This window comes from Henckelia pumila, chromosome 3 (assembly GCF_033568475.1).
Source record: "Henckelia pumila isolate YLH828 chromosome 3, ASM3356847v2, whole genome shotgun sequence".
NCBI lineage: Eukaryota > Viridiplantae > Streptophyta > Magnoliopsida > Lamiales > Gesneriaceae > Henckelia > Henckelia pumila.
The window spans coordinates 49718960-49840357 of record NC_133122.1 but is presented as its reverse complement, the minus strand read 5'-3'; the positions used below and the strand labels follow the sequence as shown (position 1 = coordinate 49840357).

Genomic DNA, 121398 nt, shown 5'->3' with positions numbered 1-121398 from the left:
GGAGCAATATTCATGGAAAGAATAAGTGCCGACAACTCTTCCTTGACAATTAAAGAAAATATCAATAAGTGGGCACTCTATCAATAACGTGGCGACAAATAATCCGACAAAATTTACCAGTAATTATTCTCACTGGAAAAATTAACTTAATAATTGATATTAATTAATTGATATTCTGGGTATATATATAAATATAATTACGGTGAAACAAAATCAAATTTGATGTATGATTAATCATTTTTCATCAATGTCTTAATTCTAACGTAACTATATATATTTTTGTGTAACTTGTGTTCAAGGAATGTCATAAATTAATCAAACATTCCCTTTTTGTGTAAGCAATAAGCGGATTATGATGTTCTATTACTTATTGTTTTAGTGATGGATCTAATTATACATTTATATCGTTCTTGTCTATAGATAATGAAACCTAATTAACGATTAGAAGAAGATAATATCATTATTTTAATTTGTATTTTACCAACAATAAATTTATTTTAACAAGTTTCCACGTGGCTAGAAAAGTCAACAATTTATTTGTACCCTCCACCTTTTTCATCCACAATATGACAAGGCTTATTTATTTATTTATCTACCGTTGGATGGTGGCATTGTCAAATTTGAGGATAAATACCAACTCTCGATTTTGAATTTTGATAGTGGTAAACTTGAAGGTTTTTTTTAAAAAAAAAAATGGAAAAATTAGATGTTTAGAGATGCAAAAGTAGTAAAATTCTAAAAAAATTGAGTCTAATTTAATATGTCATTCGAGTGTTTTTTAAAACCCTTGGCTTACAACTTTTTATTACCTACTTAGTTCAAAACTTGAGGTTGAGAATTTGTACATGGAATAAATTAATGGAGTAATGGAAAAGGATGGTGCTGTCCCTTTTGTGATTCCAATCCCATTATGAAATAGGAAGCAAAAGAGAAAAGAAATAAAAAGAATTAAAGACAAAGCCTAAAAAGCAATATGCACTGGACATGTGCTTGTATTTGAGAACTCACCCTCATCAATAAAAAGTGTGCGCATATTTATATATAAAATAGTTTATTTTCTCATAAAATTTCAAGATATTAATTACACAAATTATTTTATTTTCTTTTGTGTCATATAATAAGTATGGAGGATTGGATTCCATGAGTGACCTCTGACTTAATGGATAGATTGATGCTGGCCATACTCAAAATAATTTTCATTTTCCAACGTCACACGAGGTATAAATTAAAATACATCCTACAAAGTATAATCAATGAACTAAACATTGTCACACACAAGCCAAACTTTAATACTAAAACTCCAATAAATTAGAGTAGACTATATATATGTGAGACGATCTAATATATTCATATTTATAAGATGAGTTAACCAGATTTATAATAAGAGTAAAAAGTAACGCTGTCGAGATAAAAAATAATATTTTCATAATTAAGTCGGATAGGAGATTCTCACAAAATGGACATGTGAAATCGACGAGGTTTTGTGAACAAATTAAGGCCTTGTCAGAAACAAAAATTACTTGAATTTTAGACGAGAAATTCAAGAATCACTTGATAATAAGATAAATTATACATCAAGCCACTCGAAATTTCTTTTTGAAAAAAATTATGTGGAAGATTTTTTGTAACGGAAGAGGTGTTTCTTCTGGACAAAAAAGGTTGATGAACGTGGAGCACTTGGTGGCCATCATAATTCATTAATTCTATTTATGAAAAAAAAAAACACACTCGAAGTTCACTCCTAGTTGCATGTGGCTACTCATTGTGTGGACACTAAACTATAAGAGAAAACCGGAAAATATAATTAGTAGGATCAGTTGACAATTGTTCTTTTCTAGCTAGGGCCAAAAATTTGGTATTATTTTTTGATGAAAATATCTTCAAATTTATATTTCTGGTATCTGCATAGTTCACAAACACAAAATGATATTGTAACTATGATCACATGTCGATTTTCATGTTGATGATAAGTGTAATTTATGCACTTAATTTATATATGATTTGATTTGACTTTTGTGATGTATCGAGTGTATATTATGTATATTTGTTGTTGTTTTTGTAAGATGTAAGGATTGGAAAAAAGTAGCAAGAAGAAGCGGAAATACGTATTATGGACAGCAACTTTCGATCATAATAAAGTTTAGGATGTTTTAAAGCTGCTATCAAAATTTCAGATCGATCCGACGGTTAGATTGTGAGATATGAATTTTTGAAAAATGTCGCGCAACTGGAAATGATGCAGCAGTGCCTCAGCGGGAAATTGAGCGCTTCTGCGCAATTTACCAAGAAAAAGTTTCAGCCTCTGCGGGAATTCAAGCGCTTCTGCGCAATTTGACGAGAAATATTAACGCTTCAGCGCATAATCCAACACTTCTGCGCGTTTGTGCGAATTGATGAAACGCTTCTGCGCAAAATTCAGCGTCTTTGCGTGATATGTTCAACACGGAAACATTACAGACTTTGAAAAATTTTGGACGTGATCTTGGGCTTGATTGTGGGTTTCTAAATCCTATAACAGGGATTCACACGCACAAATCTGGAGAGTTTGGAGCCGCACATAAAAACACAAAGAAATTGGGAGAGCTTGGTCGTGAGATTTTGGAGAAGAAAGCTGTGCAAAACGTGAAAGATATCAAAGAACGAAGACAAAGATCGATCGATCGGACACAGCGTCGCATATTCGGATTTGTTTTCTTTATTTTGGAATTATTATCATTGATTGATGCATGGATTGAAAAACATGACTTGATTTTATTTGAATTTGATCATGAACTAAACTTTTCATAGTCTAGGGTTTTGATGTAGCCAGGTTGAGATGCTTTTACAAATTATTAATTTTATTGGATTGAATTCTCCTAAATTAATTGTTTTTTTTTTATATAGTTTTGATTGTATTTTCAATGACTTGATCAATAATTGATTTGTTATATTTATTCGAAATTGTTGCTCGGGAGAGAAAATTTTGAATCAGACAAATAGAAATTACACCGTTAATTATTTATATAGCTCGGGAGAGTATATAGCGTTAACGGAATTTAGAAAGAACATCGTTTTACGCATATCACTAAAACTATATTTTAATAGGGATATTATAATTGAATCTTAGTTGATTAATCATACACATTATTTGTTGCTCGAGAGAGGGAAATAACATAATCTAAGTGTTCTTGGCTATTAATTGAATGAAATTCATAAAAATAAGTTAATTAGAAGTAATTGCTGTTGAAACCAGGTGAAATCAAAACCTCTAGACAATTATCTCTCGTTGATATTTCATTGAAATTGTGTGCGTGTTAGCTAAAGTTCATTTCTTATTTAATTTTTCTGCAATTATCTTAAACTTTGATTTTTTAAATAAAATTAAAACTATTTTAATTATATTACTAAATAATTTTCAATATTACTCTTCGTGGGATCAACACTCTATTCACCACTTTATTAAAACTTGACACTGTGCACTTGCGGACTCAAAAATATGCAACAGTCGACGTATATGTTAAAGTAACATAACGTTGATTTTCACGATTTATATGATATTGGCTCAATAATCAGAGAGAACTGTTGGAAATAACATTTATCCAATCGATTCAAATGCTCCAGAAAAAGATCTAAAGAAAAAACTATTAGGTGCAGTTAAAATTAGCTGGGGACCTTGGGTTTTTAACTTTGCTCATAAAATGAACTCAATAAATCTCATTTCTTGTTTTTTTGTAAAAAGGAATGATTTTTATCTAAAAGAAATAATTGTCCTCGTTCATATTAAGAATAAGATAATCAATCAATTTACCTGTTAATTGAAGTCTGGTTGTCACATAGTTTAGAATTTCTAAACTATAACTATCTATAGTTTTTGATATTACTAAAATTATTCGGTTCGACAGTTTTACTCATAAAATTTGTTACGTAAATCTTCCTGTTACATAACATGATACCTTTTTGTAAAAAAAAAAAAATTAACAAAAAGCTGTATCCCCTCTTAATTATTTTACTTTTTTTCCAAAAAAAATTAAATGAGAATTACTAATCCTATTCATAAAATGAGGAAAACACCTCGGATAAGTACTTCGCTGTTATTTGTTATTATTATTATTTTTTTAAAAAAGGACTTTGCAATATAAACCAATGCTAATAATAATAATAAGTACTTTGCTGGTGTAAAACTCAAGTTTATGCAGTATAATAATGTAAAAAGAATACTAGAGGTGGAAAAAGTGTTGCAATTCCCAAGTGATCGTCCCCACTCGTAGAGGGAGAAAGAAAGAAAAAAAGAAATAAAGAAAGCATCAAGATCTTGCAACTCTGAGAAGCTTCTCCTTTACAAACTCATTCATTCCCTTTCTCTCTCTGTTTTCTGTCTCTAAATTTTGGCCTAAACTGAGAATTTAGAACCAGATATGAACAAGGGAAAACAAAGAAACATAAATGAGCTTATCAAGAAAAGACCACAATGAGAGCCTCCTATCATATGTGCCATTTCTTGATTTTCTCATTACTTGTCTCTTTTATGCTCCAGTCGATTACAGGGGCAGAGCCCATACTTCCGAATTTCGTTCATGGAGAGAAAAAAACCAGGAGAATTCTGCACCAACCATTGTTTCCGTCCAATTCAGATACGCCGCCGCCGCCGCCCCCTCCACCACCGCCACCACCGACAAGCCAGGATTCACCGGACCAAGACCAGCCATTCTTCCACGAACTCCCGACTGGTCCAACGGTGGATCAGGGCGGCGGCCAGCAGTCGCCATCAACTTCCGCCAACACTCCGGCCGCGGCGTCGTCTAGTCCAGCTGCCACGAAGCCAACCAATTCCGCCAAGAAAATCGGAGTAGCGGTTTCATCAGGGATTCTAACTCTGGTAATGCTATCTGCGCTCGCCTTGTATTTATTCAAGCATCGTTCGAATCAGAGCGACGAGTCCCGCAAGCTTGTTGGTGGGAATTCAAGATTCTCCAATGAAGAATCAAGAATGCCACCATCTACTTTCCTCTACATTGGGACAGTGGAGCCATCTGCAAGAAGTTTGGTGAACGAGACCGCTAACGATGATGCAAATGGCTCGCCATATAAAAAACTGAAGCCCGGAAAAAGATCCGAACGGTACCGGCCTAGTCCCGAGCTTCAGCCTCTGCCTCCTTTAACCAAGCCGCCGCTGCCGCCGAGTATAAATTCACCTCCACCAATGTCTTCATCAGATGATGAGAGTAATGACACCAATTTTTACACTCCACAAGGATCATCTAAGAGCAACGAGTCTCCCGCTTCACGCCACAGCCACCGGAATAACAATATGAGCCAATTAAACCAGACTAAACCAGAAACTCGTATGGCTAATACCACCTCTGTCCCTCATTCCAAGAGAACATCACCGAAATCTCGTTTATCGGCATCATCCCCGGATACAAAACCCGCGATGATACAATCAATAAAGCAATCTTTGCTACCATCTGAATCTTCTTCCTTCGGGCCATTGCAGCCCAGTAAAACACTGTCATTTACTCCTAAAAGGGCAGCAGCTAAATTCTCGGCACCGCCTCCCCCACCGGATATGGCACGCCTTCAATCAATAAGCAACTATGAGCAACAACAAACATCGAACATACCAATCCCACCTCCGCCTCCGCCGCCGCCTCCTCCTCCACTGCCTTTGCCAGCACCAAGAAAATTCGGACCCGTGGAAACAAATGTACCTTTACAAGTCTCCAAATTGGTAACAAGGCTACAGTTAAAGACTCCTAGTCCGAATGCAACCCCGAGGACTGAGAAAATAGCCTCCTTTGAAGAAGAAGGTAAAGGTTCCAGTTCATCAGAGAAACATGGTTCCGAAGATAAAGATGGGTCGAAGCCCAAGTTGAAACCTTTGCATTGGGACAAAGTGCGAGCCACCTCGGACAGGGACACGGTTTGGGACCATTTGAAGTCGAGTTCATTTCAGTAAGTGAAATGTATAATACTTACATGAAAGTAATGGTGATCATGTATGCATATACAATCTGTTGACAGGATATTTTTCCTACAGGTTGAATGAGGATGCAATGGAATCGCTTTTCGGATTTAATTCGGTTCCTAAAGAGGGAAGGAAGTTGGTGATATCTTCTTTGGATCAGGAGAACAGAGTGCTGGATCCAAAGAAATCCCAAAACATAGCCATTTTATTGCGAGCATTGAACGTGACAAAAGAAGAAGTTTGTGAAGCTCTTTTAGATGGTATGTATCCTTATCTTTTTGCATAAGTGAATAAAAATCAACTGTACCAAAAAAAATTAGCAGACAATGAGGTTTCGTTGCTGATGATGAATGGCTCTTTCATCTGAAAATGAAAATATGACATGAAAGAAACGTCTACCTAAAACCAACTAGGCATTTAATGTTGAATCGTCTATTCTTCTTTGTACTAATTAGTGCAGAGCAAGCTTGGAATCTCACTTGTGAACTTTCAGACACAACTAGAATAAACAGTGAATTGAAATGCTTACAAAAACATTTGAATTTTGTAATGTATTGCAACACCGCAATCAAAGGACCGAGACAATAGAAAGGAGGCGAAAAACAGCAGAATTGTTCGTTCTAGTTTGGAATCAAGCAATTCAAAATCGAATATACCATGCATTGCTTTATTCTTTTGTATGCCTAAACAGGGGTTCAAATTTTATTTGAGATGAATTTTTCACAATGCAAATATTTGTTTTGATGAGGCAGGAAATCCAGAGGGATTGGGACCGGAGCTTTTGGAGACATTAGTGAAGATGGCGCCAACGAAAGAGGAAGAAATAAAACTTAAAAACTACAATGATGATGGCTTCAAGTTAGGATCCGCAGAGAGATTCCTCAAGTCAATACTCGCTATCCCATTTGCTTTTAAAAGAGTAGAAGCCATGCTATATAGAGCAAACTTTGAGACAGAAGTGAATTACTTGCGAAGATCTTTTCAAACTCTAGAGGTACAACCAATTATTGGATTCAACTTGGCCAATTCTATGATGATGTTTTCTGATTTACAGTTTTTGTATAAGTCGGAGACTAGGGAATATATGTCCCAAAGATTGGATACTTATACATTCTCATTCTAGTGTATCTGAAAACTCTCAATGTTTGAGTGAGTCTTCTCACAAGTGGATCATTGCACAATGCAGGAGGCGAGTGAGGAATTGAAGAATAGCGGCCTATTTCTTAAGCTGCTTGAAGCTGTTTTAAAGACAGGAAACCGCATGAACGATGGCACAAATCGCGGTGATGCTCGGGCTTTTAAACTAGACACACTATTAAAACTAGTGGACATAAAGGGAACAGATGGAAAAACAACCTTACTTCACTTTGTCGTCCAAGAGATAGTAAGGTCGGAAGGAGCGGTTACCGACCCCACCAGCGAAAATCTGCCAATCAAGACCACTTCTCTGGAAGAAGAGTTCAAGAAAAAAGGACTGCAGGTGGTGTCCGGGTTAAGCAAAGAACTTGGAAGTGTTAAAAAGGCGGCAGGAATGGACTCGGACGTATTGAGCAGCTACGTCTCCAAACTCGAAACAGGACTTGAGAAGGTCAGATCGGTTCTCCAACACGAGAAGCAGAGCATGCAAGGTAAATTCTGTGATTCCATGAAAGAGTTTCTTGAGGAAGCTACCGCGGAAATACACCGGGTCAAGGCCGAGGAAAGAAAAGCCTTGTCCCTAGTGACTGCGGTAACCGAGTACTTCCATGGAGATGTCGCAAAAGAGGAGGCTCATCCGCTAAGGATTTTCTTGATCGTACGAGATTTCCTCTCCATATTAGACAATGTATGCAAAGATGTAGGCAGAATGCAGGAAAGACCCACGATGGGCGCGGGTAAATCATTCAGAATACCTGTGGCTGCACCAATGCCAGTCCTTAACAGATACAACATGCGGCGGTACGATAGAAGTTCTGATGAAGATAGCATGTAAGAGAAATCCTTTCACAATGGATTTCCAGCTGCTACTATACGACGTTGGAAAAGCCGAGGAAAAACGTGAAAAATATATAAAAAGTCATAGAATATAAAGGTAAACTGCCCAGAGAACAAATGAAATAAGCAGCAGGGATGCGAGATCTTGAACAATATGAACAGTACGATGCATCCATGCTAGGATGCGTAAATGCAAGAACAAGTAGATTTTTTTTCAGTGCTAAATACAGTAGCTATAGGTAAAATGGTCTACTTCATTTATTTTCATGATAGTACTTGTCCTCTTCAATATGACTTAGCTTTGCTTCTGTCATTTCACGAGCTGCATTCATTGATCCATATACGATCTGGATACATCAACCGACAACCATCTTTCGGCTAACCTAGCTAGCGTCCTCGGTCCATCGAAACCGAGGCTTAGACTAAACCAAAGATGATCTTATTAGCATATATACCAAATCGTATGAGAGGGTGATGCTCTCAAATGAACAACACCTCGCTCGACCATTTTGGTATTAGGTTCCAAAACTCAGTAGCACGTGAAGGGGTCTGCTTGTTACATGCAAAGTATTCACGTGTGGTATCAAATACTAATATATCATCATATTTTAATTTGGGTAGCCACCATAAATTAAATATCTTTTCTTTGTTGTATAATTATTTTTAAAATTATAAATTCTGCATTCAAAATCATAAATAACTGAGAATGTGCGACATGCCTGAATATGTAACGTGTGTTTGAAAGGTACGATTTCAATTGGATTTGATGGAATTCGAAATTACAAATACCATTTTAGTGTTTGCTAAAATAGAATTTCGAAATGAGATTGATTTTTGATGAGATTTCATTTAACTACATGAAATTTTTATGAAATTAGTCGAATTTCGTGGGATTTCATATGATTTGAGTTTTAAAAATTATATTTATATAATTTATCATAGATTTCAAATTTTCTTTGCAAATTTTACAAAATTTCATTTATCTAAAAAATTATATTATCAATTCACACCACTATATTTTAAATTCTTACCAAACACCAAAACGAAATTTTAATTCCAAATCTCATTTTTTAAGCCATAGGTCCGTATTTATTAATTAAGGAAAAAAATGCTAGTAAAAAATTTTAAAAAGAGATCTATGCTATTCATTCATGACAAATGTTTATTATATATATATATATTATCAAACTTTAAGTAATAATATTAGATTAATAACCAAAAAAAGCAACAATTTATTGAGAAATGAGAATATAATATGTAAACGTAGCATGCATGCATCATATATCCTACATAACCAAGCCCTAAGACAGTAGTCAAAGTTTATCTGCCAATAATCGCGTATATATAATTGTCGGAAAAATTGGGGAATTAAATTTGGTCAATTATTTTTTTAAAAAAAATGACGTCTTGCAGTGTATTTTTTTTAACATTGAAAGAGGTCATTTTATTTAAAAAAAATGATTGAGCGAAGTTAAAAAAAATATTCACAATATTCTCTTATAATTACGAATTACACACTAATTTTATTCTATAATATTATTTTAATTAATCTATAACATATAAAAATAGATTAAGTAAAATATTAGTCTTTATATCCATATCCTCATCTAAATTTGGCGGCAACTCTGATCCACGTTCCTCCTCCTGTGATTTTTTCTTGAAACTAGATTCTCTCAATCACAGTTTCAAACCAAATCTTCTACGAAAATAGTTCTACTTTCCTTTCCGCTTCTGGGTTTCCAAATTTTGCACCAAGATCACATGGAGGACGCTGAAAAAATTTCACCTCCTAGTCTTGATTCCTATTTGAAGGATCTGGGCCAATGCAAAGATGAAACTGATGGTTTTTATTCTGTTTTCAAGATTGATTCTGAGTATATTGAAACGTTAATGCGAAGAGAAACCAATTTGGAATCCGATGGCAAATATTATCCAGTGAATAGTGGAACAAATTGGCTGAAATCCGCACGTTTGGGTGCCATCAAATGCATTCTTGATGTCCGTGTTTCTTCCCATATTTTTGCTCTCCAAGTGACTGTGATAATTCTTCTTCGTCATTTTTCTTTATGCAGGTCCATTTCTTGGATTAACACGGTTTATTTTATTTTAATTTTTTTGAAATTTTTTTGGCACTTATAGACAAGGGCTCGTTTTGGATTTCACTTCGGTACAGCTTATTTGTCACTGATTTATTTTGATCAGTTCATGTCAGGAAAAACGATCGAGGTTATCTTTTCAAACTTCTGAATTGACCCTTTTATTAATATTTAACTTTTTCTTGACTCCGAATTTGAAATATAATACTTATAGGTGATTTAGAAATTCTGCAGAAATGTGTGACTTTGAAATATTTTCTTGCTACTGATCATAGGAAGAAAAGTCGCAGTCCGTTCAATTATTGGCACTCGTTTGCTTATCTTTGGCTGCAAAAATGAAGGAATCTAAAGCACGGACATCAGCAATATATATTGGGAATGGTTTTACTTTGAAAGGGAATGCGATTGCGAAAATGGAATTATCCATCTTGACTAATTTGGAATGGAGGATGTGGCGTGTCACTCCTTTTGCGTATCTTGAGTATTTCATCAACAAGTTCTGTGGTGAACTTGGGCATAAGGAACTGGCAACTCGGGCCACTGAACTAACCTTGCTTTTGATGGAAGGTAATCTAGATGATATATGAAGACGGTGTGAACTTAATTACATATAATTACAATAAAATTGTTTTGATTTTCTTGTTGATTTGATGCATGCAGACATTAATGTAGCCGAACACTGGCCATCCGCTGTTGCCGCAGCAGCAGTTCTAGCAGCTTATGATTGTGGATTAACAAAAAGCATAGTTGAAATGAAGATGAAAGAAGTTCCATTAATATTGGAAAAAGTGAGTTCTAGTCATAGTGGTTGCATTTTCTTGATAACAGGTGACTTGAGTCGGTTTTTAAAAAGTATTTAGGTATACATTGTTTGGTACGTAAGATAAAAAAAAATCAAATTATACGCATATGCCAATCATTTAGTGCAATCAATTATATGAAGTTTGATGTGTAGAATAAGTGTGAGCTATGCAATTGATTATTATTTCATCGTTCGCACCAAACATTACTTTAGTGGTTAATTTGCATTGATTATTTTCAATCCTTGATACTTCAACAGGATCATACGTTGTCCTGTTATAGTCTCTTGCAGAGGATTGTGGCGTTAAAATCCGAGACCCCAGCCCCATCTCATGATCAAAAACCACTGCAGAATGCAACAAAGGAGACTGATGAATAGATATTCTTGATGGTAAACTTGTGAAATGCTACATCGTGAAGATATAAGATTGATGTAGTTTATTTTTTCTTTTTTTTTTCATGGTCAAGAGATTGATTGGAGGGCACCATTTCTCCAAGTATAGAGTAAAGTCTAATATAGTGACAACCAAGCAAATAGTGTAAAGAAGGATTTTGCATAATCAAAGAAAAAGTAAACCCTTTGGGCCTTTGCTCACAAGTTTCAAGTAAGAAGCCGAGTAAAGTGATAAGCCAGGTCGCCTGTTTCAACTTTCAAGCACCTTGCGCCTGTATAATTTTGGGTCTGAGTAATGTAAATGGCATTCATTTAGGGAGCCGGATTTTATAATCTTTTGAGGGAAAAAAAAAGCTGAGTGAAGTACAATAGCCAGTGGGTGGAGCAATGTGCATAGGCTCCATTACTAGTGTTTGGTTTAGTGAATAATGTGTTACTAGTGCTTCTAACTTTTCTGAAACTATTGTTAATTTCTTCATCCTTTTGAGCTTGATTTGTTGGATATAACATACACATTGATTTGTTTAGGCGACCAACTAGTTAGTTGTTACAAAGGAACAAGCACGCACTACAGTTGAATATTCAGAAGATTTTCGGCATAAAATCCTAATTATTTTCGCTCCTCGTGTGGGTTCTTCTCCTAATTTGTTATCTCGCTTAAGCTTAAAATCATCAATGTAGTTACATTATCTTGGAACTACTCAATTTTCTGCGCTGAAATGACGATGGAGAAATATAATATACTGATCGCTATGGATGCATACTAAATAGTGACAGGTGAATGGATGTTAAGATTAATACAATAAAGTACCCTTCAACCCAAGTTTTCAGGGGGTACCATCCTGATGATGTCGATTTTTTACCTCGGGTTCGGTCTAGTAGAATGGATCCTCCAATTCCTTTATAGAGTAAGTCGGGTCGGGTATCAATGAAATCTGCGCAAGCAACAACTAGGTCAAGGGGCGCCGAAAGTGTTTTCGGCGTGACCCCTCCGATGCCTAAGTCAGTGTCTTGAAGGCAGAGAGTATGATTAATGCGAAAACTGAGATATATGAGTGCGTGAATGTAAAAGTGAGAGTGAGTGTTGATGAATAATGAATAGTGAGTAATGAATAATGAATACTGAATGAATACAACCATAACAATACCTGTATTTATAGGGAAAAATAGAATAAGTTACCTAGTCGAATTCTAACATGTTCTGTACTAGGACTCTTCCTCCATTGGATCCTTCTTAAGTTTATCTCTATCTTGTGAATATTTGAAAAGATTCAAGCTTATCTCATATACATCAGAGTCCTACTTGAACTCGAAAAGAATACTTGCGGCCCATTAGAAACAGTCTAGTTCGGCCCATAATGACCAGCTTTGATCAAAGTCCAACATAGCCCAAACTGGGCTGGACCTTGACATTTTGGGCCATATCCGATAAACCCATTATAAACGGGCTCGGGTTGAAATATTTTCTCGAGGTAAAAATAGTACCTCCCGAACTGGTCTAAAAGAAGAATGATTTTAGAGCAAGAGTACATAACTCCGACTAATTTACAATACCATGGAATTCCACTAATGTGGGCCACTGAGGTGGACTTTGAGTGCCAGACCTGCCTGGGCTTTGAATATCACTGACGTGGGCCACTGACGTGGGCTTTTGATGCCGGACCTGCCCGGGCTTTGTAAACCACTGATGTGGGCCACTGACGTGGGCTTTTGATGCCAGACCTGCCTGGGCTTTGTATACCACTGATGTGGGTCACTGACGTGGGCTTTTGATGCCGGACCTGCCCGGGCTTTGTATACCACTGATGTGGGCCACTGACGTGGGCTTTTGATGCCGGACCTGCCCGGACTTTATAAAGTGTTGAACCATAAATTGGGTCTTATTGCTAGATTGCATGCCCGATATGATATAATTGGGCCTTACTGCGAGATTGCATGCCCGATTACATAAAATAACCCAAATAAAAATACAAGAGAAGAGAAGTCCAACAAATTTGATCACAAGAAAACAAACATGTAATTTTGATAGTAGAAGATGCCACAGAATATTATTAATAATGATAATAAATAAAAATTTAATAATTTAATTCAAACATAAAGATGATTGAAATACTTATCTCGTTCATGCGTTGTCGATGACATGACTTCAGATGTATAGCAAGATAATATCTTATATACTTTGATCAAAGGACCGACTTGATGTAGCAAGCGAAAATCGATCTCAACCGTCCAGAATGTGCGTCAAGATGTTCGAAACTCATGATAAAAATTTCAAATAATTTCAACGGTTAGATTTTTCAAAATGACTTTTTCAAGAACATTGCTCAGAAACTATGCAAGCAGATTATGTTGCAGCTCGGCGGTCTGAGACACCTTTCCCCAAGTCCCAAAATTCTGATCACGATCTCCACCGTTTAGATCCTAGAAAACATATTAATAAATATGTCTGCAAAATTTGAACCTGATCCGACGGGTAAATTAATTCTTATGATTTTTGTTAGCTTCTGATGCGCAAGCCATGCGAAAAACACATAGAAGCTGTGCGAGCGAGCAACGTCTGTTCGGCGGTCCAGATCTGATTCTACAAGATACCAATCACAATCTCCACCGTTCAGATCCTAGAAAACATATTAATAAATATGTATGCAAAATTTGAACTTGATCCGACGGTTAAATTAATTCTTATGATTTTTTATAGTTTATGATGCGCAAGCCATGCGAAAAACACATAGAAGCTGTGCGAGCGAGCAACGTCTGTTCGGCGGTCCAGATCTGATTCTACAAGTTACCAATCACGATCTTCACCGTTCAGATCCTAGAAAACATATTAATAAATATGTCTGCAAAATTTGAACCCGATCCGACGGCTCAATTAATTCGTATGATTTTTGCAAGTTTCTGATGCGCAAGCCATGCGAAAAACACATAGAAGCTGTGCGAGCGAGCAACATCTGTTCGGCGGTCCAGATCTGATTCTACAAGATACGAATCACGATCTCCACCGTTCAGATCCTAGAAAACATATTAATAAATATGTATGCAAAATTTGAACCCGATCCGACGGTTCAATTAATTCATATGATTTTTGCAAGTTTCTGATGCGCAAGCCATGCGAAAAACACATAGAAGCTATGCGAGCGAGCAACGTCTGTTCGGAGGTCCAGATCTGATTCTACAAGATACCAATCACGATCTCCACTGTTCAGATCCTAGAAAACATATTAATAAATATGTCTGCAAAATTTGAACCCGATCCGACGGCTCAATTAATTTCAATTATTTTCGCAAGTTTGTGATGTGTAAGCCATGCGAGAATCCGAAATTTGTTTCTTCTCTTGTACTCATCATCTTAACCCTTTGTTTTCAAATTCCCACAGACGGCGCCAATTGATGATGTCGATTTTTTACCTCGGGTTCGGTCTAGTAGAATGGATCCTCCAATTCCTTTATAGAGTAAGTCGGGTCGGGTATCAATGAAATCTGCGCAAGCAACAGTTAGGTCAAGGGGCGCCGAAATTGTTTTCGGCGTGACCCCTCCGATGCCTAAGTCAGTGTCTTGAAGGCAGAGGGTATGATTAATGCGAAAACTGAGAGATATGAGTGCGTGAATGTAAAAGTGAGAGTGAGTGTTGATGAATAATGAATAGTGAGTAATGAATAATGAATACTGAATGAATACAACCATAACAATACCTGTATTTATAGGGAAAAATAAAATAAGTTACCTAGTCGAATTCTAACATGTCCTGTACTAGGACTCTTCCTTCATTGGATCCTTCTTAAGTTTATCTCTATCTTGTGAATATTTGAAAAGATTCAAGCTTATCTCATATATATCAGAGTCCTACTTGAACTCGAAAAGAATATTTGCGGCCCATTAGAAACAGTGTAGTTCAGCCCATAATGACCAGCTTTGATTAAAATATTTTCTCGAGATAACACATCCTATATTATTTAGGGCCTCATTCTGCACTCTGCTCCTGCATGCAATCTCTAACAGAGTTGAGTCAATATTTCTTCTGCACCAATTCTCTCTTTCCTATTCGCCTATCATTTATTATCTTGACAACAGATTATTTAATGGCACTTTATATGAAGTTTTTTGTGGTTGCATTGGCTCAACATTTGAATTCAAGAGCAAATATTCAATCACCAGATAATTTTTAAAGTAAGAAGTTTGGCAAAAATAATCTTATTATAGTTGCAAAAAAAAAAAAAAAAGACATTTTGATCGAAATTCAATTGCAACAAAACTGTCCACGATTTGAGGAAGAATTATATAATTCACGCGATAACAAAGAACGCGACTTTCTTGTTAACTTTGGTGTTCAGTGTTTAGCCCTCCGTCAGTTGATCGAGTGAAGAGAAGATGGATTCCTCGGAATCACCTCTGTCCACCTCTCCTTCGCCGCCGTCTTCTTCAAGGTACCCTTCCACCATTGATCCTCTCACCTTTTTACTGTTTTTTGTTGTTTAATTATTTTTATTCTTGGTGAATTTGAATGAATATGAGCGAATGATCTGAATTAATTAAACTTCTTTGTTTACTCAGCCCGCAGCGCCACTTCTACCTCGCCGTCGACAGGCTTCAATTCAAGATGGTTTTAAATTTATTTTCGAGGAACAATCGAGATGGCAATTTTAGTTTTGATTGGTGTGTGAATTTAACTGGGACTTTTGTTTAGAAAAATGGGCAACTTTTTTGTTACAGGAAACCCTAGTGGATCTTCTGGGGATGGTTGGGCGGCGGCCTTGGCTTCCAATTGTAGTTTGCTGCAGCACACGTGATGAACTCGATGCTGTTTGCTCCAATGTCTCTAATCTTTCCTCGTACGTCAACATTGCTTCATTGGTATGTCTACGCCTTTTCCCATACCCTTTGCTAGTGTTTTGAGCCTGCACTTCGTAACAAATGAAATCTTTTGTTCATTTAAGTCTTTTTGGATATCTGCATTTACTAAATTACTGAAACGAAAGCTAATTACTGTATTTTGTGTGGCCGTACTCTTGATGATGACGTGATTAGTAAAAGGGTAACATCATGCTATTTTAGATTAGTAAAAAGTTTCAATTCTCCTCGAAGTTTTATCAAACTCTTATTATGTTGCAATTGCAGTACAGTGATCTTTCTGAAGTAGAGAGAGCACAGATTCTAGATAACTTCAGACGGGCAACAGGGAGGTGGAATAGAACGGGAAAAGATGAGATGGATAGAGATGAAGGAAAGGAAGAGGAGGGAAAGTCGAATGTGATAGTTGTTACTGATGCCTGCCTTCCGCTCATTGGCTCAGGGGAGTCACATGTTAGTGCTCGCATCCTGATCAATTATGAGCTGCCATCAAAGAAGGTATGTTCTCTGTGAATTGATGGCTTTTTGTGTTTTAATTTAAATGTGGCTCATGTTGAACAGCTGGTTCGACTTTTCAATTTGAAAATTTCTGTGTATGATTGCTATACACAGGGGGGATTAAATTTCAGTTTAACATTGTTACTACGCATATTTACTAATGGTCGGCCACCATTAGAATTCATGTGCTCTAAATTTTCATATGATAGAATATCTTCGAATCCATGTTTTTTTTTAAGGTTCTTCGAATCCAAGTTGCGAAGAGGAAATGCTGAAAAAATTCTGTGTGTAAATAATATATTTTGGGCTCGCACATTTTTAATACATAGCATGAGTTGGTGATGGTTTTGAACCCCTGCACCTATGCAGTGTTGCGGCACTCTTAAACAATACATCTTGAGATTTCTTTGTCAGAATCTTTTTTCCTTGATACTGATCCAACATAAAAGTTCATGACGTGGACTTGTTGAAACAGTTGATTTTATCAAAATTAGTCAATGTGTGGAATATATATTATAAGGAGAATTAGCCCGGATAAAAAGATCAATGAGATAAATATTATTCCCATTATTATGCTATGTTAAGTGTCTGAGCTGGTAAATATGAAATTCAAGTAAATTTAGAATGATGCAGAAAATAATCTATTTATGCATTGATAATGCTCATTAATTAATAACTAATGACTTTGGGATATCCCCTATTGCCAAGTGCCAACCATTGTTTGAAGTTCGGAATAACAGCCATGGACCGTTAAATGTAATGCTTTGAATGCGCTATTTTTAGAATGCCCAATTTTTTGAAATATTGCAATGCATTGAACAGGAGACATATACAAGGCGCATGGCCACATGCTTATCATCAGGTTTGTCTCCAATTCAATTAATATGAATTTTGCTTGCAAGGAAGGAAGAGCAGAGACATAGCAATTGAAAGTATTGAAAAGATATCGATCTTTTTCCTTATATTTGCATTACTTGAATAATCCATGCAAAAGTAGGAGTCCCCCCCCCCCCCCCCCCCCCCCCCCCCCCCCCCCCCCATCTTTTGTAACTGGGTTGTGAAATTCCTCTTAACAGCAAAATATGAGAAAATTTCATTGATGATGCATATTTTCTCATATGTATGTAGATGGAATAGTGATCAACATGGTTGTCGGGGGAGAAGTTGTGACTCTTAAAACCATTGAAGAAAGCAGTGGTCTCGTCATAGCTGAAATGCCTATACATGTATGTGATTATTATATGCCAATTCTTCTCAACAAATTTTTGATGTGGCTATGAAATCATAGACATTATTGCTGAAATTCGTGCGAGCTCGCGGTTTTGATTCAGACTTTTGTCATACATCCCTCTCTAAAATCTATGAACTTAAAAGTGTTTTTGTTGTGCAGATCTTTGAGCTGATGTGAACATGATTATGTTCTCAAGATATACAAGTAAGACTTTCTAAGCTTTCCTTGCCTATGAAATATGGAAGGGCATTCGGGATAGTTTTAGTTTTAGTCATGTAATGTAAAATATCTAATTATGTTCTTCCAGTTGAAACTAGTGACAGTACCAATGTGCAATAAACAACACTACAAAATTTTAAAAAAAGGTTAAATTACTGACCCATAATCTTTAAGATTGGCCATAAATTCTTGATAATATTTAAAACGAGGAATCTGGCCTCCGTGTTTTTTTTTTTAAAAAAAAAAAATTGGTTCTTGAATAATAGGTCATCGTGTTTATGCGATAAATTCGATAGATTTATGTATTTATCTATACTATATATTAAAATGTCCGTCTAACTCCGCCACAACAGGCGGCTTTTTGGGTAAAAAAAAATTATACTTTAAAAAAAAAAATTGGTTCTTGAATAATAGGTCATCGTGTTTATGCGATAAATTCGATAGATTCATGTATTTATCTATGCTATATATTAAGAGGTCCGTCTAACTCCGCCACAACAGGCGGCTTTTTGGGTAAAAAAAAATTATACTATATATTAAGCAAAAGCATCTTAGTTGGTCTTGGTTTGCTCAACCTAAAATTGAAAAAAAAAAAAAAAAAAAAAAAAAAAACTAACTAACTGCATAAAAGTGTCAAATTGCCAAAATAAAAAATAAAAAAAAAATCCCTCATAAAAGTGTCCAATTACAAAAAAATGTATATCATATTAAAATCAAACACTTTAAAAATAAATGTTATATAATATATGCACAACACTTAATATTTATGTATTAAGTTAAACTTGCAATGCGTATATGCTACCGCTAGTATGTATTTGGTGGTAAGTAAGTTAATTGTATAGAATATTGATGAAATACTTTTACCAAATATATAATTAATTAATAACACGTTCTATTATTTTCCCAGCCAAATAATTTATTTAATTTGTTGCTCCCAAATGCGGTCTTAAAGTGAAAGAAATGTATGGCTTGTTACAAGACAAATTCCCTTAATCTGATAATGAAATTTCAGAGTTTGTAAAGACTACTTGCTTTGGCTTTTCACGAACAATAAATTGATAAACTAATACAAACAAAGGCATCATTTGCTTGATATGAGATCATGGATCATATACAAGTAGACTAGTCATTGATAATACAACAATATTATAGTATAAATCGAGTGCATGATACTTCACGTAGGTAAAGACCTCATATTTTCTAAGAATCTTTGGCGAAATATTTGTCTAAACTTGGAATTATATATTATATACTTTTTTTGGGTATCACGATGTCATGCCTTACGTTCACTTCCAAAGTTCCATGGTAACTGATTCATCAAGATATGTTTCTTTTTACTAAGGAACCTTGCACGCACAAGTCAGCAAAACCAATAATTAAATTTAATCATTACTTTGTTATGTGTCAAAGTCAAATAAATAATAAGAAATACAGCCTTGAAGAAAAAAAAGCACACGCATAGATAGATATATGATTAGATTTAATCATTATATATATATAGAAGAAGAAGAACTAATTTTCTTGGAGTAACTTCTAAACTTTCTTCTTCATTTAAAATTTAACAAGGGTGCACTTGGGAGTTGAATTTGAAATTCATGCATTTCATAATAACTTTATTGTTTACAATAAAACAATAGATCATATATTAAATTCACTGCATAATTACTTACACATTAATAATACAAAATATAATGGATTTTAAATGACATCACTGTTAAGTGAAGTTAAAATTCATCATAATTAACATGCAAGATATAGATTTGAAGTTTATTATCAAACTAACAAAAATATATTTGAAATCGATATATTTGAAATCTTTTTATCTAATTGCAACTTAAAAGTTTCTTAGTGGAGTAAAAAAAAATTAAGTAAATTAAAGATTATAACCATTACCATATGGTTACCTTAAAAAATCTGGCGATGGAACACAAATCCATGTCAATATAATTTGTTTTCTATATTCATTTTAGTTGTGTGTTTTCATTATGTTATGCAAGCAAACAAATTTTGTGAATATATAGTTTCTCTTTTTCTAATTTATTGGCTTGGTAAGTGTTAAAGAGGATGAGACCATGAGACCTCTTAAAGTTATTATATATTGGATTCAAAGTTTGAGTTTAAAGAAAGTTTGTTTTGAACTGGATGCAAAAGTGGTTGTGGATGCAATACAATCTTCAAGTCTTGATGCTCGGAATTTGGGTCCATCATGCAAAGCTATAAAAATTTGATTAGATACCAGCACAAGTTTTCAATTATTTATATTAAAAGATAAACGATCGACTATGCTCATACTTTAACAAAAGCATCTCGATTATATGTTAGTTCAGTAACGTGGAGTGAATCTCTAGATAAGTTAACTTTTTGTTGAGTCACTTTTTGTAATAAGCGTTCTTATTAATTTTTTTTTGAAACTTTTTTTTTTTTGAAACTTTCTTATTATTAATATAGTCTTTTGTTGACTTTGGGCCGGGGGAAAAAATATTGGATTTGTCCTTGAACAGTGGAACGGGTATCAAAAGAAAAATGAAAAGCGCGTCTTTTTCTCTTGGTATAATATAATTGTTATTATATTATATTTACCCTTAAAATAATAATATTATTTATTAATTTTGTTATTTGAAAAAAAAAAAAAAAAAAAGGAAAAGAAAAACCTACAAAATAGAAAGCTGCACATGGGCAGCGAGCCAGCGAGGCAATGGCGATTGCCTACTTGAACCGCAATTCTCTGCAAACAAATGGCAGCCAAAAAAGAAAGTTCGATGCTCCCATTTGATATTCAGCCGCCATTTTTGAACCACTCCCCCACCCCCCAAATTTATCCCATCTGTATGTCGGTCAATGCCTCTTTTCCCATTTTTCCTCGTTCCCTGATTTTGTGAAAATAATTCTAATATTTATACCTGTGATGTGAATCTACTTCTTCCTCAAGAACGTATTTTTGATCTTCTAGAAGTAAAACCCAATTCATTTCAAGAAAAAAATTATTGCCACGTCCCATTGAATTTGTCTTTTTTAGAAATATTTATTCGAAACAAACTGGATACAAGAGAAAGGCTCTTCAATCTTGAGCTATAAACCCTTCGATAGGGGTACTGGTGTTTGATTCTGGTCTTGGAACTTCTACTAGAGTTCATCTCTGGTGATTGATTTGGGCTTTCATTTCTGTAAAAATTGTCGGGAGGATTTTGATCTGATTCTGAGGAGTTTCTTGTCTAGCCAGAGACATGCCTCGCAGCTTTAAAGATTGGGGCAAAACAGTCTTGGTGGTTTTTGCATTCTGTGCAGTTCTATTCTTTGGTGCCCTCAAAAGTCCGTTTTTTTTTAAAATATCTTTTCTTGATTTTAACAAATATTTTCCTTAATTTTTTTCATGTGGTGATCAGTTTTGTTCTCTTCTTCGTATGCTGCAGGTCTGATTGTAGGTCCGATTGCTAGTTTGATTCTGATATTGGGAAATTTGGGGGTGATTCTTGCCCTTTTCCCTGCACATGTGGCCTGGACAGTCTACACCCTTTTGAAGTAATAATTGTCTATATTTGACACAGTAATTCGATCATTTTTCCGCATGGGTTTTTGATTTCCTTTAACAAATTGGTGTTAACAGGACAGATAGATTTGACGCGCCACTTAAAGTTGCAGTTTTGTTAGGTTTACCTGCTTTGCTTGCTCTTTGGCTGGGCCTCAGCATAGCTGGCAGTGTTCTTGTGGGATTGGGTTATGGTTTCTTCACTCCGTGGATTGCTTCTTTTGAAGCTTTCAGACTTGATGATAATGAATCCAAGAAATGTGTCCACTGTATTTTGGTACTTGTTTCGTAACTTGCTTACTTCGGTCTTGTTCGTGTCATGATTTGCTTTGAATGTGTATTTGAATTTCGATTTTTTCGTGGCATGTCAAAATTTTAGGATGGAACATGGGGAACTATCAAGGGTAGCTGCACCGTGGTTCGAGATTTTGCTGATGTATGTTATCATTCTTATCCACTCTATCTGAAGGAGTTGAGAGAAAATCCTTCGTCTAGTGAGCTTCAACCTCTTAGGTAATTATTTCTAATTGAAAATTGGGGCATGAATGTTTCGGGGACACTTGATAACAAAATGTGAATCTGCGAGCAGTTTAAATATGGACAGGTTACTCTGTTCATTCTTCCTCTGACAAAATTCTCATTTAATGACGTGCAAGAGACCAATCTGATCATATATTTTACCGCGACGCCATCATAAAATATCTCAAAATTTTGGAGGAAAATTGAAGAAGAGTTTGATGGATTTGTCTCATTAATAATGCCGTAAACCTTTTCATTTTGCTGAAGTTTTGTCATAACTGAAGGAAACATAACATAGTTTACTAAAGAACATAAGTTTGTGGTTGATAAATGAATTGTGAATGCGAGTATAGTATTAACAACTCCTTGCAACGGGACTCTGTCTGATGTTAAGCTTGATTCTCAACAGTCATATGAAATTGTGTTGCAGATTTGTTCATGTGCCAGCATGCATCATCGTTGGCCTCCTCGGGTTGATTGTCGAGATTCCTCTTTACACTGCTATAGCTATAGTAAAGAGTCCTTACATGTTGTTTAAAGGGTGGCATAGGCTGCTACAAGATTTGATCAGTCGTGAAGGTCCATTTCTTGAAACCGCTTGCATTCCCATTGCTGGTTTGACAATCATTATGTGGCCGCTTGTTGTCGTTGGGAGCATCATAATGGCCATATTTTCGAGCTTTTTCATAGGATTGTATGGTTCGGTTATAGTATATCAGGTTAGAATCAAATATTCACAATTTAATCATTCATTAAGATTTTTATGCTAAGTATTGGGTATTTAATATTCATCTCCAAATTTTCAAACCAGGAACGATCCTTCCGGCGAGGCATTGCATATGTGATTGCTATGGTTGCGGAATTCGACGAGTATACAAATGATTGGCTTTATCTCCGTGAAGGGTCGATCCTCCCTAAGTAAGAATTTTTACTAATTTATTTGGTTGAATGAGTGATAGGTCGTTATATTTGCTTGTGAATGCGCTAATGGTCTTTGTCACTAATAGGCCGAGGTACCGGAAGAAAAAAATGCCCAATACTTCCGAATTTTCGGTTGGAAGAAACCATTCTTTACGTGGTTCTGTCCTGACTGAAGCTCCGGCGATTCTTGTTCCGAGCCTGACATCATCAAGATCTGTAAGGGAGGCAATAAAGGAGGTGAAAATGGTGCAGGTATGTAAGAATTTGAAAGATAACTAAATAACTCTCAAGATTCATGAGATTTTGCTACTTCTTTCATCGATGCTTTATGATGAATCCCTTGTTATCCAAAGGTATGGGGAAGCATGATGAAATCTATGGAAGGGATGGGAAAAGAGCTATTGGACAAGGGCGTGTTAACACCAACCGACCTCTCTGAGTGGTTAAAAGCCAAGAATTCACATGAGGCGCCTATCATTGTCGTCGGGTTGCCTTGTTTTTCACTGTTTGATACTCTTCTTTACTCCATAAAAACAGGATCAAACGGTCTTATGTTTACGGACAACACAGAAGTTAACTATCACAATAGACCCCAGGATAGACTGTTGGACTGGTTTTTCCAACCTATAATGGTCCTCAAGGAACAAATCAGAGCGATCAACATGGAAGAAGGCGAGATAAAGTATCTGGAGAAACTTATTCTTTTTGGAAACAATGAACAGCGTTTCAAATCTTGGGAAAATGGGAGTATTGTTCCTAAAGATCCCATCAGAGCCGCTCAAATCGAGGGTCTCAGTCGCAGGTAAAAAAAAAACTATTTTATCATACTTTTTCTGTGTCTGCCCCATCGGTTGCTAACAAAATCTTAAACGACGTTTCTTGGCAGAATGTTGGGGATTGGCAGAAGTTCGACGAAACTACCAACTTACAGAAGGAGATTCCGGCAGGTTGTAAAAGCACTGGTTGCTTATGCCTACGCAAAAGAAGGTTGTGGCTCAAAGGCCGTGGGCTATTCTGGTTCGAGGGATGGATCTAACAGATCATTATCTTCTGCTGCAGCAAAAGAAGGCTCCATCAGATCCATGTCTACCAGATCAATTGCTTCCATCGATATCGTGTAGGTGTAGCAGAAGATTTAAAAGGTCACGACTTTTTTTTTGTTTTGTCATCACTTTCTAAATCTTGAACTATACAGTTCATTTTGTGTGCATACGAATTTTAGCAGGTGCTGTAAGTAAATTTCAGGCATAGGATGAAATGTGGTTGGAGAAATGTAGTTCTTGAAATTTTTTCTTGTTTTGTTTGAATAACGCACATAAATGTATACTGACACACACACACAAGACCCGATTTTAGGAGCCTTGATTGATTGATTATCTAAGAAACTTGTATTGTGGTAAGAATTATATTTGGAGTAGATTCACTAATTCACATGTTTCATTATTATTATTATTATTATTATTATTATTATTATTATTATTATTATTATTATTATTATTATTCTAGTATGTAGTATATATCATAAATAAACATTACATTATTGGTTTCTACTAGAACTCAGGAAAAGTCCAAACTCTTGGAGCCGCTATTTTCCAAAACTGGAAGAGATTCCAATAAAGAAAGAAAGCATTAAATAAAAGTTTGATTAGTTAACCTCAATGGGATCCCAAATCACCAAGTATTCCACTCCGTCGACTCATCTGCTCATCTTCTTCCACTTTCAATTTCTTTTTGTGCCAAAAAATTGTTTGGAATAGAGTGCTTGTTCATTAATTATTCAAAAATTTATATCGATTTACATTTGTAATATTGTTGAGACAGTTCTACCCATTCATATATAGAATGATAATTTTAATATGAAAAATAATATTTCTTGAAGGATGGAGGAAATTTGTTTTAAAAAATTAACTTTTGAGACAGTTGCACAAAAGTTTGTGTATTTTAAATAACAAAAAACAAATGCTTTCACTCTTTAGAAAATTGCGATTGTGATATTAATTCGCTTGCCAAACATGGGCACCAAAAGGAGTTTAACTTAGGGTTGGCAATATTCCGATTAGGGATGCCTAACACTATTTATGAGCATGCAGTTTTGCAAGAACAAATGAGTGGATAAGTTACTTAATGGGATTAATTAATAAAATAATCGGGATGATTAGTTGTCACGATAATTACATCCTGAAACAAAGATTCTTGGAATTACTTTTTACCCTTTTATCCCTCTCTGTCCTAATCATTACAACCCAGACATACCTTCCCCTAGCTAGCCAAATCCCAATAAAACCCACTACACACTCATATGTGATGCAAAAAAGATTACTAAAAATCTCTGAAAACCTTACCCTTTAAAATTATACTGTTTGTCGGTGGGAACAAAGACAACCAAAAGCCAGTGAGGTATTAATTTAAAGATTTGTTTATGATACTGCTATTTTTTGTTTAGTTTTAGATAGTTAATAATTTTTTTTAAAAAAAAATTCAAATGCGATATGCAATATCTTTTGAAAGCCACACAGAGAGTATTGCTCTCAATGTAGACAGACAAAACTCTAATTAATACTAAAAAAGTTGCATTTTCATCTTCTTCGGATAAACATCAAACAAATTAATCTCATTCTCACCCAAAGTTTAAAAAAACCCAAGTGAAATTGGTGGCGACCTAGCTATTTATTTATATGATGCCTATGCCCCACCACTAGTCTTTCAATTTCATTAAGGGAAACCAAGGACCACTACCCCTCCATACCCACCTATTCTTGTTCCATTTCCTTTGTGAAAAAAGAAACTATCTCTATCACATCTCTCTGTCTCCCTCTTTAACCAACATCGCTTCCTAATTCAATGTCACATTTTCACCATTCCATGCTTTTTTCAATGTGTTGATTTTGGCATTTAATTTATAAGAGATTAATCATTAGCTCATGAAAACAAAAGCCTCCCGAGAAATACAGATGGAACATATTAATCGAAAAAAAAGAATATATAGTTCTAAGAATTAACACGCATGTTGTAACTAGAAAAATGGAAATGGGCAGTAGGTTCTGTAAGCAATGGAGCTAGACTTAATTCGTGTTACACATGCACGTTTTCATGCAAATATATATATATATATGTATATATATATATATATAAGAAAAGAATAAGAGTAATAATTAATTTCACTGGCTCGTTTGTACTTGGTAATGAACTGATGTGGGGTTTAACAAAAAAGCCAAAGGAAGGAGCTACTAAGCTAAGTTTGAGTAAAATCAAAAAAAAAAAGAAAAAAGAAAAGAAAGCCAAAAATAATTATGACTCCGTGCACCACACTTATATATACATGTACGTAGAAAATCATAATTCCAAGTTCCAACATTTGTAAATATGATGCATCCACATTCTACTTTCTTTCTCTTTTTTCTTTCCCCGATCATCAAATAAGTTTCAATACAATTTTCCTTAATGAATAATTTTACCTCATCACTAGCTTTTCCAAAATAATCATGAGGATTTACGTATCGATCACCAAAAATATATATTGTTAATATAAATATTAAAATTCTTTTATATATATAGTATTGAAATAATCACTAACCAAAAAAACAAAAACCTGTTTGATTAATTTGCCGTGAGGAAATGAGGATATTTTTTCCCCCCCTTGCCAGATTAGGTCCAGAAACACACACACAAAAAACACAGCCACATGGGCGGGTGATATCGGCTTAATTTTCCGGATCTGGAGCACATGTCCGTAGCTTACACGGCAAGCACTGTTGTTCTGTAGCTTTGTACCACTATATACCAAATATCAACATCACATGCCATTAATTCCTCTCCCCCTCACACTCCTATATCCCAAACTCTAAGCTCACACTATTATTCGTACGTATATTTCACTTCTTTTTTTTTTCCAAGTCACCTGTAAATCATTGGCAACAAGCAGAAAATGGGACGAGGGTAATTGACATTAAGTACAAGGCCTAAAAAAATTATATATTCAAGGAAAATCATGTGCAATCCAACGGACGCATATGGCCAGTAGATAATATCGTTGTAAAAATCTTGAATTTATTGAGTTCTTGGTTCAATCCTTGTTTGGAATCACTTCTAAGTGCAAGAAATTAAATAATAACGATCAAGAAAGGAAACCTAGTGATTATGAGAGAAGAATGAGCTTTTATTTTCAATGTTAATACAAGGGATTAGATTTCCAATCCATGGCACAACCAAGTTTAATTCAAATCGTGAGACTAAATAATTAATATGCTTCTTACACTTGAGAAAGAGGATCTAGAATCTTGATCAATTTCTTGTTGATCTCTAAAGTTACACTAATGACAGAACTCAGAATTAAGAAATGATAACATAAAGAAGAAGCTAGCTAGCTAGCTGGTAACTGTACATCCCAGCTAACTGAACTGAACTACGCACAAATTAAATCTACAGAAGAAATCGTAGGACCCTTAGTTCTTGATTAAGCTTTTAATTAGTGGAAGTCGGATCAACCCATACATACTGATCTTGATTACCTTAATTAACCGATCGATTTCACTGAAGAAACCCACGATTTCTTCTCCATTTTCAAGGCTTTACCAGAATCCGAACCCATTCGTAGCGCCCCTCTAATGGCTCGTCCTTCAATATGTCATAGTTATACCTACATTCACAAATTATTGGCAATTTCCATCGAATTAATTCATTAGCTACGCCATGGTTTGTGGGTGGGGCGGGGCGGAGGAGGGGGAGAGAGAGACACACAGAGAGAGAGAGGGAGATTACTTGTCCATGAATTGTTTATGGAGTTTCGTTTCAGCAGCAGAAAAGAATTCTTCGAGTTCAACCTCGGACGGCATTTTCTCCGCTGATATGGAGCGTCGGCGAAAATTGGGGTCGCATGGCATCGCGGTAGACTCCAGCTCGCCTAACTCAGCTCGAACCTCGCTAGATGGGGTCGTTTCTCTCCTGAAAGAAGATGTAACTTAAGGGAAAAAAGAATCTAACAGTACGACCACTTCTGCGCATGGAAGTGAGTGAAGGTGAGAGAGTGGAACTGTACGTGGAAGAAATCAAAGAGGGAATGATTCGATCACTTGAAGATTTAAATATTAAATTAAATCAAAAACTTATATCATGTAATTAATTACCTCTCCTCTAAATTGCCACCTGATGTAGCCAAAAACTCCTCATTCTCCTGTGTGTATAGGAAAAAGGAGTTCAAAATTGGGAACGAACTCGTGTATTAAATTCTGAAGAACAATTAAAGCTCTAAGACTATGTTAATTCAGCCGTCCGTAACTTCCAGAGAAATTAATAAGCATGAGATCGTATAGAATTTTCAACTCCTCATTCAAAATTAAATACATACCTCCAGATCTACGAAATCCGTACTCCCCTTGGCCAGCTGACTCGATCCGTTGCTTGAGCAACAAGATGCCAGACCATGATCGGAACCACTGCTGTCGCATGTCGACTCTCCCGAATTCTCCGCCGGAACCACCGCTAAAAGCCGCGTTTCGAGCCGCACTAAGGATTCCGTCATCTCCGATCCTCCTAATCCAATTCTCCTCCTCTTCTTCTCCAGCACCGCCTGCTCAGCTGTCGAAGTTCGAGCCACCTTCGCGCCAATCTGCGGCGCCGCCTTCTCCACCACCGCCTCTCTGGAACGCTTGCAGCACTTGCTCGTATACCTCCCCATGGCAGAAAAAACTTTGCGCGTAGCAGAATTTTGCAATGTTGGAGAATTATTATCTTTTTTGGTGGTGTTATAAAAAGGTTTTAGAGAGAGAGTGGGTGGGTAGCGATGATGGTGATAATCATCACATCATGATCATCATCATCATGATGATGATGGGTGAGTTGAGAATTCCTTTTCAACGGTTCAGATTTGTTTCTATTTTGGCGTGGGCTCAAACTCCGTTACCGTCAACTGGATTTTCTGACGTTCACCGTTACGCGGATCTGGCATGCAATTTTAGCCAATGCAAATTTGCAACGTGTAATTAACATTTAATTAGTGGACTAATTAATACCAAACATTGTCCAAACATCTTAATTTATCCTATAAATTAAATAAATTAATAATTGTCCAAGTTATTTTAAAGTCCGATTTATTGATGTTTTCGACTCTATATTTCTGATTTGGAAATTATATTTTACGAAATCGAACTCGACTAGAGTCTAGACCGAACTATGAACAGCAACCCTTAGCTAAATACAGACATAATATGAATTTAATTTGTTGTAAAGTTGGAGAAGTGTGTTGATTATCGTGGTGAAATCACACGGATGCAGTGTTTTGGTACTTTAAACGACATTTTTACTTACTATAAAAGCATGATAATCGTTTCTTTTTGGAAAATTACAAAGTTAACCTTGTCGCCTAAGTTGTCAATATAAATTATATAATAATCTTGCACACGACTTGCCAGATCACATACCCACTTTACATAATTCATATTAACGTATATATATAATATATGGTTTTCGACTTTTATATCAGAACAAAAATATTCTTACGAGAGATCCATTTAATAGTGAATATATATTGCACATATATATATGGCCAAATTAAGGTTTAATTAGTAGATTTTTTTTTTGACCCCAATTAGTAGATATTTAAAATGGATAATTTTTATGTTAAAAAATTGCATGTGTTTGACCTCCTTTTGTAGAGTTGTTATTTATAATTGGTGTGGATATTAACTTTGGTGCGTTGTTGAAATATTTGCACACAGGGGAAAGGCCAAAATTTAAAGCAGAGGGAAAAGAAACTTAGGATTTGAAATGTCTCTCTTTTCTCGCTTTTCTCCACAGCGGAAAGAAACAAGAAAGCAAAAATAAAAGCCTACTTTTTTAATTACTACCTTTTCCCGGCCCCCTAATTTATCATTGTATTTTGATCTTAAATTAAATGGCGGGAAAATGAAGGCATCAGCCACAGCTAACTTCAAGTATCGCTAATGCATGGCCCTCCAACTTCTTCGTTGCTTCGTTCGATACGTATGTATAGTCGCGCACGGTTCATGTCATTAATGGGGTGATATATATATATTATCTCGTGTTAATTTAATATTTACACGACGAAAGTTGTAGTTATGATCGATTATATCTCTATATATCTTATCAAAACCAAACAATGCGTGTATCGCATTATTATTGAGTCCTTTGAAAACAAGTTTATTATAAATTCAATCAAGTAACAACATGCTTGTATATATAATATATGAAGACGATCCATTTGATATATGGTACGTACGAAGACATGGCATGCAAGTCCATTTATTTTAGGGCCATAAAGGCATGCACAGACCCGTTAGGTGAGTAATCATGGCGGGCACATCACTCGCAAGAATGAATGAATATCAACTTGTCGTCACTTTCAATATTTTAATTTAATACATATTAAAATTATATTATATATATATATAATTTTGATCCTTACATTTTAGAGATGCACGAAATTCATGAGCGACTGCTAAAAATAATATTGTATTTTAGCAAATTTTCTAAGGATCGCTTATACACACTACTGTGTTTTAGCAGTGACTCACGAATTTTTTTTTTCTGCAAACTAGAATGTATGTCAGAGATCAAAATTATATATATGTGTGTGTATTACACACTTCTCAATCAATATATACCTACATATATATAATTGGCATGCATGCGGCCCAAATTTATTAATCAATTTCCATGTCAATATATATTTTGTGCTGGAATTTTTTTATTACACAAGTAGATTATATGAAAACATGTGGGATATGTATTTGCTAAGAAATTTACATGAAATTTTGATTTGTGCATCTAATTATATTTATTAAATTTTTATATATATATATATATATATATATATATATATATATATAGTGTATGTGGGGCTGAATTCATTTTCTTTTCGCCGATCAAAGTAGATAACATGCATGTTGATTGTACATCTCTAGACAACTTGGATTATCAGACTTTAATAGAAATAAATGATGTTGTCACGTTGTCAACCTCTAATTATTCCTAGCCCGCTTTCAAATTCTTTCGATATCGATCAATATCGCTTATGTACAATGGTGGAGCCAAAGATTATTAATTTATTCGAGTTAATATTTTAAACTCTAAAATTCTTTCATTTTTTTGATTTAAATTGAACTCCAAACTAATATGAAATTAATTCAAAAATGAAATATATTAATGTGTGGCTCCACCACTGCTCATGTATTTAACATATAGATTGAGTTCAAACTGAGCTAGCTCTAAGAGTACTATCCAAAAGTTAAATCTAATGATCTTTATTTTATCACATTAATTAACACCGTAAACATTAATATTATGTATGTTCTAGGATATGAAATACACGATTTGGGTATATAGTAACAAAAGATATGTTTAACTATGCATCTATGGTATAGAAAAACCCTAAAGTTCTATTATTATTATTATTATTATTATTATTATTATTATTATTATTATTATTATTATTATTATTTTAAGAAGGTACGTAAGCAAGCAAGCAATCTTTTTTTCACCATGCACCCATTAGTTTTCACCATTTAAAATGATGAGATTCCCGTACGGGTAAAGGGAAAGCAACAGCAACTGAGAGGCAAGTGATTGCTTAGGAATTACTAAACATGCAAGATTGTTTTTAAATAAAAGGCAAACATACATTGACATTATGATGTTAAATCACACCTAAAATAATTAAAAAGCGATCATTAGATTCCTTCCATATATTAATATATTATAATATTATATTATGAGAATTGACAAAGGCATTTGGACACTAATGATCGTTAGGGAACGGAAAACTATAAAGAATCATTAATTATTATTATCTGTAATAATAATACCAAGAGTCACATCAACACACAAGCAAATAAACATAAGTTTAAAAATAATTATGCTAGATCGTACATAGGATATATATATATATATATATATATATATATATATATATGAGTAATTTTCAGCTGTCCAACCATTTCTGTCCAACTCGTTCTCGACCACTAAAACCCACTATCGGGTTTTAATTGTTTTTAAAAAAAAAAATTCGTATCACTAAAACCCATTACCGAGTTTTAGTTATCGGGGATGAGTTGGGCATCATTGGTTGGGCAATTGAAAATTTATATATATATATAGTTTTGCTATGCTGTCCACCTCCCGTGCCCACCTCCATGCCCACCTATGAGGTGGCAATCATCCAATGGATGAGATGAATCATATACAAATGATTCATCCAATGGATGAGTGCCACATCATAGGTGGGCACGAAAGGTGGGCAGCATAGCAAAACTCTATTATATATATGCATATACTCTCTATATATATGAAACCTTTTCTCTTCAAAATATATATATATATATATATATATATATATATTTAATAATTTCTTAGATAAGGTTTCATATATATATATATATATATGAAACCTTATATAAGAAATTATTAAATTCAAATAAATTCAAATATGTAGCTATATAGTTTAATTAATAAATTTAATGGTGATGGAAGAAGTACATGAATATTAAATGATGATCGATCGTTGAAATTTTCCTGCCTATGTATATTTATAATATTTCATGTAAATGGCGAAGTTTGTTTTTGCTGTGCCTATGGATCATCAATCTCATAAACATAGTAAATCGATTACTCCAATTTCAAAAGCAAGGTCAAAATCTTAAAAACTAACTCAAAATGTCATTTATATATGTATGTGTATATATATGTGCGCGTGTGAGAGATATCCGAAGCTGAAAAGAGGGTGATGAAGCTAATGATGTGGGTATCAAAAAATTGTATGGGCAAGAACGACTGCTGACAGACTTTTAAGCGAATGGTGAAGCGAAACATGACTGAATCGATCTCACATAAGGATGAGAAAGATTCAAATATTGTGTATGTACGAGACCGTAAGTTGAGGGAACTTGAAAAATTTAGTCATTGGAGAGCTTATCATACAATAACTCCAAAATTAAATGTGTTTGACGTGATCGATTATGGGATGAGTGACTCTTGACCCTTGAGAAAATTTTCAATTACATGTAAGTGAGGGCATAAGCACGTTGGAAAGATATGAGTTGGTAAGTGGTGTCTATTGTTAAATTTGGAGTGTTACAAAAATTTTTTAATATACGCCATAATAAATCAAAAATTTAAGAATGGTATTTTAAAGCACAAAAATCTTGTAAGATTGGATCACATATTAATTTTGTGATACAGATATCCTTTCAACATAATCCATGAGAAAATATCATTTTTCATTTTATATATAGATTTTATCCACCAATTTCATAAATAAATATCACTGATCAAGTCATCTCGTAATAGATCTATCTATCTGTTTCAAATAATGGACGATGGATCTTGATATGAATGTAGGCAATTAACTGGCCAAAAGGGTGTTTTTAGTGTCACCAAACATAATATAAGTTGAATTTATTTCAGATGGAGAATTGACGAGGAACTCTATAGAAACCAAGGGAAAACATAGGTAATATCAAAGACACAAAAAATCTTATGAGATTATTTTATAAAATAATTTTATTAGACAAATTTCTTATTCGACTCGATCCATCAAAAATATCACTTTTTATACAAAGTATTATTATTCAATTTAAATATTCATCATCGAGTCGGGCTCGTCCACATATAATTATTTGTAATACCGTTTTAAAGTAGAGTTACCCTACTTGAAGTAAAGTTGGGATAAAGCTTATTAGGAATCTTCACTTGGAATTTCAGGGAAGATTAAAATAAAGTTAGCGTTCTCTAAAAATATATAAATTTAAAAAATAAAAGTTTGTAGGGAAATGGACACTTTCCATGAATTTTATTTGGAAAAAAGAAAATGATTTTCTATCATATTCCAATTTCCAAATAAGTACATTTTGAATGGGAATTTGGGACAGCCACCTCGAAACTTTAATATTTTTCTTTTTCTTTTTCTTTTCCTCCAGTTTTTTAATACGTCCTATTGAGTATTTTTGTGTGTATTTTTTTAATAAAAAAATATTATCTCCTACGTATTTTCAATAGAGATAGGGGAGAACTATTATATATACTAGTCTCGGTGACAATACACGCATCTATAAATAGTTTTTCTTTTCAAATTTGAAATAAACTTGCTGGATGATTCAATCATTATCCAAATTGTTTGAAAAAAAAAAAAATGATATTTGAAATTTCAAATTTGTCATACCATCGGACCAAAAACAGTTACTATCAATTTCTCAGCCTTAATAAAATAGAAGAGATATAAATGAAAGATATAGCAAATTAATTCATTGACTACAGTTTCCATTCTCTTTTTTTTTCATCAAAAGTTCAGCTAAAAAAAATTGAAACAAAAAATAGTTAGGGCAAAAGGATCGTACGTATAAAAGCGTGTGTCATATACATCTATATAATATCTATATACATATACATTAAAGTAAAAAATTATGCTAAAAAAGTAAATTTCGTAAAATAATGTCATAGAAGAAAATATTTATCCGTATTAACGTAGTCGATATTTCTAATTACTGCATCAAAATATTTGAAAAGAAAATAGCAAATAAACACAAATTTGAATTTGTTGTCTTTTGAAAATATAAACCACATTTAAGAAAGTAATGTCGTCGTTAATTTTACTATATTGACTGTCCATAAATTAATATTATTTTCATATAATTTAATAAATTTTTGATATAAATATTATCAAAATTTATCAAAAAGAATTAAAATGTTTTTAATCAATATTTATTCATTTAGATGAATGATAAGAACTTTAATTTTTTTAAAAAATATTTATCCATTTTTTAAAATTTTAACATATGGTTTTTTAAATATTTTTCCTATTATTTTATTGGTAATAATTTCATTTAACAAGGATAATGATAAAATATCGTTTCCTCATTTACATGTTATCTCAAATAATATAAATATTTTTACTATAACAATTTAATAAAAGATAAATATATCCATTACATTATATTAATATTTTTAAATCATTATTCAAATGTTTATATTTATTAATTATAATAATATTATCTAAAATAACATTCTGTATAGCACGAGCGACATACGACTTACGAGTAGAGTTTAAAAATAGAAGAAACCCAAAATAAAATAAAATAAAATAAAATAAAATAAGAATGTAGTAGTCTCATGTGATTGGTGAAACAAGTTGAACGTAGAATGTGATGTGTGTACAAAAACATATGACGGACCAACACAAAATGTCAGTGGATGATCTTATGAAATGTCATAAGCCCAACCTCGTCAGAATCATAATAAAGAAGCTCGCCAGTTGACTACCAGCTTAGCCTAAGTTTGTCTTTTCTTTTCTTTTTTATTTTTATTTTTTTAATTCGGAGAGAATGTTATAATTGAGTCTCAAGCTCGAAATTTCATTTTGTAGTTGGAACCTTGATGTCAAATGAGCTACACATTCATCCGCCGAGTTTGAAATTATATATATATTCAAATCTCTCTGCAACACAAAAGTTAAAATTAAAACTACAAATAAACCGAAAAACACATAACTTCACAAACTATTTTAAAAATCAAATCTCTCTGCAACACAAATCTAGCTCATCAAGGCATATCCTTGTGCAACTCAACACATTTCACTAGCTTTACTATCGACCCAACTTCAATGTTTTGATAGATATAGTCTCAGGGGAATCTCTTGAGTCAAAGAGATGATCCAAAAAGTTTAAGATTCACAGAATCAACCACCCAAGTATTTCACCACGTAAGAAACTTCACAATGACAAACCACTTCAACACTGCAGATGACAAGATGATAGACGTGAAAGGTGCTCAAAGAAGTTTTTGATACGGCGCAAATGATAAAGAAATGTTAGATAAATGCATTGTTCTAAAGAAATTAGTGACAGGTTATGCAAATGCTATTAAGAACTTGGTTTCACCACAAAGTTAGAATGAGAGGCAACTTACAAAGAACTTGGCCAGCTTAGTGAGAAAATAGGTCGCATCAAACCAGCCAACATACTCGGGAAGCTATCTAGCGAAACCATTTCTAGTTAAAACTATAAGCACCTGGTTTTTGCCGCCTGATGAAGAGAGTGTATAGCCGGTACGGGCCCAAATCAGTTGGGCCTAGTCACCTAGATAGCCATTGTCATCTTATTGGGCGAGAATATTTTAGAGATGGTAACTCGAAGAAGGGGAAAAGGGCTGAGAAGTGGGGAAAAGAATACGTATGAGATTAGAGTTGGTTAGAGCCTAGAGGGCATTCAGTCATTGTTTTATGTTCTTTGGCTAGTTTTGAGAAGAGGAGGGAGATTTTCTTCTTGTAAAAGGGATTACCTCTTGCCTGAGTTTCTATACTCATATTACTGTTTATTAAATCAAGCTGTTGTTGCTTTCAAAAAAAAAAAAAAATGCTTTCAAAAAAAAAAAATCAAGCTGTTGTAATTCTGTTTTGAAAGGTTCAATTGAAGTTAGCACGTATCAATAGCAAATGCTAAAGAACAAAAGAATCAGAATGGCTCGGGTCAACTTCAGGGTCAGATATCAGCACTCCCAGTCGATACTACTCATATTACTTATAAAGCAGTGAAAAAACACGAGCGCGCAGAGGTCTGGAACATTACAACCAAAATTAAATTAACAGTGCAGTATCACCTTCAAGCCAATCCATCATCTGCCCGGCACCACTCTGTAGTTCAGGATAAGATCTTCAGGTTTCTTCCATATGTATGTTCGTACAGTGGACAGGCTCATGTCTGTAGGTAATACCTGGGGAACCATAACGATCCACTCAGAAAGGGAAAAGATGCAACAATTTCTCCTTGGGAGCCTTGGAGAAAAGTCAAAACAAAAGTAGTACCGTTGCACATATAGAAACATGATGATTGGATGAAGTTAAATGACATCCATGAACTAAAGAAAATCAAATCAAAAGGAAACGAGAAGCCAGATTCAAAGAATTCATATTGGAGATGACAAAATTGCCAGTAATTTTCAAGGACCACAATATCAATAACTCAAGTTAATTACAAAAGAAAATGGCAATGGAAGGTAACACTAACAGTACTGAAGCTTTCTCCAAAAGTAAGAGGTCTAGCAGCAGCCCGAAAAAAGAAAATACCAATTTTGGCAAATGACAGGAAAATGGTTGCTGAACAGCTAAAACATTTCAACTCTTGTCCACCTACAAATTCCTCATAGGCAGTTAAACTCTCACGGGCACACACACGGCACGGAAAAGAAGTGGGTTAGGACAATCTTTTTAATATGAAACCATTACAAAAGCATGTTCATCCCTCGGAAATTTCCTCCCATTATACTGGAATATAAATATGTAAGAAATAACAATGATTAACATAAAATATGTGGGAGCTATATCACAAAAAATATCAAACGATTCCATAAACTTGCCTGGTTATTGCACAAGATCTCAATAGGAGGCTGATGTTTTTGCAAAGGTTTCGATCCAGAATGAAAAGATCCATCTCCAACAAGACCACCAGTCATAGCTGGAGCAGATGCACCATCGACATTAATATTTTCCAATGGCTTCTCAAGAACCATCTTTTCTAAGATATAATTTACAACCTACAAAAGGAAAGTATAGCAGCTTTACGTAATGAGCCATCTACCACGGATTTTAGATGAAACAGTTACAGCATAAAAAATCCACCATCATTGCATGATTTTGAGTTGAGTACTTGACAAAATAAGTTGGGTACAAGTACAACAGTAAGTGAAGATGACAAATCACGTTGTACCCAGGTATTAGATTGCAATATTGAGATAATAAACTTTTTAATTCATTTGAAAAATAAAAAGGTGACCAAATAAAAGGATACATGTACCGAAAGCAATAAAAAGATTAGGCAAATTCTATAAATCAGACTCGAGCTACCCAGAGGAAATTCTTACTTTATGTATTCTCAAAATGCGAGGAGCGTGTAGTTTTCCTTGTGAAAGGATCTGTCCGGTAGAACCTTCACATGGATGTAAATAGAAGCTACATCTGTGATATAGAAAATCAGTGCGTAGCTGACCACCACAAAAAAGCAGCCAGAAAATAAAAATAAGAAAATATTATTGCAATTGCTTGGATTTGTTCATCTCATTGGTAAAAAGTTGCGTTCATCACAGAAATCGAAAATATGAAGGGAAGAGCATGACTAAAAATTAGTAACTCCTAACACATCACTGGAAAGAAAAATGGAGAGAACTGTCATGAAATGAATCTCATAAAAAGTAATAGAGTTATACCCAAACTCCAAAGAAATATGACATGCTTACTTAGGGTCAGCAAGACGAATTCAACTTTGTGAACAAATTTTCAATTTAACTGTGTAACATCCACCTAGCATTTCCAAATTTTCTCGTGTGTTAGGTGTCAAGTTTGACTTGGTTAAAGCAGGTAGGCAACAGGGCAAGATATTATTACCTAAGTAGTTGTAAGTTCACAGTTTAAGATAGCCTTTTCATCTTTTACTTCTAAAAAAAATTATATATGAACCCAGGCAGGGACGTAGCAAGAAAATATTTTAATACTGGGCTGACTGATTCGGTAAAAAGTTAAAATGATGTAAAATAAATATTTTAAAATAAAAAATAATAAAAAATCTAATTTATATAAAAAAAACTTGCAAAACATTTAATGATAAAAAATATAAGCCACTGAAGATATGATGATTCAAGTGAATTCACTCCAAAAAAATCTTGATCGTCGTAAAAAATATGAGTTTCTCATATATAATATATAAATTTTCTTCTTCAGTCGATAAGCTTACAATTTACCCAGAAGAAAAAAATATGATTTCTCAAGTAATAAAGATTAGAACTCATCATTAAAAAATTAATACGTGAACTGCTCAAAAAATACCTCATTATATTATAAAAGACTGAAGAAATTTTAAAGTGCAAAAATTTTCTAAATGAATCCAGCAAAATTTATAAAACCTACAAGTAAATATATTGAAAACACACGTTATTTCCATTTTTTCAACAAAGAAAATGCAAAAATCACATAGAAAATAATAAAAACTAAATGAAATCATTTTTAAAAATATCATAAAGCACGCTTCACAATTATTTCTAAGAAACTCATAATTGCACATATCAATTAAATCAAGGAGTTCAAAAACAACAAAATCTAATTTAAAAAACACAAAAAACGAGATAAAAATTGAACTTTAAAACAGGTGAGAACAAATTTGAATATAAAAATGACATGAAGAAGGGGATGTGTTTCAACTACTTAATTTTCTTTCTTTAAAAAACAATTTTATAAATCAAACAACACAAATTCCACAAAAATATTTCAAAAAATAAGATTACAAATATGTTTTCGAAAATATGTTGGATTAAGTATTGGGCTAAATAAGCATTTAACATGGGCTAAGATTACCTTTAGCTTTAAATAATTACATATATATTATAACTAATACAATTTTTACCCAGATAAAATAAATTATATATCAGCCACGGTAAACAAATATCAGGCAAAAAAAGATGTATTAAGTTAAGTTTTTTAACAGTCAGGAGAAACTTATAAACAAAACCAAGAAAGGGAATTTGTCTCGAGGATTACTTTGCATTTTCTCTGGGAGGCAAGGTATTGTTCAACAACACAGTATCGATGACCCACCAAGGAAAGTCCTTCTCGTCTTCAGTTCCATTTAAGTCAACAATTTTCTTTCTCCATGGGCCTCCTACAGAGCCTTCAGTAACTATGGAAGGAGGGCAAGCAGTCGAAAACTCAAATGGCGAATACACTGTAGAATCCTTTTCAGAATTGCCGTCCCCCTCAACTCGAGATAAGGTTAACGTCCTTGCAGACATCTCCTTTCCAGGTGGAATTTCTCCATTTGCTAAAACATGAGACCCAAATCTCTGACGTCTTTTAGTTGACCAATGAGCAAACAACCCTTTAAGGGTTTCTGTTGCCAAAATAACCTATACGTTGACAAAATTAAGGTACATTTGGCTTGCATTAACATGGTTAATATCTTTTAAAAAATATCTTCAATGACATTATAGTCATCTACCTATTTACCCGTTGATTTTGGATTTCATCACAAACAAAACAGAAAAGATTTAATGCCTGTTAATAAAACTTGAAAAGATTTTGTTCATAATAATATAATAATAAATACTAAAAGCACCTAATAATAAGATTGTGAAAACAAACACTAACACATAATAAATATAATAAAAATTTCATCACAACCGGGAGATAATCAATATAAAGAAAATATATGAAAATAGTCGGATAGATAAAATAAGATGAAGTTGAACAATTTTTAACAAAAACCAGAGCATTAACAGAGGCGTGAATAATTGTAAGAGCAAGTACCTTATCATCCTCTGGTTTCCCCTTGATGCCAAGATCAGCAGAGTACATCTCAGCAGAAAAGCATTGTGGTGTGTCCAAGTGTACTGACAGACTCCCAAGCCTTGTATCCGTATTGCACCATGGAGGAATACTCACCTAAATGAAGAGAACATGTCAAAGAGAACAGAAGACAAATTCAGATACAGCAACAATAATCATAGAGATATAAAGGAATATGTACCATCTCAAATAAATCTTCTTTCTTCTTCTCAAACGAAATCTAGTACCCAGAGATATACAGTCAGAAAGTACAGTATGCATAAACACAGTGACACAGAAGAGACTGATACATGGTAAATCCTATGGTGATATATCATACAGATACACAACCAAACTACCCAGTAGTGGACAATCTACAAAGGGGAAAAACGTATAGTCAAATAATATCACAAACCTCTCCATAGTTTTTAATAACCACACCTTTCGTAATTTCCCATAACTTCACAGTACCAGAGGTGTCCTTCAAATAACAGAAATCACCTCAGTCTGAGACGTAGATATACAAAAATAATGCTTACACGGAAATATAATTGAAGTTACCTTAGTTAGGACATGTCTTCTATTGTTTAAAATCTCATGCTGCACTATTGCTGCAGCTCCGGGAATACTGAAAGATGGTTTTTTATAAATAGGAACCTAAACCATCACTAAACCGTCAGTTGTGTATTTGAAATAATCCCTCTAAATTACACTGAACAGAGGCACCAAAATTTCAAGAGCTTCATAAGAGTGGCAAAACATTATTCTAGAACTTGTGTCACAAATTATAAGTCTGACTTCTACAACGTCTAGAAAGCTAGAAAGGAAATACAAATAATGAGAAAGAGACCAGGAACGGCGAAAAGTTTATAGTAGAAATTATCTCATCGGGAGAACTATTTGTTAAGTGCCAATCTCCAATTACATGCACACTGGTAAAGGTTCAACTTTGAAGGAAGAAACATCGATAACTTGAATAAGCAAATCTGCTAATTAAATAATTAAAACATGATGTGGTGAGAAATCTGCCATTTGCATATTCTTGGACAGTGTTTCCTTTCTTCCGGCACAAGCCAAAGGTATCACATTCTGCATCTCTTGCAGACCTTACAATATCAGTCAAGTTTGAGGGAAAGAATAAAGAGAATGACCATGAAGGTTACAACACTGACTATTTCTCTCCAACATCAGTCAACCAGAAAGGAATTGGTGGCATAAATTACAAACAAAAACTAATGTAACATAATCAAAGTGGGAAAACTAACTCACAGGAGCACACCCTTCAACTGACACCCTTGCCCTTGAAAATGACAAGTTCCCAGCTAAAAATGAACCACCTCTTTGGAATAATTTCATGGGATTATGTGCTTCCGCTGGCCATCTATGTACAGTAGAATCTGTGGTGGCAACCCATATTCCATCTTCATGCAATGCCAATTGCAATATAGGATGTTCTTTTGTACAAAGTAATACACTTTCTCTCGTCAACAAATCTGTGAAATATAACTAAAAAGCACAAACTAGAATCTCTCAGAACATGATGTAAAGCAGAAAATAAAGAAGCGAGATGCAAGTCTCTATGCACTAACAGAAAGATCCCTTCCACCGCTGTAAACATGGCCAAATGTTGGAGTGCTGGCAAGTGCCCAGACAGAGTCTGCATGCACAGCATATGAATGCACACATCGCTGCTGACCAAGATCCCATAACCTAATCACAAGAACCAAAACATGATTAAAAACAAACTAAATAATATATATATTTATATATAATTGCGAAAATCCCATGACACAACAGGAACATGAAAAAAGAGAGAAAACTTTGATGCTTTTGAGGACACTGGTAACTTGTAAACGATGCGCATACCTGATCATAGAATCAGAGGAACCAGATAAACAATATCTGCAAATCATAAGATGAAATAATTATCAATATAATGTTACAATTATTTAAAAAGAAAACCTAAAAATGCAAAACCGAGGTAAAATCTAATTGTAAGATAAAAGTTCACAAGAAAACCAGTGCAAAATCTTAGACCAGAAGGTATAAACACCAGAAAGAGAATTTAATGGATGAAAAAGGATAAATACAAAAAAAGATTATATATCATACGTATGTGGGATAACGACCATGAGGAAACCAATGAAATATATGTAGTTTTCACTAAAGGGAATACTCTTGTGGGTACCGCATGATGGGAGATTGTGGAGGCTTTGTCTCCAGTCAGAAAGACAAGGTAAAGCAAATCTAGAGATTATCATAATGACAAAAACGTGAAAGAACTTAATACTTAAGGTTACAGATAAACTTTGAAATTTGGACTGGCTGATCCCACGTTGTTTTCTCGTTAGGCCTGCAGAATTATCATAAGGTCAAAGCGTTGCAAGATGGGAAATTAGAATTAACATTGCCCAAACGTAAATTCTCAAGTCATGTATTGTCTACGGGTTGGCAGCTCTCAGCATCTACACACTTTGTCACCAACTCGTCATAAATAACTATCTTCTTTAGCAAAATCATTTAGTTTCTTTCAACAAACGATTGGAAAAAAATGTGAATTCCCATGCCAATATTGGTCATTTAAATTGAGCTTAATCAAAACCTCTTCAACAAACCTGCCAGTAGAGTCCAACAGTAGGGCCCTAATATTATCAGTATGTCCTCTGAGCTTCATGGTTTTAGAACCAGTTCTTGGGTCCCAAACACGCACAACCTATGAAATATGCATCACACAACAGAAACAACCCGGATTTTGGAATTCCAAACTACAAAGATGGGAGGCATCATGAGAAAGAAAAAAATTATCGTTTGGTACCCATGATACCAAACAGCGTGGCCAATTCAATATAATACATAAACAACCACGATACCTTTTCAGTTCCACCAGAAACAAGAAGTGTCCCCCTGTCATTTGTGGCCAATGCATAAACTGACTCTTTATGGCCTTTTGCGGCAACGGGAACATATCCGTGATATTGAGAAGCATGCTGAGAAATGTTATTGCTTGAGCTTATCGGCCGTATGCTAGTACTTGATAACGAGTAACTCAAACCATTAACACCGGTTGAACATTCATCTTCGGGTGCATCATTCGATTTAGTGATTGGAGCAAGGGCCGCTTCGAGATCCCATATGTAAACCTCCCCACCAAGACCACCAGAAGCGACAACATTGTTCTGAAGTTCATGAATGTAAAAAAATAAGGAACCATGGATCATGCCTCAGTGTACCAGACAACTAAATAGAATATATACATCCAAGAGAGTAAGACATTGAAAAATAATCTGGGAGGAAAATACATTTCGTTCCATTGCAGCAAGGCACGTGACGTAATCAGAGTGCTGACATAATGTCCTCACACTTTCACCGGAGGAGCGATTCCATACCTGATATTTAGCAGGACTTTTTTCAAAATATTTTGTACATGAATTATGTTTAACAAACATATATTGCGCCATAAATGCATAGAGTGTCAAACCTTAACAGTGGCATCTGAAGAGCAAGAGACTAATGTGTCATCACCTGTAAGAACAGCATCATTGACCTGCACAGCAGACACAGTCACTTCTAAAGGGTGGGCAACAGACAGAACTAAATCAGAATCATTCCAATATCCAAAAAAGAGGAAACCCCCAATTTAGAACAGCGTCAATGTCCCCTTGAATTATGCCCTAAAGAAAGCTTCATATAGAAATGTAACTTCCAATTTTGGTATTAACATTCTTCATACGGAGACATCAAGTTTGGAAGACTACAACTTTAACAATTTATCGCAAGCAAGCGAGGTATAAACCATCTGCCAAATCCACAAGCACATCACACCCTTGTCTGATGGCTGATTAAGGAAGTAAAAACTAAGTTCTATTACAACTAAAAGCAAAGTTGAGTAGAAGTGCTTGTGATCCTATAAAAAAAAAGAGTAGAAGTGCTCGTGATGACATCAATAATACAAGGGTCGTTATGGTAAATTTGGAACTCCATACACTTTAATCAATATAAACCCTCAAATGACAAATCCATATAAAATCGGTCTTAATCAAAGTCGAGATAACTGACCCAATCAACATGGGACATAAATGTAGCAGAACAGGTGGCACCATCTCCAGCTAATGCCCATCTCTTCAATGTGCCATCGCGACTACCAGTGAAAAGATCGTCACACCCATCTGCTATAGCTGACTTCGATACAGCCAAACAATTTATGCCAGCACAATGCTGCAAATAGTTAAAACAACCAGACAAAACGACTTCAAAATTTATTAATTGATCCATTCACCGTGCACGCAAATTTTTAAGTGATAGGTGATTGTGATTTTTTTAGTTATAAATGCCCAGAATTGGTGATAACATTTTATTACAAAAGATGTAAATCAATTAGTCCTTGTCTCTTCCTGTTTAAGTCATAAATCAAATTTGAACCTTATCCCGGTTCAACAATAAATTTTATATATTATATAATTCATGTCATGGACCAAAAATTAATAAGGAAGGTTATAGTTACATTGCACTTCATAAAAAAGCACAAGCAATACGTATCTCCTACAGTAATATTAAAACTCTTCAAACTAAAACGACATGGTTATCTTCTGTCCTTTCCCTTTGTAATAACAGAGGGGGTGGCATCATCGACTTTAGAATGAACATTTCACATCAGTGGAGCACATGAACACAGCATCTAAGAACAACTTGAAACTACCAGTGTGGAAGATTTGCAAACTATCCGAAAAATGAAGGACCACCTTTGTATCATCTACGTCACTTATCACATATGTCAACCGCTTTTCCTTGCGAGTACGAACTGAACTAGATGCATTCCCTGCACTGCCAACACGGTGCATTGCACGAATCCCTACAGCACAAAAATGCTCATTACTGAACAAATCAATGCAACTTAATATTGTGTCTAATAATGGTACTCCATTTCAGGAACAAAATATCATTCTAAAATGGTCATCTGGTTCTGGAAGAGTAGAACAGCGAGGGATTGAGTGATCATAAAATTTACATATTCCTGGCATGGTTGTTCGTCCAAATTTATCATCATCAAGCAGCAAATAATAAGATAAAGACAGGTTCAAAAATATGGATATTATCAAGAAACAAATAGAGAAGGATGCATTCATACCTGGATTTCCTTATTTGGAAAAGCTCTTTACAGAATGAGGTAGTTAAAAGTGTACATGTAGCAAACTCGATTTTGTATACTTGGCATATCAAAATTTCAATGCATTTGTCAAACTAGGACCAAGCAATACTTTGGGATTCTATTCCAAGTTTCAATGACTACACTCGCACCCTTATACTAGAGCAGACTCAGTTCACTTTGGTTTTATGAACTCTGTAAACCTAGCAAAACAGAGTACCATAGCCCATTGACGAAACAGAAAGAAAGCAACAAGGGAATAGATTATTAAAGCTTCTTTCTTTGATCAATGGAGGTCGTTATGATACAAAATGAACTACAGTGGAGAAAGTTATATCAGAAAACTGTAATCCAGAAACGAACAAAATTTAGAGAAACTCAGAGTTAACACTCCGGTGAAATTGATCACAACTGACCGCGTTCTATTCTTTCAGATACTGAAAAGGCCTCACAAGTTTGCAGCAGCTCTTGTGACATGAAAAACTGTCCGTTAAGGTCGACACGTCGCAGGCCAGAGCAAATAAATGCAGTTAGGACTTAGGAAAGATGTGCGGAAAATTAGCGAGACAGGTGCGGAGAAAATCGGAGATGACCCGGAACGGTTGGAGAGAATCCGGCGGTGGCGAGGCGGAGGAGCCACGGTGGGACTGGGTCGGAGGTAAAGGTTTAGTGGCGAGAAGGGAACATGTAGTTGAAAATTACGAATCCTTGTTTTTTTTTTTCTTTTTTCGTCCGTTCCAAGTATATGATTTCGTTCCCATATTTAATTATTATTATTATTATTATTATTATTATTATTATTATTATTATTATTATTATCTCTCTGAAATTTAGCTTATTAAATTAATATCATATTGTATAATTATTTTATTTTATTAGGCACCATTTGGTTTGAGTTATGGTATAAGTAATATATAGATAAGTAGTATAATGTAATAAAAAATAAATAAGATATGATAGTTAAAAATTGTATTGGATTTGATCGATAGATTATAGTTTATTTGATTTCATTGATTAAATTTTATATAAAAATGTTAAATGACTATTTTATCCTTTTAACAATAAATAAAATAAAAATATTTTTATTTATAAGAGATAATATAGTAATTTAAATTCAATGATTTGATTGATGTGAGATAAATAATTAATGATTTGATTGATTTAAAATAAATAGTTAATATATAGATAAATAATATGATGAGAAGAACGTGGTGGAATTAGTTATACATATATTATTAATACCGTGAACAAAACGATGTCTTAAAATTTTCGTTAAATAAGAGCAAGATGATTTAGTTTTTATATTTAATCTGATCTTTCTTATTTGTTTATCGATTTACTTTATTAAATTAATATTATTAGTTCTTGTATAATTATTTTATTTTATTAAAATTTTTATTAGGCACAAATATTATGAGAAATTTTTTTCAAAAATTTACTTTCTCGATCATTTTATTAGAGTATGTGAAAAACAAACACCTGTCTATTGATATGAGATGAAGAGAGTATCACAAAGACACAAACCATCATTTGACCAAAATATTATAATTCTTCTGTATATAAAACTCACGTAGATCATGTATTTAACCTATAAAATAATACTCATGTCTAGCTATCGTCAAAACCAAACATGTGGTAATCAAAATTATCACATGCCTCGTTCAATTCGTCCAAACTTATGAAGTAGATAAGTATTTGACCAGTAATTAGGTAGTGTTTAAGAAAACTTTTAGAAAACACTTATCAACTTTTACTTCACAAAATTTCAAAATTTTATGAAGAAAAAACTGAAAAATGCTTCCTAAAAGCTCTTCCAAATAGTACCTTAGTCAAATGTTTGATTCGTCTTATTAACATTTTTTTACTAGTTTGTTGAATATAGCTTGTCCAATCAATTTTACCTGACATAACATGTGTAGTTTGTATGCTATTACGTTAGTTTGAGTTTATTCAATACTTACCAAAAAATAAGAGCCGGGAATTACCATCTCATAACAAAAAATACGATATCTCTACTATTTAATATAAATATAGAATATCATCTTTCATTATCATATCCAATTTAAACATTATAAAAACAGTTGATCAAAATTTTACAGATTATATATTTCTTTATTCTTATCTTCCACGATGGTGCTTCAAATTGACGAATATACGAATATGCGATGAATGTATGACATAATAAATAAAATTACGTAAATAAAAAATCGTGGAAGATAAGAATAAAGAAATATATAATCTGTATATATACAATTTTGCTATCCTGCCCACTCACCGTGTCCACCTAATGTGCTCACCATGAGGTGACACTCAACTATTGGATGTGATGAATTGTGCGTCCAATAGTTGAGTGTCAACTCATGGTGGGCACATTATGTGGGCACGGTAAGTGGGCAGGATAGCAAAACTATATATATATTTATATATATATATATATATATATATATGGAAATCAAAATTTTACTATCTCACTTATGTGATAGAATTCATTACCATTTTCACTTTAAAATTTATAAAAACTAAATTCTTAAATTCTTTCCACTTCATATATTTATTTATTCTTATTTTTTCGATTTTTAAATTACATAATTTTCATTTATCATGTTATATAGATATCACATATATATTTAAGGCACCGTTTGGTTTGAGGTATGATATAAATAATATATAGATAATAAAATTTTATATAAAAATGTTAAATGACTATTTTGTCTTTTTAACAATAAATAAAATAAAAATTATATTATTTATAAGGGATAATATAGTAATTTAAATTCAATGATTTGATTGATGTAAAATAAATATTTAATATATGGATAAATAATATGATGAGAAAAACGTGAAATGAAATGTAATAATTTATACATATATTAGTAATATGTTGAACACAACGGTGTTTTATTTTGTTACCTATGCATGATATGTATCTCGAAACAATAATATATATAAAAAAATATCCATATGACGTAGCCGGTTCCCCACCTGGCCCCCAAGGGCCGCCGGTTTAGTGGACAAGCTCGAATCAAACCGTAGCCGAGGTTTTGTTATTAGCCGTCAATTCGGAATTAAAAACTCGATTATAAATTCAGGATTTTAAATTCAGTATTGCGTACATCCTTCTCAATCTTGATCATATATCTGAGCAGATTATAAAATTGTTTTTTGTTCTCGTGAATTTTCTCCTTTTTTTTTTCTCACTCTTATCTATGTATTTTTTATGTGTTTATAAAATAACATTTTCTCACTTCACGTTTTCTTTCGATTCACGGTTTTATTTAGCGAGACCGTTCTTCGAGTAATGACCCACAAGAACTCTCAATTACATGTCATGAAATGGAAGCATTATTTTGAATATACATACAATTTCAATTATGCGATGGTAAGCTATATTTATTTGCTAAAAATTTAAAATTTATAGTCGAGAAAAAAAATAACAATAGAACGTGTTCTGTGACGAAATAGTTGGGGAAATTTAAATTTTTCCAATGTCTTTTCGTAATTTTAGGACTCGGGGAATTATTAGCCACCTTGAAACAGAGAACAGTGTCCATTAAAAGAATGGGCCTATAGGCCCACTATGATTTTCGTACAACTACTCAACCCAATAAAAGTGGAGAATTAAATGGACTCCCAACAGATCTTTCACATATTTTGTTCATTTTCAGATTTAGATTTGGATTTAGATTTGGATTTGGATTTGCTTAACTATTATTTTTTAAAAAAAATTTGTGCTGAGTGTATTGAAATGAACAATGCTATATGTACAACAAAATTTGTATAACAAATTTACACCACACATAATACAATACAAAAATTTAATTTATCAAATCTCATGATACATTGAATGCAAAATCCCACGATATAATATCAAAATATCACGAAATAATAGCAAAATATCACGACATAATTGTTGTAAATATCGTTGTACGATATACTGATTATACATATAGCACTATTCGTATTGAAATAAATTAGAGAGTTGGTTACTCTAATTTTTTGTATTATAAGGTACATTAAAGAGGGTAATTTTACATAGAAAAATTCATTTGCAACAATTCTTTTGACATTTCATGTTAAATTAAATATTGATTGTCAGTTGTCGCATCTCAAATTTAACATATTTAAAAAGGAACATACCAATAAAATAAAAGGTGACAATTATTTGCTAAAACAACTTAACGTGGAATGTTATAACAATTAGTACGGATGAGTCTTGTTTTTATTTTATCTTTTTAAAACATTATTTTCTTTTTTAAATGTATCTTTTTTTAAGGAGTTTTTTTTTTAAATCTATCTACACATGAGAAATTAAGTCGATTATATTATCATATTACGTACTTAATAAATTAATATAAAATAACGAATATTCACCTTTTGACTCTAATTTTTTTGATAAAATAAATAATATTTGTAGTTAATTCACCAATCAATTTACAGAAAATTTCGCAAAAAAATCTAAAAATCCGGGATAAAAAGTAGGGGTACTGAAAAATATCTCATGTTCTTGTCTTTGAAGTCACATCAGATAATGATTAAATGATTATAGTCCGTGTATCTGTTGAGAGTAAATTCTCATTGAATACCTAAATCCAAATACATATGCATGCTCAGTCCCTTATTATAAAAATATTTGTTTAAACTTCGTGGACCCACATTTTTTTCTCGGATGAAAATGAGTACAAAATATTAAAAATAAGGTACGAATATATGATATTCCAGTACAAAACATTGAAAATCTGGTATAAAAACTAAGATTTTGAGTATAAAATTAACATGAAAATTTTTATTAATAAGAAAAATATGTCATTAATATTAATATTTTAGTATTCAAAAATCATATATTTATACCAGATCTAACACATTTCGTACTCAAAAAACATATATTAGTGCTCTATTTCTGATATTTTGTATCCATTTTCATCAAAACATATAATTTGTCATTAATGTCAATATTTATCTATATATTTGAGTACTAAAAAATCATACATTTATACCAGATTTTTAATATTTTGTACTGAAATATCATGTATTCGTACCTTATTTTCAATGTTTTGTACTGATTTTCATCCGAGAAAAAAATGCGGGCCCAGGGAGTTTAAACAAACATTTTTCTGACAGGGGACTGAACATGTATATTTGTTTGGGTTTAGGTAGTGAACGCTACTTTACCAATCCTTTAACTAGTACTCGCTATTCAGTTTTGAATGTCACACATTGTTTTGACAATATATATAATTAAATCGATAAAATTGTTTTTTTAACTCACAAAAACTCACATTGTATTTTCAGGGGAAAAAAAGTTCATATGATATCGTTTGGATCTTTGATTGGACTCAAGTTATAAAACACGTTATAAACTTTGTCCATATTATTTACCATGGTAAAAATATTTTTAACGTAAAAAATAATATTTTTTATTGAGTTATACAAAGTTAGATGCATTATGTATAAAATTAAATTGTGAAACAAATTCTCGTGAGATTTTTTATATTATAATATATAATTTATAAATATATAATGTTCATACAATCATTTAAATTTAGATAAGATTGAAATAATTTTGTTTGCTAGTGAACCTAGCACAATATAAAATTTTCTTTAAACGTAATAATAAATTATAAAATACAAAAGTGTGTTGATATTGCCAAGGTTTGTATTTAACAATATAGTATAAAATAGTGTAGACAAATTATGTGTTATTAAACACGGTTTGGATAATATTTTAAGAATGTTTTTAGTATTTCATAAGTGACAAAAACTTAATTATGTGTTTATAAATAAATTTCGTAATTTTTTTTTGAATAATATTTTTAAAAAAATGTTTTTCAAGTAAAATTTTTAGAGAACGATTGAAATGTTAAACGCATATTTATTTGAAAATAAAAAGGAAAATGAGAACCAATTTTTTTTTTTTAAAAAGAATAAAGATTTAAAGCAAAACAAAGGAAAGTAGTGGTGAAGGATTTTCCGTCGACGCGATCATCTAGCTTCCATTCATTTCACTTTCTCCAAACGAGATTGCTCTTAAAATTTGCTAGAATATTATTGCATGTGCATTAATCATTTAATTGATTATTGTTTAATTAAGATGTATTTGAAATGGTTTTATATAATGGTGGTCAGATTTTTTACTGATTTATGACGTTAATTTTTTTCACAATGACCTTCGAACAACCTACTTAGAGATAAAGATCAAAGAAAATTTGAAAATTGAGAAATCACATATCAAAAATCTTAGTCAAACAAAAATTATAGTTTAAAATTTTCCCTTTTTTCCCCTTTCGCGGGAAGTATAAAAATTATGAATATTTTTCAAGAAAAGTATGCATAAAATTAAAATAAAAAATACCTATGCAAAGATGTATTATTGGATCACTTTCGAACGATTGGTTTTTTTTTTTTTTTTTTTTGTTCCAAAGTCATAAAATTTGTGAGATTTTGAGATGATAATAAAAGCACAATGGGAGGACCCCCACAAAGACAATAAATGAGCATAAGTTTGGTCCCTCCCCATATGATATTCAACTACCCTTTAGATACAATAACTTTGACAAACTGATTTTATTGTAGAAATTGAGTTGGCTTCAAATGTTACTTAGTTTATGCTTTTATGTTGCAGGTACAATACTACTACTATTTGTGAGCTTTAATCCATTAATATATATATATACATTGTATTTTTATTGAACTTCGATTTTAGTCTTTGCTATATTGTTAACTTTCAGTTATAATCTGATTTTTTTTTTGTATTTTTTTGCAATTGTAGTTTTTTTTGGACATGAAGATGATGTGTGGTGATGTTGGACCGACGTTAACAGTGGCACATTGACACTCCGATTAAAAATAATTAAATTAGCAAAAATCGAAAAATACATGAATATTAAAATTCGATAACATATAAGATCAAAATCGTAAATAATAAAAACCATGATGAGAAATGCAAATTTTAACACCTAAACATAATTTTGATATTTTGTGCGGCTGAAATTAAAATTTTATTAAATAAAAAACCAAAATTGCAAAAATACAAACATGTTTTTAATTTTTTAAAACAATATATTAATTAAAAATCGAAATAGATCCGGCCCACCAATCATCAACTTGAGAGGTCGTAATAAAGATGCCAGCCATGCCACGCTAGTGTTGTCCATCTGTCTATTATTATTATTATTATTATTATTATTATTATTATTATTATTATATCTCCCATACAATCTTTTGTGCAATAATAATGGTAATCATCGGTATTATTTTATCTGTGCCTATCATCATTCATTACTAGAAAGAATTATTTTCATCACTTCAGCAACGAATATAATGCCAATCATTAATGTAGTACATTGATGATTGAGAAATGCTACTTGAATTACACATTGCATATAAAATTACAAAATTATTTATTCACTTTATTTGAAAAAAAACTTTTCAAAATACATTAAGGATATTTATGTAATTTCAAATGCAACGTGTAACCCTCTGTGTACATGTAACATCAACCTTGATAATTAGGAATATTTTCATGAGGCATGATTTATGAATGTCGCATTCACAGGATATTTTTAAATATAACCCAAGTTAAAGTTGATACAACAACATAAAAATTCGTTTTTATAAAAGTGTTTTTTTTAAAAAAAATTTAATAGTTATTTTAAGAACGAATATGTGTTTAGAGAACGTCAATTTTATAAAAATATTTTTACAATTAAATGATAATATGTTTTGATTTTTATCTTTGTTTTCATTTCTAAAAAAAAAAACTCTCAATTATTCTTTAAAAATTATACCTATAAAATATTTTTTATAAATATTTTCAATACTTCTCCTTCTCTAGCAATTGTTTGTAACACGTACAGTTATTAAATATTTGTGACAAGGAATCATTAATGATTTTTCTTTTTTTGATTCGTGTCATATTATGCCTCACAAATAAGCAAAATCCAGTGTGGCGATATTTCTTCGGTGCAAATTTCATGACATTAACATAGTGGGATCTATTTGTTACTATTTATTAAATATAGGCATATCAGAATAACTAACTTGTTGCATGACTTATTTTTTAATACACCCAAAATATTCTTCTTTTTAATATTTTGTTTTCTTCATATTTCTTGCTCACTATGTCCACATCTCCAATAACACTCTTTGTCAATTTCAGTTTTTTTTTTCTAATTAACTTAACCTATTAAGAATCAAAATTCATAAACATTGTAGTTATTATTTTACACACACAACGTCGCTGGTTACTATTAAAAATTAGTTAAGTTTAATATTTTTTTGCTATTTTTATTTCTAAATGTTCACAAACATGAGATGACAACTGAAAAGATCCATCGAGAAGAATCTGTTCAAACATCATTTTAACTTTATATATTACATTTTCTCATGATATAATAATTTGGATAAAGGATCTGGGGGTCCGAGCTAGATACACATGATAATTGACAACAAATTTCTTGGAATGTCTTGGCCATTTGTTCTTACACAGCCAGTGGATAAGGAATGAGTACTTGCTAACAAAATAATCACATATACCATAAGATCATCTAACTCTGCTGGTACAAAGCCAGAAAATTCCTATATCCCACATATCTTATCGCTTTTTGTTTAAATAAATAATCATTAAAAAAAACTAATATAGCCAGAAAATTGTAAAGAGCTTCTATTTCTTTATCTATTTAAAAATCCATTTACCACTCCAAATATGATATTTAATTAGATGCAACAATTCTCCTATGAAAATGTTTTAAAGAATTTTAATTTTTTTAACTAGACACGGTTCGATGCAAGGACGAGAATGACAATCATTCTACTCAAGTTTTACAACAATTAGAGTTAAAAATAACCATGTTATCGTTTTTCATATTATATATATATATATATATATATATATATATTTATATATATAAGTAAGTCATCTATGTGAGATGATCTATCAGATATTTATTCGTGGATATATATATGAAGTTGATGTCATATGACTCATATTGACATTGATACACCAGAAGAAGCAACTAGGGGTGAATATTCAGTTAATTCGATCAAAAATCAAACCGAATTAACCGAAGTACATTTTGGATAACTGAACCAAACCGAATTAAAAATCGGTTAATGCTTTCTTAAAAAAAATTAAAAAAATTAAAATTTTATAAAATTAATAATTTAAATATGATATTTTTATCATTATAAAAATATATTAAGCTTAAAAAATTAAAATAAGAAAAATTAAGTAAAATATTAAATATAAACACATTAAAAATATATTATAAATTATATATAAAGCCTAATAAAAAAAATTCAAAATTTAATTATTTATAATTCGGTTAACCGAATTAACAGAATATTTTTTAAGAAAACCAAAATCGAAATCGAACCAATATAATCGATTTAACCGAAATTTTCTAACATAAAAACCGAATTTTTGAATTAAACGAATCAAATTTTTGAATTGATTCGATTCAATCGATTAATTTGGTTTAACCGAAATTTTGCTAACCCATAAGCAACTACTTGCACCAGACAAGCATTTTTATGGAGTCCATTTATCAATCATAAGAAGATGCACGCCGTACGTGTACACTGCCACCGCTGCCTCTCCACTGGGAACCAATTTTAGCCCAGAAAGCGACGATCGCTGAAAGAAAATCATTCAATTTCATCCCCAAATCTCTTCATTAAATACCTTGTTTATGCATCAACAAATTGCACACTAGATATTAATTAGCTGCTGGGTTTGCTAGCTAGACATAGAGTACTGGTGTAACGATGCGTAACATGGCTAGCTCCGCCTCGCCCAAAGGCATCGCCGCCATAGTAGGCGTCGGAGCCAAGCTCGGCCGGTCCATCGCCCGGAAATTCGCGCATGAAGGGTACACTGTCGCCATTCTCTCCCGCGACCTAGGCCAGTACTTTCTCACTACATACACCGAATTAATTACCCAGATCGATGGATCGATGCAGATTTAGTTTAATTTGTTACTGCAGGTAGACTATCGAGATTCGCAGATGAAATAGCGAGAGAAGAGAAAGCTCAGGTGTTCGCAATCCGAATCGATTGCTCGGAGTCCCGAAGCATAAGGGAGGCATTCGAGGGGGTTCTGTCTCTGGGATTCGTGGAAGTTTTGGTATACAACGCTTACCATCCAATATCGTGGAGCCCCACCAGTTTCGCCGATATCAGGCTCGACCACTTCGAGAAATCCCTCGCCGTCTCCGCCGTCGGCGCATTCCACTGTGCCCAACAGGTGCTCGATCGATGTGTAGTTTAGTACTCCGAATCAAACACTTAATTGGTACTGAATACTTTTGAGAAAATTGCAGGTGCTTCCGGGGATGGTGGATAGAGGAAGAGGCACCATTCTCTTCACTGGTTGCTCCGCTTCTCTTCACGGGATGCCTGGCTTCTCCGACTTGTGTATGTCACTCTTTCATTTATGTTCCAGATTGTGTGCTCATGATATTTTTTATATAAAAATAATAATTTTTCAGAAAAAAAAATTATCACAAGATTAATCCGTGTTGATTGATTTATCCTCTCATTATTCCTCACTTAAGGTATCGTTTGGTACAAGTACTAATTGTACTTGTACAACTTATGTTATCCAATCCCGCGTTCTTTTCGTCATATTATTTATCCATTTATTAATTATTTATTTTAAATCAATTAAATTATTAATCATTTATCTTACATCAATTAAATTATTGAATTTAAATTACTATATTATCTTTATTCTCAAAAGGACAAAATGATATTTTTTATTTTTAATATAAAATTCAATCAATCAAATCCAATAAACTATAATCTATCAATCAAATCAAATACTAAATTAACTATTATTTTCTATTTATTTTACATTACATTATATTACTTATCTAAATATTATTTATCATATCCTCGAACCAAACTGTGCCTTTGTATTATAATTATATAAACAAAATATTTAATTTATGTGTAACAGTGTTAAGCTTTCAAATATCTAGTGATACGGACTCATGAGGCAATTTTTCGTGAGACGAATATCTTGATTGAGCCAATTATATAAAAAAATTATTATTTTTATTGTAAATTCACGGATCCGTGAAACCGTCTCACAAGATGCATACAAATTATATTATGTAAGTGTTTTTTTCTAGTTAAGTTTTAAAAAGTAAAATATAAGCGATTAGATTCGCAAAATGATATTTGACTTCTTTTGGGCATTTTTAAAATAATCCCATACAAGCACCTTTGATAGAAAAGCCACTTTTAAACAAAAGTACGTACCATATATGATATATGTTTATACTTAAGATTTTTCTATCAAGTGGCTCAAAAAAGAAAAAATTCTATCCAGCAGTACTCATTGATTCAAAATTTTGTTCTTTTTGATCTTGAGCTATGATAAAATTCAAAATATACTTTGCATGTAAAAAAATAAAAATTGCCCTGACATCTGCAAGATCTTATTATAGTTACAAGATACAACTGAGCTAGCTATGTCTTAAAATAGAACATCAACTAATGTGGAAGTGATTAATTTTAAAATATTTTGGGAAAAACCACATTTGAAATTGTTATTTGATCAAAGAGACCCTCCTTGTTTGTTCATCTTGGCCGCTAAAAAATGATAATCTTTTTAAATTTTAGTTACATACGTGGTACGCATATAATTAATTTAAAGCATATTTTTCGAATTATTGGTTTTTTGTTGGCTTTGTTTTATGCCCCTAGTTATTAATGCTAAAGCATACTCATAATTTTACAAAGCATTTAAAATAAGTAGTTATTATATGTAATAACAGGCTGCGGGAAATTTGCAATGAGGGGGTTAGCTCAATGCCTGGCTAGAGAATTCCAGCCTCGGGGAGTACACGTGGCTCATATCATCATCGACGGCATAGTCGGCGCCCCTAGGTTCGTCGGTTTAACATTTTCCTAACTATATTTTTTAGATGTTTCAAACACTCCATTTCTTTTTTTTATTGGTTACATGCATGAGATTCCCCGCAGTCCGATGATTAATGATGATATGATCCACGAGATCCCTATAGAATCTTGCCCCTTTTCCACACAAAATCTTGGCACTTTTGCCCCACACCGGCTAGAATATATACCACATTCTTTTCAGCAAGGAGCAACTCTAGCAGATCCCACTAGGTCCACCATCTTTCGGTTTCATGACCAATAGTCCATATTGATGAATTTAGAATCTAATAATGAGACTAATATTTTGGCGACATTTTTTATGGTAGTGAATCAAGATTCAGCTTTCGCTATAGCTAATTCTTGTATTTGACGGCATGCAGAGGTACAATCCAACCATCTTCGCAGCAGAGATCCTCGACGTCTTCTTCAGTCGGGGAGTCACATGGAGGAGTAGGAGACGGGTCGATGGACCCAGACGCACTCGCTCAAACGTACTGGCAATTGCACGCTCAGGACCGAGGCGCCTGGACTCAAGCAATTGACCTTCGATCCACCGCTGGACCAAGGCTTATAAGATGAGAAGTATAGATTAATCCTAGCTACTCCATTGCCGCATCTACGTATGTATCATTCTCAGATTCGATTTGTAGTTAATTTATAGATTATGTTATCACTAGCGTACGTACAGCGTGTTATTTTCCAGTACTATTTTGTGTGAATAGTCAATTTAATTTGTATGCTACTTGAATGTATCCCGTGGCCAATATTCTTGAATCTGTTGAGGGACCGCGGTTTCTTAATTTGGAAGTCGTACGTATTAATTAGGACATGGATTGCCAAATTTGCGTGTCAAAGATGACATGTTTTACGAACCTATAATCCAATCGACAGGGATCAGTATTTCTGAATTTGATTAATTGGTTCTTGTTAGAGGTATCAAAACACACTCCGCGGGGCAGGCCAGCCCACAACACAACACATCGCAACTCACCGTTAAACATAACGTAACAAATCGACTGACTTTTTAAACAGGTTGAAAAAACAACAACTCAACCCATCTATTTTAGGTAACCTAACGAACATACGTATAATTTGACGATTTTAACGTATAATTTGACGATTTTAACGAATTAAATAGATAACCCATCTAACATACGTATAATTTGACGGTTTTAACGAATTAAATAGATAACCCATCTAACATACGTATAATTTGACGGTTTTAACGGGCTAACCCACAACCCACCATTATGCAAAATGAGACGGGCCGACCCACTTTTTAGACTGGTGAAAAAAATATCAACTCAATTCACCTATTTTATATGAAAAAACGAACCAACCCAACAGACTTAACTCATTTTAAGACCCCTAGTTCTTGTGAACCTCAATAATAACGTTTCGGAAATACTTGAAAAGAAGCATCACATCTCAAACACCAATATATCAAATTATCATTACAAAAAACACGCGACTATGGAAGAGGACATCGATCTGGGCCTTTTTTTCTTTTTACAACACAAAAAAAGAGAGCAGCTACTCGATCTTCTTCTCCTTAATTGGTTCTTTCTGTTTACCCGTCAGCTTATTGATAATTTTCTGGAGCTTCTCCCTAAACATGAAGTACCACCTTTCAGATTTGATCTTCAGTTTCTCCACATACTCGTTTATCTTCACCTCATTTTTCACATATATCAAAGGCACCGTCAATCCTCCCAAAATCCCTACAACATCCCAAATGAAAATTTTCATCATTAATTAATATTTAAGTTAATTAAAACCAAGAAATTAAACCGCGGTGGGAGAATTTTTAGATGAGGAGTTACGTCCGTACGTACCCATGTAGCAGATTGTAAGTAAATCGAAGTAGCTTCCCAACAAGGAAAGTGCATAGAAAGATGCCATAACTCCGGCGAACACAATCCATTCGCTCTCGGCTCCCACGTGGAGCATCATTCGTATGGCTCCGTTGATCCTCTGCTGGCATAAAGTGGCTGTCTCCGCTGTGCTCTGCTCGCTGATTTCGAATCTCGACAAATCCGGACTCTCTCTGCACCACACAAGTATTACTTAATCTCAATACGAAGTAAAATATCCAAACATGCATACACGTGTTTGGAACTCCATTTTTCATTCACAAACGCGGTCTATAACATTTTCATAATGAATTCCATTAGATGGGTACGTACTTATTGAAAAGACGATTCAGATTCCCCCAAGCAAACAAACAGACCACAATCGCCATAGCCAACCAAGAAGCCAAAGTCACGAACTTAAATTCGTATATCTCCATCGCCACCCACGTAGCTGTTGCCGCCAGCAGCAGCAAAATACCACCATCTTTTCTTCTCCATAACATTATATCCCTCACCCAATCTAAAACATATATACATATAAAGACTCAGCAAGTTTTTAAAAACTAACTTCAAATTAATTCTAAGTTCATATATACAAGAGATCAATAAATGTATGTATGTATATACCTGGATTTTCTTCATGGTGGGCGGTTTTTGGCGGAGGAGGCTGATCAGATTCCGGTGAAGCAGACATGATTCAAATTATGTCTCTAGTACTTTTCTACGGCAGAAGATAGATTGATAATGTAAGCCAGGTTTAAATATATATAATAATTAATTTGGGGTTACACGTATTATAATTTAATAGGAGACGTGGAAGCCATGCAGCTTTCTTCCCATTTTATTTTACTCATACATATATATCTGAAGAAATTTGTAGAAAAAATAAAATATTTAACATTTCGGTGGAAGTTTCTCGTTTTTTTTTTCCACGAAAATTAAATATACAACCTAGCTTCACACGTGGCTATGTGAATATATACCCAACGTCTTATCATATTTATCAAATAATAATTATCTATACTATTATATATAACTTGCCATCCTTTAATAACTATTTTTGTTGTGTCAAAATGACACCAATTTTTTTCTTCATTTTACTCCTCACTACAACAAATATGGCTTTTCGCAGCGCGATATCAACGGCGCATAATAAAAGTATGTCGTTGATGTTATTATTAACAGTGCGTGCATTTATGTGTGCTGTTAATATATTGATATCTTATAAAAATAACAGCATGCAATAGTTGGATGATGTAAATTATAGTTTCAACGGCGAGCAATTAAATGCACGCTGTGCAAAATTTTAACAACGGCGTTCAATCTGCGCGCCTTGAATATTTGAAATAAAAAAATATTATTTCAAGGGGCGCGTAAAAGTAAAACACGCCGTTAAAAAAACACACCGCCAAAAGATCCCCAAATCTCTTTCCCTTCTCTCCGCTCTCTCCTCTTTTCCCTCTGATAGAAACCCTCGGAAGAAATACGTCCTTCTCTTGCGGCTCTTCTTTTCGTCATCGCTGGAGTCTGAATCCTCGGCATGAAGTAGAAGAAATAATGAATGGTCGAGCTTTACGGCGATGAGATCCTTGGTTAAGGGCCACTGGATGTCATCGGAGACGGAGGTGAGAGATGCAACAGTGTTGCTCCCCTGAAAGGAGGCGGAGGATCCGAAAATCACCATGGCAAGCCTCGACGGAGTAGTGTCTGTCGATCAAGTGAAGAATGGCACCAGGGATCGTGACAAGGGATTCCTCGATCGATTCCATACAAAATTGCAAAAGAAAGAAAAAATTGCTCGGTCGTGCGAAGCCAATGAATCTGAGATTTCTTCCAAAACCAACACTTTTGCGTAGCAAATAGAATTTCTACAGTGAAGCTAATCTAACTCTGTAGCGTCTTTCCTATTTCCACCATTTCATCTGTTCTCACATGAAAAACAAGGTATTTTCTGTACCGTTTTTTTTTTTCAATTACATGTTTTTATATGAGAAAACAGCTATATTATTTTTTGCTCTTGGAATTGTCCATTTTCCATTTGTCAAGGTTCTTTTGTAATTGAGAATACTTCTTCCGTTTGGAAAGCTTCAATTTTTTTTTTTAAATATTGGAGTTTTTTTATGCTTTTCAGCAGTCTGTGGAGAACATAAATGTTGCTGATTTAGGTTCTTTTAATTTTGCGACCCAGTTCCAATATTGACATTATACACACTGCCATGGAGCATAATTCATTGCTGAAGTCCTAAGTTTCCTCGTAATTGTTTTGCAGCTTTTTCTTGTGTGGTTTCATTATTAGAAATTACTATGGTTCTAATTTGATTCTAGAAAACAATTGCTCGAGGGTAGTGTTTTAATTTGTTGGAGAAGAATCTTCCTGTAAAGATGACTTTATCACAATAGACATGTTTGCATATGTTGTATAATGTTGCATTTTTTTGGCGTTATGCTGGTACGTTTTGTACTTCCTTGACCTGTCAGGGTATTTTTTTTTTCTGATGATGCGTTTTGGAAATGGTTGAACTTCGAGAAATTGATACAACACGCGCTATATTAAGCAAACCCAAGTGATGGGTTTTCGTGACACAGGAGCAGTCGGAACGATACCTACGGCTTGAGCATCTGTTAGTTCGGACTTATTTTGATCCCAATGAAGGTAAGAGCTGAATCTTATTTACTGCCTCTGTTAGTGCTATTTATTTTGTACAGCCTCATGATTATGGCTTTCAGAAAATAGTTGGTTCGCAGTTCCTTGGCTGATTAATGATTTTGTTGACCATCTAATGCCTAGAGATAGCCAGATTTTATAGTCTCCCGTTTTTGGCGGTTTTTGGAGAAGATCATAAAATTCTGATTGCTCGAGATACGATTTTTATTGTTCTTATTTCTAAGTTTGTTAACTAGTAAATAAAATAAGTTAGGGAGAATTATTATTTTTTGTTTACTGGATAGTGGTCGTTCTTTAGAAAAGCAAAAAAAATAATAGCAAAGATTCTTGAATTATGCCCTTGTCTTGTAAAGATTTATTCATGGTCTGAACTAATAAAATGTTGGTATAGTGTGATAAAGTTCCGTTCTGGAAGACATACTATTTACTTTTAGGAATTTTCCCGAAAAATTTCTAGAGACTTTTAAGTTTCTTTTTAGGAATTAATAAGGATAAATAAGCAAATTACTAATGCAACATTGTTTGTTTTACATTTCAAAAAATATGTTCAATTGTTGAAAACAAATCATACGTATCTTTGATTAATAAGATAGGTTTTTTACGGTGTCCAGATTTTATTATAATTATAAGTTACTTAGATTAAGTAGTATGCCACAAAATATGTTCACCCTTCTTATTGTAATTTGCACACTTCCCCCTTTTCATTGGTTTTTGGTTCCTTGATGGGTGGTTTTATGTTGTAATTGTGAAATTATCAATTTTATATCTGCTGCTTCTACTTGTGGGAGTTGAAAACTGATTATTGGCATCATTCAGGTTTGGAAAAAATACAGTTTTGGTTACTTGTGCAGTAGGAGAATCTTATATATTTTATGACAAGCATTAGAAGATATACTTCTCTGAGTTAGATAATATATTTCCAGATTGTTTCTTTATCAAAGTCTCTTGATTTAAAAATTTATTGTGGAATAAGATTGACTAAGTTTGAAGCCTTAGAACATAGTATCTCAGAACATTGTTTCTTTGTCACCTGATTCACAATTTCTTACTTTCTGGCGGTAATCTTTAATACAGTAGCTTTTTCACAGGTCGATCCAGGCCTATCTTTGAGCATTGATAAAGATTTGCTATTCATTTCAAGTAGCATGGTGCTGGTTGTCTGATATTTTAAATTAAGGTTGATACCAAAATTACGTGTTCTTGATGCTTTTAGTTTTCTAGAAATTAAATCTCCCGATAGGATTACTCTGTTTATTTTCCGAATTCAGTTATTCGTTCATTTGAAAACTGTTAGGATGTTGAATTTTCTTTGACATCTTAAGCAGGCCTTTCTCCCCTCCCACTTTTTTTCCTCTTAAAAATTAACAAGTCTACAGTAGATGGAAAGTTGTGACTACGTGACTTAATTGTGCTTTGCTAATGGTAATGGTCAAACAAATTTTTCCACTTTGTTGGTTCTGCTGATTGGTACTGTTACATATTTAATTTCCTTCTCAGAAATGGTTGAGAGCATGAAAAAGTTGCAAAAATAATAAATGTTGAATCATCGGTCGATGAGAGAAACATACTTTCCGTTGGATACAAGAATGTAATCGGTGAACACAGAGCTTCATGGCGCATCATGTCGTCGATTGAGCAGAAGGAAGAGGCCAAATAAGGAAACGAAAACAATGTTTAAACTGATTAAAGATTACCACTAGAAGGTGGAGGATGAGCTATCCAAAAAATCTGCTTTGATATTCTTAGTCATTGACAATTGCATCTAATTCCCTCTTCTGGTTCCAGCAGAAGCTACTGTATTCCCTCTTTCTAATTCATATGGGTCGGTTACACACTATTTTTCACATTTCTTACTTTGTTCTATTTTAATTTCAGAATATAAGTTTCCTCTGCATTTTGATTCGTGTCACACAACCTAAAGAATATTCAAACGAATGAAGACCAGGGATATATTAGTCATGTTTTACATTTAAGACTGATAGTTTTATTGAGCTAGCTTGACTTCGATTCGAAACTTGAAAAATAATGTATTTTTAACTCATGCTTGCGTTGAATTAGAATTCAAATTTGCTCAATGGTCACAAGGAAAATTACAATTTTGATTATTTGCAGAAGTTCACAAGAAAAAATGGGCAACCTAATTTTTTTATTTTTATTTTGAGATATTATCTTTTTTTATTTGCAGAAATAAATAGAAGAATGTCCACCTGAATCTCAAAACACAACATTGTAAATGATGCAATTAGCCCTGTATTTGGCAAAGAAGCTCGAGTAGAGTGCGCGCAATGGGCGTTGGCGTTCATCATCGAAAGTTGGAGCTTCTGTGTGATTGATATATAGATTCTACTGCTTTGAGTGTATTAAAACGCTTTGAGTGTAATTAAAACTCTAATCATTGTTATGTGTATCTAGTTTGTGTTTATAGTTAAAAATTTGTGCTTAATTGAAAAGATATGATTTTTCTATTTTTCATGAATGAAATTTGGAATATTTTGTTATAGTTTTTCATTTTCATTAGTATATTTTGTTGGTTGCAGTTTTATGTTACATTTGAAACATATATGACTATATAAACGGTGGTGTCAATTTTTTTTTTGTGATTGCAAATCTCTACTTTTAATAGTGTTTTCGCAGCGTGCTTTGCACGCTATCGATGTGAGTTTTCGCGGCGTGCATTGCGCGCTGCCGATATGAATTTTCGCGGCGTCTTTTGCGTGCTGTTGATGTGCGTTTTCGCGGCTTGCTTTTGTGCGCTGTCCATGTGAGTTTCCGCGGCATGCATTGTGCACTGCCGATGTGAGTGTTCGCGGCGTGCTCTGTGCGCGGTCGATGTGAATTACCGCGGCGTGCATTGTGAGCTGTCGATAGCCCATGATTTTCAACAGCTTTTAATTATGCAGCGTTCGATGCACGCTGCGGATAGCGGATTTGCGCGCCGCTAAAAATCATTTTTGTTGTAGTGCCTGTTCATTGAGATTTCTCTGCATAACTTTTCTTTTTTTTTTTAAAGCAAAGAGCAAAAGCAAAATAACATTTTGACAACTTTCATAATTCTAATTTCTTCTCATATTTCTTTTACATGTATCCCAAACAAACGTTCTTTTTTCCCAAACCAAAAATAAAAAACAAATTTTATTTAAAAAAAACTGTAAAAGCACGCGTGCTTTAGATCACTAAAAAAAAAATTTGTTTCGTGCATATCTAAATTTGAAAATAATCACCACACTTGTAACCACACCTTTTGTTTCATTTCCACACACACTCTCTCTCTCTCCTTGTTTTCCTTTTTTACTTTTTGATATTTTATTTCATTTAAATGCTTAACTAATATTTTGATTTTATATTATGACAGAAGAACTTAAAATTTATGTAATTAAACATTTTATAAAGTTTAAAACGTATACTTTGGAAAGACAAAAGGCCCTATTACACTGACATTAAAAAGATTATTTTATATTTTTATTCTTGTGCGGGTTTGTTTATGCTAGCGGTAACCACTAACAAAGTAACAAACACCATATAATACTCTTCTGGAAACAATGACTCACTCAAACAGACAGCCCATGTTCCTGTTGTTGGCCCAAAAGTTTATAGGGCCTATAATCAGCCTAGTCCAAAATCAATGGATTACTCGAAGCCCATTAAGGCCGAAACTTAGGTCCAATGAGATATTATAGATACACATATAATATATATATATATATATAGATTTGCTATGTTGTTCATCTACCTGTATATTATATGTATACATAATATAAAGATGCCAAAACGAGAAAGCGTGTAGGCAGACCGGCCAATAACAGTTCAGGATATTTTAAATCCAACCTATTTATTTTATGTGATGGACTGGGTTCGTTGCGACGAGTTTTAACACATTTGAAAATTCTATATATGCGTGTGTGTTAGAAGTGAATAATATATAAACGAAATAGGGCGATCCATTTCCCTGTATACGATTCAATTAGTACTGTGAAGTCAAGTGTGAACTATGTTGGCGCGCTATTTAATTATTAAGATTTGTGTCATAAGATGTACAATAATATGATCTTATCTGGACTCTAATAGGTGTTGACAGTTGACACTTGGTGCTGTATATGTGGTCCTCACACTCATATGCATCGAAATAAAATTAATATAAAGCACCAAGTACTATATAAGATATATATTTAATTATATGACCTAATATATTAAACAGATTAATTTACTTTCTTTGGGTTGCAGATTGCTATATTTGAAGGATTCCTTCCAACTGTGAGAATCACATTTTTCGATTCTGAGAAACCTTTTCATAATAATAATAATAATAATAATAATAATAATTGAAAAAGCTTGACAAATCAAGAATCTTCTCCTGTTTGTTCAAAGCACGCCTACTTCACATTGTCTCCATAACTGATAATTAAAATCTTTGAGTATATCAACAAGATTCTATCATTGCATTTATGATTTATATAACATGATATACATAGTACTTTAGTGTATATATATATATATATATATAGGATGACATGTGTTTGAACCCTATCATAATATTCAAAAGTAATATTAATATAATTAAGGGAATACGAAAATTGCATTTCTGGAATGGTAATTGTTTTTTTTTTTTTTTGCGATTTTGATACTCCATAGACCGTAGACTATGCTATCAAAATTAGTTAACGAGAAGGGAAAAAAATTTAATTCATAATCTAGGAAAAATATGTATATATATATATTTTGAGTAAATTATATATATATATATATAGAGTTTTGATATGGTGAACACCTATCATGTGCACTTATGTGTGCACCTGCTGATGTGACGTTCACCTATTGGATGTAGAGGATGCCACGTTAACGGTGCACACAAAAGTGCACATCATGGGTGCTCATTATAATATCAAATATATATATATATATATTTAAAATATGATTGAGTGCTTTTGAACAAGTACATTTTTGAAACATTTTTTTTATAACATGAGAATCTGTAGTTGTTATATTTTGACGTGCAACTAATAAACTTCGGGATTAGAGACATGTCTTGTACGAAAACTTGATAAAATTAATATTTGCAAGATCATGAGTTACTTCTTATTGAACCACGACATTAATGGAATGGTGATTTCTGACATATAGACACACACATAATTGTGAACTAATTGAAAATATAAATATAAATTAAATTAAATAAAAATCCGAGACAGTTATATATAATTGCTTGCATTATATATATTTTTAAGAAATGCACTCGGCAGACGATTATATATTAAATTATATTTTAAGATATTTGCGTTAGTCCAAATCTTCTTTGTGTAATGTGAATCTTCTCACAAATCAAGAAAATTGTAGGATTGGCGGATTGAGCATCATGCAATAAACAAAACAAAATTAATGATTAAACTAATAATACTCCCACTAATTTAATTTTATAATATAATATCAAATCTACAGCATAAACCATGCAGAGATAACAACTAAACATCTAAAAATTCTCCCACACCCCTCACAATTACAACACACCATAAACTAATTAAACACACTTAGTACTTAACTAAAAGGGAAAAACATTGATGCTAAATCCACCCTTATATGATATACCACACTCCAAAAGAAAAGCAAAATAATAACCCCAAACCCTAGCTATATATATATATATATATATCTTCGTAAGTGAAATTAATGAAGTATATATATCGATGATGATATATTATTATACACTACACGAATATTTGAAATTCACCGCATTAGTTAATTATCGTTCGATAATAAAGTTTATATGGAGTACTACCCTTTATAAACTTTATGATCAAAAGATGATTAAGTCATGGGCGCATATAATTAAGCGGTTCCGTGCAGTATATAATTAGTGGTAAAAAAAAGGGATTTGATCGCTTAAGGATATGCACCATTTGTAGTGGGTAGATGAAGATCAGTCGGCCAAGAAATAGTTGAATTGCAGAAGCCCATTTCAGCTCCGGCCGCGATGGGCGCCGACTCGAAAATGGAGGAGGAAGAAGAAGCCGAAGAAACCATGCTTCCAAGAATCAGCGGCGGTGCGTTATCAGGGTAAAAATTTGTTGAAGATCTGAGCTTTTGATAAAGTTCTTGAATCCCATTGTTTTGAACTTCACCAAGGATAATGGGTTGGTTTGGTTGAGCTTCTTGGAGCTGAATATTGTGTCTGTGGAAAGAATTAGAGTGGCCGATAGATGGAACTTGGATCGGGCCTAGAGTGTCGAATCCCAAGGCCCGAGAGTGAAACCCGCCATTGGGAATGGAACAATCTGTCACCAAGTGTGATCCAAAGAAACCACCTTGATCTTCTTTTCCAGGATTGGAGAGTGGATTAGGGCTAGGGTTTTGGTTTGCTCTTAGTAAAGAAAGTATGTGGGAGTTTTGAGGGGTGGCCCATAAGATAGGGCTTTGAGTACTGAAAGCATGATCAGCTTGCTGATCAAATCCACTGAAAAAGGCTGCTTTCCCCATCTCCGGTGAGAAAGATTTCAACTTTCCGGCAGCCGAAGACTTCCCGACCGCCGCTGCTATGGCGGTGCTCTTGTTCTTCCGGCATCCGCCTCCGATGGGAACGTTGCGCAAGGCCCCACCTTTAGTCCAGTAGCGGCGGCAAGTCTTGCAGAAATGGCGTGGCTGAGTGAGGTTGTAGTTGTTGTAATAGCAAAATTTCGTGTTGGAAGAATCGCATCGCGGGCATCTCAGATTCTCCATGGAAGCCGCCGCCGCATTGGCGGCCGCTCCAGCAGCAGAAGAAGAGGGCGACGGAGTACCGGACGGCGATGGAGAAACCGAGCCATCAAGAAATCCTCCATTAGGTTTAGAAATTTTGGTTCTTTCTCCGCCGATCAATCCAACATTGCCTCCCCCGAGAAGCTCTTGAATCATCTTTGTTCTGTTCTTTGTAGATCTACAAAAATTCAAAAAGAACCAAGAAATTAAAAAAGCAGATATTTATTAGTCTTTTTTTTAGTAGAAAAAAGACGAAGAAAGTTGCTACATAGCTAGGGTTTTTTTGTGTTTGTTTTTATGGTTTACTCGTGATTGTGAGAAAAGAGGGATAAGGAAACATGAAAATGGGAGCTTTACCTTTGTTTCTTTTCAGTTGAAAATAAAGGGTTTTGATTTGTTGAGCCAAAAATTTATGGGGGAAGGTAGAGGAACAGAAGAAGTTAGGAGAGAAAATCTTTTATATAGGATGTAACAACGCAAAGGGACAAGCTACTTTGTCTAGTTTCGAAAACAAAAACTTAGTCTTTTTGTTTTTTGGATCAGTAACGTACATTATATTTATTTATTAATTTCTTTTTGTAATTGATTTTACATTCATTTCATATATTATATTCTCACATATGCTGACTTAATAACATTGATCTCACCATATATATATATATATGCTGACTTAATAATATAAAACTAGCTAATTGGATTATATTTTCATGTGCGTACTTAGCAACTGTCATGCAGCTCACAAACATTTGGTTTCAATCATTTTTTTTCCTCACATGCCAAAATGGTTTCTAGATATTTAACCTAATAAATAATAGAAAATTACTAGAACATTAGAAACCAACGAATTGAGCAATTACTAGTCACGAGACATTTTTTTCCCCTAAATAGGTCGACGATCCGCGACCAGATTAAATTTTTTTCCTTCCACCAAATGTCTTTATTTCTATGTCATATTATGTCTTTTATCACAAATTTGCGCCCCATTATAATGCCTAGTACAACATTATATGTAATTATTCTTTTACTGATCTTCATACGCATATATGCAAATAATATTTGAAGTATATATCTGTTTCTAACAATATATATAAACACAAACACTTTAAAAAGGAGTGGAAATCAATGCATGTTTAGCATAGGAAAATAACACTAAAATTGTCGTGTAGTTGTCGAAATCAATCCAAATAAAGCTTCTCAGGGAATTGTCGAATCCCATGTGGTGTACCCGATAACACATGCGGCACACTGATATACATATATATATTTTTTATATTCTTGTATATAAAATTATCGAGATGAAGAAATTTGCTTAATTAATGAACAGTGTATTATGTATAGCACTAGCAGGCACTTTCAATCCAAGAATTGGAAACAAATTAATATAGCAAGTTTCGAGTTTAAAGGAGTTATACGTATAAAGAATATGTCCCCACCACCCTCAATTACTAGCCTGGAACTGCACCTAATTAATGGCCCGAAACTTATGGCTTCAATTTGGCTTCACCCGCAGATTAATCGATTACAAAAATTAATCGAACACACGATCAACCAAGTATGATTACAAATTATAATGCCACTTTTTTTGCAACACGAGGGAGATTCATTGTGCTAGCTAGCTAGCTAGATAGTTCATAATTTGTTTGTTTGTGTGCAGCTTTATTTTGATTGTGCGTGTGCTTGAATCAATCCACGTTCGTGTGTCACATTATGATGTCAATTATCAAGTAGTAACAACTTTTTTTTCTTGGGATTAAATCAAATAACGATATGTGAGATTAATAAATATATAACATGATCTTTATGGCCTTAAAAAGAAACTAATTATACACCCAATGAAGGCCCTTTTTCAAAAAAATAAAAATGAAAATTAAGGTCTATTTGTTGTGTAGAGAATTGGAAATTAGCACATATTAGGGTTTATAGAGCGAGTTAAGGAATTTTTTAATTTAAAATCTTTTTGCCCCCGGGGAAATTTGCACCTTTGGTAATGTATGTTGGCCAATTCCTTTAAATAGTTAAATTTTAACTTTAGTTTAATATGTTCGCTTGTTTTTGCCATTTCAACCTTTTTCAACGAAAATCATGTGGTGTCAAATCAACAGTTTTACATTAAAATTAACTAAAATTGAAAAAAAATATATATATATATCGAACTAAAACTAAAATTTTACAATTTAAATAATAAAAATTGAAATCAGGCTAGACCAACTTAGACATTTTTTTTTCTTCTGTACAAATTAGTTCAATTAAAAGTTTATTTTAGCCAAAAAAAAAATTAAAAGTTTATTGAATGTGATCCAAAAAAAGACGCAAGTGATCCCAAAAAAAATGTTTATTGGCTGTTACTAGCATTTCTATATTCAAACTGACTCCAAACTTTTCTCTCATTAATTAGCTTAAACTAATATAGATCAATGTATCGAATGAGTTTAATTATGACAAGCTTTTTAACTTTTATAATTAGGTTCTAACATTAATATTTTTCTATAATTATCTATATTGTTTATATATATATATATATATATATATATATATATATATATATATTACAGGAATATGCTTGATTTGAATATATTTGATCGATTTATCCACTCACTCAACACCCATAATTATTTTATTCACTGACCACTATACAGTCAATGCATGAAAAGCTTCCGGTCAAATATAACGTATGATACCAATATTAATTGGTGATAATGCCGAGAAAAATTAAGGACCCCAATGGATTATCAATATACGAAAATCTAATAATATTTGAAAATTTTGATCAACATAAAATATTAGAACCAACTGAAAAATACTACTTTGGATGCTATTTTGTGCACAAATTCAATATTTAGGAAAATTGAAAATTATTTTTTCGAAGTAGAAAAATTTGAAATTTTTATTTTCAATATTGGTTTCAATATGATTTTAGTCCTTTAAGAAGTCAAATTTCATCGTAACTTTGCTATTTTTTTTTATTTTCCTCCGATTTTAGTATTTTCTCTGATATGGTGTTGAGCGGCGTTAACATGACGTCAAATATTGCTGATTGTACGATATCAAGTCCGCATTTCCGTGGACAAATGACCGAAATCACTACTTCAAATTGAAAAAAAAAAAAAGAGTACTAAGACTAAATTTTGGTCATATAAATAACCAAATTCTCAAATACACAAACACGACACATATATGAAATTGTTTAGACTAAAAAATATTCAGCCACATGCACAAATTAATTAAAAACGATTCTTTAAAAAAAATCCTTTATTAATTAATTAGTTTGAAACAAATGTAACGAAATGTACATGTTTGGAGATGAATCATGTGGAAGTGTGAAACCCGAGACCTAGACTGAAACAAAGGTGTGTGAAAACGAAGAGAGTGAGAAAAAAGCTAACCAAGAAAACGACCACCATAACCAAAATAACATGCTTGTTTTCACATCCATAAATGGAGAGACCGAACGTACGTACGTAACACTCTGAATTATCATTTTAGCTTATTTTTTCCTCCATTTGTTAATCAATTTTATTTCGTTGTTCATTCGTAACCCTTAAACATCGATCTCGATCCCAAGCAATATTTCAAATATTCTATATTTCGCCTATATATGATTAAATATATATCTGTTAATATAAAAAATGTCATAAGTTTGAATGCATGGCAGTACTGAAACTAAGACTGTTGCATATAATTGAAGGAATAAATCATATAGATTGATAGATAAATACTTACACCTGAACTGACCTGACCTGACCGCGCGTGCCGTCCGGAAACACAACCTCAACCAAAAAATATATATATAAGTAACTTTACAATTTGAATACATAAAATTATATTGGTACGTACTTTATTTGAATTATGTGTGTGTGTGTGTGTGGTGGTGGGGCAGCAGAAAAGGACTTGAGAATGGTGGTGGCCGGGCAGCTGGGGCAGATAATATTCTCTCCTTCTATTCTCTTCTTGCATGCGCCTCGCAAACTTCATTACTCCACACTATTCAACATTCTTGCCATGTCACTTTCGATTATTAAATCACCAAACCACCTTTTATCGTAAATATATATGTAATATTTTTCTTTCACAATCCTTTTTTTTTTCATGGGTTTTGTGCATGTATGCTTACTAGGCTATGAAAATGAAATAACTATTTCAATGGTAAAATTAATGTAAAAAAAAGGAAAACTGATTTTTTTAGTCCATGAACTTGCCTATTTTTTGGTTTGGGTCCATTAACTTTTCAAAGTTTGGTTTTGGTACACTCACTTTTAATTTTCGACTATTTTAGTTCAATTGGTAACGTGCAACTCAACGTGTCAACATTTTCTGGTGACACGTCTTCCGTTAGCCAGTCTAAAATAGTCAAAAATTAAAATTAAGTGTACGAAAACCAAATTTTTAAAAGTTAATGAACCAAAACTAAAAGTAGATAAGTTAAATAGTCAATAAAACTATTTTTCTCTAAAAAAATATAATGAAGAATAGGTGTGAGTTGAATTGAATGTGTAAAGGGGGAATGATTCGATTCAATCCACATTCTAAATGGCCCGGTTGTTGTCTCCCTTTATGCGGCAAATAGTCTTTTCTTGGGTCCATAAAACATAACCCGCTTCATTCACTTTTTTTCCCCCCGAGTACGGTCCAATTTATGTGCTTCCATGCCAATACCATAATAATAATAATAATAATTCAGTCAATTATTCACTCTTTGATTCTCACGTACATGCACTGTAAGTCCTTTTACCGTTTATGTTCTCAATTATTTTTACATTTTTCAAATACCTTTTTTATTCTTGTTTAAAAAGACCCGAATCTCGAGAGATCGCCATCAAACGACTAATTGGATTATCGAGATTAATGAATATATTAAGGTTGTATTTGAAAATACTTTTAAAAAATGATTATTATGAGATTTTCTTGCAAAATTAAACGAGCACAAAAAGTATTATTTACGCTCTTCTTATGCTACCCATTAAATAAATAAATAAAAAAGGCAACGGAAGAGAAATTACAAAATAGAATAAGACAACAATATAGAGCATATAATACAATATTTTGTTTCGCGATACTAATGCAACAGAATAGAAATAGATATGAGTTTCAAATTATTGTAACACTTATGTGTACTTTGAAAAAAAGTACTAAATTACAAAATTGAAGAAGACAACAAAAGCGTCCTAATTAATTTGGACAATCCACAGCTTTGAGGTTTGTTGGACTGGGCTTGGATTATCAAAAAAATTCAGGTTTTATTACATCGAGGCCGCATTATATTTGAGCTACTTTTTATTATGTATTGGGCTCAGCCCATATTACAATGTATAGTGTTGTCTTTTCCCAAAAGGCCTACATCCATCTAGCGCGAACGGAAGGCCGAGGACAAATTTGGATGAATAATTGTGTAATTTTTTTTAAAAATAATTTCACTTCAAAAATAGAGTTTTCAAATCAATCACACCGGAAATTAAAGATGTTAAAATGGGCTGACCGGCCCAACCTACTTTAGATCGCGCGGCTGGCCCATCATTTGGCTAGTCGGAAAAATTTCAACCCAATCAAACATGATGGTAGGTTCGGCGGGACACACGTCAAAAATAAATTAAAAATAATAAATTTAGCAATCAATTCTTCAAATTCTAATTTTAATATTCTATATAAAAAATCTCAAATGTTTGATAAAATTGAATTGTCTATTTATATGACCAAAAAGATTGAGCATAAATTTTAGCTACCAAATGATATATTAATAATATTTTACTATACCCCAAAACAAAAATAAATACAAATTTTTATTATTAAATATGCGTGTGGATAATTACTGTAACCTTGGTGTATCATTTATTGCTTTTATTTAATAAAAACAACAATTTTCTTCAATTGTATATAAAAATTCAATCATAATACAGAATGAAGTCGTTGGACTGGGAGTGGGACAACATTAGTTTCCCATGATTTGTTGAAGGCAAAGGCACAATTCTTGGGGTTTAGAGAACATTACCATATGGTCCGCATCACGAATCATCTTCACCTCATCTGTCGGATTGTTTTCAATCATCCACTCTTGGTATTCTTTCCTTAAGACATAATCCTGCTCGCAAACCACGTAAACGCGTCGAACCGAGCCGTAATATTCTTCCGACAGACGAGTTTCTTCCAATAGATCGGGAGCATCCTGATAACGTCCTATGGGTCTCACCAAGGATATTGCCAGAGTCAAATCCTGCAGGTACATGTACCCAACAAGTTCAAAACGCACAAGTACAAGCATGACAATTAAAGGCCAAGAATTTGTTTGGATTGTTTTATTCAAGATAAAGAATACAACTTTTATATATATTAATATTGAAATGAATGTGGTTACCTCGGGAGGAGAAAGTTGGTACAAGTGAGTGGACAAAAACTTTGGGCCAAAGAGGAAGGAGGTGGGAGGCTTGTCCTCTCCATTGCTAAACGATACTTGGGAGTCCAAAAATGTCTCCATTTGCCTATCGTGCTGTATTCATATCCAACAAAAACATGGCATCATGTCTTCTACATTACTTTCAACGTCGAATCCAATTAATGGTAGAAAATCATCGGTTACAAATTAGTATAACATTGTATGTACACTAATCACTTTTTGACATGTGTTTCTTATCTCACTGCAACAAAGTTCAATTTTTCTCTCCACCAGATACATGCCAAGAAATGATTGGTGTAACATCATTGTATGTTACATACGATTTTTTCACTCAATTAATATATGTGACATGTATGAGTATAGTTACAATTTACCTCTTGACGAATAGCATGGACATTGAGGTTAGGGCCGGGCATAAAGGCAGTGACAAAGACAGCAACATCGATTTTATTGGGGTATTTTTCCATGGCAAGAGATATATTAATCCCACCCATGCTATGCCCAACAAGAACCACCCTCTCCTCCTCCGGCAAAGCCTCCATGAACTCCATCAGCGGCCGCGAATAGTCCGAGAAAGTAGTCACCTCTGCCAAAGGTTTGGTGTTGGCTCCGGCAGCCGCCATGTCGAGAGCGGTCACATGGTGGCCTTGGGATCTCAGCTGCGTCATGACTTTGTACCAACACCATGCACCATGGCATGCCCCATGAATCAACACGATGTGTTTTTGCTTCTTATAAATCCCTTCCATAATTGCTTCTTGTACTTTAATTTCTTCCCCACCCTTCCACTGTTGTCTAAATTTTACTATGTATGAGAACTACACATGTTTAAATTTTACACTCGATCGATTTTCTTAACAAGTTCAGATCCTTTCATCATGATATCAACCAGAATTTATAGCATTTCCAAGCCGGAGTAGATAGAATGTTGGCAGGAGCAAAATGACAAGCTCCATCGTTGGCTTGTGTGCAGGCCATTGTACATAACTAAACCCACAAAACATAAGTTTTGTTATAATTGATAGCTTTGTTTCCATGTACATTGCTTCACATAGTGTGTGTATAACAATATTACTATGTGATGATAGTAACATTTTATATAAAGTTTAAAATGTATAGTTTTGGATTCGAAATACCAAAAGCCCTGACACACACACATTCAAGAGATTAGATATTAATGAAAAACGTACCTATATTCTTGTAAGTTGATTAGCAAACAAAATCATTTCATTCTTCGATAATAAATTATTGTAACCATCGGCGAGACCCGCGAGAATGATAATGACTATAATAATGATAATATCAATAATAACAACAACATATAAATGTTCTTGTGTTGGGCCTTACCAACTTACATTCCTGCAATCCCATGTTTTTCAAAATATGATTGGACCGGCCTGTTCGATCGATAATCGATCCGATTTGAAACATGCAAAAAACGGTTTTAATAGTCCAATTGGCCAGAACCGATCAAAACTAATTGAGAATCGAAAAACGGGTTTTCTGAATTTTTTTCAAAATATTAAGATTTTATTTTTAAAACTGTCAATTTAATAATTTATTTTATTTTAAAACTTCCAATTTAAATATTTTGTTATATATATACCTGATTATTTGGAATTTATATTTAATTAAAAATATTATTTTAGTAATATTATATTTTTTAAACTTAATTAATTAATTATTTAAAATTGTATAAATATAATTGATATTTTGAATATATTTATATATTTATTTAGTTTTCAAGTCATGGTAATTTTTTTTGTCTATTTATATCCATCTTTTGGGTTTTTAAAATTCAAAAAATATTATTAATTATATTATATTATATAAACGATGTTCCGATTCGACCGTCCGATTAAATGATCCAATCGATTGGATCATTATTTAAAAATAACACGGTTCGATCATCGAATCGGTTATAAAAACATTGATGCAATGGCCCTCTTTTACCGAACTAAATTTAATTCCTTATATAAACCTATGAAATCCATATTTGAAGTGTATTTTATAAATTGTTTGTGTTAGTATATATCAGTGTTCTAAAAAACTTGATTAAACCTCGTTTAATCTTGTTTAAGCTTGAAACTTCTCCAAAACGCCTCGTTTCAGCTAAAAACGGTAAAAAACTCGTTTCGGCTAAAAACAGTCAAACACATGTTGATCATATTAAGTGTAATTAAATACGCTTAAGTGCAATTTTTTAAAATACCAAAAGTGATTAATAACACGAAGAAAGAACATGAATTATTAAATTTATTAGTAAGTAATGCTAGCAATGTAAAAATTGTACAATCTTGGATAGTTAAGTGTACCAATGATGAGTATATGCAGTACATATTGAAGAATATTAATACTAATATTTTAAAGTAGCCTAGTTAAATTGAATTTGTATTTGATGATAACTGATATAAAATGAATGATATAATAAATTGAATTAGACTTTGGCAAAAAATCAATGCATTCTAGTTAAATTTATTATATTTAGGCATTATTTACTCCATTAATTTGTGTTAGATATTTAAAATTTTACGTTTAAGCTCGTATTAATACCACATACGCTTGCTTACTTTCACGCTTCGATGCGTTTCACACTTTTTAGAACATATTATTAATTGATAATGAGCTTATTTTTATTATATTATTTTTTAGATATGCAGGAAACTATTAATTAATATAATTTTAATATTTTTATGTTTTTAAGAACTTGAAATTTATTCGTTTAATATTAAATTTATAGTAATTTTATCATTTTATTTATTATTTGAATTAATATAATTAAAATTTTAATAAAAGTTAAAAATGTTTTTTTTGCGTTTAAACTCTTAGTAACCTCGTTTAAAATTGAAAAATTTGAAACTTGAACTTCACGTTTCGACGCGTTTTGCGTTTTTTAAAACCTTGGTATATATTATGTAAATATGGAGAAGATTTACAAGTCCGCGATTGATTGATTTCCTTGTTAGAAAATTGACCGTTGAAGTCCCATTTCCCCATTTCACGCTTGAAAGCGATTGATTTCTAATTTCTGACGGCGCAAACAAAGAACACGAGACAATGCGCTTTGCTGAGGGGAGCTCACTAGTAAACCTTAACAGCTCCGAGACACCGCGGCAACAGCAGGAAACGATGGACAGAGAGAATGCCGAGACTCACGAGATTTCAAGCTATGAGCAGTTCAGAGAAGAAAGAATCAAAGAAAACCTTGAAAGGATGCAGAAGCTTGGGATTTTCGACCTGTCTCTCAATTTCAAATCGCTCAAGAAGACCATTAAGAACCGACCCATTCATCGGAAAACCCCTCAGGCTCAGAGCGCCTCCCCGTTGCCGTCGTCGGCCCCCGTCCGCCGCTCTTCTAGGTGTTTTTATATGCTTCTTTTATTTTGTTTCTTTTTTGAACCCCAGAAATCCTGGACCCCCAACCGTGCTACCATTACAAGTTTTAAAATTTGTAACATTTCTAAAAGTATTGTCATTCTTTGCTCACACTCTGTTAGGTTTGTTGTATGGAAAGTTTTTTTTTTTTTTTTTGTGTGATTCTGTTTACTTTTTTACTTTGTTGATTCCATTTACTTATGAACATTTTGGTTTAAAATTTTTTATGATTAGCTTCCCTAATGGCTAATACTCTCAGCGGAGTGGTAGTACTGAAAACTGGGGATTCTGGAGACATTTGACGAGGACACAATATATTGCTATTCCATTCTTGTTTGGAAAATGTCGCTGTAATTCAAATTCTTAATATTCTGTAATTCTTCGTGTGTCTGTTTGATGGAGTTAAAAATATGGGATTTTAGTATCGATTCAAGAACGGGTAATGAATATTAGTGATCATATCCTTATTCACAAATGAATTGTACGGTATATATATATCACTTTTTATAGGCTGCAGAGCTCAACACCAGTTAACTATTCGGAAGTGCCTGTAACAAAGAAAGGAAAATCTTTGGAAGTTTATGATTTGCTGAGAGAGGAGGGGTCGAAGCCCGAGTTCTACACTGATGAAGATGAAAAATTGTTGGGTAGCACTGAAATGAGTTGGGCCCTTTTTGTTGATGGATATGGAAAAGACGGGAAGCGAATTTATGATCCGGTTAGGGGAAAGACTTGTCACCAATGCAGGTCAGCAACTCTTTCTTCAACTGTTTCGATCGCCTAATTCTTTATTAACTGTTGATGTCCCCTTTATGCATTTATCAGGTATCTGTACTAGATGCAACTTGCAATTTGTCACTTGATTTTGATTTGAACTTTTGCCCTCAATTTCAGGTGAAGAATCCTTAGAAGGGACAATTGTTTTAAGACACGATCTTATAGGTTGTCTAGTTAATTTCCAAATCTAAAATAAAAATCTGTCATTGCGTCGATTTCGCTTTAGTTAAATTTTTTTATTTCTTTGAGAAAATTTCACATCTACCCCACAGCTTTTAGGTTTCTTTTGTTAGTATTCATGCTTGTAGATCAACGGTGGGATCAAAGTCCACAGTTGACGCCAGCTGGACACACGACGGTTACATTAGAACTTAGATAGAAGTTGGATCAGTTGGTCAAGTTGTTGAGTTAGCGTAGGCTTCGATATATAAAAGAAATGTACAATACATTTTTTGTCATTCAATCCATAAAATTCTCTCAAATGATTCGTCATTGTTCTCAGAATTGAATCAAATTCCTCCGTGGATTTGTCGTTGATCTTCAACTTGCAGGCATTCTTAACATGTTTCACCTGAGTTTCAAGGACGGTCATAATAAGACAAGTTTATTGTTAAAGTGCTTATTGTTTCTCTTTGCTTTATGATACACAAAAATGTGCAACTTTCAAGCACATCTAAAGAACTGCTGGTCACTGTTTCAGGCAAAAAACCCTTGGCCATCGAACACACTGCAGCGAATGCAACATGGTTCAGGGGCAGTTTTGTGGGGATTGTTTATATATGAGGTATATGTTATATGGCACATCATGAATTTTTTGTATGCTCGTGTCCATTTAATCCCTCGGTGCTCTCCAAACATAGAGCCGAATTTCCATGATTTTGATTGCGTCATTAGTTACTGAATATCATTGCTTTCTCGGAGCTTTATCATCAATTGTCAAATGGACAAATTGGTTAAATGGAAAGTTCTGTTAGGTCGAGGATACATTCACTAATAAGCAATGGAACTTAAAGAAACAAACATTGTTTCAGATACGGAGAAAATGTGCTTGAAGCAATACAAAATCCCAACTGGATTTGCCCGGTCTGTCGTGGCGTTTGCAACTGTAGTTTGTGCCGCCAAGCAAAAGGTTGGCCTCCAACTGGACCCCTTTACAGGAAGGTATATCCGTGAATGATTTCATTTTTTTATTCTCATTTTACCATCTTTACAAAACATGCCAAATCTAAAAGATTTTCTTCCTTCTATCAGATTTCAAGTCTTGGATACAAGTCAGTCGCACATTATCTCATGCAAACTCGACGTTCCAATCCAGATTCAGATAGAACCGCCGGTATGAAGGTTCCAGTTTCTGCTAAGAGATCACTGCCTTTTTCAGACTTTGATGCAACACCACAAAAGGACGATCTTTCTCAACCAGATATGGAATGCTTAGGGATGACTAATCCTCTGCAGAACCTCAAGAATGATTTTCCCTGTACCGAGTCCAGTGAGGATCATAAAGATTTATCAATGTCTAAGCCTGAAGTTCTCTGTAGCAGTGATGCACAAGAACCATGCACGGTCAAGGACTCTGTTGCGTCTAAAACAAGTTCGAAATCTGCCAAGAAACGGGCACTACTGGAACCATCCACTGATAGTATCGGTGGGAGGTTGAGGCAAAGGCGTCGTGAGGACTTGAACAATTCTTGAACCGATTGAAAAGGCATGTGGGATATAGTTGTTCCCCCGTAGGGTATTCGAGTTTTTGTCAAATGAAGGTAGGCACAATGCATGAAAGTTTGTCTATTTTGCGCTTTTTTGTGGTAGGATTTGCCGATGTTTCAGAAGTTTTTCATTTTCCGCTTGGATTGAATTATTTTAAATCCATGGATTTCAAATTCATTTTTGTTGTTTAGAGAAGTAGCACCACAAACATCAAATCCACTTTTTTTATGTTTATATAGTAATTCATGGTAGTTGTGATGGATTTCAAGTTCATCCAATAAAGTGGTGATTTAAAATCCTTTTTACTCCATCTAAGTAATGTGTAAATAATTAAGCTATGAATTTGAGATTTTTCTATGTTTCATTGTTAACACTAAAATTATAATCGAAATACATTGATTTTAAATCCTTCAATCCAAGCGCAACCTTGGCTTTTTTGAATGCACAATGTTCTAGTGAACTATGCTGTGAGACTGCAGTTAGCTATTATTAGCATGCTCGATGCCCAAATTTTGAGCATTGGAAGAAATTTTTTTGGCTAATCTTAAATTTAATTTTGAGTTTTGAGGGCCCAAGCATATATAATGAAAACCCTTTATAAAAGTATTTTGGTACATGTCTACATCCAATGATATATATAGTGTAAATTATGACTAATAAACCCATATCTTGTGTTTTGTTTTTAAAAAACGACTTTTCCAATTATAGAAGAGATTGACTAAATTTTTAGAAGAAAAAAAACACACAAAAGATCGCGCTTGTCATATAATATATTCCCCATATATTTTCTTACACCATGATCTTGGACTTGGTGTGTTTGAAGTCGGTCTTTCATAATTTTCAGCGATGATAATATTCTTATTTCATATCCTAACTTGGTAATAAGTAAATGATATATTATATTCAGTAAAAAAATATTTCTTCAAAAAGCAAATATATATATATAAACTTTTTTGTATTATTAAACAAAACAAACAAGCAGTTGAGCAGGGGCGGAGCCACTCAAAGGCTGGGTGGGCTCTAGTCCTGGTTATTTTTTTAAAAATATTATTAGATATATATATATATTTAATGTTAGCCCAATTCAAAACATAATTCAGTTCAATTTCAAATTTGATCAATCCACTTGAAGACATTATATTAACCCACAAAAATTATAATAACATCATATTATCCTCCAATTATTCAATATTATATTGAGAAGAGTCACAAATTCGATAAGATAAATTAAATATATGTCTTATACTCTTCTCTGTTTTTATTTTTTTCTTTTTTCAACCAACGTTAATTGTTATATGGATCAATTATTGATCACTATAAAAAACACTATTGAAATTAGGATTTAATTAAATTGCAAACTAAATATTTGAATATATAAAATCATGAGCAGATCAAAACATGATAAGAAAAATGAATTAGTGAAATAAGAAAATTATTTATGGTGTTCCTTGTGTTTTATAAATAGGCCTGCATATTAATTACGGGGTACGGGATTGTGTAATTTTATTTTTAAATGATGAAAGAACAATTGTTTTCAAGTTGCTTGATGAAATATTGGTTGAGTAGTGAAATTTAGTATTTTAACTTCACATAATTTTAATGAAGTAAACAAATTGTCATTAAGCTATGAATTTTTGAGTTAATAAAATATTTGTTTCTCTTAAATATTAAGCACTTAGTATGGTTGTTGAGTAAATGAGATTTCAATAATATTTATAGGGAGAGTCAACATGAAATTTTGGACTAAACGATTTACTAAATGGTGTCATTATAAAATATATTTGCAACTTTGACATTTCTATCATTGATTTAACTCGGACATACTTTTAAACATGTTGACATTAAAAGGGCATGATGAATTAGATCGAAAAAAAGTTCTTGGAAAATTTTATGAATATTGTTTTGCCAATTTTATGAATATTATATTAAAATATTTTGTTCCGATTGTTGATATTGATTCAATAATTGATGAGTTATATATAAAAAATCGTAGGGCAAATTTTCAGTATTTTATATCTTTCAGTGTCAATATGTAATATTTGTAGTTATCATTTAATATTTTGCATGTGTTCTTTAATTATAAATTAATATTTTATTATATTTTAATTTTAAATATTTTATTTATAATAATTTTTTTTATCGTATCAATTAGGCCAGAGTCAAAAATATTTTTAGCTACGCCCTTGATGTTGACTTGTTGAGAGTGCTGCATACATTCATAATACAAACTATATTGGGCTTGTACATTCAGACGAGGTGGACCCCAAATTCTGGTTGTGTGGGCCACCCTCTTTAAAGAATATCGGTTGCCAGGGTCCTTATAAAAGAACCTGATAACAATATATTTTCCTGACAAAGAGGAGGAACACTGACAAAAGTTTTGACCAATATTTTCGACTAAATCATTAAATTCTTTACCATTATTTTTTGTGGTGCTACCTGTATATACATGTTAAATTACAATTTCTATTTGAAATTATATGATTATTTTATATGTATTTTTGAAATTTTTTTTTAATAAAATGCATAGATAATCAGATAATTTTAAGCGTAATATATTATCTTGTGTAACACTTTGTGAATATGTAGCATTACTTTTTTTTCATATGTTAATTATGATCATATCATAATCATATTTAGATATATAAGAATATAAATTATTATATATAATTTAGCTCCCCAATATATAAAAATTGTAAAAAAAAAAAAAGTAAGTTTATGACTTTATGTTAAAAGTAATATCGTATAAAAGAATATCTATCAGTAATGTATTCAATGTTTTTGTCTACCGTAATGAATTAATATTTGAAAATGTATATCAAATACGTAATTAAATATGAAGTTTTTTTCTATATTCTTTCAAAAACTTAAATCTGAATATGTTGTTCCATGAAAATATAAAATACATTTAAGTGTATTGTTATATCATTTCATTAATTTTAGTTATTATTTTAAGTTGGAGTTATTTGCACCAAACACCCCTGTGAAATATTGAAAATGCACACTTCTCCCCCGAGAAATTTTAATAGGCATCTTCAATCCTGACCTTTTAAAAAATTAGTAAACTCGCCCCTTTATATGAGTGAATGTTGTGCACGCGCCCCTCATGCGACTGGGCAAAGATTTTGATATTTTTTTTGCACCAAATACTCATGTGAAATATTAAAAATTGCATATTTGACCCCTGTAAAAATAATTTTTAAATCTATTTAACCCATAATACACAATTTTTAAAATTCGATTATAAATATTTAGCAAAAAGTTTTTTTAATTAATTTTTATTTTTTATTTTAAATGTATTTTCATTAATTAATTATTTTCTAAAAAATATTATTATTTTATCCTGTTATCATTATTTTATTAAATTCACTTCGTATTTCCAATTTTTCCATTAAACATGAATTCATAAACAAGTATTTAAATAATTTCAAGTATCAAAATATTGAAGTAAATTGATAAGTTCAAACATATTGCTTTTTCGATTTAGGACTATATATTATTGAACCAAAATTTAAATTTTTCGAGAATATGCATTGCACTATTTGTAATAAATAATAAAAATATAACATGCTTATATAATTCTAAATTGAAAAGGTAACATTCATGAACTTATCATTTGGTTTAATATTTTGGTATTTTTAGATATTAAATCTTTATTTATGAATCATGTTTAATGGAGAAGTTGAAAACACGAATTGATTTGATAAAATAATGATAACGAGATAAAGTAATAATTTTTTTAGAAATAAATTAATTATATATTATAAATTTAAAATAAAAAATAAAAATAAATAAATTTAAAAATATTTGAAAAATATTTTATAATTAGATCTTAATAAATATTGTGTATTATTATTCGATGCAAATTCTGCAATGCATTTTAAAAAATTTAAATTTTTGGTTCAAAAATATATAATCCTAAATTGAAAAGTAATATGCATAAACTTATCATTTTGATTTAATATTTTGGTACTTTTAGGTATTTAAATCTCGTTTATGAATACATTTTTAATAGAGAAGTTGAAAACAATAAGAAAGTTTAATAAAATAATGATAACAAGATACAATAATAATAATTTTTTAGAAAACAATTATATAATCATAATAAATTTAAAATAAAAAATAAAATTAATAAAACAAAAAGTGTTTGCTAAATATTTTATAATTAGATTGTAATAAAAATTGTGTATTATGAGTTGAATAGATTTAAAAATTATTTTCACAGGGGTCAAATATGCATTTTTAATATTTTACAGGGGTATTTGGTGCAAAAAAAATATCAAAATCTTTGCCCAGTCGCATTAGGGACGCGTGCGCAACAATCACTTATTTGAAGGGGCGAGTGTACTAATTTTTTCAAAAGTCAGGGTTGAATATGTAACACCCGGTATTTTAAATACGTAAATCTGCATGCATAATTAGGGAATTTAATTATTTAAATTTGTGATTTATGGGTTAAATAATTATGTGAATTATTTGTGCATGATTTAATTTATTTTTAAGCATTTAACCCATAATTAGTGATTTTACGATTTTTAGTATTTTAATTGTTTTGATCGCGTAGACGGGACCGTGGACGGACGAGATTACAACTTTCTAGCCAATTTATTTCATGAGCATTTTTAGAGCCCTAAAATATTATTTTGAGTTTTATTACCTCAAAATTTTTAGTATTTAATTTTATATAATTTTAGGAGTCCATTTTTATTCAAATTTAGCCATTTTAATGACTTTTAATTATTTTTAAAATTCCATTAATTTGTAATTTCGGGATTTTTATATTTTTAACTTTAGTTATCAGACTTCTTTTCTTAATTAGAGTTTTTAATTTATATATTCTATATATTAAAATATTTATTAAATTTTAATTTCCTCAAACCTATTTTATTAATTAAAATTTAACCTAATCTACCCCAACCCCACAACCGATTCCCTTCACTCAGCCGCCTCACCCCACCATCTTCATCATCTTCTTCGGCCAAACATCTCCAAGGAGGTTTCATAGCCGAGTTCCTTCGAAACTTCGAGTGTTCGTCGTCCCGTCGTCCCGGAAACGTTCTATGTACGTTGTTCAATCGATTTCTTCGGTGCAAGGCATGATTTTCTTCCATCTTTTTCGTACCTATCAGATATTATATTGTGTGGATTGTGTATGCATCAAAAACTTTCAAGTTTTTCAGAAAATGGTTCGGTTGTTTCGGTTTATGCGCAAGGTTCCTTGTTTTCCTTCTTCATGTTCACGTTTTCAGGTCCACCATGGCTGGTATGGTTGCTGGTCAGAGTCCTAGGTAGGGTGAGGAGGGTCTGGACCGAATGGCTCGAGTGGCTCGAGCCAAAAGAGCCCAGGAAACCACCTAGAGTTGATCGGGTCCCAAGGAAGCGCAGCTAGGGTTTCGGGGAAGGGGGCTCGGCGGATGACCAGTGGGATGCATGGGCCGGGGTGCTCGCGGCGGTCGAGAAGGGAAGGAGGGTTTCAGGGCTGGTCCGGGTCGGGTCTTGGGTCTGGGTCGGGTCTGGAAGTTTGTGGGTTAAGTTAGTTGGGTCCGGGTCCGGGTTAAGTTAGTTGGGCTCGGGTATTTTTATTTTTAAGTTTTTAGTTTAATTAATGGTTTAATGGGCCTAATTAAATCTCAAAATTTAATTGGGTTCCATTTAATTATTTTTGGGTTGAATTTAATTATTTGGGCTTAAATAATTTTAATTAAGTGAGCCCACTAATTTTTATGGGCTTTAGGGCCCATAAAAGTTATTGGGCCAGTCTTTGGGCTTTTGGGCCCATTGGGTCAGTTTAAGTTGTTTTTGGGCTTAGAATGTTTTACGGGCTTTAAATTATTTTAATTGGACTTAGAACAATTTTATTGGGCTTAAGTATGTTATTGGGCCAGATTTAAGTAATTGTGCTTGAGTGTTAGGGCCAGCAGTCCAGTACAATCCATGAGAAATTTGCATGTGTCCTGATTATATATTTAATTATTTTTATGCATTGAAGTTATTTTAATACTTATATGTTAGTAAGAAATTAAATTAAATATATATGAAGGACACACATTTTATTTAAGTACATGCATTCATGAAATAATTTTATTCATAATTAAATGTTTAAGGTTGAGCAATAATAAAATATTTTATGTTGGAAGTTGAAGTAGTGTGACAATTTAAGGGGGATTCGTCCCCATATGTGAACTATTGAAGGGCAGTTTACTGCCAATTTAAGAGGTGATTCGTCACCGCCACGTACGTTGGTTTCCACGCTGATCAGTATTTAATGTATGATTTAAGGTTACACTACGGATACAACCATGCGATGTTAGAAATTTAACTGCTCAACAATGTTTATGTATTATGTTATTTAAGTTAATTTAAGTTATGTTTATGCCATGATATTTTTCATGCTCATTCATGTATATGTTATGTATTAGTATCAAAGTGATTTAAATTATTTTAAACCCTTGTTATGTTAGCATGTTGGGCCTCTAGGCTCACTACACTGGTATGGTGCAGGTGAGTTCGTAGAGGAGGATGTAGCTCCTACCGGCGGCGAGGACATATGAGCGGACATGCAGTGACCTCGTGACCGTGATAGATGTCTGAGTCACATTGCATGTTTAATTATGTCAGCATGTTACACTTTTTAATTATTTTTCAGTGGTTGTGGTTTTGAATATTTTATTTGAATATTTTCAGTGCATGCAAATTTTACATCATTTTTCTTATGCAGTATTTTTAATTAAATGTTTGACTCAGATATTTATTTTATTTAAAGAATGCAATTTTTATTTAAGTTATTTATTTATTTATTTTAAATCTTTTTATTTTGTGCATGTATGTATGGGCATATATGTGCATATTTTATTTAGTAAGTATATATATATAAAAAAAAAAAATTTCCGCATATTTATTTATTAATTATAGAGTTAGGGTCGTTTCAGTTGGTATCAGAGCACGGTCCTTGGAGGGGTCATTACTGCTATGCGAGCTCAGAAATCTACGCTACCGGTCTGTAAGTTTTAAGTGTTTATAGCATGATTTAATTCTTTGGATTTAAGTTAGCATTACTTTTAAACAACTTAGTTATGCATGACGATTTACGTAAAGAAATATGTGGTGGTGCAGAATGCCTCCCAGACCGATGAACAGACGTGGGGGATCTCCACCTACACCTCCACCTCCACCTCCACCTCCGAAGAACCCTCTAGCAGCATTGGAGCAGGCCAATGCGAATATGATGGCAAGGATTACTGCTCTGTTAGAGCAGCAGGCTACTCGTCCTAGGTTGTCCCATGAGGAGGACGTTGCTGAGAGGTTTCAGAAGAAGGGACCCAAGGAGTTTGTTGGTACCACCGATCCTTTGGTGGCTGAGGGATGGATTCGCTCTCTGGAGTCCATCTTTGCTTATATGGGGATCACAGACACCGACAGGGTGAACTGTGCGACGTACATGCTGAGGGGTGACGCAGTGCTTTGGTGGGAGGGTGCTGCCAGGGGAGTTCACCTTCCTACACTGACATGAACAGAGTTTAGACGTATCTTCTACGCCAAGTACTTCACAGAGGATGTGCGCAGTCGCATGATCCGGGAGTTTATGAGTCACCGTCAGGGGGACAAGACAGTGGTCGAGTACGTGAGGCAGTTCGAGAGGGGCTGTCGCTTTGTGCCTCTGATTTCAGATAGTCCACCAGAGAAGTTGAGGCAGTTTGTAGAGGGTTTGAGGGCGGATATCAAGCATGATGTTCGCATGGCAGACGTCCTTACTTATGAGTCTGCAGTCAGTAGAGTCTTGCGTTCCGAGGAGGGTCGGAGAGAGATCCAGAGGGAGCAGCAGGGTAAGAGGCAGTTTCAGGCTGGGTATCAGCGACCACCTTCGCAGCCTCCTGCGAAGAAGCAGTTTACAGGGCCGGCTAAGGGCCCGAATCCACAGCAGAGGCCACAGCAGCAGAGGGGCGAGGCCCCTAATGCCATAGGTTATCCTACTTGCCCGAAGTGTCAGAAGATGCATTCGGGACCTTGTCTATTGGGAGCAGGAGTTTGCTACCACTGTAGGGAGCCAGGGCATCAGATAGCTAACTGCCCGAGGAAGAAGAACACTGCTGGTAGAGTGTTCGTCATGCAGGCCGAGGAGGTAGATCCAGACACCTCCTTGATCACCGGTATATCTTATCCCTAGCATTTTAATAATTCTCCTTTGGTTAAAATTTCGTCTTTATTTTGGAATTGTTGTTAATTTGGGTTATTTAACTGCATGTTAGAATAGGAAGCATGTTTTACTTGTGATTAGAATTAAGAATTAGTAGTGACTCGTTGGAGAAAATTTAGTAGTGGTATGAAATTGTTGGAAATTTTCTGCGTGCAGGGAGAATTCTAGTTGGAGGCAACTCCACGTTTGCGTTGCTAGATTCAGGGGCTACGCATTCGTTTATCTCCCTGGAGTTTATCAGGCGGGTAGGCATCACACCTGAGAGTATTGACAGTGGGTATGATGTTACTATGTCGTCAGGGCAGATTATTTCTACCTCGAAGGTTATTCGAGGACTGGAGTTGGAGCTACAGGGACACTCCATTCGAGCAGATGTGGTGGTTTTGCCATTGAGTGGATTCGATTTGATTTTGGGTATGGACTGGTTGACAGTCAATAGAGCTTCGATTGATTTTCGTCGGAGATCAGTGTCAGTGAGACCTACAGTAGGCGACCCGTTCACTTTTCATGCATCTCAGAGCAGTGATATTCCTCAGGTGATATCTCTTATTCAGGCGAGGAAGCTGTTGAGACGGGGTTGTCAGGGGTTTCTAGCGAGTATCGTCACGACTTCAGCGCCATCTAGCAGATCATTATCAGAGATAGAGGTGGTTCGTGATTTTCCGGAGGATGTTGCAGGAATTCCACCAGTGAGAGATGTGGAGTTCAGCATCGACTTAGTGCCAGACACCGTGCCTATCTCTAAGGCACCATACAGACTTGCTCCTACCGAGATGAAAGAGTTGAAGGAGCAGATTCAGGAGTTGTTAGAGAAAGGCTTTGTTCGTCCTAGCTTTTCTCCGTGGGGAGCTCCGGTGTTATTTGTGAAGAATAAGGATGACAGCATAAGACTGTGCATCGATTACCGAGAGCTCAACAGGGTCACATTGAAGAACAAGTATCCACTGCCGAGGATAGAGGATTTATTTGACCAGTTGCAGGGAGCTTCGGTGTTCTCCAAGATCGACCTGCGATCTGGTTATCATCAGTTGCGTGTTAGAGATGCAGATGTGTCTAAGACTGTTTTCAGGACACGATATGGGCATTACGAGTTCTTAGTGATGCCATTTGGGATGACCAATGCTCCAGCGGTTTTCATGGATCTCATGAACCGGGTCTTTCAGCCGTATCTAGATCAGTTCATCATAGTCTTCATTGATGATATTTTGATCTATTCTAGGAGCATCGAGGAGCATAGACAGCATCTTCAGACAGCCTTGCAGACTTTGAGGGAGCATCGGTTGTATGCCAAGTTCAGCAAGTGCGAGTTTTGGCTTGAGCAAGTGGCATTTCTTGGCCACATTATTTCGAGAGATGGGATTGCAGTTGATCAGTCTAAGGTTGAGGCAGTGCAGAATTGGGGTATTCCGAAGAATGCTTAAGAGATTCGCAGTTTCTTGAGTTTGGCAGGGTATTATAGGAAGTTCATCAAGGGTTTTTCCTCTATTGCAGTACCCTTGACTTCCTTGACCAAGAAGAATGCGAAGTTTATCTGGAGTTCAGACTGTCAGAGGAGCTTCGATCAGCTGAAGGAAGCGCTCACTACTGCACCAGTGTTAGCGATGACAGTACCACATGAGGAGTTAGTGGTGTACACCGACGCGTCTAAACTAGGTTTAGGCACAGTACTTATGCAGTGTGGCAAGGTTATTGCGTATGTGTTGAGGCAGCTGAAGGCTCATGAGCAGAATTACCCGACGCATGACTTGGAGTTAGCAGCAGTGGTTTTCGCTTTGAAAATCTGGAGGCACTATCTGTATGGATAGAAGTGCAAGATTTTCACAGACCACAAGAGTCTCAAGTACTTCTTCACATAGAAGGAGTTGAATATGAGACAGCGCAGATGGTTGGAGTTGGTGAAGGACTATGACTGTGACATTAGCTACCATCCGGGTAAAGCTAATGTAGTGGCCGATGCTTTGAGTCGGAAGTCGTCAGTGGTATCATGTTTGACCGTACAGTTACCACTACAGAGCGAGATTCAGAGATTTGACTTGGAGTGTTATCCGAGTGGTCATGCACCGAGCTTGTTAGTGTTGACGGTGCAGCCAGTTCTGCGAGATCGGATTAGGGATGGACAGTCTACTGATGAGGAGTTGCAGCGATGGAGACAGAGAGATGAGGCTAGGGGTAACCTCTTGTATACAGTGGTGGATGGTATCGTTCAGTACCATGGTAGGATGTGGGTACCGAACGTCGATCAGTTGAGAGCTGATATTTTAGCAGAGGCTCACACATCTTCGTACTCCATTCACCCCGGAAGTACGAAGATGTACAAAGATTTGCAGCTATTGTATTGGTGGCCCGGAATGAAGAGTGACATCGGGAGAGTGGTGTCAGAGTGCTTGACTTGTCAGCAAGTCAAGGCAGAGCATCAGCGTCCAGCAGGACTTCTTAGACCTCTTCCTATTCCGGAATGGAAATGGGAGAATATTACGATGGACTTTGTGGTTGGCTTACCGAGGAGTGCCAGAGGTTGCACAGCGATTTGGGTGATTGTGGATAGACTCACCAAGTCAGCTCATTTATTGCCGGTGAGGACTACTTATTCTTTGACACAGTATGCAGAGCTTTACATCAGAGAGATTGTTAGACTGCATGGCATACCAGTGTCTATTGTGTCAGACAGAGATCCGAGATTCACATCTGCGTTTTGGAAGAGTCTGCACACAGTTTTGGGGACTAGGCTTTTGTTCAGCACAGCATTCCATCCCCAGACAGATGGTCAGTCTGAGAGGGTGATCAAGGTTCTCGAGGATCTTCTGAGAGCTTGTGTCATTGATTTTCGGGGCTCTTGGGAGACTAGACTGCCATTAGTGGAGTTTACCTATAACAACAGTTTTCAGTCGTCTATAGATATGGCTCCTTATGCAGCATTGTACGGGAGAAGATGCAGATCTCCTGTGCATTGGGATGAGGTTGGTGAGCGGATTTTACTGGGTCCTGAGATTGTGCAGCAGATAGCTGACATTGTGACTCAGATTCGGGATCGGATGAGGAATGCTCAGAGTCGTCAGAAGAGTTATGCAGATGCCAGACGACGAGATTTGGAGTTCGCTGTAGGTGATCACGTATTCCTGAAGGTGTCACCTATGAAGGGAGTAGTGCGTTTTGGCCGGAGAGGCAAGCTTAATCCGAGGTATATAGGGTCATTCGAGATCTTGGAGAGAGTTGGCACGTTGGCCTACCGTTTAGCTCTACCACCAGGGCTAGCGGCAGTGCACAACGTTTTCCATGTATCCATGCTACGAAGATATGTCTCTAACCCGTCGCATGTGTTGGATTTCGAGCCCTTGCAGTTGCCACCAGATCTAGTGTATGAGGAGAGGCCAGTGCGGATCTTGGCTAGGGAGGAGCGGAAGCTTAGGACGCGGGTCATACCGATGGTCAGAGTCCAGTAGCTAAATCACTCAGAGGAGGAAGCTACTTGGGAGACCGAGGCAGACATGAAAACTCGCTACCCGGAGTTGTTCAGGTAAGTACTTTAATTTCGAGGACGAAATTCAATTTAAGGGGGGAAGAATTGTAACACCCGCTATTTTAAATACGTAAATCTGCATGCATAATTAGGGAATTTAATTATTTAAATTTGTGATTTATGGGTTAAATAATTATGTGAATTATTTGTGCATGATTTAATTTATTTTTAAGCATTTAACCCATAATTAGTGATTTTACGATTTTTAGTATTTTAATTGTTTTGATCGCGTAGACGGGACCGTGGACGGACGAGATGACAACTTTCTAGCCAATTTATTTCATGAGCATTTTTAGAGCCCTAAAATATTATTTTGAGTTTTATTACCTCAAAATTTTTAGTATTTAATTTTATATAATTTTAGGAGTCCATTTTTATTCAAATTTAGCCATTTTAATGACTTTTAATTATTTTTAAAATTCCATTAATTTGTAATTTCGGGATTTTTATATTTTTAACTTTAGTTATCAGACTTCTTTTCTTAATTAGAGTTTTTAATTTATATATTCTATATATTAAAATATTTATTAAATTTTAATTTCCTCAAACCTATTTTATTAATTAAAATTTAACCTAATCTACCCCAACCCCACAACCGATTCCCTTCACTCAGCTGCCTCACCCCACCATCTTCATCATCTTGTTCGGCCAGACATCTCCAAGGAGGTTTCATAGCCGAGTTCCTTCGAAACTTCGAGTGTTCGTCGTCCCGTCGTCCCGGAAACGTTCTACGTACGTTGTTCAATCGATTTATTCGGTGCAAGGCATGATTTTCTTCCATTTTTTTCGTACCTATCAGATATTATATTGTGTGGATTGTGTATGCATCAAAAACTTTCAAGTTTTTCAGAAAATGGTTCGGTTGTTTCGGTTTATGCGCAAGGTTCCTTGTTTTCCTTCTTCATGTTCACGTTTTCAGGTCCACCATGGCTGGTATGGCTGCTGGTCAGAGTCCTAGGTAGGGTGAGGAGGGTCTGGACCGAATGGCTCGAGTGGCTCGAGCCAAACGTGCCCAGGAAACCACCTAGAGTCGATCGGGTCCCAAGGAAGCGTAGCTAGGGTTTCGGGGAAGGGGGCTCGGCGGATGACCGGTGGGATGCATGGGCCGGGGGCAGGGGCTAGGTTCGAACCGCCCAGACGTGGGCTACGTCTGGGCGACGGGGCTCCGGCCAGGGGTGGCCGGAGCAGGGCGGCAGCAGCCCTAGAAAGGCTGCTGCTCGCGGCGGCCGAGAAGGGAAGGGAAGGGAAGGGCTGATCGGGTTTAGGGTTTCAGGGCTGGTCCGGGTCGGGTCTGGAAGTTTGTGGGTTAAGTTAGTTGGGTCCGGGTTTGGGTTAAGTTAGTTGGGCTCGGGTATTTTTATTTTTAAGTTTTTAGTTTAATTAATGATTTAATGGGCCTAATTAAATCTCAAAATTTAATTGGGTTCCATTTAATTATTTTTGGGTTGAATTTAATTATTTGGGCTTAAATAATTTTAATTAAGTGAGCCCACTAATTTTTATGGGCTTTAGGGCCCATAAAAGTTATTGGGCCAGTCTTTGGGCTTTTGGGCCCATTGGGTCAGTTTAAGTTGTTTTTGGGCCTAGAATGTTTTACGGGCTTTAAATTATTTTAATTGGGCTTAGAACAATTCTATTGGGCTTAAGTATGTTATTGGGCCAGATTTAAGTAATTGGGCTTGAGTGTTAGGGCCAGCAGTCCAGTACAATCCATGAGAAATTTGCATGTGTCCTGATTATATATATAATTATTTTTATGCATGGAAGTTATTTTAATACTTATATGTTAGTAAGAAATTAAATTAAATATATATGAAGGACACACATTTTATTTAAGTACATGCATTCATGAAATAATTTTATGCATAATTAAATGTTTAAGGTTGAGCAATAATAAAATATTTTATGTTGGAAGTTGAAGTAGTGTGACAATTTAAGGGGGATTCGTCCCCATATGTGAACTATTGAAGGGCAGTTTACTGCCAATTTAAGAGGTGATTCGTCACCGCCACGTACGTTGGTTTCCACGCTGATCAGTATTTAATGTATGATTTAAGGTTACACTACGGATACAACCATGCGATGTTAAAAATTTAACTGCTCAACAATGTTTATGTATTATGTTATTTAAGTTAATTTAAGTTATGTTTATGCCATGATATTTTTTTTAGCATGCTCATTCATGTATATGTTATGTATTAGTATCAAAGTGATTTAAATTATTTTAAACCCTTGTTATGTTAGCATGTTGGGCCTCTAGGCTCACTACACTGGTATGGTGCAGGTGAGTTCGCAGAGGAGGATGTAGCTCCTACCGGCGGCGAGGACATATGAGCGGACATGCAGTGACCTTGTGACCGTGATAGATGTCTGAGTCACATTGCATGTTTAATTATGTCAGCATGTTACACTTTTTAATTATTTTTCAGTGGTTGTGGTTTTGAATATTTTATTTGAATATTTTCAGTGCATGCAAATTTTACATCATTTTTCTTATGCAGTATTTTTAATTAAATGTTTGACTCAGATATTTATTTTATTTAAAGAATGCAATTTTTATTTAAGTTATTTATTTATTTATTTTAAATCTTTTTATTCTGTGCATGTATGTATGGGCATATATGTGCATATTTTATTTAGTAAGTATATATATATAAAAAAAAAATTCCGTATATTTATTTATTAATTATAGAGTTAGGGTCGTTTCAGAATATGCCTTTTAAAATTTCACAGAGGAGAAATGCACATTTTTAATATTTCACATGGGTGTTTGATGCAAATAACTCTTTTAAGTTGTGTTACTTTTATATTTAGTTCTCATTATTTTTTGTAAAATGTTAAATAAATATAAGTTTTTATGTAACAAATTTATTAATTTAGATTAGATGGATGAAGATAATTTTGACATTTAAAAAAATATATTCATTCTTTCAAATTTGTATACAAAAGGGTTGACCTCAAGGTCCATTGGCTCATGCGAGGATTAAATCGAGGGATATCCACGAGCAGTAGAGATCTGATGGAGAGAGCAATATCTCATAGGGTACCCCACAATTTTTCAACAGAAAATATGTCTCATACGAAGATCGAACCCGCAACGCTAGAGAATATCTTCTCATGTCTTACTAACTCGAAAAAAAAATGTATATGTAAAATAATATACGATTTTTTTAATTATCAACATATAATAACAAGTTGGCAAAAACTCCTATGAGACGGTCTCAAGGGTCATTTTTATGAGACGGATCTCTTGTATGAGTTATCCATTAAAAAGTATTATAATTTATGCCAAAAGTATTACTTATTATTATAAATATGGGTAGGGTTGACCCGTTTCACGGATGAAACCGTCTCACAGGAGTGTTACTCTAACAAGTTAGGGTCATCGTATAGTTTTTTTGTTTACCTAAAATACAATCTATCTTATCAAAATAAAAATGATTTTACTACTATTTTTTTAAAATATTGTTTTGTAATATTACCTTTTACTAATAATTTTTTCCATTATAGACATTATCTTCTATCATTTCAATTTCAAAAATTAATTATATCATATCAACTTTCAAAAATATTGATAAATTTCATTTTAAAGTTAAAAAAAAGTATATTTCATTCTATAATTTTTTTATAAATTACACTCAACAATTGTGTCACCTTATTGTCACTCATTGTAAAAATGGTCCTGGTTTGACCGAGGGTAATACAAGGTAGTTGAGATTCTAGCATATAGGTAATATTTAAACCATGCATCCAATGATTTTTATTTTTACACATATGCGTAATTAATTATATATTGTTGACGTGGCAAATCATGAGATATTATCATTAGGGTAATACACATATGCTAGATTGAAATCTACCGGCAATACCACCAGTTCGACGGAAAAAGATCCATTTTATTAATTACTAAAATAATATATATTTATAATTTCTAAAAAAATAAAAATAAATATATTTTTATAATCTTATTTTTAATTGAATATAATTATTCAAAATATCTCTATTTTTATTAACTAATAAAATAAAATATAAATTGGCTGTACGATCCTCTCCCCCTGCCCCAAGCCTCTCCTCTCCTCCCCTCCATATACACACGCCACCACAGCAGGCGGACACCCAGAAATTCTCGCGCAGATTTTGTTTTTTTTTTCCTTTCAAGAAATTGAAGCTATGGGTTCTTCTTTCTACAAGCTCTTGGTCACTCCTGATTTCAACTCTCAGCTCGTAAGAAATTTTGTCCACTTCTAATTCCTAGTCTATTTTTTTTTTCAATCCGAGCCGTGAATCAAAATAATGGTGATTTATATATGAATCTGTGTTGCAGAGATTGCCCCCGCAATTTGTGAAAGAACATGCAGAGATTTTGCCGCGGAAGGCCACACTTAGAATCGGGGCGGGAGAATCTTGGATAGTTAAGGTCGAGAGAATCGGGCACCATCATTTCTTTACCGATGGATGGGAAAAATTTTCCAAGGATGTTGGTTTAGAGTTCCAGCAATTTTTGCTCTTCTTTTTCGATGGAGAATCGGGATTCAACGTCTCTGCGTATGGGATGACTGGTTGTGAAAAGGAGCTTATTAGTGTTTGCGGCGGGTCAGAAAAGCAAGGTGGGTGATTTTGCTTCTTCCACTCTGTTTAGAAAGCTTATTTGTGAAAATCGAAAACTTTCTTGCGCATGTATGAACAGGAGACAGCGTCTCAAGTCACGAAGATTTCGCCGTGGAATCGGAAAGCGGAGATGAAGATCATGTGAAGATCGTTGTTGAAGAGGGTGATTTTCGTGCCGGGAAACAAGGGAAAAAATGGCGATTCAGTGCGGAATTGAAGAAACAGCACGAGACCGAATTGGTATGTGTTTTTTGTGATTTACGATTTCTTGATTTAAATGATAAATCTCAAAAATAATTATTTCAATTCAAAATTCAAGCCTAAATACATTTGTGCTTTCTTGTTATACGCAACAGGAAGTTCCCACAGACTTCGCAAAGGCTACCGGAATCGCTGAAAATGGGAACATTGTAATACTAACTCATCCGAAATCAAAGAAATGGCCAGTTTTTGTGACGTCCAGGAAACTGCAGGAAGAGAGCTTCGCTATGACTGTTGGGTGGAACGATTTCTTGGTTGGTGCAAAGGTGACGATAGGAAGCACGATTTTGTTCGAGTTCTTGTCTAACGGCGAATATACAACACTGGAAGCGAAGGTGGTGAAGAATGGGGGACATAGATTGTATTCTCCGAAGAAGAGAAGAGGGAGACCCCCAAAATCTTGCAAGTTTTCACAATAAATCTTGGACTAAATTAAACTAAAAGTTTAAGTTATATTGTTTGTGGAGCTTACTTGCTTCAGATTTCTGTTTTTCATGTAGGCCGTATAAGTAAACAGCTCCAGAAATATGTTTGTGGATGATATTCATTCTATGTGCTGAATTTGAGCCTATAGCTTCGTTTCCTTTTACTTTGTATTGGTTAATACATTTGCATTCTGAAGAAACAATATATTGAAGTAATAGACGACAATCCTCCTTCGACATTGGACAAACAAGGATGCAAGAATCAGATGATTTGCATTCTGAACCGAGGAAACCAACTAGGGAATTGATGGCACTAAACTAAATTTACATATTTAGTCTTCCTACTTCAATTAAACTAATACAAATACTAGCAAAAAAATGGAAAAAACTAACAATTGTAAAAACGGGAAAGAACTTTTTCCAACAAAAAACCGATCTTTCAAAAACAAAAAAAACAAAAAATTAAGTAGCATACATTACGTTTTGAAACAGGAATTAAAAGCTGATGAAAGGAGTCGTGAAACAATCAACAACATTATGATAGGACATCTTCTCCAGCGTTGTCTATGGAGTATGGACATGTTTTTTTTTAAAATTATTTGACTAAAAACAATCGTTTCTTTAAAATGTTGTCAATTGGACAAATTTTATTATATTAAATAATATATAATATATATAAGTAAATCAAATACGGTACAATTCACAAGCAATGCAACAGCACTCATTTAAATGCCTGGCCCTTCTCGGCTTCTCGTTTAATTACACTGGATTGGACTTCTATTTTATTTTAATATTTATTTACACTTTTATATAATAAAAAATTTGAAAAAAAAAATCTAAATTTAAAACGTTATCTCGAGTCTGAAACGGGTAATAACATATCCTCACATCTAAAAAAAATACATTCGAATTGATGATCCCTACTCTATTCTAGTGAGTCCCTCCCACCCGAAATAATTATTATGTACTATTGAAAATTTGAAAGCCATGAACAATACGTACATAAATATAAAGACAAACCAAATATTTTCAGGTAGTATGGGTACGTATTGAATATTTTTATATACACATGCACGTAAATGACATCGTTTGCGATTCATGTGTCCCCCAAAAGTAGTGAAGGCCGGTATGGGTCAAAACAAAAAAAAGCATGCTGGAGTCCTGGAGATACTCAACCAATCATTTATGGATTCATTTGTGATTCTTGATCTTGGCTGCAGACAAGGTACAATTTTTTTTGTCTTTCTTGCACATGTGTCAAGATCTTACAGGTGCTGGGAAATTGATCATGAGCTCAAGGACACTCAAAAATATTTGTTGCTTGTTGGTAGTGAAATATTTTTCCACATCGGAAGGATATAATTCTTGGGAGCCCTTAATATAGACAAGGGCAACTCTCACCTCTTGAGCTACCTTTTGAGGTGAGTTAGGTCCAAATCTTATTTCTAACATGGTATCAAAGCTCAGGCCCTCCGTGTGTGTTGGACCGCCCATAATTGGGCTGCTTATAGTTAGGCCACCCGTTAATATCTGCACGCTCCAGATGTTCATTCCTGGACGTGTGGAGGGTGTATTGAAATATTGTCCCACATCGAAAGAATATAATTTCTGGGAGCCCTTAATATAGACAAGAGAACCCTCAACTTTTGAGCTAGCTTTTGAGGTGAATTAGGTCCAAGTCTTATTTCTAACAGTTGGAACCGATATCATCAATATTCTGTACCCCAAGAATCAATTCCATATCGTGCTTTGTTGGCCGATTGTGATCTCAATCTGCGTCTTACTACCCTTTGCATTTCATCTCCGAAGCAATAGGAATGGCTACCCACTATGGCCCCAAAAAGGGAGACGAGTCTTGTTTGCGTGGCCGGTTCGGCATCAGGGCAAATGTGCCAAGGTTTTTCAAGATCATTTCCGACTCGGAAGCGCACAAACTTGTGAGTAAATGGTTCTTGATATATGTTCCAAGATTTGATTTTTGTTTGTGATCAGGATGGTATGTGGAATATTGTACATCTTTTTTTCGATCTGGTCTTGTTTTTACCATCATGTAATTAAGTGTGTAACTTGGCAAGATTGGGAATGCCTTCGGTGATATATCAAATATGTGTGGACTTTGGTTTTTAAAGTAATGTGCTTAATTAACTGTACGTGATTTATGCTGCACTAGCTTTGTTTCTTTTCATCCTATACTTGTTATGGTTTTATGGTAATTGAGATATGTTTCCAGAGGCTTCCTACTGAATTCACAAAAAGATACGGGAACTATCTGCCAGCCCGTGTCTTTCTCAAGGTTCCAAATGGTTTAGTTTGGAAAATCGAACTGATACACTCCAATGGTGAAACTTGGCTAAACGGAGGATGGCAGCTGTTCGAAGAGTATTATTCTATCCGAATCGGGCACTTCTTGACATTCGGATATATTGGAGATGCTTATTTTGAGGTTCACATATTCAACACCACTGCTACGGAGATAGAGTATTCTTATTATGATTCCCTTGAAAGAAACGCCGGTAGGAACCAAGTAGCTGAAGCCGAGGAAGCTGAATCCGAATCCGAATCCGATGATTCTGTCGTGTTTGTGAAAGAAATTTCGGCAGGGAAGAACAAAGGAAGAAACTATCAAGATGTTGATGATGACGCAATGTCATGGAAAGAGTCAAGGAGGAATATGCGAGAATCTGATGGCGGCTTACGTGCGGAGAGGCTGAGGAGATCAGCTAGGGGAAAACAAAATACCTCATCTACTGCAAAAAACAAGTCAAGATTCCCCCATTCATCTCCAAATCATCGATCTGATTTCCGTGAGTCGTGTTCGCGTTTGAGTCTGTTTAAATCTTCTCACACATCTGGTGATTCGACTTTGAATGTTCATCGGAAAATGTGTGAATCATTGCATCACCAAGATTTGCTATCACATATTGATTCTAGGGGTTAAACTTTATTGAAACATGATATCAGGGGATTTTCTGGTCCTATGCAGTTTGCACTATTGTGACAATCTTTTGTTTATATTTATGCAAATAATGTTATTGTTTATGCAGCTGAACACAATGAACCAGACAGGAAGCAAGTGCAACTGCAGGCAAGGGATGATAGCAACAGCTTCAAAGCCTATGAGAGGGCATTAGAGTTCATGTCTGTGAAGCCAAACCGAAACCCGTTTACCATAGTCGTGATGCATCCATCTTACGCCTGCGCTGATCGTTCGTTTGTGGTAACTCATCTATATATTGATATCTTTAAGTAGTTAATATTACTATTGCTGTGGCTACTTTTCATGAAACTTAGTTTAAGGCCTTTGAGCCCATGAATGAAAATCACTGATCAATAATTTTATTTTTCGTTGCAAGAATATACCATCAGACTTTTCCAAAGAAATCTTGCTTGAACTGGGAAATAGCTCGATCCTCCTTGTTTGCGAAGGGAAGACATGGCAAGTAAAGTGCATCAATTATAGAAACCGGGGAGCTTCACTCTCTTCTGGATGGGGAAAATTTGTCGAGGACAATGATCTTAAAGCAGGGGACGCTTGTGTGTTTGAAGTGTCTAAAAGGATCAACCTCGAATGGGAAGTTATTATTTTTCGTCGTTGATTGAAGTTATATTAGAGACTTGGAGGATCAAAGAACAAAACATGTGTTATTTATTTGAAAAACTGATGCTGTACGTTTTCTGCATGCTTCGGTTAAACTTATGCAGAAATTAGTGATCCATGTCTGGCGGTGAACAAAACAAAACTAATTAGTCATCTCCTAGTTAATTTATATATATGCTCTACTTCTGGTGATTGCTGATATTCACTTAGCAATTTCAACAATGAGTTTCTGTGATCTGCATCGTTCATATCTCAACTGAATTCGAGTTAAAAGTGTAAGCAAACTCGAGCTTGTAAGAGATGGAGTATTCTATGTGATTCTCACAGATATTTTCATCATCTATAAAAATGGAATATAGATGATTTTCTTACATTGCTAATTTCAAATTCTTAGACTATCCGTCTATCGATCCCCATCATTGGAAGGATGTGAAAACTTGAAGATGTGATTTTATGAAGTTTCAGTCCTTTATTTTTTTTTCAATGATAGGAATTCTTTCCAGGTGCAAGGTAAATAAAAAAAAATCCAAAAGTTTGCTGGTATCTTACTATTTTTTAGACTGGCAATAGCATTGAAATTCTCTTAGGAATCTCTCTGTCAATACGGAGCATAGTATTCAAATAAACAATAAGCAACATTCTACAGTAGCATGGAGCACATCTATTTGGCTGGGATCACAGTTGAATATGTTTAACTCGAATGGGACGTTATTATTTTTCGCCGTTGATTGAAGTTTAAAAGACATGGATTGGCTATGTGTTGGAGACTTGGAGGATCAAAGAACAAAACCTGCAAACTATCAATCTCTTTTGAACTTTATATGCTCAAAATGTAGCCTTTTTGAGTCGATTGATGCTAGAAATTTGATCAAGGAACTGAGTTAAATGAAGATATGAGTGATCGGTTCCTCATTTGTCTAAACAGGGTACAAAACTTGAGTAAAAATACTTTGATATTGACATTCTGCCCATAAATATGAATTGATGCATATATATATATACTGTATGCACACACACAACGAATGCATAAGGTGTAAAAAATGCGCAATTATATTGTAACCGGATAACACATTATGTTTGGAAAGTTTAGATCTCATCTCTATGATATTTGTGTCATTCACAGCTAAAACATATTCTACATTTTGGATTCCTTTTGTTCGTTTCGATAAAAGTAAAGTTTAATCATTTATAAATTTGTTTGAACTTTGTTTTTGTCATCACTCATCAGTTCGATTTTTTTATGGATTATTATTCTATGCGCATAAAATTATCATACAAAGTACTAATTAAATATTGAGCAAAGATTACACATTTACCAAACCCCGCAACCGTGGTTAGCTTTCTTGTTTGTTTGTTTTGTTTTCGCTTGTGTAGATTAAATATATTTATTGAAATGCAAATTGATATGGCATTGTATACTGATTTTGGAAAACATTTCATTTACGGTTGTCGGTTGCCCTCTTCTTATCGCGCATTTTACCTTCCATTGAAAATTTGAAACTCTTTACCAGATGTGAACCCATTTTACTTCGAAATTTTTTTTAAGGCAAGTCACGTTTCAATTGTAATGTGTAACTATTTGTATACATGTAAAATCACTTAGTGACGTACCTACATGATCTCGAAAGGGTCCGACCACCCACCCCTGAAATTTTAAAAAATTTGTATTATATATAATCTCTCTTTTAAATGCAAATTTAATTGTGAGACCATCTCCTTGAATTTTTTTTTAAAAAAATAATATAGTACTATGTATATAATATATCTATAAAATATTAATTTAATTATACATTGATTAAAATGATATTTGATGAATAAGATAAAAATAAATTTATTTTGGACTATAATAAATTTGGCATTAATGCATTGTGCTTTGTATTTCACATATTTTTTTTTAAAAAAAACGAAAAGCCTTTTGGCTTGAATGTAATAAAGAAAAATTGTTTCAATTTGCTCAGTTTTATCCATCTGATTTCTGTATGATGTAGTTAATAAATCTTAAAACTAATTTGATAACTTTATTTTTGGCATGCGAAATGGCAATCAGTTCTCTAAAGTTGTTGGGATTAGCAAAATTGCTTATAAAAAAATATTTAATCAAATAAAAACCAATTATATACTTTGATATATAGATTTAATTAATCTTAAATTTAGCATTTAATATCCGTTATAACTATAAAGATAAAGTTTTCACCAATGAAAATCATGAAAAAATCGATTCGTAATAGGTTGAGATATGATATATTGTTAAATAATTGTTTGATATTATATATTGAGAAAGGTGTGTTTGAGACAATTGATAATGAACAATTATTCAGCACTTTTAAATAATAAAATCTCGATAGGTGTTAGTAAAAACATATGGTACATGACATTTATTATACGTTGTGTTCTATTAATTTTTAAATTTGTTGAATTCGTCCTCCGAGTTGAAAATCGTGGGTATGCTACTAGAATCACCCGTAGATATATACATGACGTATGTTTCATTAATTAAGCATAATTACAAAAAAATAAATAGCTAATTGTCTTTCATCTGCACACTATATTGATGGAGTTTCAAGAAGTTGAGAAGCAAATTAAAGCCATTTACCGCGTCGCCAAGGTATGAATATTCAGAGGTTTTCATTCCTCTGAGTATTCCGATTACACTATAGGATATGAGACGGTATATGAAAGGTCGAACAGACTCATATATAAAATATTACAATTTAGGTATATTCATTTATTGTTTTGTGTTTTAACCAATAGCAATTTTTTTAGTGTTGTGATCAAGTTGCTAATAATTGGTGTCGGTCTAAATTTTGGTGTTATTAATTTAAGAAAAAACGATAGTATACTAATTTTCAATTTTGATTAAAAATAATGAAATATTGATGTTTACTATATTTTTGAAAATATAATGGACATACAACTATGTAACTATATTATAATGATTTAGAAGATGTCTACAGTTATTGTTATTATTTTTTTTTCGATCATGAAGTTATCGTTATTAATTACTCTTGGCATGTCTTTTAAAAAAAAAAAAAAATGCTCTTGGTGTCGTATCTGTGTATATGTATGTGTTATATTTATATATATAATTCTAGTGTAAATATAATTTTAAATATCGAAAATTCTTGGGTAAACCATGCCAATTTTTCCTTCCAAAAAAAAATAGAAAATTTTTCATTTTCCATTAAATTTTATATCCGAAATTTTATTGCATTTTATCATAAAATAGAGGTTGTTCGGAGAAAAAAGTTATAGCATCGATCCTAAACCCGACTTTAGAATTTTGAGCTTCTATTATATGTTATATGGAGAGGGAGAGTCTACAGTTATGAGCCCATTCAAACAGGGTAGTTATATTAATTGCACGTTAATTATGAGTATTATTTCTGGACTTCATGGTACCATTCAAGTTAATTGCCATAGGCATGGGCTAATAGCACATAAATAAATTAACATTATTTTAGTAATATATATATATATATATATATATGTATGTATGTATGTATGTATGTATATATATATGTATGTATGAATATATGAGAAGTGTTATTCACACTCCAATTTTTGTTATTTACACTCCATCATCAATTTTTATATCATTTATTGAAAATATTGACCTTCAATTAATTGTTATTTATTTTTAGTAAATTTATTGTAATCTAAAATTCCTAAAATAAGTTATCCTTAAAAAGAATCCTAAAATAATTTATCTGAAACTTTATTAATCAAAAAGTAAGAGTTAAATATGTTAATATCCTTAAATTTTTTAAAATATACAAAATAAATACCGAAAATCTTTCCTTTCAACTTATCATTAATCTTTGATTCTATTTTAATTTATTCCAAAATTTTTGAATCAAAGTTTTCAACGCTTTAATATTTTAATATTCTATTCCATATGATCATATTTTTGTTGTGGATTAAAAAATTAATTAATTAAATTTATAACCATATATTATAAAATAAACATCAATCTTAATAAATTTTTGTTTTAAAATAAAATATTGTCTGTAAAATTTGTAGTTAATTTATATATAAATTGTTTCAAAATATAATACAAAGCATATACATGTAATTTTAAAATTTAGTGCGTGTATACGGTGTATATTTAAATCATGAGTATTATAGTTCAAAATAATATTTTTATGTTAATTTTTTTTTAGATATTCAGTAAAAAAAAAATTATACGAAATAACAAGATCCTTTTACATTTTGCACTTTATCTAAAAAAAATTTAACAAAATATTGGTAAATTAAAAGTTTGTACATCTCAATTTTTTTATCTGTCCTTAATTGCTATGAATAAATTTTGAGTTACCGTAAAAAAAATAATTTGACTTAAAATATTAACTATTAAAATTTAAGAATAATATATAATATTTGAAAAAATTCTATACCATAAAAAATATAATGGGTAACATACAAAAATATAACATTTGCGTATTTAGGTCAAATCAAAATCTTGTAATATAAGGTAATAAATAAATAAGGGTAAATTTGTCAAATAAGAACACTTATAATTAAGTTGGAGTGTTATTAACACTTTTTGAAGGGTAACTTTCCTATATATATATATATATATATACATGCATGTCTTTTATACTTATAAATAAATGGTGTGTTTGAAGTCTAAGATTATTAATCTACCTATTAATAATTTTATCTAGTCTCACGTTTTTTTTGCCATATTATTTATCCATCTTTCAATTATTTATCTCACATCAATCAAATCATTAATTATTTATCTTACATTAATCAAATCATTGAATTTAAATTACTATATTACCCTTTATAAATAATATTATTCATATTTTATTAATTATTAAAAAGATAAAATAGTAATTTACTATTTTTTTATAAAATATAATCAATCAAATCAAACAAATTATAATATAGGGAAAATTGCAAATTTAGTCCTGTATGTTTGTCACTTTGCGATTTTGGTCCTTTATGTTTTCACATTTCAGTTTTAGTCCTGTATGTTTCGATTTTTGGCAATTTCGGTCCTTTTTCTTCGAAAATGCTGACGTGGCACTGTACACGTCAGCTCCACATCAGCATTGAATTGGTGCCACGTCAGCGCCACATCGGAAAAAGGACTAAAATTGCCAAAAAAATAAAGATAGCGGACTAAAACTGCAATCTGAAAATATAAAGGACCAAAATCGCAAAGTGACAAACATACAGGACCAAAAAAGCAAATTTCTCTATAATATATCAATCAAATCAAATCTTATATTAACTATCATTTTTTATTTATTTTTTATTACAAAATATTACTTATCTCTATATTATTTATCTTATCACTCACTTCAAACTGATCCTAAGTAGAATCAAATATTTTATTGAACATTTCGTAATAACTAATAAACAATGCATAAATTAATATCTTTGAAGACTTGAGAATAATAGTTTTGACTTCTTTTTTGAGTAATAGTAACTTTGACTCTGAAGGAAGAAAAAGATGATATCAAATTTTTATGCATACATACATAGAGGTCTAAGTTCTAACTTTTAGCTTACATAAATTAAATGTAAATAAAATAATTAAATAGATGAAAGCCTACTTAATTTCAATAAATGTGTTAATAATGGATTATGGACATTTAACTTAATTGGGTGGCTAATCAATCCTAGTTCGTTACCCATCCAGCAGCTACCCTTCTATGTTTGGCAGTGAGTACATGTTAACATAAGACATTAAGACACCATTTGGTTTGAGGTATGATATAAGTAATATATAGATAAGTAGTATAATGTAATAAAAAATAAATAAAAAATGATAGTTAAAATTGTATTTGATTTGATTGATAGATTATGATTTATTTGATTTGATTGATTAAATTTTATATAAAAATGTTAAATGACTATTTTGTCCTTTTAACAATAAATAAAATAAAAATTATATTATTTATAAGGGTAATATAGTAATTTGAATTCAATGATTTGATTGATGTGAGATAAATAGATAAATAATATGATGAAAAGAACGTGAGATGAGATGAGATGAGTTATACATATATTAGTAATACCGTAAACAGAACAATGCCTAAATCTAAGACATAAAAATTGATTCAACGTATATACGAATTCATAAATATATATAAACTCCATGTTATCATTTTAAAATTGAACTCTTAAATATAATGCGAGAGTATTGTGATTTTGATGTGTATATATATACATACATATATATATATATATGAGAAGTATAATAATGTTTTATATTTATTCAGTCTTGACCAATCAAAGTTTAATGATGACATCGAGTAATTCCTTCCACACATTTGTTTATCCATTGACTTAGTGCTGTTGATTTCAGATACATATCTGTTTTATTTGATTTCAAATCAATTTTCTAGATCTATGAAAAAAAAAATCAATTTTATAGAAAGCAAAATTGTCAAACACCAAATGGAACAATCTTATCTGTTAAAAAACTTATAGTGGAAGCGCATGAATTTCTCGCTTTCACATTTCGGTCCCTCCAAAGTTCAAACACGTACAATTATTAGTAAGCCAGGATTTGTTCCTAAATATCATGAGTTTGGTTCTTTCTTAAAATTAATTCAATAAACTAGCTATTTAGCCGCAAATAGTATTTCATTTAAATTATAAATATTCATTTAGACATGATGATGATTAATATTTGTATATTATGAGAATATATAAGTGGGGTTAACATAATATATATATATATATATATATATATATATATATATATTTCAGTACACACTCTAGGGTGCGGGGATCCACGTGCACCCGTGCCCAAAACAACTTCGATTGCTTTGAAATTTATAAGGTAGACTCGTATCGAAAATGGAAATCCAACGATATATCATATGATACAAATTTCAATCTCGATGGTCGGAAATGTGAAGATGACCGAAAATTGCATATTTCACCTAATTTCCGTTCATCTACAAATCTCCGACCACCGAGATTAAAATTTGTATCATATGATATATCGTTGAATTCGCATATTTGAGACAAGTCTATCTTGAAAATTTCAAGGCAATTGGAGTTGTTTTGAGCACGTGCATGGATTCCCGCACCCTTTATATCGCTCACGTAGTTGTACATGGTAGTTGATCATGCGATCGAAACTATATATATATATATATATATATATATATATATATATATATATATTAGTCATGATCCACTGCACACCAGTGTGCAGGAATTTTGTGTGCACCGCGGGATGGTCGCGCGAACATCTAAAAAAAATCAGATGTTCGCGAGAACATCTCAGATATTCACGCGAACATCACAGTGTGCACACAAAATCTCTGCACATTGGTGTACAGGGGAACAAAATTATATATATATATATATATATATATATATATATATATATATATATATATATGTATGTATGTCGCTTGGCATTTGATGCGCGCATATGTTTTTTTTTTTTTTTTTTTGATAAATTACGTGTATAAAATATATATTAGTTTATTTGGATACGATATTTGTAGATTAGATTCAATTTTGTTGACATATTTTAACTTTGAGATACAGTAGAGAAAAATTTGGAAAAAAAACCCGAAAAAAGATTGATAAATGTACAGAACTAACTAGAATTTAGTTAATAAATATTATAAAGAGTAAAACTACAAACAAACTTTAGAGTCATATTGTCACACCAAAATTAATATAAAGCAGTCAAATTTAATAACATAGCATGGATGCAAACAACCAAAATATTAGAGCCCGTTTGGATTTTGTAGATATTTTTTAAAATAAGTGTTTTTTTAAGTTATAATTTTTGGTTTTTGAAAAAGCTTCTTTTTGACTTAAAAATGCTTTTTTAAGCACTTATTTGGTCATCCAAACACCTTATTAGCTGAAAAAACATTTTTTTAAAAAAAATTATTTTTTTTGCCTAACTTTTGATATCAAACGGGACCTTAATCACATCTCCGAGCAAGCATCGTCATCCTTATAAGGGAGTTGGAAAAACATTTTGATGTAAGAAAAGTATATGTATACACACATATATATATATATATATATATATATATACGCATTCATTTATGTAAAGTCATTATTAATTAATAATGAATTATGACCACTCACGTTCTTCGACCCACCCCAAACGTGCAGACAAACAATCCATGTAGTCTTAGTAATGTTTTAAATTATTAGACTATTCGTATTTAATACATGTTTCATCAATTTAACAAAATTTACATTAAACAATAAAACGGTGGATACCACTTTAAATTAATATACAATGTCATTCGATTTATATATTTAAGTCAAGTAATTTATATTTATAACAAATTCAGAATAACACAAAAATTTAATTTGTAAGATCTTATGATGTATATATAGAATAAAATTGTCTGGATGAAGTTATATTTTTCAAATTTACAATATACACTTGTATGTTATTTATATATAAAAAAAATCATTTTGCTCCGATACCTCACCCTACTACTACGTACCTTGCTGCGAGAAGCTACGAGCCGAAATGTTCGTCGGAGATGCACTGCGAATCATCTCCGGCTGAAAAAGCGGCGGGGTACCCGGCGGAGGTTGCATGCCCGCCGCCGTCAGAGCAGACACCCGCCATATCTTCACCGATTTATCAAGGCTGCCACTGTACACCACATAGTGCCGATCAAACTCGCTGGAATATTCTCCTTTCTCCTCCTCCGCCGCCAGACATTTCACCGGACCACTGTGCCCGCTCAACACCGCCAAACAAATATGCCCGTCTCCTTCCTTTCTCCACACACAAATGTTGGTGTCCGCCGACCCACTGAACACCAGACTCCCCGCCGTCGCGAGGCACAGAACCGCCAGCTTGTGTCCCCTCAGAACCCCGCCGTGCGACAGAGACTTCCCTCGTTCCCAGAAGTTCACGAGCCCGTCCGATGATCCGGAGTAGACAACTGTAGCGGAAGCGTCCACGGCTAATGATGTTACGGCACAATCTTGCTTCAACAATGTCTGCGAAAGGACATGTTTCGTGCCGCCTTTAACTAGCATTTCCCTCCGCCACACCTTCACGGTCCCATCGGCGGAGCCCGTGAAAACCAGGCCATCGAACCCGGAAACCACTGAATTCACTGCATCATCGTGTGCATTGATAGATTCCAGGCATTTCGAGTCGGCGACCCGCCAAACCTTAAGGGTTTTATCCCACGAGCCGGAGTATAACAAAGATTTGTCCTCGCTCAAGCTGAGAGATGAAATGGCATCAACGTGTTTGATCCATATAGAGTTCCGATGTCTCCTGATTTCAACGTAGTTTTTAGGATTCAACGAGCTTTTTATGGTATCTCTCAAAGTGGGCAACGACCCGATTCGTTTGTGAATGCTCGGATCCTTCCTCGACACCATCCACACCCGGATCTTCCCATCCTGGTGACCCGAGAATATCCTGTCACCCGCCATGATTATCGCCTTGACCAAACCGGAATTACATTTGAACCCGGCGAATTCCTTCTGATTCTTCCAAACCCTGATGTTCTTGCTGTCGGAGCCCGTGTACAGCAAATCCCCGGAAGCTGCTAACGAATAAATATGGCCTTCCTCACGGACAAGGGATCCCATCAATCCTGTGTAAGAATAGCTATTTTCGTTTATGTGGGAAGACCAGGGGGATTTGGATATAGGAGATAGGGGTTGGCCTCCCCACGTCGGGGTCGAATACGGGGACGGGGATTCCCATGGGGCGGTGCCGTAGGTGGAGCTGATGTCGGAGGTCCGCGACGGCGTCGACTTGTCTTGGCTTTCCGGGATGCCATCCGCCGCCGCGCTGCTCAGGCGGAAGGAGTATTCTTGTGAATCTGATTGCAACATGTTGCCGAATGTTTGTCTCCTCGTGGTGGAGCTTGTTTCTGTTGCCATATGATCTTCTTTCCCTGTTCTTGAATTCTTCTTCATTTGCTTGCTAGATAATCGGGGATCGAATGTATGAAGATTATTATTAAATATAAAGGACAAGAAAAATGGTAGGCAATCTAAGGAAGAGATGAGAATATTATTATAATAAAGAAAACATATATGAATCCACACCTAAATTTATATGAGAAAGATACACGAACGAATAGCTAGATTGATATATTCATTTATTATGCCAAGTTGTCCTTTTACCGAAATTTAAATTTTATGCAAATTTTTTTTAATACTTCTTACTAAAAATTAATTTATTGGTCTTGAATATAAACATCTTTACTATATTATAATACATAAACCTCATAAAAAAACATATTTAGTCGTTTTAATGCATTTTCAAATTTATCATTTATTATTCTTCTAATATGTTTAATAATAGAGGTCCAAAAAAGTAAATTTCTTATTTAAAAACTTCCCACATTTTGTTTCACTATCCCAATTATCCTAGTGTCTCAATAACGTGTAGCTCATTTGACATCAAAGTCTTATACATAGAACGATGTCTCGAGTTTAAGATCAAACTGTAACAATCACGCAACTGAAAAAAAAAAATCTAATTAATCTTAATTGTTACTAATAAATAGCATAATGAAATGCATGAAACTGTGACAATGCACCAAGTCGAGATCTCATAAATTTATCGATCGCGTGACAGAATTAAGTGAAAAATAATCAATCTGAAATTTCGTCATATTTTCGTCATTAACACACGCAAAATATCTGATACTCTGTAGTCTGTATTATTAGTTGGCTTCTTAATATCTTTGGGAGAAAGGTTTCTTTCATGGGGACGTAAATGTTGCAAATTATGGTGTGCTGCGATTTGTCAAACCCAATTTGACATTTCGCAACTACCATAGAACATAGGATTTCGTTATTTATGCCGCACAAGTTATCTTTGCCGAGGCAAGAATTTTTTGTACTAAATATTTAATTTCGTCAGCGTGATGCATCAAAAAAGGTGATATTTGGACAAAATTGTCACTGAATAAAAAAGAATATATATATATATATATATATATATATTAGCTGATAATATTAAATTGTTTAGATTTTTTTGGGTCCTCGATTTTTAATGAAGCAGGTGTAAAAGTGAGAACTTTTGAGTGACGAAATTAATGGAAAACGTGTGGTAAGCAAAGGCTATTGACTTCTATTTCGGCACAAGTGGCTACGGTGTACATAACGTATTACATCTAGGTCAACACATACATAATATTAGAAATTCTTATATTTTTTAGGAGTGATTAAGCCTTAAGGTGTGATATTAATCCGATTAGTTTTCTCACAATTCAAATTGAATTTTCATTTCGTTCTGGTTAAAAGATTTTTTGCATACATTTTGCTGACTAGAATTATATATGTGATTTTGAACGATTTTGACTGTACGTTTTGGTTGGTTATATGTTATATTTTATTTATTGATATTCTTATTTAGTTATAATAAAATATGTGTAATTTTTATATTTTATAATTATAAAAAAATCATCTTGTTAAATCTGATTTTATATAGTGTATAATAATATATATAATTAAATCAAAATTATCGAAACAAAATGTACGTGTACCATACATATTAATATTATAATATATCATGCACACAAAAGAGCGTGCTCAATCGATAATAATAATAATAAATCACAACCCCATACGTACTATAAAAAAATATATATGTTAGAAAATTTTTACCCGTAATTAGTATATAAAATTTAATTTTCATGTGAAGTCTATTGAGACTACAATAATATTTGAAGGTAATATCTCAAGTTTTTTTTTTTTTTGAACATGAAGTTTATTTTAATAATTAATAATTAAATTGTATATCTCATGGTTAAGTTTCTACACTTCACTTTGCCACCATTGAATGATCTCCAACGTGGACTTCGCAAAAGTCGATGACTTTTAAAAAAATTATTGTCCAAGGACAATAAGCTACAATTTTCTACACTGATATGCACAAATTTGCAATTTTTCTTCACATGTAATATCAATTTATCATATTAGGGCTGACATATCGCACCGAAATATCGGAATTTTGGTATATCGTATCGAATTTTTTTTGATATACATATATTTTTTCGGTATACCGAATTTTTTTCGATATTTATACAGTATCAATATAGATTTTTTCGTACCAAAGTTTCGAAATTTTACTATCGGTATCAATATGAATTTTTTTCATACCAATATTTGTAGTAATGTATATCGAAAAATCACCCCTAAATTCATATACGTCCGATTATGCATGTTTGTGCAACTGTGCATAAAGAAAGAGGTTTTCATGATAAATTTTATCATAAGTAGATTTTTTTTCCTTTATCGACTATCTTTATAGTTAATGGTCATTGTAAAATATGATGTAATGAAATAACACATAATTTTTTTATAAAATGATAAAAAAACTTATTAATTTGTAGAAGCCTCTTTACACTGTTACTATTTTTCATGATTCACCAACTGACTAGAACTTTAGGATTTATCAAATCTTCACAGCTTGTATTTATTTTATATAATTTAAGTTAATTCATGTAATTTTATATATTTCGACTTCAATATATATATATATATATATATAGTTCTCTTATGGTGCCCAACACTATATGCCCACTTCATGCCACCATGTATAATAGATGAGTTGACCGATACAATAGATGAGTTGACTTGTACATGGTGGGCATGAAGTGACATATAGTGTTGGGCACCATAAAAGAACTCTATATATATATATATATATAAATTTTACTATGCTGCCCACCTATCATGCCTACCAATCATGCCCACCAATGATGTGGCATTATTCTATTGAACCTACAATTTATAACATCTTTATCACGTCCAATAGAATAATGTCACATCATTGGACATGCTGGTGGGCATGATAGGTGGGCAGCATAGTAAAACTCACATATATATATATATATATATATATATATATATATATATATTCAGCTGCCCAACCAATGATGCTCAACTCATCCCGAACCATTAAAATCCGATATCATGTTTTAGTGATGCGAAAAAAACAACTAAATCCAGTTTAGTGGTCGGGGACGAGATGAGCATCAATTGTTGGAGAGTTTAAAATTTCTTATATATATATATATATATATATATATATATATATATATATATATATAGAGTTTCTTTCAGCTGCCCATCTACCATGCCCACCACCATGCCCACCAATGATGTGGCACTATTCTTGTAAGGTCCGAAAAGTTCACTAGCTTAATCACGATTAATTGATTGAATTATATGAATTAATGCATGTTATTTAGATAAATTAATTGTTATGCGAATTATGTGATTTAATTAAATGCCTGAAATGTTATGTGATATGTATGATTTTAAATTTTTCAGGTTGGTATTAATTTTGGGTCGTAGAGACGAGCCTAGCCTTGGCTTGAGTAAAGAAAATTTGTTTATTTTAAATTAAGTTTAAAAGGATGCAGTGTATTTTTTTTAATTAAATGGGAGGGTAAAATTTTAAAGAATTTTAAGTGTAACTAATGGGCCGTGTTGAAGCCCATTAGTCACAAGAAAAATAAGCGTTCAGAATTTTATTCTGAACTCTCATTTTGAACGCTCTCTTTTTCTTTCAAATCTCTCTCACTCAAACGCTGCATCAAGGGTAGGGTTATTCGACTTCTCAAGGCTAGATTGTTCCGCCGTCCAGGTTAATCCCAATCAGACGATTCAGGCAAGTTTTTAATGTTTTGAAACCCATTCAAGAGTATAAATATGTTTGATATGAACCCTAGGTTGATTTATGGTGTTGATTGATGCATGATTTTAGAAAGTTACATGAGTATGTTGTAAAATCGCGAAGCGTGATGCGTTCCTGATGTTTTCGGTATAAGTTTTTTGAGATTCTAGGGCATTTATGTTGTAAAAATCAAAATTTTGGAAGAAGAGATTTTGAATGAGAAGTTTTGATTCAAAACATTGAAAAGTTGGATCGTGATGTGCGTATATTTTGAATTTTTTCATGTGTTTGATTATAAGTTTTGATGGGTGAGTGAATAGATTTGATTTGAAATCGAAAAGAACCGAAAAAGAGCAAAAAAAAAAAAAAAATGAAGTTCGCACCCTGCGCGCCTGCTGCATGCGTGCACAGGCAGCACCACCGGTGCAGGGGCGCAGTTTTTGAGCGCCCCTGCACTAGAGGGCAGCGTTGGCGGCGCAGGGGCGCAAGTTTTCTGCGCTTGCACCATAGGTGTAGTGACCCTTACCCGGATCACCTACTAAATAGAACTTAGGCATGCAATTAACTTAATTAAACAGAAATCAGAATTCAACTGCGAAAACCATAACATTTATACAATCCCAAAGAAAAGAAATCTGTAAATATCCAAAATAATACACAACCAAATCGAATAGCTATATAAACCCAAAACAACATAATAAAAACCTAAACGAAGCTCCAGCTGATCAACCACTGCCTAGCCCCTCTTGGATCCACCCGCCTCGTCCAATCGCAAACCTGCCCCATGGAATAGGGTGTCCAGAAACACAGAGTACGAGACGTGAGCATAAAACGCTCAGCACGAGAGTATGATTATACATGCATGCAAAGTGAACTCCCTATAAACTCGAGGTCAAGGATCAGAGAACAAAGACAGACCGGGCCCTGGTATGTAGCACGTTGTGCCGTCGCTTCAGGAGGTGGCTCCCATACCAAAATACCAGTGGATATGCCGGACCCAAATCGATGGAAGTCCAACCACTAACAGGATAGAGTAAAACCCTACTATAGACATCTCGAACGAGATAGCTCAATATGCAAATGTATGCAGCATAAATCAATGACATATAAATCATGCAGTCACATAATACATGCATACTCAGTCAGGATATCTCGAACAGTACTTTCGTACCTCAAATACTAGGCAATTGCTATCAGCCCTAGGTCCACGCCTATAATCCGCGCTACACTGCTAAATGATACTACTATCATTATAGCGCTCTAAAAGCCTTAACTAAGCTAAAGCATACTCCTAAATATTTTTAGAAAGCAAAAGCTATACCTTCGTCCGTCGTTAGCCCTTTGTTGTCGATTGCCTTAAAACTAGGCCACAGCTCCGCTACGACGCCTGGATCGCTATGCCACTTCCGGATTCCTGATGGGACGCCTAGAATTCCCTAGATCTGAGTTAGAAGGCTAAGGAATCGAGAGAGAAGAGGTGATTGGTGCGTCTTAAAATGAGGCTCGGCCTTCCTATTTATAGACGGAGTTCGGATAGTCCGAACTGGACTTCGGAGCGTCCGAACATGATCGGACCATCCGATCTCGACTTCGGTTCGTTTGAACCCAATAATATGTCATTGCTTACGTCAGCACAATGACTTCATCCATGACAACTGTCGGAAGCACGTTCGGAGCGTCCGAACCACTCTTCGGATCGTTCGAACCCTGACTTCGGACCTTCCGAACCCTGACTTTGGAGCCTCCAAACTCGACGACCCTAGAACCATTTTTGAGCATTCTGAATCCATTTCCGAACTCTGTTAATCCATCTGGGACTCCCTCAATCACGTTTTATTACATCTAAACATGATCGTATTATTAATTACTCATAAATCGTTAATTCTGGATACGGGTTACTACATTCTCCCCCACTTAAGATATTTCGTCCTCGAAATCCGATCTTAAGTACCAAATGTAAAACAACAATCCAAAACATTTTTTATTTAAATCAAACGTTTACAGAGTTTACATCTGAATACAAATCGAAAATGAAATCAAAATAATTCAGGATGTTCTGTACGCATCCTGTCCTCAAGTTCCAAAGTAGCTTCCTCAGCGCCTCGGCGCTGCCACTAAACTAAAACCAAAGGAATGACTTTATTTCTCAAGACCTTATTCTTATGATCCAGGATACGAATAGGTCTTTCAACATACGTCAAATCCTTATCCACTTGAACTTCAGACCGCTGCAGAATTTGAGACGGATCTTCCACATACCGTCGCAACAGAGATACGTGAAACACGTTGTGAATATTGGACAAATACGGTGGCAAAGCCAAACGATAAGCCAAATCGCCAATGCTCTCCAAGATCTCAAACGGACCGATAAATCTGGGAGACAACTTGCCCTTAAGGCCAAATCTGAGAATCCTGCGGAAAGGTGACACCCTCAGAAACACTTTCTCCCCAACATGAAACTGCAAAGGCCTACGCTTAGTGTTAGCATAGCTGGCCTGACGATCCTGTGCAGTCTTAATCTGTTTCTTGATCTGATCAACAATATCTACTGTCTGCTGGATAAACTCCGGTCCCTCAGCCTGTCTCTCCCCCACTTCTTCCCAGAAGAGTGGAGTACGACAATGTCGCCCGTACAACGCCTCAAAAGGTGTCATCCCAATGCTAGTATGATAGCTGTTGTTGTACGCGAACTCGATCAATGGCAAATGATCCTGCCAGGCTGAACCAAAATCCATAACGCACGCTCGAAGCATATCCTCCAAAGTACATATAGTGTGTTCTGACTGACCATCTGTCTCCGGATGATAGGCAGTACTCAAACTGAGAGTAGTACCCATCGCACGCTGAACACTCCCCCAGAACCTAGAAGTGAACCCGGGGTCTCGATCGCTGACAATTCTCACAGGCACTCCATGAAGTGGAACGATCTCCTGAACATACAGACGTGCCATGCGATCCACAGAGTACTCTCGGCTATAGGCAATGAAATGCGCTGACTTGGTGAGTCGGTCCACCACAACCCAGATAGCATCACAATTCCTCAAGGACATCGGCAAATGGGTCACAAAATCCATCGTGATAAACTCCCATTTTCACTCCGGAATAGGCAGACTGTGAAGCAAACCTCCAGGTCATCGATGTTCTGCCTTGACTTGTTGACACAACAAACATCTCGAAACATATTGATACACGCTGCGTTTCATCCCCTTCCACCAAAACCGAGTACGTAGATCCTTGTACATCTTGTTGCTTCCCGGATGAATATTCAACTTGGTGCGATGTGCCTGAGACAAGATCTCCACTCGCAACTCTTCATCATGCGGAATCACAAGTCTACCAGACAAACACAAAAAACCATCTGACTGATAGTAAAATCCAAACGAGCTACCCTCGTTAGCTAGACGAGCCAAACGTTGGGTCTTTGAGTCAGACATCTGAGCATCTCGAATCCGCGAATACAAAACCGGCTCAGATAATATTGCAAACATTTGGATACTCTGCATACCTTTCTTATGCTTGAAGGTATACCCCGAAGTACAACAGTCACTGATCGCACTAGACATCGAACAAGTCTGTAGTGCGGATAGTAGCACCTTGCGACTCAAAGAAACAGCGGTGAGATTAGCAGCTCCCAGATGGTGCTTAATCTCGCAATCATAATCCTTAAGCAAGTCCATCCAACGTCTCTGCCTCATGTTCAACTCCGCCTGAGTGAACAAATACTTGAGACTCTTGTGTTCGGTGAAGATATCAAATTTCTCGCCATACAGATAATGACGCCAGATCTTCAAAGCGAACACAATGGCTGCCAATTCCAAATCATGAACTGGATAGTTTTCCTCGTGAAGCTTCAGCTGTCTAGAAGCGTATGCAATCACATGCCCATTCTGAGTCAGGACACAACCTAACCCCTGAAGAGAAGCATCAGTGTATACCACATACTCTCCAGATCCTGACGGTAATGCCAACACCGGCGCAGAAGTCAACCGCCATCGAAGCTCACAGAAATTCTCCTCACACTCGGAGGACCACTCGAAATCAATACCATTGCGGGTAAGCTGCGTCAATGGTCGAGCTAGCTGAGAGAAGTTCAGAATGAAGTGTCGATAATATCCTGCTAGACCCAGAAAACTACGGATCTCAGCAACTGTCGTTGGACGCGACCAATTAAGTACAACTTCAATCTTGCTCGGATCAACTGAAATCCCCTCCCTGGATATGATATGGCCAAGAAAGACCACTCGATCCATCCAGAACTCACACTTGCTCAGTTTGGCGTACAACTGCTCGTCCCGAAGAGTCTGCAGTACCAACCGCAAGTGAGAAACATGCTCTTCCGCATTACGCAAATACACGAGAATGTCGTCAATGAAGACCACGACAAACTTGTCCAAATACTCCCTGAAAACGCGGTTCATCAGATCCATAAATATAGCTGGCGCATTAGTCAATCCAAATGGCATCACTAAAAACTCGTAATGCCCATAGCGAGTACGGAATGCAGTCTTGGCTACGTCCTGATCTTGGACTCTCAACTGATGATACCCAGATCTCAAGTCAATCTTGGAGTAAACCGAAGTACCCTGCAGCTGATCAAACAAGTCATCAATACGAGGCAAAGGATACTTGATCTTCACAGTAACTCGGTTCAGCTGCCAATAGTCAATGCACAACAGCATAGACCCATCCTTCTTCTTTACAAAAAGAACAGGAGCTCCCCAAGGAGATACACTAGGATGAATGTACCCCTTGTCCAAAAGATCCTGTAACTGATTTTTCAACTCACGCATCTCTGACGGAGCCAGACGATGTGGTGCTTGAGAAATAGGCAAAGTACCCGGCATCAACTCTATGTCAAACTCGACTTCCCTAGCAGGAGGAAAACCCGGAATCTCATCTGGAAATACATCTGGAAATTCATCCACAATAGGAATACTCTCTATCCCAATACTCTCAGCGAACAAATCAACTGCATAGATAAGGTAGCCTTCCCCGCCAGACTCTAGAGCTCGACAGGCTCTCAAAGCTGATACCAAAGGCATCGGGGGTCGCGCTCCCTCACCATAGAAAAACCAGCTATCACTCTCATCCGGATGAAAGCGTACTAATCTCTGATAGCAGTCCACTGAAGCTCGATAGGTAGTCAGCATGTCTATCCCCAGAATACAATCGAAATCGTCTATCGCAAGGACCATGAGATTTTCCAACAGAATGTTCCCTTCGAACTCTAAAGGGCAACCCATCACTAAACGCTTGGCCAAAGCAGATTGACCCGTCGGAGTAGAAACAGAAACTACTACGTCTAGTGCAATGCATGGTAACTTATGCCTCTTAACAAAACGTGCAGAGATGAAGGAATGAGATCCACCAGTGTCAATAAGTACGATAGCAGGTATACCATAAAGTAGAAATGTACCTGCGATGACCTTTTCATTCTCCTCCACAGCCTGATCATGCCTCAAGGCAAATACCTGACCAGAAGCCCGCGGCCTCAAATGAGAACTCCCAGCAGGCTGTCCCTGCGACCTCTGCTGAACGGTGGCCTGAGAACCTGATCCTGAACCAGAACCGCCTCCCCCAGATAGTGGACAATCCCTCCGGATATGACCAACCTCTCCACATCGGAAACAAGCTCCAGAAGCTCTACGACACTTGTCTGACGGATGGTTCTTCCCGCAATGGTCGCACTTGTCCTTCTTCCCAAAGCGAACAACACCTCCAGAACCAGAGGAAGAAGTAGATCCGGACTTCTTGAAAGATTGGGCACGGGGACCCAAAGAACTAGCAGGCCTCGACTGAAAGAAAGACCTGTTCTGCCGAATGCTGTCCTCTGCCTGGTGACAACGGCTCACCAAACCCTCGTAGGACATGTCATCACCGACCGCCACACGGTCATGGATCTCAGGGTTAAGGCCCTGAAGGAACAGATTATACTTCATCTCAGAGCTGTCAGCAATCTCGGGGCAATAGGATAGCAGATCAAAGAACTTCTGCTGATACTCGTCAATAGACATGGCTCACTGTCGCAGACTCAGTAGCTCGCCCGCCTTTGACTGACGAAGTGCAGGAGGAAAATACAGCTTCTGAAAAGCTGTGCGGAACTCGGCCCAGGTGGCCACTCCTCTCGCCGTAACAAAGGGTGCAGAAGTAAACCTCCACCACCTACGAGCTCGCCCATCCAGAAGATAGCCAAGGGTCTCCATCTTCTGCTCCTCGGTGCAGTGGAAAGTCTGAAAAGTCGTCTCCATGCGGTCAAACCAGTTCTCCGCATCCTCCAGAGACTTACCTCAAACTAAGGGCTTAGGTGCCATCTGCAAGAATCGGCGCACGCTAAAACGGTCCTCATCACGACGACGATGATGAC

At 34.1% G+C, this 121398-nt stretch overlaps 14 protein-coding genes across 17 annotated transcripts; 8 read left to right on the top strand and 6 right to left on the bottom strand.

The window, feature by feature from the left end:
• The first annotated feature begins 4222 nt into the window (after positions 1-4222).
• LOC140887258 (formin-like protein 6) lies at positions 4223-8226 on the top strand. Its single transcript, XM_073294382.1, has 4 exons — positions 4223-5931; positions 6017-6204; positions 6697-6938; positions 7131-8226. The coding sequence occupies exons 1-4, from the start codon at positions 4448-4450 to the stop codon at positions 7914-7916; spliced, it is 2700 nt and encodes an 899-aa protein (XP_073150483.1). The 5' UTR covers positions 4223-4447; the 3' UTR covers positions 7917-8226.
• Positions 8227-9679: 1453 nt separating this feature from the next.
• LOC140888693 (cyclin-D5-1-like) lies at positions 9680-11264 on the top strand. The gene is made up of 5 exons (XM_073296392.1): positions 9680-9949; positions 10058-10144; positions 10290-10581; positions 10675-10802; positions 11075-11264. Exons 1-5 carry the CDS (start codon positions 9680-9682, stop codon positions 11192-11194), a joined length of 897 nt encoding a protein of 298 aa, XP_073152493.1. The 3' UTR covers positions 11195-11264.
• Positions 11265-15233: 3969 nt separating this feature from the next.
• Positions 15234-18182, top strand: LOC140891908 (ATP-dependent RNA helicase eIF4A). Its single transcript, XM_073300599.1, has 8 exons — positions 15234-15377; positions 15542-15634; positions 15762-15810; positions 15921-16061; positions 16326-16556; positions 17379-17418; positions 17685-17782; positions 17947-18182. Exons 2-8 carry the CDS (start codon positions 15579-15581, stop codon positions 17962-17964), a joined length of 633 nt encoding a protein of 210 aa, XP_073156700.1. The 5' UTR covers positions 15234-15377; positions 15542-15578; the 3' UTR covers positions 17965-18182.
• Positions 18183-20751: 2569 nt separating this feature from the next.
• Positions 20752-24421, top strand: LOC140887459 (uncharacterized membrane protein At3g27390). Its single transcript, XM_073294710.1, has 9 exons — positions 20752-21315; positions 21417-21525; positions 21611-21809; positions 21912-22045; positions 22482-22770; positions 22863-22969; positions 23059-23224; positions 23326-23774; positions 23859-24421. Exons 1-9 carry the CDS (start codon positions 21231-21233, stop codon positions 24091-24093), a joined length of 1773 nt encoding a protein of 590 aa, XP_073150811.1. The 5' UTR covers positions 20752-21230; the 3' UTR covers positions 24094-24421.
• A 2289-nt stretch (positions 24422-26710) lies between these two features.
• On the bottom strand, positions 26711-28739 carry LOC140892380 (cyclin-dependent kinase inhibitor 6-like). The gene is made up of 4 exons (XM_073301241.1): positions 28317-28739; positions 28096-28142; positions 27731-27913; positions 26711-27608 (listed from the first exon to the last, which is right to left on the bottom strand). Exons 1-4 carry the CDS (start codon positions 28644-28646, stop codon positions 27533-27535), a joined length of 636 nt encoding a protein of 211 aa, XP_073157342.1. The 5' UTR covers positions 28647-28739; the 3' UTR covers positions 26711-27532.
• Positions 28740-35155: 6416 nt separating this feature from the next.
• LOC140886756 (uncharacterized) lies at positions 35156-46139 on the bottom strand. Of its 4 annotated transcripts, none has more exons than XM_073293552.1 (19): positions 45843-46139; positions 45023-45132; positions 44340-44498; positions 43762-43827; positions 43583-43669; positions 43154-43459; positions 42899-42996; positions 42150-42185; positions 41873-41993; positions 41553-41789; positions 40845-40940; positions 40699-40764; positions 40486-40524; positions 40266-40400; positions 39501-39865; positions 37835-37928; positions 37331-37507; positions 36575-36688; positions 35158-35712 (listed from the first exon to the last, which is right to left on the bottom strand). In XM_073293552.1, the coding sequence occupies exons 1-18, from the start codon at positions 45901-45903 to the stop codon at positions 36590-36592; spliced, it is 2352 nt and encodes a 783-aa protein (XP_073149653.1). In that variant the 5' UTR covers positions 45904-46139; the 3' UTR covers positions 35158-35712; positions 36575-36589. The 4 variants fall into 4 exon arrangements, with proteins under 4 accessions (XP_073149654.1, XP_073149653.1, XP_073149655.1 ...); XM_073293554.1 differs by lacking the exon at positions 45843-46139 and adding an exon at positions 45409-45799; XM_073293553.1 differs by lacking the exon at positions 40486-40524 and having other exon boundaries at positions 35156-35712.
• Positions 46140-55010: 8871 nt separating this feature from the next.
• Positions 55011-58004, top strand: LOC140892866 (uncharacterized). Its single transcript, XM_073301893.1, has 5 exons — positions 55011-55324; positions 55408-55667; positions 55744-55837; positions 57205-57316; positions 57709-58004. Exons 1-5 carry the CDS (start codon positions 55189-55191, stop codon positions 57905-57907), a joined length of 801 nt encoding a protein of 266 aa, XP_073157994.1. The 5' UTR covers positions 55011-55188; the 3' UTR covers positions 57908-58004.
• Positions 58005-58754: 750 nt separating this feature from the next.
• Positions 58755-59897, bottom strand: LOC140893487 (reticulon-like protein B13). Its single transcript, XM_073302549.1, has 4 exons — positions 59809-59897; positions 59515-59701; positions 59164-59375; positions 58755-59049 (listed from the first exon to the last, which is right to left on the bottom strand). Exons 1-4 carry the CDS (start codon positions 59873-59875, stop codon positions 58862-58864), a joined length of 654 nt encoding a protein of 217 aa, XP_073158650.1. The 5' UTR covers positions 59876-59897; the 3' UTR covers positions 58755-58861.
• Positions 59898-67395: 7498 nt separating this feature from the next.
• LOC140892506 (uncharacterized) lies at positions 67396-69051 on the bottom strand. The gene is made up of 2 exons (XM_073301428.1): positions 68930-69051; positions 67396-68750 (listed from the first exon to the last, which is right to left on the bottom strand). The coding sequence occupies exon 2, from the start codon at positions 68726-68728 to the stop codon at positions 67721-67723; it is 1008 nt and encodes a 335-aa protein (XP_073157529.1). The 5' UTR covers positions 68729-68750; positions 68930-69051; the 3' UTR covers positions 67396-67720.
• A 5444-nt stretch (positions 69052-74495) lies between these two features.
• Positions 74496-75706, bottom strand: LOC140888692 (methyl jasmonate esterase 1-like). Its single transcript, XM_073296391.1, has 3 exons — positions 75332-75706; positions 74919-75050; positions 74496-74777 (listed from the first exon to the last, which is right to left on the bottom strand). The coding sequence occupies exons 1-3, from the start codon at positions 75704-75706 to the stop codon at positions 74496-74498; spliced, it is 789 nt and encodes a 262-aa protein (XP_073152492.1).
• Positions 75707-77992: 2286 nt separating this feature from the next.
• Positions 77993-80933, top strand: LOC140892882 (uncharacterized). Its single transcript, XM_073301918.1, has 5 exons — positions 77993-78316; positions 78843-79079; positions 79810-79893; positions 80141-80270; positions 80361-80933. The coding sequence occupies exons 1-5, from the start codon at positions 78015-78017 to the stop codon at positions 80799-80801; spliced, it is 1194 nt and encodes a 397-aa protein (XP_073158019.1). The 5' UTR covers positions 77993-78014; the 3' UTR covers positions 80802-80933.
• A 15681-nt stretch (positions 80934-96614) lies between these two features.
• Positions 96615-97957, top strand: LOC140893340 (B3 domain-containing protein REM9-like). The gene is made up of 4 exons (XM_073302397.1): positions 96615-96751; positions 96852-97134; positions 97215-97375; positions 97492-97957. The coding sequence occupies exons 1-4, from the start codon at positions 96698-96700 to the stop codon at positions 97813-97815; spliced, it is 822 nt and encodes a 273-aa protein (XP_073158498.1). The 5' UTR covers positions 96615-96697; the 3' UTR covers positions 97816-97957.
• A 1582-nt stretch (positions 97958-99539) lies between these two features.
• Positions 99540-101705, top strand: LOC140893004 (B3 domain-containing transcription factor VRN1-like). The gene is made up of 4 exons (XM_073302076.1): positions 99540-99758; positions 100052-100625; positions 100866-101038; positions 101175-101705. The coding sequence occupies exons 1-4, from the start codon at positions 99639-99641 to the stop codon at positions 101415-101417; spliced, it is 1110 nt and encodes a 369-aa protein (XP_073158177.1). The 5' UTR covers positions 99540-99638; the 3' UTR covers positions 101418-101705.
• Positions 101706-109756: 8051 nt separating this feature from the next.
• LOC140891695 (protein JINGUBANG-like) lies at positions 109757-111427 on the bottom strand. Its single transcript, XM_073300300.1, has one exon. It carries the CDS (start codon positions 111314-111316, stop codon positions 109862-109864), a length of 1455 nt encoding a protein of 484 aa, XP_073156401.1. The 5' UTR covers positions 111317-111427; the 3' UTR covers positions 109757-109861.
• Between the last annotated feature and the right edge of the window lie 9971 nt (positions 111428-121398).

Coding starts and splice junctions, on each gene's coding strand:
- LOC140893487 (XM_073302549.1), bottom strand. CDS start 59,875: ATGTCTGCTTCACCGGAATCTGATCAGCCTCCTCCGCCAAAAACCGCC. Junction 59,702..59,808: donor CCACCATGAAGAAAATCCAG/GTATATACATAC, acceptor TATATGTTTTAG/ATTGGGTGAGGGATATAATG. Junction 59,050..59,163: donor ACTTACAATCTGCTACATGG/GTACGTACGGAC, acceptor GGGATGTTGTAG/GGATTTTGGGAGGATTGACG.
- LOC140886756 (XM_073293552.1), bottom strand. CDS start 45,903: ATGTCACAAGAGCTGCTGCAAACTTGTGAGGCCTTTTCAGTATCTGAA. Junction 45,133..45,842: donor ATCTGAAAGAATAGAACGCG/GTCAGTTGTGAT, acceptor TTTGTGCTGTAG/GGATTCGTGCAATGCACCGT. Junction 39,866..40,265: donor GGAAACCAGAGGATGATAAG/GTACTTGCTCTT, acceptor GTCAACGTATAG/GTTATTTTGGCAACAGAAAC.
- LOC140892882 (XM_073301918.1), top strand. CDS start 78,015: ATGCGCTTTGCTGAGGGGAGCTCACTAGTAAACCTTAACAGCTCCGAG. Junction 79,080..79,809: donor AAGACTTGTCACCAATGCAG/GTCAGCAACTCT, acceptor TCACTGTTTCAG/GCAAAAAACCCTTGGCCATC. Junction 80,271..80,360: donor CTGGACCCCTTTACAGGAAG/GTATATCCGTGA, acceptor TCCTTCTATCAG/ATTTCAAGTCTTGGATACAA.
- LOC140888693 (XM_073296392.1), top strand. CDS start 9,680: ATGGAGGACGCTGAAAAAATTTCACCTCCTAGTCTTGATTCCTATTTG. Junction 9,950..10,057: donor CCCATATTTTTGCTCTCCAA/GTGACTGTGATA, acceptor TGGCACTTATAG/ACAAGGGCTCGTTTTGGATT. Junction 10,803..11,074: donor TTCCATTAATATTGGAAAAA/GTGAGTTCTAGT, acceptor ATACTTCAACAG/GATCATACGTTGTCCTGTTA.
- LOC140892506 (XM_073301428.1), bottom strand. CDS start 68,728: ATGATTCAAGAGCTTCTCGGGGGAGGCAATGTTGGATTGATCGGCGGA.
- LOC140888692 (XM_073296391.1), bottom strand. CDS start 75,706: ATGGAAGGGATTTATAAGAAGCAAAAACACATCGTGTTGATTCATGGG. Junction 75,051..75,331: donor TCCATGCTATTCGTCAAGAG/GTAAATTGTAAC, acceptor ATATGAATACAG/CACGATAGGCAAATGGAGAC. Junction 74,778..74,918: donor ACCAACTTTCTCCTCCCGAG/GTAACCACATTC, acceptor ATGTACCTGCAG/GATTTGACTCTGGCAATATC.
- LOC140893004 (XM_073302076.1), top strand. CDS start 99,639: ATGGCTACCCACTATGGCCCCAAAAAGGGAGACGAGTCTTGTTTGCGT. Junction 99,759..100,051: donor ACTCGGAAGCGCACAAACTT/GTGAGTAAATGG, acceptor ATATGTTTCCAG/AGGCTTCCTACTGAATTCAC. Junction 100,626..100,865: donor AAATCATCGATCTGATTTCC/GTGAGTCGTGTT, acceptor TTGTTTATGCAG/CTGAACACAATGAACCAGAC.
- LOC140887459 (XM_073294710.1), top strand. CDS start 21,231: ATGCCTCGCAGCTTTAAAGATTGGGGCAAAACAGTCTTGGTGGTTTTT. Junction 21,316..21,416: donor ATTCTTTGGTGCCCTCAAAA/GTCCGTTTTTTT, acceptor CGTATGCTGCAG/GTCTGATTGTAGGTCCGATT. Junction 21,810..21,911: donor AATGTGTCCACTGTATTTTG/GTACTTGTTTCG, acceptor TCAAAATTTTAG/GATGGAACATGGGGAACTAT.
- LOC140891695 (XM_073300300.1), bottom strand. CDS start 111,316: ATGAAGAAGAATTCAAGAACAGGGAAAGAAGATCATATGGCAACAGAA.
- LOC140893340 (XM_073302397.1), top strand. CDS start 96,698: ATGGGTTCTTCTTTCTACAAGCTCTTGGTCACTCCTGATTTCAACTCT. Junction 96,752..96,851: donor CTGATTTCAACTCTCAGCTC/GTAAGAAATTTT, acceptor TCTGTGTTGCAG/AGATTGCCCCCGCAATTTGT. Junction 97,135..97,214: donor CGGCGGGTCAGAAAAGCAAG/GTGGGTGATTTT, acceptor ATGTATGAACAG/GAGACAGCGTCTCAAGTCAC.
- LOC140887258 (XM_073294382.1), top strand. CDS start 4,448: ATGAGAGCCTCCTATCATATGTGCCATTTCTTGATTTTCTCATTACTT. Junction 5,932..6,016: donor TTGAAGTCGAGTTCATTTCA/GTAAGTGAAATG, acceptor TTTTTCCTACAG/GTTGAATGAGGATGCAATGG. Junction 6,939..7,130: donor GATCTTTTCAAACTCTAGAG/GTACAACCAATT, acceptor TGCACAATGCAG/GAGGCGAGTGAGGAATTGAA.
- LOC140892380 (XM_073301241.1), bottom strand. CDS start 28,646: ATGGGGAGGTATACGAGCAAGTGCTGCAAGCGTTCCAGAGAGGCGGTG. Junction 27,914..28,095: donor GGTGGCAATTTAGAGGAGAG/GTAATTAATTAC, acceptor ATCTTCTTTCAG/GAGAGAAACGACCCCATCTA. Junction 27,609..27,730: donor CATAAACAATTCATGGACAA/GTAATCTCCCTC, acceptor TTGTGAATGTAG/GTATAACTATGACATATTGA.
- LOC140891908 (XM_073300599.1), top strand. CDS start 15,579: ATGGATTCCTCGGAATCACCTCTGTCCACCTCTCCTTCGCCGCCGTCT. Junction 16,557..17,378: donor ATGAGCTGCCATCAAAGAAG/GTATGTTCTCTG, acceptor TGCATTGAACAG/GAGACATATACAAGGCGCAT. Junction 17,419..17,684: donor GGCCACATGCTTATCATCAG/GTTTGTCTCCAA, acceptor ATATGTATGTAG/ATGGAATAGTGATCAACATG.
- LOC140892866 (XM_073301893.1), top strand. CDS start 55,189: ATGCGTAACATGGCTAGCTCCGCCTCGCCCAAAGGCATCGCCGCCATA. Junction 55,325..55,407: donor CATTCTCTCCCGCGACCTAG/GCCAGTACTTTC, acceptor TTGTTACTGCAG/GTAGACTATCGAGATTCGCA. Junction 55,668..55,743: donor CATTCCACTGTGCCCAACAG/GTGCTCGATCGA, acceptor AGAAAATTGCAG/GTGCTTCCGGGGATGGTGGA.